Source organism: Dipodomys spectabilis, unplaced genomic scaffold, assembly GCF_019054845.1.
Source record: "Dipodomys spectabilis isolate Male_0828 unplaced genomic scaffold, ASM1905484v1 ptg000533l, whole genome shotgun sequence".
Lineage (NCBI taxonomy): Eukaryota > Metazoa > Chordata > Mammalia > Rodentia > Heteromyidae > Dipodomys > Dipodomys spectabilis.
The window spans coordinates 958,362-1,102,540 of record NW_024871210.1 but is presented as its reverse complement, the minus strand read 5'-3'; the positions used below and the strand labels follow the sequence as shown (position 1 = coordinate 1,102,540).

General features: G+C 36.3%; 1 pseudogene; it reads right to left on the bottom strand.

Moving 5' to 3' along the window:
- Window positions 1-39,023: 39,023 nt before the first annotated feature.
- On the bottom strand, window positions 39,024-94,466 carry LOC122099790 (annotated as a pseudogene).
- Window positions 94,467-144,179: the final 49,713 nt, after the last annotated feature.

Genomic DNA, 144,179 nt, shown 5'->3' with positions numbered 1-144,179 from the left:
AATTGTCATAGTGCATGGAGCATATAGATCTCTATAACAGTTCTATATATGATACCAAATTTTCTAATGATTTATTTAGTATTAAAATTTATATGTAAAGTGAAAGAGATAATCATATAATCACTGATAAATCTAAACCGGTGCAGATGATTTTTACTGTACAGCAAAGCATACATATATTGCAATAACTTTATTGAAGATTCTTTATATTAACATCACAATTCCTATGAATGATGAATTAACTTATTGTGAGAAAAAAAGAAACTAATTTTTGCTGTGAAGCAATTACAAAGAACTCTTTTCTGACTCCCTGCAAAAATTCATTCTTGTTTAGAATGAATGGGAGGAAAAAATAAAACTTTTCTGATTCTAATCATTACATTTATTTACTAAAACTCAGTTTTGGAAATTAGAAATGACCTAGAGGTTTTTATGCAAAAGATTATGACAAAATCCTATTTATATATTTCCTAAGCAAACGACCTTAACATACATCTTATAATGGGGACATAAGGAATAAGGTTATTCAGGATTGATCTAGATTTCAGAATTTAAAAGATAGCCTAGGCTAATTAATCTAAAACTCTTTTGGTCTCTATTTGTTTTGTATATCCAACAAGGAGCTAGTGGCACCAGTAGTACTCAGAGAATTACTAATAGATACTATCATTCTCATCTGTTTCAAAGGGAATTGTTATGGAATATGTACCACTAGTCATCCCATCTTTTGTAGGATTTAGGTCTTTTATTTTGATTTTAATTTTATTTTCACGGTATGTACAGAGGGTGTATAGTTACATAAGAAAGCTAATAAGCACAATTCTTGGTGAACATGTTACCCTGTTCCTCATTTATGTCTCTCTTTCCAATCATAATCCCCTCCCCAAGTTTTACAGGTCATATCCAGCATATTTTTGTGTTAGTGTTTCTAATACATATGTTTCTCCATTGTCATTTCTTACCATTTTCTTGTTATGTGAATCATTGCAGAAGTTCTATAGTTTCAGTCTACTTTTTCAAATGTAATGTCATGGCAAATGCATAATCTCCACAATTTTTGTAACACTTTTAGAAATACATCTCACTTATTAACCCATGTACTATCCAGAATTACAGATATTCAAAAATCATCACAGGATGTGATATAAAAATAAAATAAAATTACTAAATTTGGAAATAGTTTATTCATGTTTTTATATGAATTCATCTCCTATTCTGTTCTCTGTTGCTGTTTTCCAACACTTGCATTTCACATTGTTATGCATTATGCCTTGTTCTGTTGTGAAGACTAACATGATCTGACAAAAATTATAGCCATATATGCAACATATCATAGTGATGTAATAAATAATTTTCAGTACAATTACAAAAGAAGTGTCATAGATAAAACTTCACATATGTTCAAACACAGAATAGTCTTGATTCCATTAAGATGTGTGAAATATGCAAATGTTTGCAACATAATAACAGTCACAGAAGGTAGTGCTCTTAGGGACAGATTCAGAATGATGTCGAATAATTAGCTATCTTTTCATAACTATATAAATGATTCATGTCTGTGAGAATAGTTCAATTCTACCATAGTAGGAGATTCTAATGACTGACTCCCATAAAATAGCTTTATCATATCTGTATCTTGAGAAGTCTAGTGTTGGGGGACAGCAATATTTACCATCTGTGCAGATGATAGAGCATGTTGTGGTCCAAATTATGTTATAGGAGAGCAATAGTGTAGGGTGGTGTAGAGTAAAACTAATTTATTTTAAATAGTATTGCAAGGTGTGGTATGTGATTAGGTTAGTCCCTTTAAAATAATGGGACCACCGATGATTCCCTAATTAATATAACAAAATTTTTGTTTATGCAAGTATGGAGGTATAAGGTAAAACAAGACTGCACCATGTCAAAACAAATATTTCAGACACATGCACATGAGATACAAATAAGTTGGCATGAACATACAAAGGCTTATTAAGCATAAACATATTTACACAGTTAGTCACTAAGAAGCAAAACAATTGTTTAAACAGCATATCGAGACAAAACAGAAAGTTATGAATTGACCTCAGTATTTACAAATGTTCTCTCAAGACAAATCTCTAGAATATTGTAATTTTCCCTCCCAGAAAAATTAAACAGCAAGTCATATTCAGTATGAGGTTTAATGCTTAGTTATCATGGAGTAATTAAATGCTGTTGCCTAAGTTTATAACTAGTAAATATCCTATATTGATGTGAAGAAAATTGCAATATTATTTCACGATATAGTACATGAGTAAAAATACTAAATTTGCTTTAAATCCTATTTTAGATATGAAGAATTTACAGAATTCACAGTTACTAGTGTTTCCAGAATTAATCCAGTGGTATTGTGTATATGAAGGATATGCAGACAAATTCACAGAAATATGAAGATGGCATTTACAACAAAATTTAGTATAAAATTTATTTCAATATATGTATTTTGTTTACTGAATTTCATAATGCTTTTATACGTTGTGGATCACAGTTCAAAATTATGACTGAAAATTCTCTGGAAGCTACTGAAATATATTTTCATAGGAAAGTTCATGGGACCGGATAATACCATTTTTCCAAAGTATATTTTAATACTTAACCTGCCTTCAATTAAGTACTGTTAGGAGGGGCTGGGAAGGTGGCTCAGCGGTAGAAGGCCTGCCTTGCATGCATGAGGCCCTGGGTTCGATTCCTCAGCACCACATAAGCAAAAACAAAAAGCCGGAAGTGATGCTGTGGCTGAAGTGGTAGAGCAATAGCCTTGAGCAGAAGAGCTAAAGGACATTACCCAGGCCCAGAGTTCAGGCCCCACGACTGGATTATCCCCCCCTCCGCACTCCAAAAAAGAAAGAACTGCTAGGAAATATTCCTGAAGAGCATCCTAGCAAAGGCTACAGTGTAAATTTCCTGAGTTGATAGAATATTCGGACAGAATTTAATGATTGGTGCTATCATTCCATGATACAAAAAAATGCTTCAGAGAGTAGTGTCTTGGCATTTCAATTAAACCTAGAAAACTCGACCTAACAAAGAACCTGTAGGAAGACAACAGCTGATATTCAGAAAAATTCTGAATATGAGTAATGTTTAGCTCTAAGAATAAAAGTAGTAACATAAACGGGCAGAACGAAAGAATTGTGTACACATTAAAGTATCTGCTAAAGATGAGGAGACCCATCAAAGACAACAGGAAGCTCTTCCATCAAATAGACGTATCTTTTTCAGTGGTCACTTCTAATGTCTCCTCTGTTTGGTTCCATACTTAATGCTATCATTTCACCTTGAGGATTTCGGGTCCTTCATCATCGCGCCAGGTGTCCCAATTGAAATGCTCCCTTCTGGCGCAAAGACTGAAGGGAAGATTCCATTTCTGAGTGCTATAATTTTCGTCATAGAATTCACTGGAATTGTTCTAGGCTTTGATGGAAGTGTGCTGGTGGTGTCTTCTTAGCGTCTAACTCACCAGAACTATGATCATACTTTTTATAAATACATAGAAGGTACTTTACATAGCACTTGTTTCAATGGTCTGTTTCATCTAGAGAAGTATGTATATATCCCTGCGCTAAAATATTCCCAGCAAAAAATAATAACTGCATTATATTTCAGCCACTGAAATAGGGCTAATGGAGGGCAGTGTACTTTTCTCCTCAATGAAGTTTATCTAGCAAAGAATGAAGTAACTGCTTGCAAATATAAATACCTTAAAGCTCACGGTGAGTACTCTGCCACTTAAACCACAACATCACTTCTGGATTTCCAGTGCTTTATTGGAGATAAGAGTCTCACGGTCTTTCCTGCCCAGGCTGGCTTTGAACCGTGATCCCCAGACCTCAGCCTCCTGAATAGCTAGGATTACAGATGTGAACCACCAGTGTCCGCCCTTGTTTCAATTATCTTAAACCATATTATATTTTTCTACCGATAGAAATACTGAAATGCTTCAGTTCAGCTATTCAAAACAGACAAATTTGTAGACCAATAACATCCTGTCCTCATTATTCTATCATCAAATAGTTTAATTTACAATAGTTTGTTCATATACACTAGTTATATATTGAAGAACCTTGCCACTGAGAATACATAATTCTCAAAGTTTCCTTAGGGTACAAGAAAAATCTTTGGCATATTTTTAAAAAATTACTTGGTATTTATGAAAAATAATGATATGAAATCTACATAATGCTAAAAATGTGACATATGTTATGTGCCATCTCATATATCACAAACATTTCAATTCATCTTAGGAAACTTGCCATAATAACTTCATATTTTATTAAAATCTAACTGAATTTCATGTGTCCTACACTAACCTGTCAATAGATTCTTGAGTTGCAAGTTCTATAATCAAAAGTTATAATGCAGAAATTTGCATGTAGTTTATGTTATTGGTGATTAAATAATGCAAAGGCCTTCCTAAAGGCAGACATCCAAAAGTATTTTTGTACAGCTTTTATATGTTTATTTTGTACCATTATAACATTAATATTTGTATAAGTAAAAATATATGGTATATAAATGAAGAAATCAGACATCAATAAATTAGAGTACTTTTTCCACATTCGTTTAAAAGTTCTCAGGATACATCATCCTCTGTTTTGGTACGATGAAGAAAAATGCCTGAAATATATGAAACATTTTGAGTTAAAAGTTATACATTTCTACAGCTTGTTATTACTGACCATAATTTTTTAGTGGACAGATATCAGTATATTTCAATTCAAGTGTGTCTAGCAACAAAAAGTATTAGAGATGAATAGGTTCTATCAATTTCTTTCTCATATCACTGATGAAATCACAACATTTAAAAAAAATGGTTTTGAAGTATTTCGTCATGTTTTCTCTCAGAGAATTATTTTATGCGCAGGACTTGCTGATATTTAGCTGTCTGTTAAAATGGAAAAAGGTAAACATGTTTATGCATTTGTTATGGGCAATTACTTTAAATGGTCTAGTTCATGCCATTTTTTTCTTGTTTGGAATCACAGAAAGTATACTGACAGGAACCGAGTGAATAGAATAGTAGGATTCATCTTGATTGAATCTGAAACTTTAGACACTTTGATAATTATAACTTTGACTTTTGATGTGCTAGATTGAAAGGTGAAAAGAATGTAAATTATGGGTACATTCTAGATTGAAATGTAAGAAAGCATTTAAATCAGGGGCACTCAATGTATGTATGCTTTCAGAAGATAAAAGAAAATTTGAGTTCGATTTGACTCAAATCAATAATTTTTGACTATAATAAATATATCTAATAATAAAAATTAAGGACTTCCTAATAGGGACTGAGAGTACATCATAACTTAAATTCCAGAGTAATATCCTTTGTCATATTTTGAATCTATATTCCCCAAATAGGGATTCCTGAGCTAAGGTAGAGTTAATATGGAAAACAACATTGAAGACTTACATGATCCCCAATATATTGATTTTCCCGAAGTATTTGATCTCTCTCAGAGGAATCTGTGGATCCTGAGAGGTTATTGCTGTGTCCCTATGATAAAAATCACAAAATCAGAACATACAGGTTCCCATACCATCTTGTGAAATGTAAAGAGTTAATGTTCATTGGAACATGTTGATATTCCATAATTTCTTTAGTTCATGGATGAATTTGAGTATTGTTTTTGTAATAAATTGTGGGAAATGTATGTGAAAATGTGAGAGAGACTGTGGGCATAAGTGTCATAGTGAGATTTTTGTATTTCTTCTGATATCTCAGCAGCATGTAATGAAAATTAAGACAATCGTATTCCAACTGTATTTGTAGACACGTGTTTCTAAATCCCTATTCAAAGCAGAACAAAGGCAAGATGTTTTGTGTGAACAATTATGTCAAACTGTATGTGCCATATTTCACAAATATTAGAGGTGGTTCCCTTTTCCTCCCCATTGCCTAATGGCCATAATGTAAATCAATGGTATTCTTAAGCATCAAATTATTTTGTTAAAACACCCACTCTATTATCATATGGCCTAGAATTTAGTTTGCGTACTTTACTTTTCATGCCACGGTTATAAACATAACATGGGAGATGCATTTTCTCTTTTCTATAAAGAGGGTATTTATTACAAAATTGCTCCTATTTTCATCAAAAACTTCACAGTATGTGAAGATTCACTCTACTATGGATAGAAAATTACTATTTTTCTTCATGTGACACTGCTACAATAAGTTCCAAAGCTTTAGGAGAGGCATAGTTTCTGCTATTTTGTTTGTAAAAAAGACACATGAGATGATACTCGGTTTTGATATTTTCAACTATGTTTTCAATGACCCTATCTATGCATTGGTCAATTGTATATAAATAATCCATATTTGAATAAACATAGGCCAAATTGAGCATATGTTTATGTTTCTACCGGTCCATATACAATTTATGGATACTGGCACTGTTTCCTCAGTAAAGAGAAGGGTTTGAGATCTCTGTATCATTTTTTTAATGTCAATCCAGGCAGGAGAGTCATAAACCTTCTTATCTGCACTATCAAATGAGAATAGAAGTGCTGTGGCTAAAATTGTAGAAGTCTAGCCCTGTGCTAAAGGATGCCCTTGTTGTTTCTCTTCCTCACGCAATTTAGGTCAATGTATATACACAATGCATTGCATTAGACTCAAATGCAGTGAAAATAGGGTTTATACCATGGGGGAGGAACTAACCAAAGGAAAAAAGAAACCACATAATTTATTACAAATACGTAAAAAAAACTATAGCAAGAAAGAAAAAACCATTCGAATCCCTATCTTTGTGTTTATTTCATTTAACATCTTTTTTTAAAATAAGTTTTTTATTGTGAAAATACTGTACAGAGTGGTTACAGTTAGCGGAGGAAGATAATGAGTATTTTTCTTAACCACATTGTTGCCTTCTTTAACTTTCTGCTGTCATCCCTTCCCCGGTCTCCAGAACTACACTCCCCCTCCCCCCTGCTTAAATTATAAAGTTCATTTTTGATATAGCGTATTTTTTAAATAAATTTTTATTGTACAAATACTGTACAGATGGGTTAAAATTAATGAGTAAATTTCTTATCTAAAATTATTGCCTCTTCCTTTGTTTTTCTCCTACCATCCCGTCCCTCCCAACTCTTCAACTACACACCCTCACCCCCATCCTTAGCCCTGACTAGATCGTAAAGTTGGTTATTTCAATCGTGTGCAATTGGTGCAATGGGTCAATCTGTATCCTTAGTTAAGCATTTTGTTATTTCTCTTCCTCTTCCCAAATTATACAAGCATCAAATACAATGAAAACAGGGGTTATACCATGGGGCATGGACCTACAAAAAAATCACATATTCCCTTAAAAATATGTTAGAAAAAATAGCAACGAAGAAAACAAAAAAAACACCCTGTGTCCCTATCTTGGGTTCATTTCGCTTACCATCATCTTATTTGACCTTTGCTGCTTGTGCCACATATATATGAATTGTTGCGAATAAAGGAAACTATGGGACCTATGTTTCTTTGGGTCTGGCTTACTTCCCTTCATATAATTTTTTTCCAAGTTTTTCCATTCGGTTCGATGTAATTCTTTGTGATGGAGGCACAGAATTCCATTGTGTATATATACCACATTTTCTTGATCCATTCATCTATTGAGGAGCATCTGGGTTGGTTCCATATCTTAGTTATGGTAAATAATGCTGCAATAAACATAGTTGTACTTGTAATTTTACTAAGGTCTTTTTTGATCATGTGAGTAAATGCCAAAAGTGGGATTGCTGAGTCATAGGGTAGTTGAACATCATTACACTCGCACCAAGAATGCAGTAGGATCCCTTCTGGCCACATCCCCTCAAGCATCTGTTGTTATTAGAGTTCTTGATTATAGCCATTGTAATGGATGAGGGTGAATCTCAATGTTGCTTTGATTTTCATTTCTTTTATGGCTAGAGCGGTTGAGCATATCTTCATGTGTCTATTTGCCATTATGATTTCCCCTACAGAGAAGTTTTTCTTTCTGGCGTTAGCCCATTTATTTATTGGGCAGTTGTGCCTTTGAGGGTTTGTTGATGGGGAATTAATTTTTACAATTTCAAGTATATTTTATATATGAGATCCTTATCCATTTTATGGCTAGTGAAGATATTTTCCCAATGTTTGGGCTTTCTAATTAATCTTGCCAGGTATGTTCTTTGCCTTGCAAAGCACTGCAGCTTCATGCAATCCCATTTTTCAATTTTTCTTTGATTTGTTGTATTTCTGAGTCTCTATTAAGAAAATTTCTGTTGAGCCAAGGAGACCAAAGGTTTCTCCTATTACAACCTGTAACGTTCTCAGGGTGTCTACTTTTACTCCAAGGTCTTTAATCCATTTGGAGTTGATTTTGGTGCAGTGTGATATTTAAGGATCTAGCTGTAGTTTTCTACAGGTGATTAACCAATTTTTCCAGAAACATTTACTGAAAAGGTTATCCTTCCATTCTAGTTTATTTAGATCCCTTACCAAAGATTATGTGGCTATAGGTCTGTGGGTTGATTTTTGGGTTTTAAATTCTATTCAATTGATCCTGAGGTCTCTTCTTGTGCCAGTATCAAGCTGGTTTGATTAGTCGAGTTTCGAATTTGGTATTGGTATTCCTCCAGCATTGTTCTCTCTGTTAAGACTTGTTTGTGCTATTTAAGGACTTTTATTGCTCTATATAAAATTTAGGACTGTTTCTTCTATTTCCTTGAAGAATGGGGTTGGAATATTAATAGCTATCACATTGAATTTGCAGATAGCTTGGGAAGTATTGTCATTTCCACGATGTTGATCCTTCCAACCCGTGAACATGGGAGGTTGTTCCACATTCTAAGTCCTGTTTTGATTTTCTTTTTCAGACTTTGAAAGTTTCCATCACAGAGTTCCTTCACTTCTTTTGTTAATTCCTAGGTATTTTATTTTTTGTGGGGCTATTACTAATGGAGTTGCTTTCCTTATTTCAGCTGCTCTCTTCTCATTGTTGGGATGCAGAAAAATCATTGATATTTTGAAGATTAATTTTATAACCTGCTACTCTGCCAAAGTTTTGAATTAGCATGAGTAATTTGGGAGTGGAATCCAAGGGATTTTTTAAAAATAAGAAAATGTCCTCTGCAAAGAGGGAGAGTTTTACTTCATTTTATACTATTTGAGTCCCCTTTATATTTGCATCTTGTCTTATTGCTGTAGCTATGCAATCTAGTATTAAATTGAAGAGAAGTGGAAAAAGTGGGCATCCTTGGCTCCTTCCTGATGTTAGAGGAAATGAGTTCAATTTTTCACCATTGAGGACAAAAATGAGCCTTTATTGTTTTGAGGAAGGTTCCATGGATTCCTAGGTTTTCCAGAGCCTTCAACATAAAGGAGTTTGGATCTTCTCAAATGCTATTTCTGGATCGATTGAGATAACCATGTGATTCTAATCCTTGGTCTTGTTGATGTGATGAATTATATTAATTGATTTGCGTATATGGAACCAGCTACGCTTCCCTGAAATGAATCCTGATTGATAGTGGTGTATAGCTTTTTAAATGAATTGTTGAAGTTGATTGAGCAAAATTTTGTTGAGAAATTTTGCATCGATGTTCATCAAAAACATGGGTCCATAGTTCTCTTTCTTTGATGAGTTCCTGCCTGGTTTTGGGATGAGACTTATGATGGCTTTATAGAAAGAGTGGTAATATACTTTCTCTTCATATTCATTGAAGAATTGGAGGAGTATTGGTGTGAGTAGTCCTTTGAAGGCCTTTTAAAATTCCTCTGGAAATTCATTCAGTCCTGGGATTTTCTTAGATGGGAGGTTTCTTATTGCTGTTTCTATGTCAATGCTTGTATGTGCCTGTTAAGATGGTTTAACTGATCTTGGTTTAGTTTGGGTATGTCGATGTTTATTAGGAATAGGTCCATTTCTGCCAGGTTCGCCAACATTTTACCATAAAATTTTGAGAAGTATTCCCTTATAATGTTCTGAATCTTGATTGTGTCCATGGTGGTGTTTCTATTCTCATCTCTGAGTTTATGTATTTGGCTGACTTCTCTTCTTTTTCTGATAAGATTTGCTAAGGTTCTGTCAATTTTGTTAATTTTTTTTCTGAAGAACCAACTATTTGTTTTGTTGCTTCTATATAGGTATGTATATTATTTGGTTATAATTTCTTCAATTCTGATTTAATTTCAATTATTTCTTTCCATTCACTGGATTGGGGCTTATCTTGCTGCTCTTCTTCAAGGAGGTTCAGATGTCTCATTAAATTGTTGGTTTCACATCTCCCCAATTTGTTGATATAGGAACTCAGAGTTATAAAATTGCCTCTGCGTACTGTCTTTGCTGTATCCCAGTGGAGCTGATAATTTGTACGTTAGGTTTTGTTGAATACATGAATATTTGAATTTCCTTTCTAATCTCTTCAGTGACCCACTGGTCATTCAACAGTGTGTTGTTCAGCATCGATGTCTTACAGGACTTTCTTTGGTGGCTTTTGTTATTGAGGTCTAATTTATTCCCTTGTGGTTTGAGAGAATGCAGGACATAATTTCAATGTGTCTGAATTTGGACAAGGTTGCCTGTGACCTAAAATGTGGTGCATATTTGAAAATGCCCCATGTGCTTGAGAAAAACGTGGATTCTGGTGTTGCTGGGTGAAATATTAATTAGATGTCTTTTAAATCTAGTTGATCTATATAGTTCCTTAGATCGGCAGTTTCCTTGTTGTGTTTTTGCTAAGTTGATTTATCTAGTGGGGATAATTGTGTATGAAATTCCCCAGGAATTAATGTCTTTGGGTTTATATGAGACTTGAGGGAAAGTAGTCTTTCTTCGATAAATTTGGGTGCTCTGTTTTTAGGCGAATATTTAGAATTTTAATATCCTCCTGAAGGAGAGATGCCTTAATTCGTATGTAGCAACCTTCTTTACCTCTTCTCACTAATTTTAATTTGAAGGCTATTTTACCTGATGTAAGTAGTGAAATTTCTGCCACCTTATGGGGGCTCTTTGCTTGGTAGATTTTCTTCCAGCCTTTTACTTTCAAAATATATATGTTCGTTTTTATGGGAATGTGTGATTCCTGAAGGCAGCAGATAGAAGATTCTTGCTTTTTAACCCAACTAGTTAGTCTATGTCCCTTAACTGGAGAGTTAAGTCCATTGATATTGAGAGTTAGGACTGAAAGGTGCTTGGTAGTTCCTGCCATGTTATCCAACTTCTTGGGGGCTGTGACAACTGGCTTCTTTCCTATGGTTCTTAGATTCTGAGTATGGGTGCACATTCTTTAGACTTAATTTTGGTCTTGTTGGTTTTCTATGTGTAGGCCATCTTTAAGTATCTTTTGTAGGGCTGTTTTGGTTGAGATTTATTGGTTCAGTTTGTCTTTGCTATGGAAGGTTTTTATTTGACCTTTGGTTATGAAGAAATGTTTACAGTGTTCTTGATTGATAGTTGTTTAGTTTTAGGGTATGGCACACATCATTCCAGGATCTTCTTGTTTAATTGTCTCTGCTGAGAAATCTGAGGTTGTGATAATTGGGTCCTTATATAGGTGATTGATATTTTCTACTTGATAGCTTAAAGGATCTTTTCCTTCGTCTGAATTGCTCCTGTATGTATTATAATATGACAGTGGAATATCCTGTTCTGGTCTGGTTTATTTGGAGCTCTAACAGCTTCTTGTATCTAAATAGGCCTATCATTTTGCATGTTATATAAGTTCTCTTCTAGGTTCTTATTAAATAAATTCCTTAGACCATTAACTTCTGTCTCTTGGTATTCCTCAACCCCCATTATCCTCAGATTAATACTTCTGAAGGTGACTTCCAAACGTGGAAAAGATCTATCATGTTTCTTGGGTTTGTCTTGGTTAGTTGTGCATTTTTCTCTCTGTTATCTAGGCTGTCTTCAATCCCTGAGATTCATTCTTCTGCATGCTCTAACCTACTGTCAAGATTTTGCACTCTGTTTTAATTGTCTTTTCTTCGAATATATCGACTTTGATGGCTTCCAATTCTTTGTTGTAGTTTAATTTTTGATCTTCTATGAACTTCTTTACTTTCTTAATTTTGTGTACAGTGTTTATTCTCAAATGACTTATTTGATTATGGCTTCCTTGTACTCCCTTTCCTTTTGATGGCCTCCATTCAGCAATCCCTTTGTGGTCTCCCTGGATTCCTTCAGCTTTCTCTTTATGGATTCCATGAATGATTCTATTGATCATCTATTCTTATTCTGCTCATCAAATTCCTGTATTTGTCTTTGATTAGCTTCCTCAAGCTCACACATCCTGTGTTTCTCTTTGTGTGTCCTCAGCCTGGTCACACAATTCCTGTCTTTCTCTTTGATGTTCTCAACTATTCACATAATGCCTTTCTCTTTGACTGTTCTCAGCCTGCTCATGCATTTCCTATTTTAAACTTTGAGTGGCTTTCTAACAAAGTGGAGATTCCTGTATTATTCTCTGGTTTTCCTCTTCTTGTTCTTTATCTTTCAGAGTCCTTTGCAGGTTTTCAATCTTTTCATTCACCACATGTACAAGTATTGTTTTTAGAGCTTTTTGGGATCTCTCCTCTGAATTATTCATTAAAAGTTTGTCACCTGCTTATCATGGGTGGGAGTTGAGATACCCAGACTTGCCATTTTTCTTGTGTTTTTCCTGCTTTTTCTGCCATTTTGTATGAAAATAACAACAATTTTGTTTTAGAGCAGCCTTATGGAAAGCATCAACCATAGTCCTGTAATTGCACAGTCAAAATGGCTGTAGATACAATCTAGTTCTAGAGATACAATCTATTCAATATCAAACAACCATGGATTAAAGAACTAAGAACAACAGAGAGGGATTTAGCAAACCAGAAATTATTAGTTTTAGGGAGAATTGTGGGGGAAAATAGGATTAGATTTATGGAGAGAGGTAAAAAGAGAGTGGAGTAAAGAGGCCTTAATCTCAGAGGGGAAATGGATTTGACAGAATGATAGCAGGGAGATAAAAAAGCAAGAAAAATGGAAAAACACAAATATATATCTAAGAAATGAAACATTTAAAATTATGTTAATGTAAGGAAATGATATGGATAGAGGAAAAGTATAGGATGAGAGGAGGCAAGAAATAAAAAGGAACATGAAAAGTTAAAAAATAAAAATTCTTAAAATTGGAATAATTGAACGTTACATAGGTATAAAGAGGTAATACGACTTAAAAAATTAAGCCTAAGAGGTTGTGAAACCAGTAATACTTTCCTGGATTAAGTATGTACACAATGGGGGATTAGATCTTATAAACGATTAGGGATATGTATTTGGTGATAAGCAGAACAGCAATTAAGTCATGTATAAAAGATAGAGAAAAGAATAAAAACCAAAAAAAATAGAAAAATAAAACAAAAAAAGGACCATAAGTTCAAAGGAGATTACAAAAAAAAGCACATTACATATACACCTAAAATAAAAATTATGAGATTTTAAAATAATAGAAAATATTTTTAAAGAAATAAAAATAAAACAAAGTAGACAAAAAAATTTTGTGATTTTTTTTGGGGGGGGAAATCTTGTATCTCCTGTTTGTCTAGATGAGGTCTCTCTGGTCTGATTGTGGTGTTTGCTTTTCCTGTTGTTTGATTGGTTTCTTGTCAGTTTGTTTGAGCAGGCAAAAAATGCTCTGCATTGCTCAGGATTTTGTGATCTTCCCCCTTAGGCTAGTTCAGTGAGAGGGAGATCTGCTTTGAGTATCACATAAGAGGGATGGCTGTTTCCTCTAGCTTGGAGTTGATATGATAAGGCAAGGGTTTGGGTAGGGGTGAGACTTATCTGCAATCAGTAGCTCTTCCCTGAGAGACTAGCTCCTGAAAAACAGAGCCCAGGATGGAGTCATCTTAGGGTTGATGTTTATTGAGTTTCAATTGTTTTTCTAAGCTGTTGTGGGAAGGGCCAGGCTCTGGCTCTGTTTATCCAATAAAGCAAGACAAGCCTCCAGGTATGAAGCTCCCTCTGCCTGGGCAAAGTGATTTTCCCTGGGTGGAGCTGAGCCTGGCTGGTCAGGTCAGGTTCTTGGGACCTGCTAAATGGCTGTTTTTGTATTCTTCCAAGGCCTGAGTTGGAGCTAGATGCTCTGTAGGGCCTTTGTCAGTATCAAATATGATGATCTCTGGTTGGGGGAGGGCAGCCTTCTCACAGGTGCTCCATGAGGAGTACAGATGTCATGGTTGTACTCCTGCCAAACTCTTGGTTTCTGGTCCGTCTCTGGTCTGCTATCCTCAGGATGAAGATTTCTGCTCCTTTTCAGTTCTTACTGGTGGTGAGTAGAATCCACTGGCCCACAGCATCTGATGCCTATATCCCAGACTCTCTCCGTTGGTATGGTGGCCTCGGCTGCCTCCTCCACTGCAGCCACTGAAGCTGCAGCAACCTGCAAGGCTCAGATCTGTCCCTGGCTGGGCTTTCCCTCTCTTGCCAAACTATCTGTACTGTAATAGCACTTGGTGTGTTTCTCCAGCCTAGGACGGTTCACTGGAACACTAAAACTGCATTCTATGCGAGAGCTTGTTTATCCTCCAGCTTCTCTTCCACCTTCTTCCTCAGGTCTTCCTACATACAGGAGTTATAGCATGGGGAAGGGACATTCAAAAAATAAATAAATAAAAATCATGGGGTGTGAAGACTCAGGGTCTATGTTGAAGGGTCAGAATGATGCAGGCTCCGGCCTCAGGATTATCTGAGGATTGTGTTCGTGTATGTGGAAAGCTCTTGGAATTCCGGGCTAGAGAGGGAACATGTTCTCTCTCCCTATCTCAAAACACATGTCACAGACTCCTGGGAGCTGAAGAAGTAGCTCTTCTGCTTGCTTTAGCATAGATGAACAGCTAGTCAAGCATTTTCCTGATATTGGGGAGGTGGTTTCAGCTTGCTCTATAATAGTTTAGATAATAATATAAAAAGACATTGTCTCATTGGTTAAGTAAAAATGTATCTGTTGACATTTTTTTATGTGAATGTCTCCTGACTAAATCTTGGCAAAGAGTCATGCTTGCTTTCCTTTAAATACCCACTAACAATAAAGAACAGCCTCCAGTGGCATTTGCTGTTTTCACTATGCATCCCCTGTATCCTGATTTCGTGACCCTTTCCCAGGAACCCCAACACCTTAGACGTTGACAATGGGGAACCTTATAGATACATTAGAAACAATCGCAAGAAACAAACAAACAAACTTCTGTCCTTATGTAGGGGTTCTTTGTTCTTACCATCATTTTATCTGAGCTTTTGTGCTTGTCTTAGACATATACTAGTTATTGGGGGAAAAAACAGAACTATGTTTCTTTGGCTTACTTCACTTAAAATAACTTTTTCCAAGTCTTTCCATTTCCTTAAAAATGGGGCAATATCCTTCTTTCTGATGGAGTCATTGAGCAATTTCCCTCCTCTTTTATTTTTCCTCTACCATCCCCTCATTCCTAGCTCCTCAACTACAATCGACTTCTGCCTTAACCCCCTCTTTAACAGTAAAATTCATGTTTTATGATCCTGTTTATATCGCTTTTGACATTTCTGCTTGTCTTAAATATATTCTAGTTATTTGAAATAAGGGAAACAATGGACCTATGTTTCTTTGGGCCTGGTTTACTTCAATTAAGACAATTTTTTCCGAGTCTTTCCATTTCCAACAAATTGAACAATATCATTCTTTCTGATGGAGGCATAGAATTCCATCTTGTATATATTTACCACATTTCCTTAATCCATTCATCTACTGAGGGACTTCGGGATTGGTTCCATATCTTAGCTATGAAAAATAATGGTGCTAAATTTAGTATGGTCTTGTATGTGATCATTTGGAAAAAGCACAAAAGTGGGATTGTTGGGTCACAAAGGAGCTCTATGTGGAATCTTTTGAGGAAACTCCATACTGCTTTGGGATACAGCTTGACCTATTGTAAGAATGAAATCTACTAGATATTATGTGGAAAGAGAACTTTACAGCTTTATCTGTGTGGGTGGGAGTGGTAGAAGTGAGGAGTTGGGGAGATGGGAGGGAAGAGATCTTAAGGGGAAAACAGTGGAGGGAGTACCAATGCTCTATAAGAAATGCTCTATAAGAAATGTTCTCATTATCTTATTCACATAATTGTAATCCCTCTGTACAGTATTTTTTCAATAAAATATGTGTATTTAATAAGAAGATGTAATAGCAGAGTACCTATAACATGGTATCAGGTCCACGGTAGATATAATGCCCAAAGTAACCTAAAAAGAGAAAATTTGAAAATGTTTCTTCATATTTGAACTTTTGTTATACAGAATCATCCTGATATTGCTGCCAAATTGACTACTTGTCCCTTTAATGCTTGCCACCTGGTTCCACGAGATCAACTCAGTGAACATATTGCAACTTGTATGCACAAAACTTCTCTTGAAGATGATGTAGGTAAGCCTGATATCTAAAACACAATCCAGATCAATGAAGGCCATTTGCACCTGTTTTCTACTGTGATACTAGCTTTTTCTTTGTTTGCAGATAACATCATATGGAAGGAGAAATGATTCAAGAGTTCTGAAAGTACATGGCAATATGTTTCCTCTGAGGAAGACTGGGATAAAGGTAAAAACTTGTTGAATATTCTGCATTTTCCATTATTGAATCTCAACTTACCTTGTGCTGTTGTATGATTTCTTCCTTCAGGAGTGAAGTTAAAAATTCTTTGTTCAACTTGGATTGTCTTGTATGCTAATATCAATAACATATATGAAAATATGCTGTATTAACTGATTAAAAACCATGTCAAATATTTAAATGATATGGTTTTGCACATGGCTAAGAACTCATACTTTTCAATCTTTATTATCTAGCTAAAAGTTTCTTGGAAAGCTCTCCAGGTCTTCAACCTTGATTTTCTTTATCAAAAAAAAAATTAAAAACCTTGTTGTTTTTCTTTTCAATATATAAGTTTGAGCCAATCTAATCTAGCACCTAAATCAAGAATGTTACTTTCCCTTTGGCAGAATCCTTGGAAGATCCTAACCCAAGTTTTGTTGGGGGCACACTCAAATCATCTGGCAACAACAGGTAAAGAAAAAGCTTTCCTTATGATGTACTATTGTCTCTTAAAATTCACAGTAAAGAAATAGATAAATGAATACCAAACTTTCTGTTATATATACCCATATATTTTGCTCACTAAAAATGAAGTTTTCGATTGCTTTCTGAACTGGTGAACCTATGATTGGTGACAAAAGTGAAGTATAGTTTCCCTAGGACCAATAAGAAATGTAAACACCCAAATTACTTCAAATCAGAATTACCTTATCTGAATGTTCTTCTCAATCTCTTATAATCAATTTAAATCAGGGAAGCCATAGATAACAGTATTATGTTGGGCCAATCTTTTTATAATAATTTTCATGATATAAGGATTCACTTGTCACATCAATTCTGATAGTGTAAATGGCAGTATCTTCAATTGGTAATTGATAAATGTACTGACATATGGATTTGTTACCATGTATACCTTCTGAAATTCATTAATGAATATTATAGGAATGATTGAATTAAATTTTCTCCACAAATTAGTATAAGCTATTTGAGGATATTCTGGAGATGATTTACAAATGGCACTTTGCAAATATACATATAGTAAAATGTATTTAGATATTTTTAGCAGCCAATACATACATGAATTTCAAATTTTACATTCCTTTATAGAGTACATACACATTGGATATGTTATAGATTGGAAATTCAAAATTAAATGTGTAACTACAAAACATATGCTATCTCTTAGTGAGTATTTATGAGATTGTTTAAAGAATTTTAATTGCTAAAATGTACTTGTCAAAAAATACATTACATTTTTTATTTTTTGGAATTTGAAAACATTAAGTCTCTCTGACTTGGTAAGATGGCAAATAAAAGAAAAAGTGAACAGTAATTGTTTTTTCCTGGAATTCTTCATGAACATTTATTTAATTTGGAATCATGTAATTTGTCTTGTTTGCCAATATGAAACCTCTTCCTTTTTATAAGTGAGACAAGAGATTCTAGATGTATTGATAATGTTAAGAATTTTCTCCTCTGATCAGTATAGAAAAAAAAACAAGCTTATTCAACATAAGACCAAGGTGAATTTATGTGAGCCTGTCATCATAGTCAGGCCTCATATATTCTTACTGTGAAAAGGTATTAAGTATACTAAGTATTTGTATTGAAATGTCTGCTGTATGTCAAACATATTACAATAATATGTGAAGGATGAATTGGCAGTTTATATAGTGAAGAAATTTTTGAGGAGGAGTAATAATGATAGATAAATTTACCCTTGCATCTGATGACAATTTACTAATGAAGATAATAGCAAGGACTAAAACTAATCCTATTTACAAACAGAACAGATCCATCTAGAATTTGATCAACAGAATACATTTATTCTTTGGGTTAGGGAGTTTCTCATCCTCTGTCATGCAAAGGTAAAGGAATATGTTATGTGAAACAATTTTTGGGGTAGAAAACCACATTTGAGGCAGGCCAGGTGATAATATTAATTCTAGCATCTCACGTGTTTGAAAAATAAGTATCTAATCATAGATTAATGAAGTGAAGGATTTTTTCAGATTCAATTCTGGATTTAATCCCTTCAAAATCAAAGACTATCGAGAGCATTATCCTTAAGGAAAACCATGGTTATTCATAGACTGGCAGTTAGGAACAGACAAGCTCAAAAATCATCAGCACACTCTGGATAACAGAGAAAAAAAAGCCTGATACAGGTTGCTTAGGGACCTTTAGGAGGCTGAGATCTGATCATCAGAACTCAGTAATATTTGTCACACTCTCATCACCAATTAACCATCTCAAAACTGGAAGTGACTCTGTAGCTCATGTGGTAAAGTATTAGCGCTCTGAAGAGCTCAACCGTGCCCAAGCCCAAAGTTCAAGTCCAATGACTAACAAGAACAAAAACCAAAGACAGGAATGTAATGCAATATTCATCAACAATGCCCCATACTCACTGGTATTTCCAAAATCTCTGATTTTTTTTCCTTCTACATAAGAGCCAGTTAGATTTTATTCAGCCCCTATTCGTATATATCATGTATTTTCTCTCTGAATTTCAGAGAGTAATGTTTGATGGAGCAGTGATATTTCCTTACTTCACTTTTTTTTTGCTGGGGTCCCGTCGTGGGGCCTGAACTCTGGGCCTGGGCACTGTCCCTCAGGTCTTCAGCTCAAGACTAGCGCTCTACCACGGTGCCACAGCGCCATGTCCGGGTTTTTTTTTTTTTTTTTTTGCTTATATGTTGCTGAGGAATCGAACCCCGGGCCTCATTCATGCAAAGCAAGTGCTCTACCACTGAGCCAGATTCCCAACCCTATTTCCTTACTTAATTGGTTATTAGTACACTTAATGTGACCTAATTGGATTACTAATTCTCTTCCCTTATGCTAATTTATTTTCTTATGGGATCATAATTTTCTGGCATCCAAAAACTAGATGATACTAAAGGATCTACAAATTCATGATTTGTAGATTGATTGGTCTTTTCAAGATTTATCTAATCCTAGCTTTGCCATTTTGTAGATGGATCGATAGATAGATACAGAGAGAGAGAGAGAGAGATACTTATGTGAGGTGATTTGTGTTTGTGAACAGACATTTCTGTTACCTGTCCATTTATGGATGCAAATGTTTTGTCTCGGTGTGTACAAACTCAAATGGTGTACATTTTCTCTCACTCTGTTTCAACACCCATAAGTGGATGTGTTTTGGATGAAAAGTGAGGATAGTTTTCCGGGCCTTCAATTCTTGATTTTACTCACTCATGATAAAAATTAGTCTCAGGATTTCACTGATTTTTTTTAATGTGTCTTCTTTGGCAATTAGTATTGAATCCTTGATTAGTCCAACGATATTCAAGCCTCTTACCCTGGGCTTGATTCAAGTGATGTATTACAAATGTTGGTATGTCTCTGGCATATAATTCTCATAACCATACCTATGTGAGAAAGCAGTTTTCATGTAGGAATGTTAATCTAAGTTAAGTAAATTTTCTATGCTCATTTCAAAGTCCAATATTTCAGTGTTCCTACTGAGAGAGGATATGCATATGTGTCTTAAGGGTTAATTATTTTTCAGAACTTCGGAATATATTTACCTGATACCACTTCACAATGTAATTGTGACTTCACAATAGCATTTTTTTTGTCTACACATAAGAATGGAAAAGCCGTTTATTTGTATGAGCCATGGAATATTTCTTGTAATTGTACCTGAACGAATTTGCATGGTATCCATTCATATTTTACTTTACCATAAAGCATGTATCTTTTAGTACGAAACATCCCATAAAACAATCACTCTTTGTGGTTTGTTTTTATGCATCACTTCACAAATATTGAAATGGAGTTTTGATCTAATTACATTGTAATAACATTATATAGTAAAACCACTATGGATTTTCTTGACTGTACAACCACGTGAAATATTTCTTCCCATTTTCCTGGATGCATGATACGTCCATATATACATTACAAGAGACCTAGTTCAGAAACTGTGCCAAGACATGTCGAAGCCTGAAAGCGTGATATTAGAGTAAAATTTTAAGAACTGAAAAATAATCGCTGAAATAATAAATTGACTAGGGTCACACTTCAATTGTTCAGTGAAGTTTGAATGTGTTGAGGCAGAGACTGTCCAAGTGTGATTAGTGTGGTTTGTATACAATGAACAAAATTCAATAGAAATGGAAGTGGAAGTAAGCATGATTTTTTTGAAAATAACTGATGATGTGCTCTTATTAGTTTTTTAATATTGCTTGAACTGCTAGTGAAGTTCTTGTTCGTGTGCAGAATTCAGAAATACATATTCCAGTTTTTTCCACAGAAAGTAAAATAATATTTTTTTCTATTTCTTAGCAGGAATCATTCTAGGAACAATCCATGAGGTCAAATCATTTCTCATTTTTTCATCTACGTCTTACATTTATTAATATATTGTTCATGCTCATTCAACCAAATGAATTCGTTTTAATTTCTACTACCTATTCAATCTCTATTCACCCTTTCCTTGAATCCAGAAGCAAAGCCGGGTGTTTATGTCCTTACAGGAATTCAACCTGTCACTATCCACATGGACAAAGTAAGGTTGGAATATAGAAACTTTAATAATCAAATTGAAATCTACATTTGTTTCCCAATAGAGAACAAATCATACTTCTTTATTCACTGTCCTTAACTTTGCCTGTGAATATCACCTTCCATTTCATATATTGATATAATTTCAGAGGCTAAAAAATACAAAACAAAACTGTAATGATATTAGACCTCTCATAGAAATTTACACCAATTATGTATTCCAATATAGAATGGCCATTAAAATTTCAAAGGGATTTTTCAACCAACATTCTGAAGTATAGTTCTTACTATAGAAGCTTCTCATCTATCTCAATCATTTCCACATGTAATCTCATGTAAACAAGGATTCTGAGAGTTCTTCCCAAAACATGTGGCAGAAAAAAACCAGGTTAATGTATGTGTACACAAAATGACATTCAAAACTTATTCTTTTGAGGTTCCAAACTGCAATTTGTGAAGATAGCATGATTGTGTGCTAAAAAATGTGATAATTTTAGGGCAAGAGGATATGCATCTTTTGGCATTGTATGATGTTCCAAGAAAGAGTGGACTGTATATGTAGAGTATAACAAACACACTTTTATGGAATCATATTCAATGACTATCTTCATATATGCCCCTAAATATTTATAGAGGTCCAAAATATTTTTGATGCAAAATGCAATAATTTTTGAAGCATATTTTATGAAGATCTACCTTGTAAAAATTGTTGGTACGACTCCTGTGTAATAAATTTAGTTGAATCTTTTGGGTAAAGATGATGAAGTAAAAGATATAAGAATGTGCCTCATTTATTATTGGTGTTAAAATGGGAGATTTTCTGATTATGGGCTTATTTGTGCATCTAGTATATAATTGCAAACGTTTCCTGGTTATCCTTCAGAAGTTGTGAGCAGGAATGAATTCAACATTAATTTGTGAAGGATAGTTTAGAACCTTCAGACTCAGAGAAACTGAGACTTTTCTAGTAGGGTACTGAAGAGAACAGATCGTTCAACACATGTCTGTGTATAGACTGAAAACCAATCTATATACAAATCCATGTGTTAACTTATGAAAATTAAAATAAATGTATCAATACTCTTCTTTTTCTTTAAACATATTGTCAGTGTGATCTACAAAGTGATTATAATTATGTATCTAAGGCAGTGAATGGTTTCTTTTCACATGTTACTTTCCTCCTCATTTTCCTTTCACTTTATTCTGCTTCAAACTCGCCCCCCCCCACCCCGCCCGCTGTAAAAGCCATTTCCAACATGCTGTCTTGTGAGGAATTTTGTGGCATTGGTTCTCCTCTTGTCCTCTATCTCTAAATTTTTGATTCCTCTTCTTTGCCCTATTCAGATTAAAGTTTATCCAGTCCACAGTCTACCGAAATCAAATATAGTGACAAGAAGGGAGAAACCCTATGAAAAATAAAGGACAAAAACAACAAAAAAGAAATCGTTTTTCATAGTATTTTTTAAGAAATTGCCAACCATGATAAACCTCATGTTTCTTGGAGTTCATTTTTCTTACCCTACTCTTCTTGTTCATATATGCATAGCAATTAAGCTCTTGCATTCCTCTTTGGATGAAACTGGACATATACCAATTACGACAAAAAGAGAAAGTAGGGCACCTATATTTTAAATGTGCTTCTAAAGAAAAAAATATGACTCTTCATTAGGTAAGTTTTAAAAGAGGCAAGGTAAATGCTTTAAAATAAAAATCAATATTAAATAAATAGTGTTGTAATAATCATTAAATTCTTATAAGAGCTTAAAGTTAGATTATACATCACCCTGTGTCAAAACACTTTCCTAATGGATCAGACCTCGAGGTTAAAGAAAATACTCAGAATGGAAGCAATAGAGAAATACTAGATCTTGTAGAACAGGTTGAAACTTTCTCATTACAGATGCACAAATGCATCAAGTCAAAGAAACGTTAGACAAAGTATATTGCTTGAACTAGTACCGATTCTTTATAATAAAGGACATAACAACGTAGGTAAATAAAAACCGGAAAGATTGGGAGAAGATCTTCACTAGCCAAAAAAGAGAAAAGGATCTTAGAGCTGAAATATAAACAAAATTCAACAAGTGAAATACCCACGCAAAAAGAAAACCTGAACAATAACCCCACTCTATGAATAGAAGTCTAAATATTTAAAGAGAGACTTCACTGATGGCTAATTGAGAATGACCAAAGTATACAGGAAGAAATGCTGAATGTCTGTGACAATAAAATCAAGCCAAATAAAGTCAATACTGAAATTCGACCACATTCGATTAGTATGGCAAAGTTATGTGCATTCCAGAGGGAAAACCAGGACCCACCCCAGATGCCTGAGAGCAGATTAATGAATTAGAAAATGTGGGGTATAAACACAATGGAATTATATTTTCTATTAGAAATAATGACATAGTGCCATTTCTAAGGAAATGGAAAACCTTAAACATGAATTAAAGGGCGCCAGACCCAAACAAACATAGGCTCCATCATTTCTCTTATTTCTAAAAACTGGTATATGTCCATTTTAGTCCTAGAATACTATCACAATAGCTTAATAGTAATATACATATGAACATAAAATATTGGCTAAACAATCTCAACTCTGCAATAAAAATTAGTTGGTTTCTATTTCTTGATTTTTTAAAATGTAGTATGTGAAGGTATTTCTCTTCACTTGACTTTTTCTTTTATTTTCCTGTTTTGTACAATGTTGTCACTGTATTTGATTTTGGTACACACTGTATATCATGTAAGTTAATGAGAATTAGGCACAGGGAGGGAACAACAAAATCTGAGACAAAGGATAAAGGGCGAACCCAACAAGAACAATCCCAACAAATCTATATGTAGGGAATAAACGTTACATTTGGTGGGAGAGGATAGAGATTTTAGGCAAAAAATAGTAAAAGTGAAAAATGGGTAAAAACCTATGATGAGAGAAGTACTCATTCATTGTTTACATATGTAGTGCAAATCCCTCTGTACATCACCTTGACAAGATTCCATTAGAAAGAAGAGGATTGATTCATCCACTCTTCTCAATTCTCATGTTTACCTGTAGATAATTAAGTCAATAGTACACACAGGTCTGATTTCTTGACGTTTCTATAAGCAGACAGGTTTGCCTAGGTCACCAGGTTTCTAGCCCACATTGACAAATTAATGTTGAAATCATTTTTTTTTCAAATATTTTGGTAGGAATTCAAATAGTCATTTGACATTGCAAACCAAGAGATACTAATGCTCAAATATGCTCCAAAACAGAAACCTTCACATTTTCACAACTATCATAAATGTAAGCAAGACTCTCTGATGTGAAACTTCCTTATCTGTAGTCAAATACTTCATCTCTTTTGATTACATAGGAATCTAACCAGTAATAAATATTTTTGGCAAGGGAGATCTTTCTAAAATACACTTGAAAGTTTATTCCATTTAGCAATAGGAATGTTGTGGGCCAAGAATGACAAATGAACTAAAAAATGGTTCGGGGCATATATATGAGGGGTAATTTATACACAAGTCGAAAACAAATATTCATGATATAAGGTTTCATGAACTGATCATGAATTAAAATCATAACTTACAGATTCATCTTCTCAGAACAAATTCTTGTCTAATAAATCACAGTTTCTCTGTAAAAAATATGGTATCTTCAAAGAGTTCACATTGTCCCCCAAAACTAACAAATGTCAGCTGTTTGTACTCCTGCAAGAATCTATTTTTCCCTGCCACAGAAAATCGGAAGAACTCACAGATTTCTTCTGCAGATTAGATTACACATGAAAAATATTGAGATGATTTAGAATCTTGTGCCTTGACAAATACGTTGCAAAATTAGGTGGTTTAAAAAATCGGTAAAATTTTCCTACCCATTCTCCTCTTTGGAACACAGAAATTATTGGGAAATTTGTATTAGGAACCACATATTATTTTAGTTTTCTTATATTTTTCTTATATTCTACATTATTAATGAGTGAAATGGAACATAATATTCCCAGACCAAAGTAACTATTGTGAGGGGTGAACTTACATTTAGAACTTAGGAAACAGTCCTTACCTCAGGTTTCTTTCTTCACCCAACAACCTAGGCATGCTAATGGACACTAGGCTAAATCCAAGTTGTCCCTGATAGACTGGCTTATGACTTTTATGCCCTTCATTCCCATATTTTGTTTGATTGAATGTTCTCCAATTAGGCACAATTATTCATTTTTTTAAAATAGTCAAGATTCTTGATTCACCCTAAGTTCAGAAAAAAAGTTGATTCTTTTATATTTGCCTTGACAAATCCCTGTAACTCATATCCCTGTCATTAGAGTACAAAACAGTGTTATAACTTTTGGATTCTCAGGAGAGAATTAATTCCAAATTCAGTGATGGCCTGTCAGTATTCCCAAAGATTCCTTTGTACATTGGTAAATATCTACTGTCAGTAAGACATTCATGGAAGAGTCTTGATAGTACATAACACATTGTTAAGAATGAAAGTATAAGCCGGGCGCTGGTGGCTCACACCTATAATCCTAGCTACTGAGGAGGCTGAGATCTGAGGATCGCCGTTCAAAGCCAGCCCGGGCAGGAGAGACTGTGAGACTCCTATCTCCAATAAACCACCAGAAAACCGGAAGTGGCGCTGTAGCTCAAGTGGTAGAGCGCTCACCTTGAGCTGAAGAGCTGAGGGACAGAGCCCAGGCCCAGAGTTCAAGCCCCACGACCGCCAAAAAAAAAAAAAATAGAATGAAAGTATATTTAGGGAACGGCCATTAATATCAATATCACACATTCTTCCTTACATGGAAACCCCTTTGTAATGAGATTGAGATGTTTTTGAAGGAAAATTTTGAATTGATATATTCTGAACTTTGGCAAAGCTCTCTATACAATTCCTGCAAAAATGTCATGTCGTCATAAGGCAGTGAATAATTTGAAAAACTTCTGCCAAATATATTATACAATTCCTGCAAAAATGTCATCTCATAATAAGACAGTGAGTAATTTAAAACACTTCTGTCAAATACTATGCTTCCTAGACCTTCAAAATTACACAGAAATATTGCAAATGCTTCTCTTCTGGCTTTTTTGTCTGTCTTGGAGTTTGTACTGTGAGGTTGGGCGTTTTCTCTGCATAATTTACCTCCAGGCTTGTGCTCTGCCCTTTGAGAGAGACTGCCACTTTCACTTTTCTGGTGGTCATTTGTAGAAAAAATTCTCATGAACTTTCCTGACAATGCTGACTTTGAACCTTATCATCAGATCTCACCTTCCTGAGTACTTAGGATTACATACCTGAGCCACTGGTTCTCATCTGTTCTTACTCTTCTCTAATAAAGTACCATAATATTACTAACTTAAAAATTATCCACCGGTATTTAAACAACATCGAAGAAATTTGACAGCATCTCTGCAAAGAAAATGTGAATTGAAATGTTCCACTCCATTTTTATGTTGCTTCCTCCTGTAGAGGAAACACAGCCATAAAGGAATAAGGAAAAGGAAAATTATCAGAATGTAGATCTAAAATTAATAACTACACTCACAAAATATTGAAAATTTTGTAGGAAAATCGTCTTTCATTTGCACAGAATTCATTTAAGTGAGATTACATTAAAACCCAGTGTTTTTCATTTTTAACCATTTGTTTATAAGATTAGACACAGTTTCTACACTCTATTTTTTATCTACACAGTGAAATATCTTTCTCATTTAATATTCCCTTTCTGAAGAAAATTACTTTGTAAACAATTACTTTTATTCAAGACGACAAAACTTGTTAATTCACAACATTCACTCTTCCTCACTATCCCCACATTTATCCTTCTAACCCTCATTTAGAAATGAATTCATTGCCTCCATCAGAAAGAATGACATCACCCCACTTTTTAGGAAATGGTAAGACTTGGAAAAAATTAATTTTTTCCTTTTTTATTTATTTATTGTGAAAATACTGTACAGAGGGGTTACAAATACATGGGCAAGATAATGAGTATATTTCTTATCAAGCATTGTAGCCTCCTCCTTTGTTTCACCTTCCCATCGCTTCCCAGCCTCCCCCTACTTCCTTACCCAATCCTCCCCGCCCCCCCATCCAAAGTTGTAAAGTTCATTTTCGACATACGACTTGTACATCTCATTGTTGCAATGGATCCACCTGTATCACTATTTAAACGATTTGTTTTTCTGGAAAATATTATATTAAGTGAAGTAAGCCAGGCCCTAAGAAACATGGGTCCTATGGTTTCCCCTATTTACAATAAATAATGTAAATAGAGGAGGAGCAGAAAAGTCCAAAAACTATATACATATGACCATACAAGAAGATGATAAATGAACTGAATCCCTAGATAGGGACTTAAGTTGTTTCTACTTTCTTGAATTGCTTTTATGATTCTAAACTGTCTTACATGATTTGTTTCTCTTATATGTTCTTCCCCCAAGTTATAACCCCTGATGACAGTGCCCTGTGTCTTTTAAATACATTTTTCTAATTTGTGGAGTTAGGGAAATAACAAATGCTGAAACAGGATACTGGTTGACATGTTGTAGCAATGAGATGTATAAGATATTATCATGAAAAACACCTTAACAATTTGGAGGTGTGAGAGGGTTGAGGAGGTGGGGTGGAAAGGGATTGTAGGGAAAAACAAAGGAGGAGGTGGTAATGCTTAATAGGAAATGTACTCATTACCTTACTCATGTAATTGTAACCCCTCTGTACACTATTTTTACAATAGTTTTTTAAAAAGAAACTGAAGTTGTTCCTGCTGCCTCATAATCCAGGTGGAAGAGCATGGTAAGTATTGGATAAATGGCATGATAGTGATAAAACCTTCTTCATATAAGTACATGTCTTCAGTAAGTGATCAAGAAATTTCAGGGGTAATTATGAAGAAAAGTCTTCTATTACGCTATATGCACACAATTTTAGGTCTAATTTATAATGTATTAATATCTGATTTCCTGTTCTTATGAAAACTGCCATAAAAAAGTATAAAACCTGCACTGGCAATTAGTGCATCACTCAAACCAGACAGAGGGTAGACACATCAAGTAGATATAAGCAGAACTATCTTTTTATATATGAGTTACAGAGGGTAGGAAAGCCACCAAGAGTTCAATTCTACTGGGCAATAGCAGAGTTCTCAGAAAATCAAAAGGGGAAAAAATAGAGCATGCTGTGCAAACTTCGCTTTTATCATTTGTACCTGCAGGGTAGCATTGACTTGCAATAATGTGGGATGATGTTCAATAAAGTGAGTAATCATGACTAAGAGATAATATTTTTATCAATAATAGAATAACTATAGCCCCATCCTGAATGCACACTGTAAGCAAGTGACCACTGCACTTTTGACTCCTATATACTACTATATGTCCATGCAACTAACTACACAATTAAAAAGTTTTCTTCCTGTGAAGTACATTTCAAATCTCTGAAAGTGAATCTAAATATTCGCTCACTTTCCCCACATTTATACATTAAATCTTTCATAAGAATTTGGTAAGTTGGACTTGTTGTTGTTAATCAAGTTACAAGCCTGTGCTATAGTTTGGGTAAATGACATCATACTGGTAAAAGGGCCTGTATAGGTCTACAGTGTGTGATTCAGAATTTTGTGGAGTAATTTTCAATTATTTAATGTGTAATCCATAATCTAGAAACAAACTGCAGTTATCAAAATATAAAATGTTCAATTTCTTTATATGAGAAAATTGGTTGCATAGAATCATGTTGTCATTTCTGCAAATTTAGCTGTTTCCTCTCAATGCTCACCATTGAGTTCCATGGATTCAAACCAATAAGCATATACTATGTTTAATAAGGAAAGTATATTTAAGCTTCATTTCTAGCACAAGGCCTACAATTATAAGCACCTTTACACCTTTGCAATGCTTGATGATTATTTCCCTGCTCATGTAGTCAACACTTGGTAACATTGCAGTGTTCTTTCTCTTAAGATGACTGAGTTTAGTATAAAGAGCTCCTTAAAGATACTGTACTGAAGTGTTATTATTACATGAGCAAGGCAATGAGTACATTTCTTATCAAACATTGTTGCGTCCTCCTTTGTTTCCCATTGCCATCCCATCCCATCTCTCCTCCTGCTTCTCCCTTGCCCCCAAACACCGTCCCCCACCGTGGAGGCCAAAGTTATAAATGTCGTTTTTTGACATAACTTCTTGTACAACAATCTCATTTTTGCAATGGGTCCACCTGTATCTCTATTTAAACAATTTGTTTCATGCATAAATCTCCCTTTAAATAATGATGACACCTTTATCTGTCATGTTCACTTATTGAATATTTTGCTCAATAATTTTATTCTTACATGTGAAAATCTTTAAATCCTATCACCATAGTACTTGAAGCCTGGCAATTCTAATCCAATTAACAAAGCATGTCTAAAAGAGGCATTTTTAAATTTTCATCTTGAAGCTTTACAACTATTTGTAATTACTGAATCACTGTTTCATGGTAATAGTTTAGTTTCTTCAATACACCTGTTTATATCTTGTGGAAAGTAAATTAAGACTGCAAAATGCCTGAAATCAGACCTCATCTAGCACCTAAAATCAGTAGCTGTATCTTAAATAGCAATTATGTTTGGGTATACCTTAGCCCCCAAATTTGGGAGCACAATGAAATACTGTCACAACAGGCAACGGAAATGCATTTTTCATCTGGAACTCATGTACCTGGGTGAGAAGAAAATAAACAAACTATATAAAATTACATTAACAAGTGTAATATTCTCAATAAACTTCTGCCTTCCGAACAATCAGCACCGTTTTGGAATGAATGCTGATTCTCTAATTAAAGAAAAATAATCTATGCGGGGTGATGATCACTATAATCAGAAGATTTTAAAGGTAATGAGTATACCGAAAATCCTTCTCATTCTTGGTTGAACAATTTCTATTTTCAAGAGGGAATATCTACATATTCCTACACTTTAAACTCTTTACACTTTTCAAATTTACCCATCAACTCAATGATACTATCCAAGTAAACATGGAAATATTTTTCTGGATTTCTCTGATCATTCCTCTTATCCAATTAGAATCAATGAAGTATTGTTCATATATTTTTGACAAAAAATTGTGTGTTTATAATAAATGTCTATACTTTACTATATAAAAGATAAAAGAATTGTATTGAATGAAAACTATTCACATGAATATGAACACTTTACAGGAGTATACTATTTTCAATTTTGAACTATGATAAAAAAAATTTCAAAGGGGCACTATATCATAGAAACCCTGGGGACTTGTTGAGGAACACAATGTGTGAAGATTACTCTTCAATTTCTCATTTGGCAATTATCAACTTTTCAGGGATTAATAATTTGAATAGAATACATAATTATTTGAGTATATTTGCCAGTGTCATTTTCTAATTTCATGTACCTTTATATCAATCCATGAATATTCAGGTTATTTATTGCCAAACTAGAGAAATACATTTGACATTATTTTATTTAAAAAAAAATGTAACTTGGCCTTAATTGAATTCCTTTGTCAAAATGCTTCCATTTGCAAACTTTACCCATAATTTTAACCTGATTTTTATTGACTCAAATGTAATTTAAATAACTGTATGCTGAATGGAATCAGAAAAATCGGTTTTTATTTTCTCTACTAACTCTATCTAATTTTCTATGAATATATATGATTTTATAGGTAAGTATGTAGATAATTATTCTTTAATAGTAGTTGAAGACACAAACAACTGCAGATATTTCTGACTTGGTTAAATTCATATATGCACTTTGCAAGAATATTTACTATGTTAGGAATTGTTAAGAAAATCATCAGAATGCATTCATGATTGCTTTATTGTAAACAATATTCCATTCATTTTATTGTTTTGCCTGTGAAGAAGATGCTTCATTTTCTGTAATACATGTTACACTATAAAATACTGAATTAGGATATGTGATAACAACGGAATTTCACATATTCCATACAGACAGATGCACAGTGGCTATAGTATGATAATTTTATTTTTTTAATTTTTATTTTTTATTGTGAAAATACTGTACTCAGAGGGATTAAAATTACATGGGCAAGATAATGAGTACATTTCTTATCAAGCATTGTAGACTTCTCCTTTGTTTCCCCTTCCCATCCATTCCCATCCTGTCCCCGCCCCCCAACACAATCCTCCCTGTTACACGCCCTCCCCCCTCACTTAGTTGTAAAGTTCATTTTTCGACGTAACGACTTGTACATCTCGTTGTTCCAATGGATCCACCTGTATCCCTATTTAAACGATTTGTTTTTTCCCTTCTACTCTACAAATTATACCGACATCAAATACAGTGAAAGCAGGGGTTATACAGTGGGAGAGGGACCTACAAAGCAACAAAGAAATAATCTTATAAATGTGTTAGAAACAATCACATGAAAGAAAAAAAAAACATTGGAATACATATCTTAGGGTTCATTTCCCTAACATCACCTTATCTTATCTTTTCTGCTTGACTCAGACATATATTAGATGTTGCAAATAGGGGAAACCATGGAACCTCTGTTTCTTTGGGCCTGGCTTACTTCACTTAATATAAGTATTTCCAAGTCTTTTCATTTCCGAACAACTGGGGCAATGCCATTCTCTCTGATATAGGCATAGAATTACATTGTGTATATATATACCACATTTTCTTGATCCAATCATCTACTGAGGGGTATTTGGGTTGGTTCCATATCCTAGCTATAGTAAATAGTGCTGCAATAAACATAGTCGTGCTGGTAGCTTTAGTGTAGTCTTGTTTGTAAACATTTGGTTAAATGCCCAAAAGTGGGATTGCTGGGTCATAGGGGAGCTCTATGTGAAGTCTTTTGAGGAACCTCCATACTACTTTCCACAGTGGTTCAACAAGTTTACACTCCCACCAACAATGAAGTATGGTTGCCTTCTATCTACATCCCCTCCAGCATCTGTTCTTTTTAGAGTTCTTGATTTTAGCCATTCTAAATGGAATGAGGGGGTATCTCAATGTCGTTTTGATTTGCATTTATTTTATGGCTAGGGAGGTTGAGCATTTCTTCATATGTCTATTGGCCATCCTTCTTTCCTCTTCAGAGAAGATTCTCTTTAAGTCTTTAGCCCACTTATTTATTGGGAAGTTGTTTCTTTAAAGATTTGTTGTTGGGGGATTTAATTTTTTGAGTTCCAGGTATATTTAAGATATGAGACCCTTGTCCGTTGTATGGCTAGTGAAGATCTTCTTCCATTCAGTGGGCTTTCTATTGATCTTGCTAGCTATGTCCTTTGCCATGCAGAAGCTCTGCAACTTCATGTAATCCCATTTGTCCAACTTTTCTTTGATGGTTGTGTTTCTGAGTCTCTATTAAGAAAATTTCGGCCAGTGCCAAGAAGACCAAGGGTTTCTCTTAATCCATCCTGTAATGTTTTCAGAGTGTCTGCTTTGACTCTGAGGTCTTTGATCCATTTGGAGTTGATTCTGGTGCAAGGTGATATATAAGGATCTAGCTTTAGTTTTCTACAAGTAGTTAACCAATTTTTCCAGCACCATTTACTGAAGAGACTCTCTTTCTTCCATTCTATTTTTTTAGCTCTCTTATCGAAGATGAGATGGCTATAGGTCTCTAGGTTCATTTCTGTATTTTCCATTCCATTCCATTGATCCTGAGGTCTGTTCTTGTGCCAGTACCAAGCTGTTTTGAATACTATGGCTTTATAGTAGAGTTTGAAATTTGGTATTGATATTCCTCCAGCCTTATTCTTTCTGTTGAGGATCGTTTTTGCTCTTCAGGGTCTTTTATTGTTTCATGTGAATTTTTGGATTGCTTCTTCTATTTCCTTGAAAAATGAGGTTGGGAATAAGAGACCCTCCATCTAAGAAATGTCCAGGACCAGATGGTTTTACAGCAGAATTCTACAAGGACTTCAAAGCAGAGCTCACACCAATACTTCTCCAACTATTCAATGAAATTGAAAGAGAAATTTCACTACCGAACACATTCTATGAAGCCATCATAATCCTCATCCCAAAACCAGGCAGGTTTCTTTGATGAACATTGATGCAAAGCTTCTCAACAAAATTTTGGCTAATTGACCTCAGCAATCCATTCAAAAAATCCTACACCACAATCGAACAGGTTTCATTTCAGGTATGCAAAGCAGGTTCAATATACGCATCTCAAAAGATGCAGAAAGCATTTGACAAGATCCAACACCCCTTCATAATGAAGTATTACAATTTTAAAATCAAGTCCATACATAATCTAATGTTCAAAATAATAAAAGCAATCAAGTTGTTTTTTTTTCTCATGGTTGTGTAGACATTGTCCAATTACACAATGACTACTGTGAAACCCAGCCACATCCTAATTTCAAATTCTTTCAATGGGAAAATTTTTCAAAATCAGCATCAGTCTTCATTGGTTTGGGAGTACATAAAGATGGGGTTGATTCAAGTATGTGCACAAATGTATTTGGTCTAAATTTTATAATATATCAAAGGTAATTAAAGTGTATCGTGTTTTGTTAATTGTCTGTGTTCATCTGTGATAACTGGTCTTCTATAGTTGAATAAGTTTAATGTAAATAATTCAAGGCACAGGACGATATGAGGGAATGTATGAAAAAATTTTCAAACTGGGATTCCTTCCTAGAGTAACTTATGTTAGTAACATGCTGCTTATAGCTTCATTCTTTCAGTGTGAATTTTTGGTAGGACAATGTGAGTGTGTGTGTGTGTGTGTGTGTGTGTGTGTGTGTGTATGGCTGAAATGTTCTGATCAGATACTAGGTTGTGAAATCAAACTAAAAAATATGTATGACCTAATTTATCATTTGGTAAAAGTATTATAGGTTGGAGTCAAGACAAGTATGCATGAGACTCTGGGTTTTATTCCTTGTAGAGAGCTAGCCTTGAGCTGAAGTATTGAAGGACAGTGTTAATGCCCAGATTTCAGCCCAATGACAGACAAAACAATTACATTTTTATAAGAAGGAAAAAGCTGACAAATTCGAACAGTTGTTACAAGTCTTTTTTAACATCTTCCTAATTACCATTATCGACTTCAACCCATTTAGCCTCTAAAAGCTTTATGGAATTTACAGGATGTACACATTTCAAGAAATGGTTATATGCAGTAGGCCAAAGGGGACTGATCTACCAGAGTTTGTTCCATTCATTAGCTATATTAAGTAAATATAACAATATTCATAGTCATGTTGGTATGTTTATTGTATACTAGTATGCAATCCTTTGGGTCAATGCAAAGGAACAGGATTGCTGATTGATACAGCAGCTCTGTTTTTAATATATGAGGAACCTCCAAAATGCTTTCCAAGGTGGTTGAATCTAGTCTACATTAATACAACAGAATAGCAGCGTTCCCATTTGGTCACATATGTGCCAGCTTCTGATATGATCTCTTTTTTTAACGTGAGGTAGTAGGAATCTCAGTGTAGTTTTCATTTGCATTCTTTTATTCCTGACTTTGTTTAAAATTTGCAGTCAAACTTGATGTTAATGTAAGGAAGTTCCTTTGCTCTATATTATCAATCTTTTAGGGTAAGAAAGATTCATTTGCTACCTGAGCAAGCTAATATCTAACCATTATTATTATCCACATTGATTCTTTTTTCCTTAGTAGGCATTTGCATATTACTAGCCACATTCAAGGATAACAGAAGATATCAAGACATAGGACAATAAATTAAAATCTTAAAAGAGACATCATTAATATAAAATATTAATTCAATACAAGGTGCATCAAAGAGGACAAATTAAGGTTAAATTCACAAAAAATCAACTGTGAGGAAAGAATAATTATCAGCCATTGTACTCAAAACAGTTCACTTGAGTTTGGGGTTGAATAAATATCTTACCAAAATTAAAAGTAAATCATGTCTTACAGCCATAACAAACCCTCATATTTCTTATCAGATTTCATGCATATAAATTCATGGTGATTGAAGGCACAAAGCTTCTGCATGACAAAGGACATAGATAGCAAGATCAATAGAAAGCAAACGGATTGTGAGAAAATCTTTACTAGCCATTTGATGGACAAGGGTCTCGGATTTAAAATATACTTAGAACTCAAAAAATTCAATCCTCCAACAACATGTCCTTAAAAAAACAACTGAATTTCAAAGTGGTTGAACAAGGTTACATTCCCACCAACAATGGAGTTGGGTTTCCTTCTGTCCACAATCCCTCCAGCATTTGTTGTTATTAGAGTTTTTGTTTATAGACATTGTAACTGGGGTGAGGTGTTATCTCAATGTTGTTTTGATTTGCATTTCTTTTCTGGGTAGAGATGTTGAGCGTTTCTTAACGTGTTTATTGGCCATCCTTCTTTGCTCTTCAGAGAAGTTTCTCTTTAAGTCTTTAGTCCACTTATTTATTTGGCAGTTGTTTCAAAAGTAGTGTGGAGGTTGCTCAAAAGACTTCACATACAGCTCCTCTATGACTCAGCAATCCCACATTTGGTCATTTACCATAATGATTACAAACAAAACCATATTAAATCCACCAGCACAACTATGTTTATTGGAGCATTATTTACCATAGCCAAGATTGGAAACCAACCAAGATGCCCCTCCATAGATGAATGGATCAAGAAAATGTGGTATATATACACAATGGAATTCTATGCCTTCATCAGAAAGAATGACATTGCCTCATTTGTAGGAAATGGAAAGACTTGGAAAAAATTATATTAAGTGATGTAGGCCAGGCCTGAAAGACCCCAGACTCACTGGGATACTTTCTTCAATGGGAGGGCACCCCAGGAACCAAGACCCCAAACCACCAGATGCAACAAGCAAGAGGAGTTTATTTGGCATTTACAAAAAACGGACTCTCTTTCCAGGGCAGACAGGGAGCCCCGAGCAGTGGATACAGGCACTTTTAAAGGCAAAAACCACAGGATTAGCATAAAACACCAGGAGTGGCTTAATTTAAAAATCATCATGTACTCCAGCAATCTTTTTGTTGTGTGGGAAGTCTTGTAACACTCGTCGTAAACTGGTTGGCTCTCTAGGGGAGGCTTCCCTGGAGGGGAGTCCACATAGTTACAGGCTCATGATTGGTTGACATTTGACCTAGTTTGCTGGGCTTGCCAGATAGTCTTTATCTTGAGTCCCTTGCTGAGAGTTTTTACACAGGAATTTAGAAGAACATACTCTTTTGTTCTTTATCTAGGTTTGCAGACCTTGTCCCAGGGCCTGCATCTGGACTCTGAAACTTTTTACTTATTTCCTGGGAGGGTCTGTGCTAGCGCAAGCAAATTTACAGAAGCAGAATTAGCAGTTAGTAAATTGTGAAATGGACATAGCCCCGATTTCAATCTTTCATTCCCTCCTCTTGTCTTTGGACTAATTTTAATCTTAAAATTTAGGGAGTTTCTATATCGTTTACAGGTGTGTCAATTGTCTGTAATGCTTGGTATTGTTGGGCTAATACCATGCCCTGCAAAATGGATAGCCTCTCATGGATAAACTGCAATAGCTTGTTAAGAATGCAAGGGCCAAAAGTGAGAAGCAATAGTAGGATGATGACAGGTCCTGCTATCATAAACAACAATGTAGTGAGCCAGGGGGATTTAGACCACAAACTTTCAAACCAACTGCTTTGATCAATCTTTTCCCAATTTAGCTCCTCCAGACGCTCATGGAACTTGGCCATGGAATCGCGTGCTACCCCGGTGTGATCAGCATAAAAACAGCATTCTTCTTTTAGGGCTGAGCACAACCCTCCATCCTTGATAAAAACTAAGTCTAAGCCTCTACGGTTTTGAAGCACTACCTCTGATAGGGAGGTGAGGGAGATTGTTAATGCCGAGACAGATTTTTCGATGGCCTTCAAGTCCTGTGTTACAGCAGCTTTTAATTGCTTTAGGTTTTGTTGACCTCCCACATATGCAGCCCCTCCCACTCCCACTCCCGCTATACCTAAGGCGGTTCCAAATCCCATGAGGACAGCTAATGTTACACTGACGGGTTCCCTTTTGTATCTGTGGGTCAGGCCTCCCGCCAATTCTTCAAAGGATCGGGAGTCATGGTATATGACCAGAGGATAGAGGTGCACTAGAACACAGAAACCAGTCTGGTCTATCAACATTGGTGAGATGCACGGGGTTAACCCTGTGTCACATGCCCACCATCCCCCATCCGTGGGTGTCAGGTATTTGCCGGCAAAGACCTGAAACTTTTCCGTGAGAGCGCAGAGCTGACTCTTTTTGGGGGGAGGAGTGCCGAGACATAGCCCTTGACCCGATACCTCAGCTAGAGTCAACTTGGTGCCCTGTCATCCCCAATGGCATGAGTCAGAATAGTTGTAGGTACCATTGTAAGCTGTCCCTTCATAATAAGGGGGGGGCCTCAGAAAGGCAGAGCCAACAGGACTGAGTGAGGTTACTTTTGGTAGAGTTGAGGGCAGAATAGTCTCCCTCTATTAAGTTGTATAAAGGGGGCATTAAGGGCAGGCTTGGGTTAGGGATGACCCGTGGGCGGGTGAGGTGGGGCGCCTGATTTATGGAAAAGGGCCTCTTTTCTAGGGTAGGGTTGGGTTCCAGGAGGTTGGGACCAGCACTTTGCACTTGGAGGCGGATCATCATAAGCCCGCTATTATCATAACCCCAATTATTTGTGCGCAGCCTGACTCCCCCGGTGAATCCAGTCACCCAGCCTAAGTTAGGCATTTGTCCCTTGGTGGTGAATTTTATAGTAAGCTTTATGTACCACCGGTAATATCCTGAGTCGGTGCACTTTTCATTTCCTTCATCATATCAAGGGCCAACTTTATAGCCCCAACTCTATCTGATCCCTTTTGTTGTCGCACTGGCCCTTTTGACTGTAATATAGTCCGAAGAGGAGGAAGGATTCCAGTAGGTGTCCCCACTAGTTTCACAACCCCAGGCTTTATAAAAATAATCTTTTTCTCCTTCATATTTGTACGTGAGAGAAGGGTCCTGGTGGTTGACGGGGCAGGCATAGACAGGGTAGCCTTGGCGGACTGCCTTTCCATATAAGGCATCCGCCTGATTAGAAACAGAAATGCAAAAGTTTGGTGTTAGGTTGAGCCACCATGTCCAAAGGGGGGCTATATTGGAGGCAGACCATATGATGCCCCCATGTTCATCTATCACTTGCCAAGTCTGGTTATAGGGAGAGTGTGGGTTTGTGCCCACCCAGGGGTGGAATTTTTGTCCCTCCACTGCTTTTAAAATTATAGTAACAAGGAATATTAAACAGTTTTAAGAGTCTTATCTTGAGAGGGTTTTGAGTGCGCTGCACCTTCCATTTCAGTGGCTCTGGGGGGGGGTTCTTTTTGTCTTCAGGCGGCGTCCGCTTGACTTGGGAGGCGTGGATCCAGGCGGCGATTCTGTCTACCTTTAGCACAGTGGGTGTGGTCAGCAGCACAATGTACGGGCCCTTTCACCATGTTTCGAGGGTCTTGGATTGGTGCCTCCTCACGTACACCTCGTCGCCAATCTGGAAAGGATGTGCGACAGTGGAGCTCTCTGCACTGTAGGCAGCGGCCAAAGGCTTCCACACTTGTCTCTGGATGCGTTGCAGAGCTTGCAGCCGCGCCTGTAAACTTTGGGTATTTGCAAAAGAATCAATGGCAGGGTCAAGGAAGTCCGCTATGGGAGGGGGCCCCCCATATAGGATTTCATAGGGGGTCAGTCCATGGCTTGCTGGAGTGTTCCGAGCTCGAAACAAAGCCATGGGGAGGAGTTGGACCCAATCTTTAGTGCCAGTTTCTAAGGCTAATTTAGTTAGGGTCTCTTTGATTGTTCTATTCATCCGGTCTACCTGTCCTGAACTTTGGGGTGTATAAGCACAATGTAATTTCCAATCTATCCCCAAAAGCGTGGCCACCATCTGACTTACCTGGGAGACGAAAGCAGGGCCATTATCTGACCCTATTACCTTAGGGAGTCCAAATCGAGGAAAAATCTCTTCCAAAATCTTTTTGACTACTACTTGTGCTGTCTCTGGTTTTGTGGGGAAGGCTTGCGTCCAGCCAGAGAAGGTATCTACAAAGACTAGGAGATATTTAGCCCCATACTTACCAGACTTGATTTTGGTGAAATTGACCTCCCTATTGGTGCCGGTCCATTCGCCTCTCATCCTGACTCCAGCGGGTGCTTGGAATCGGCCTGCATTAACCTTGGCACAGGGAACACAAGAGTCTATAACCTGTTTAATTATGTTTGACAGATCTGGAATGTAATGAAACTGTTCCTCTCTCTGTAGCATAGTCTCCAACTTTTTGTTCCCCAAGTGACTCCATCTATGTAAGTGGGTGACCAGCCTTTTCGCATCCTTTCGGGGCAATATAGTCCTGTTTTCATATTCCCAAGTCCCAGTCGAGTCGCTAAAAGTTGCCTTTAGCTTTTTGGCCACCTCTATGTCCTGATCTGAATACTGGAAGAGAGGTTTTTTTTTTTTTTTTTTTTTTTTTTGGCTGCCGTTCTTGTGATGTGACTAAAGCAAAGGTTTGGTTCTGTAAGGCCGCTGCCTTAGCAGTTTCATCTGCCATCCTGTTTCCTGCCGCTACAGGGTCCCTCCCCACTTGGTGGCCTGGGCAATGGATGATGCTTACCTGTTTAGGCAGGAAAAGGGCTTGTAAGAGGTCTAAGATTTTCTTTTTGTTTTTAATGTCTTTTCCTGCCGAAGTCAACAGACCTCGCCTCCTATAGATCTCTCCATGGACATGCGTTAGCAAAGGCATACCGACTGTCTGTGTAGATATTAACTTTCTTTTCCCCGGCCTTTGTCAACGCCTGTGTCAGGGCAATGAGTTCAGCCCTCTGCGCTGATGTTCCGGGCTCTAGGGTCGATGCCCAGATGACCATGGTCCCATTCACCACTGGCGCCCCCCGCTTTTCGCTCACCATTATGTAGGAAACTGCTCCCATCCGTATACCAGGTGTGTTTAGCGTCTGGTAGGGGCTAGTCAGTTAAGTCCTCACGGGTTCCGTGCATCTCCGCCAGGATTTGATGGCAATTATGTTCCATGGTGAGGTGGGAATCTGAGTCCGGGAGTAGGGTTGCTGGGTTGAGAGAGCGTGCGGCCCCGAACTGAATTCGGTCGGGATTTAACAGCATTGTTTGGGCATTTGAAAGCCAGCAGTCAGGGGGCTGGCGAATAACTGTCTCTATAGCATGGGGGGCCGTCACAGTTAAGGGCTGTCCCAAGGTTAGCTTATCAGAGTCTTTTACCAACACGGCCACAGCTGCAATAATACGAAGACATAGGGGCCATCCAGCCGCCACAATTTTTTTGAGAAATAGGCCACTGGTCTTTTCCAGGGCCCTAATTTCTGGGTCAGGACTCCTTCTGCAATTCTTTGTCACTCATCCACATATAGAGTGAAGGGCTTGGTCACATCCGGAAGGCCCAAGGCCAGAGCTGACAATAAGGCCTTTTTAAATTGATCAAAAGCCTGTTGTTGTTCCTTTTCCCATCGGAATGGGGTATTAGCCTTGGTAAGAGGGTACAGAGGAGCTGCCAGTTCAGCGAACCCTGGTATCCACAAGCAACAAAATCCAGCACTCCCTAAGAACTCCCTCAGTGTTCGAGCACTTGTGGGCGGAGGGATCTGGGTGATGGCTTGTTTGCAGCTCTCTGTTAGCCACCTCTGCCCTCCTTTTAGCTTGTAGCCTAGATAGGTTACTTGTTGGATACGGATTTGGGCCTTGTTGGCTGAGGCTCTATACCCTAACTCCCCCAGTCTCTTTAAAAGGGCCCCAGTACCTTTTAGATGATCATCTCCAGTCTCATCTGCTAGAAGTAGATCATCTACATACTGTAGAAGGGTGAATTTGGGATGGTTGACTCTGAAATCAGCCAGGTCCTGGTGTAGAGACTCATCAAACAGGGTCGGGCAGTTTTTGAATCCCTGCAGCAATCTCGTCCAGGTGAGCTGTCCTGAGAAACCCGACTCTGGATCTCTCCATTCAAAGGCGAAGATCGGCTGACTCTGAGGGCTCAGTCTCATGCAAAAGAAGGCATCCTTTAAATCTAGCACTGTATACCATGTGCGACTCGGAGGCAGCGTACTCAGCAAGTTGTAGGGGTTAGGCACTGTAGGATGTATCTCCGAGGCCCTCCGGTTTACTTCTCTCAAGTCTTGCGCCGGATGGTAGTCTCCCCTTCTGGGTTTTTTGGCGGGTAAAAAGGGAGTGTTCCATGGGAATTGGTAGGGTTTTAGGATACCCAATTGTAACAGTCTTTGTATTTGTGGCCTAATTCCATTTTTAGCTTCCCTGCTTAGTGGATACTGACGTATCATCACCGGGACAGCCGAGGCCTTAAGTCCGATGACCAGAGGAGGCTGGTTTGCAGCCAACCCTATTCCTGCCGTCTCCGCCCAAGCCTGGGGAAAATCTGACAACCACTGGGGGTCAATCGGGGCCACTGGGGGCTTTCATGTAAATGATGTTCATCTTCCAGGCATAAAGTTAGGACCTGGAGAGGCTGTCCTTGGGGACCCCTAACAGAGGCCCCTTTTTCTTGAAAATGGATCTGGGCTCCTACCTTTGAGAGGAGGTCTCTCCCCAACAATGGATAGGGGCAGTCTGGGACCAGGAGAAACGAGTGTGTGACCAGCCCTGTTCCGTGATGTACTTTTTGCTCGGTCGTCCACCGATACAGTTTTCCTCCAGTGGCTCCCTGTACCCAGGACGTTTTAGTACTTAGGGGACCTTTTGGTTGGGTCAGTCAGTACCGAGTATTGGCACCTGTGTCAACCAAGAAGGTTACTGGTTTCCCGCCCACTCGACGAGTTACCCGGGGTTGGGGGGGGGGGGGGGGGGCTCCTGGCCCTGACTGTCCTAGTCATCACCTTCCAATGACAACACCTGTGCCCATCTTCGGGACCCTCTGGCCTGTCTCTTGTTTTTAGGACAGTCTTTGGCCCAGTGTCCAATTTCTTTGCAATACGCACATTGTTCCCGGCTCAATTGGGGTCTCTTTTCGTCTCCCAGGTCCCTCACTGGCCTAGTCTCTCTCTCTCCTGGGTGTCGAACTATGGTGGCCAAGATTCTACTTAACTCTTTGGTACGTTTCTTTTCTCGCTTGTCCTCTCTATCCTCCTGCAACTTACACAATTTTCCTTCTTTTTCTTCCTGGGTTTCCCTCTTATTAAAAATATTTTCTGCTTCCTTGACAAAGTATACCCCTGAAGCCCCTCCAACCGCTGCAGCTTAGTCCAAATATCCGTGGCCGACTGCCCGATAAATGACTTAATGACATCGGATTGTCTGTCTGCAGCAGAGGGGTAAAAGGGCGTATACATACGGTACCCTTCCATTAGTCTTTCTAAAAATCCCACAGGCATTTCCTCAGAACCTTGCACTATCGCACGTACCTTGGCCAAATTAGTGGGGCGACTTCCTGCCCCTTTGAGACCCGCCAACAGAACCTGGCGATAAAGACAGAGCCGCTTCCCACCAGCAACAGTGTTGAAGTCCCAGTTAGGGCGAGTCAAAGGGAACACTTCATCGATCTCATTTGGCAACTGTGTTGGTCTGTCATCTTGTCCTGGAACATTTTTACGAGCCTCTAGGAACACCGGCTGGCGTTCGTCTGTAGTAAGGAGGGTCTGTAAGAGTTGCTGACAATCGTCCCAGGTGGGCTGGTGGGTTAGCAAGATGGATTCAATCAAGCCCCTCAGGGCTTGAGGGTCTTGGGAAAAGGGTGGGTTATGGGTCTTCCAATTATATAAGTCTGAAGCAGAAAAAGGCCAATACTGAACTTGGCTGGCCACTGTCAGGAGAGGGAAGGCATGAGCCGTCCAGACTCCTTTGCTTTCTCCGTCCCGATCACGGCGGAGGTGCAGGCGGCTGCTGGGAGGTGGCGAGGGCGCTCTGGGCGCTGATGGCTCAGTGGAGTCGGGTGAGGGAACAGGTGGGGTAAGGGAGCCCCCTAGCAGCCCTCCGTGTTCTTCCACTGGAGCAGGCTGGGGATAAGGCGGCAGAGGGTCTGGCATTTGTGGGCATTCTAACAATAATAAGTCCGTCTGATTATCAGACAGAACGGGGGGACTCGAAGAGGAGGGGGAAGAGTCCTTTGCTCTAAGCTTGGACAATTCCTTTAGGGGGTAGAGGGAGGACTGGGATAAGGGAGGGAGAAGAGGAGTGAGGGGAGTGGGTGGGGAGGGGGCAGGCAGGGGAGGACAGATGGGCTGGGTGGGGGCAGGAGGAAGACGGGAGAATGGGAGAGAAAAGGCTTAATCCATTTCGGGGGATCTTGGGCAAGGTTTTCCCAAGTAACTTTGTAGGGGACCTGATCAGGGTATCCGTGAGGGCTGGACTGGAAAACTCGAGCATTCACCTGTAAAACAACATCAAGATTGAAAGAACCCTCCTTAGGCCACCCCACGTTGAGGGGAGGCCATTCGGAGGAACAGAAAGTAATCCACTTCTTTTTCCAGACCTCCAACAACAGGTTGTGCGCCCGGGCCGAGACTTCTTTCCAGTGATCTAGAGTCAGGCTTAAAGGGGTTGTTAGTTGTTGTCCCATTTCTTTGAAGGCCACAAGACAGACAACAAAGACAATCAACGCTAAACAGACACAGACGAGACTAGACAAAGGCCGAGTGGTGCCCGAGTGAGTACAAATGAGGAGGGAAACTTCAGAAGGGAGAGGCTGGCCTTGCCTTAACTCCCCAGAACAAAGAGACACTCAGATCTTGTCCCTCCTCCAAACGACCCTAGAGCAGTACTTCAGGGTGGGACCAGGGTACAGGGCATGTCTGCTTTTCCCTCTGGCCCAAATACAAATTCAAATACAAGTCCTGTACAGGTGCTTTTGGATCCCCAAAAAGTAAAACAAAGAGGACAAGCATGGAAAACATAGAAAGTTAGAGCTCGGTCTTACCTCCAACTGGTCTTGAAATTTTGGGTCTGGGGGTGCCTGATCCCGGACGAGCCCCCAACCTGAAAGACCCCAGACTCACTGGGATACTTTCTTCAACGGGAGGGCATCCCAGGAACCAAGACCCCAAACCAGCAGATGCAACAAACAAGAGGAGTTTATTTGGCGTTTGCGCAAACGGACTCTCTGTCCAGGGCAGACAGGGAGCCCCGAGCAGTGGATACAGGCACTTTTAAAGGCAAAAACCACAGGATTAGCATAAAACACCGGGATTGGCTTAATTTAAAAATCATGATATACTCCAGCAATCATTTTGTTGTGTGGGAAGTCTTGTAACACTCCGCGTAAACTGGTTGGCTCTCTAGGGGGAGGCTTCCCTGGCGGGGAGTCCACATAGTTACAGGCTCGTGATTGGTTGACATTTGACCTAGTTTGCTGGGCTTGCCAGATGGTCTTTATCTTGAGTCCCTTGCTGAGAGTTTTTACACAGGAATTTAGAAGAACATACTCTTTTGTTCTTTATCTATGTTTGCAGACCTTGTCCCCGAGCCTGCATCTGGACTCTGAAACATTTTACTTATTTCCCGGGAGGGTCTGTGCTAGCGCAAGCAAATTTACAGAAGCAGAATTAGTAGTTAGTAAATTGTGAAATGGACATAGCCCCGATTTCAATCTTTCAGGCCAAAGGAACAGGTTCCATGGTTTCCCTTATTTGCAATAACTAGTATATGTCTGAGACAAGCAGAAAAGTTCAGATAAGTTCATGTTAGGTGAAATGAACCCAAGATAAATATTCAATTTTTTTCTTTCTTGCGATTGTTTCTAATATATTTAGAACATTATTTCCTTGATGCTTTGTATGTCCCTCCCCCACGGTATAACTCCTGCTTTCACTGTATTTGTTGTTGGTGTAATTTCTGTAGGGTAAGGGAAAAAAGAAACTGTTTCAATAGGGATACAGGAGGACCCCTTGAAACAATGAGAATTAGTTATGTTGAAAAACGAACTTTATAACTTTGGTAGTGTGGGAGTGGGGGAGTTGAGGTGGCAGGGCAGATGGGAAGGGATGTTAAGGGGAAACAATGGAGGAGGCAACAATGCTTCATAAGAAATGTACTCATTACCTTACCCATGTAATTGAAACCCCTCTGTATGGAATTTTCACAATAAAATTTTTAAAAAAAAGAACGAAAGAAACAACTGCCTGGTCAAGAAGTAGGCCAAATACTTGAAGTGAAACTTCACTGAAGGGGAAATTAGAAAGGCCAATATACATGTGAAGAAATGCACAACTTCTATAACAACTACTAAATATCCCCATGCAGCTGATCACTTGTATGGTGTATATGGATACACCATTATATGTTATAAACTGTGATAGACAATTTGCTCCAGGAAAGTTAGAATGAACTTGTGACTTTAAATGAGCATCATTATTCCACAATACTGTGAAATTTGGGAAATTATGTAATCACTTAATCACAATTAAAAACAAAAAACCTCGGGGAAGGTAGGGAGGGAAGGGTTAGTAGGGGGAAAACAATGGAGGGGGTAATAATGCTCAATAGGTAGTGTACTCATTACCTTTCTCATGTAACTATAACCCTCTGTATAGTATCTTTACAATAAAAAATTAAAAGAAAGAAAAGAGTGCACATAGAGCTCCCCTATGACCCATCAATCCCACTTTTGAGAATTTACCCAAATGATCATGAATAAGACCATACTATGCCTACCACACAACTATGTTTCTCACAGAATTATTTACCATAGCTAAGATAAGAAAGCAAGCCAGATGTCACTCAGTAAATGAATGGATCAAGAAAGTGTGGCATATATACATATGTAATATACATATATATGTATATTATACATATATGTACATATATGTCTATCTGCATATATATATATATATATATATATATATATGAATTTTATGCCTTCATTAGAAAGAATGACCACCCCATTAGGTAGGAAACAGAAAGACTTGGAAAAAATTATATTAAGTGAAGTAAGTCAGGCCCAAAGAAACATAGGTCACATGGTTTCCTTTATTTGGAATAACTAGTATAAATTTAGGACAAGCAAAAAGGTCTGAAGCTAAATAAACATGTATAGGCATAGAGAGAGAGACTCACACACACAAACACACACATATATACATATATATGATATATATACGTATAGTTATGATATATATACCTATATATTTACATATATAAGTAAATAGAGATATATGATGTTGTTAAGAGAAATGAACCTGAAGATAGGAACACGTGCTATTGTTTTTAATGTGTTTAAAACGTAGTATGCGCTTTTTTGTTTCTTTGGTATGTACCCCCACCCCACACACACACAATATAACCCTTCTTTTCACTGAATTTGATTCCAGTGTCCTGGCTGTTGTATATATATTTTTCTAATTTGGGGAGGGGAAGGGAAAAAAATCAGAATGCTTAAATTGGCATACAGGTTGAACCAATGTAACAAGGAGATGTCGAATGCCTTATGTTGAAAATGAACTTTACAACTTCAGTGTGGGGAAGAGTTGGGGAGGTCAGGAAAGAAGCAATGGTAGGAGCAAAACAAAGGAGGCAATAATGCTTGATAAAAATATACTAATTACCTTACTCATGTAACTGTCACTCCTTCGTACAGTATTTTTACAGTATTCTTGCTCATGATAAGCACAGCACGTTTGATGTATACTGTAGTTATTTGCATTTCGATTTTGGCAAGAGATATTAAATATTTCCGCATACATCTATTGGTCATTTTTATTTCATACCGATCAGAATCTCTTGGATAATTTAGAAAACTTATAAATGGGGTGGTTGTTTCTTAATGAATTTTTTTTTTTTTAAATTTTATTTTATTTTATTTGAGAACATACTGTACAGAGGGGTTACAATTACATGGGCAGGATAATGCATACATTTCTTACCAAGCATTGCAGCCTCCTCCTTTGTTTACCCTTCACCTCCCTTCCCGGCCTCCCCCCTCCCTCCCAACCAATCGTACCCCCCCTCCCCCCCCCCCACCGACATTGTAAAGCTGGTTTTGACATGACATTTTGTACTTCTCATTGTTGCAACAGGTCCACCTGAATCCTTAAACGACTTGTTTGTCCCCATCTCCTCCACATGTTATACTGACATCAAATATAGTGAAAGCGGGGGTTACACTGTGGGGGAGGGACATACAAAGCAACAAAGAAATAATCTTATAAATGCGTTAGAAACACATGCATGATTAATGAATTTTTTTAAGATTTTTTATTTTAAAAATACTGTACAGAGGGGTTTCAGTTACATGAGCAAGGTAATGAATACATTTCCTAGCTTTGTTTTTCCCCTATCATTCCTTGCTCCCACATCCACAAGTAAGCCCCTCCCCCTCCAGCCTAAATTGTAAAAATTGTTTTTCAACAGTTTTGTACATCTCATTCATACAATGGGCCAAGTTATATCCCTCCTTAATCATTCTCTTTTTTTTTTCCTTCCCCTCCTCAAATAGAGAAGATGCACGGCACTGACATCAAATAGAGTGAAAACATGGATAATAATGTGGGAAGGAACAAAAAAGCAACAAAAAAAAATCACATGGTACCTTATGAATCTGTTAGAAACACTAGTAAGTAAGAAAAAACCACTTGTGTCCCTATCTTGGAGTTCATTTCACTTAACATCATTTAATCTTGTCAAATGTACATAGCTTTTTAACTTTTGCCTGTCCCAGACATGTACTATTCATTGCAAGTAAAGGAAACGATGGGACGTATGTTTCTTTGGGCCTGGCTTACTTCACTTAATATAATTTTTTCCTTGCCTTTTCTTTTCCTAACAAATGTTTTCTGATGGAGGCATAAAATTCCATTGTGTGTGTGTATGTGTGTGTGTGTGTGTGTGTGTGTGTGTGTGTGTGTGTGTGTGTGTGTGTGTGTACCACATTTTCCTGACCCATTCATTTACTGAGGGGGATCTGTGTTGATTTCTTATCTATCGTAAATAATGCTGCTTTAAACAAAGTTGTTCTGGTAGGATTAGTACGGTATTGTTTGTGATCATGTGCTGGGTCATAGGGCAACTCTATTCGGAGATTTAGGATCCTCCATACTGCTTTCAAAATTGGTTTAACAAGTTTATACTCCCACCTACAATATAGTAGAATTTCCTTTTGCCACAACCCTTCCAGCATTTCTTGTTATTAAAGTTCTTGATTATAGTCATTCCAATTGGGATGAGGTGGAATCTCAATGTTGTTTGTTTGAATTTCTTTTATGGCTATAGAGGTTGAACATTTCTTCATGTGTGTACTGGTCATTGATATTTCCTCTTCAGAGAAATGTCTCTTGTGTCTTTATCCCACTTAATTATCAGGCAGTTTTTCTCTCCGAGGATTTGTGAATTTGTTATTGAGGAAATTTAATTTTGGGAGCTCTGTCACCCTTGCATGTTTTATAGTTAGAGTTCAATAGATTGTCTCCCAAATGGTGGGTTTATTACACATATTTCTCTTGCTACCTCTGAATATTGCCATGCAAAATTCTCCAGTTGAACACAATCCCTTATATTCTGCCCTCCTTTGATTCGTTGTGACTGGATTGTTATGTAGTAAATTTTGACCTGATTTCGAAGTTCAATACGTCATCCCCTAATCCATACTATCATATTTCATGATACATAAACCTACTTTGAGGCCTTTGTTTCATTTAGACTTGGCTCCAACTTAAGTTGAAATATAAAGTTCTACTTTAAATTATTCATACATGTATAGCTATTTTTATCTGCACCATATTGAGAGGAGTTTCCCTTTCCTCTATCTGGTGCTTTTGGCACCTTTATCAAAATTTAGGTGGCCATAAATCTCTGGGATGATTTCTGTGTCTTTAATGCTATTCCATTGGTCTTTAGGCCTGTTTATGTGCCAATTCTAATTTTATATATGTATGTATATATATGTCTGTATACACACATCTGTGTGTATATGTGCATATGTTTGCATATATCTATATTGTATGTGTGTGAGTGAGTTTTTGTGTATTTTGAGGTTTTTCTCTGTGTTGAATAATAGAGTTTGCAGTGGAGTATTTATATTCTTGCTATGAATTTCCTGCTAAAGGTTGCTTTCTGGTTCATCTACATTTCTATTTGACTTTTTATTACATATTCTCTTCCATTAAATTATGTTTTAGGGATGTTGATCAGTACTGCTTTGAATTTGGAGGTAGTAGCTTTTGAGAATTTCCCAAATTTCTCAATGTCAATACTTCAAATACACGACCATATATGGTTTTCTCATGTTATTAAATATGCTTCAATTTCTATTTTCAGATGATTGATGTGTACCTCACAGAGGTCCTTCACTTCCCTGCTTACGTGAAGTCATAAGTATTTTCTTTTGGAGGCTATCACAAAAGAAGGTCTTTTTGTGGTTAAGCTTCATTCTTTTCATTTTGGGCATACTGAAAGGATTTATTTGAGTTCATTGTAAACTCTGTTACTTTGCCAAAAGATTAGAACAGCCAAAGGATTGTGATTGTAGTGTATAAGTCTTTCAATAGAGAATCAAGTTATCTGCAAAGAAATAGAGAGGGGATACAATTACATGAGCAAGCTAATGAGTAATTTTCTTATCAAGCATTGTTGCCTCCTCCTTCGTTTCCCCTTACCATCCCTAGCGTTCCATTCTCCCCACCCCCACCCAAAGTTGTGAAGTTCCTTTTTGAACATAACGTCTTATACATCTCATTTTTGCAAGTGGTTTACCTGTATCTCCATTTAAATAATTTGTTTTTTTCCCTTCCTCTCCCCAAATTATACCAGTATTATTTCAGTTAGGAATTCCTATTGTATACTGAAAAGCTTTGCGGAGCAGGGATTCATTCTCTCATTCCTAATTCTGGACATGTATTTTCCTTTCACCATTAAGTGTAAGGGAACAGTCAGATTGTCATAGAGATTCTTTATTATATCGAGGAATATTTCATATGTTTCTTTTATCTTCCTAATTGTCATGATAAGGTTTCATGGGATCCTATCAAATGACTTTTGACAGCTATACGCATGATCTTGTGATTCGTGTGCTTCTTCCTACTGATGAACTGAATTACATGGGTTGACTTGAAAGTTGAAGCAACTTTCCCCTCTGCTATGATTCCCCTTCGGTCAGAATTTGTGGGTTATTTTTATTAGTTCTTCATGTCAGTTCTATAGAAATTTATTGAGAAAGTTTGCACTGAAGTTCAAGCAAGAAATGTTTCTACAGTTCTTTTACTGATGAATCCATATGAGGTTTTTGGTTAAGCAATATACTGGCATCATACATCAAGTTCATTGTATAAGTTCACTGTCTGCTATATAGAAGATTTTAAGAGGCTTATATGGGTTAGCCTTTGAAGGACTTCCAGAAATGACCTGTAAACCTTTTTGTCTAATTTTTTTTTCTAATTTTTCTAATTTTGTCTAGGGTTTTATTTTACTAGCTTTTCGCAATATTCTCTTATCCTCTTCTGTATCTTGACTCTGTCATGAGGTTAAATATCTCATCTCCGGTGTTACTCATTTGTGTACATTCTCTCTCTCTGTCCCTCTTCTCTCAGACTGCCTCTGCTTTCAGATTTGCTAAGGGTTTGTCAGTTTTTTAATTTTTTTTCCACCTAACTTACTGCTGGCTTATTCAGTCCTTGTTATCATTTTGATGATTGTCATTTTTAATTCCATTTTAATTAGAAGCAGTTCGGTCCATGTATTCCCGTGGTGGATTTATTTCCTCTTCCACATCTATTTAGTTTAAACCAGAGAATTTGAGGAGATAGAAACAAAGATCATTCTAAGATTTATTTTGATGACTTGTCATTAAACTTTATTAAGTTTTGCTATTACATATAGTAAGCGAACATACTACAGAAGAACTGTGGCCTTCCAAATCATGCAGTCATTTCTTTTGCCATCACTCTCTGAATGGTGCTGCAATTGTCCAATTGATACATTAACTAATTGACAGATTTTTCTAAATTCACCATAGAGGAATTTCAAAATTGTTTGGTCCTAGAAATACTAGGATATATGCTGTCATATTACAAAACAAGATATTCATATTTCTCCTTTTACAGGGTCTAGTTACTTCCATGAAGCAATGCAATTAAGAATGTTTCTACAAATTGAAAGAGTTCCATTATCAACATTTTAACTTCTATGAAGTCAAAATACACTCAATGTTTTTGATGAAAATTCTCTGTAACTAACACTAATATAATTCTTGCAACTTCTCAATCAATCATGGGAAAAAAGAAAGATAGAGATAGTATGGTGGCCTCAAACTGACAACTTCTCCTACCTAGGAGTACACATTCCCAATAGAGTTTCAGATTTTATTGTCTACTTTTCTATCTGTAACATTTTTTCTTTTCTTGATGTAGGCGTTACATATTCTAGTCAAATAATTTAGCCTCAAAATTTTAGATGTGGTCCTAGAGTTTCATGAAACTATACAAAGAATGCCATATATTTTTATATTCATCAATAGGTGATATTATTTTTCTTTATTATTACATTTTAATATTACTTCAGAATAAGGCACTTCAGACAATGATCTGCATTAATAACTCTAAAGAACCTTCACATAATTTCACATGAAAAAATATGATTTAGTATAACAGAGTACTGATCAATATACATTCAAGCATATAACTCCAAGATAAAAATTATAATGAACAATAAAATGATATGTAGCTATTGAGAGCATATCTGGATGGATGCCTAGTTGAAAAAAGGAATATATTCTATATATTAGTTATTGAAGTAAATTAAGTCTTTATTGGCAAGAAGAATGACATATATGCAGTGTGAAATATTTTAATAATAATATATACTTGCCAAATTTCATCCAATTATTGTCATTTATATGTTGCCAGAATTGAAGACACGGCTTTTCTTTTTTCCCTTCTATTCCAGCTTCAATAGAGAATTTGATGATTTCAAGTATCATCCAGACTACTTAACACTTGAGGCCCAATTGTTCTGTGTCAAAGTTGGTTGGCAAGTTTCATGCAGAGACTAGTATTCCGATTGTCTCTCTCCACATACATTAGAATTCTAAACCATACTCCTCAAGCTTATTTTTTTTTTTGCTGTGATAAATGCTATAACATAACTGTAAATTTCCCTCCTCTGATTTTATTTCTAGACAAAAAATGGAAGAGAATAATGGGGTGTAACTTGTGCATAGCAATAAATAATCCATGGAAAGGTGTAATATCTGCTAGGAGAATCATGAACAACACAGAAAATTCAAACAAGGCACATATCTCCTTAAAATAACACACTTGCCATGAAATTCATTGAATAAAAGAATAGTGACCAACCTTGTTAGGTTGTTTTATGTTTCAGTTGACTGAAGCACAAGTTGATCTGAGAGTTCTGAGGTCATTAAAAGGAAATGGCCAGTCTTTTCCCTATCACAATGAAAAAGACAAAACTCAAGGACATAGTCAAAAAGGATACAATTGGTTGTAACCCAGGCAATGAGGATGTTTTCTTCCTTCTTCTGGGAGGATCCTGCTTTACTTTAGGTGATATCAACAAAAATGTATCATTTGTGCACCTTCCAAATACTATTTCTATAGGTCATTTGGTTCTTGGTTGTTTCTACCTTAACAAATGATATTATTCTTCTATTTCCACTTTCCCATCTGTGTTTTGATGGCAGTTTCTAAAAATTGCAGGTTTTGTCCTATATGTACAGCAACACCACAATGATTCTGTTTCTATCAGTTTAGAAAATTGCCTTCTCAAACTCGTATAAATGGAAATGTTACTAATATTTATGTTATAGTTTTGAAAACAAGATGTTCATATGTCTTCTCGTGTGCAGTTCAGTCACTTGATTTGCATATTAAGAAGCTTGTTACATTTAAAAGAAAGTTCTAACAAAAGCTTTTGATTGTCAATATTCCCAAATTTTACTTTCCATTCCTTTAAGAATCTGCTTTAAGATATTCTTGTGTGATGAACGCAGGTGTCTCATGCCTGTAATTCTAGCTAATCAGGAGGTTGAGATCTGAGGATCCCGACACAAAGCAAGCTCGAGCAGGAAAATCTCTGAGGCTTTCTTTTTTTGGGGGTGCGGGGTCCAGTCGTGGGGCCTGAACTCTGTCCCTCAGCTCTGCAGCTCAAGGCTAGTGCTCAACCATTTGAGCCACAGTGACAACTCCGGCTTTTTTCTTTTTGCTTATTAGATACTTAGGAATCGAACCCAGAGCCTCAGGCATGCAAGGCAAGGCTCTACCACTGAGCCAACTTCCAGCCCCTATATTCAAACCTTCATGGAATTCTCTCATGCATATTTCTGAAGCATTTGGTTGGACCTTGTGCAATCTTGTTACAACTTATGCCTCCTTGGATGTAAAAACAAAATTTTTGTTACATTAATTTGGGAAGCATGAATGTTCCCGTTATTTTAATGTGATCAACCCAAAAGTACATATATGCAATTTGGCACCTTGCCATAAAGTTTAAAGTAAATCATTATTTGCATGACTTCTGCCTATACTCCTTACTTCTTATCATGCAATTAGAATAACTATTAATTTCTCTAACACATAGAGAGCTTACACATATTGATATTCCCTTTCACCAGAGTTCTGTTGATACAGGTGAGTTAAAAAAAATTTTTAACAAGAGCCAGTCTTTAGAAACTCCTAATGTTTCACTGTCCAATTGCAATACTCACATCGAAAGATATTAATATATTTATGAAAGTAAAATTAATCCTACAACGTTATATATCTCTCCCTATTATCACTATGTATGTGAGGTTAATACTTTAAAAATTTGCATGTTTCACATGTATAAAGATTAAACATATGGGCATCGTTATGCATGACACATCTGTTGTTATTATGTTAAAGACTTTGTATCATATCACTTCACTTGAAAATTTTTTGAATATTGATATAATTCTTGATGAATTCATCTTAGTATTTTCACCCAGATCGCTTCACACTGTGATGTGCAAGAGCTTAGGTAATGAGCAAATTTTAAATATGAATAAACTGCCAGGGTTTTGACAGAATTATTCTATCACATGTGATCACTGAGTAAATGGTGAAAGTTGTATGATCACTTTAGATTGCAGTAATTTCTCGAAGTAAAATACGAGCTACAAATAGAACACATGACAAATATTTTAATAAGGTGATTTGTGAAGACCTCTATTGAACCTAGCAATATATATATTTATACTATGTGGTGAAATTCATAAATTTTAGAAAACATTTTACATCCCATTACAACTATGGGCAAGTTCAACTTTCACCCACACACACCACCAAAAAAGAATGGTATATAGAACAAAGTTCCTGAGAAGTTCTTTATCCAAGTATGAATCACAATTTTAACACTATACCTCAGTTACTTTCTTTCATTTTATTGTCACTTCAATGAATTACTGCTTATATTAAAGATGATAAACTTTACCAATTTTGGATGAACATTCCACTTTAATAAAAGTGTATTGTTGTTGTTAGTATTATTATTGTTTTTATTTTTTTCTTTTTGTCTTAGGCCACTTTTGTTTCCAAACAACAATGTAATCTTCTCAATTCATAACATATGTTTTGTATTTCAAATCAGAATGTATTCGACAAGATGTTTTCAGCGGATTAAGTCATTCTGAATATTGATACAGGGGAAGTTAACATTATATTTGACTGAATTGCTTTTCACTTTTCTTCATGAATCAAATTAAACCCTTGAATATAAAAAAAAAAAGAGCATCATTCTTTAACACAGTTTGGTCAACTTAGCATTTAGTAAGTAATACAGTATAATGTCAAACAGTATATTTATATACTTCAGGAAATGCTAATTTCCTTGGGGAACTTAAAAAGAACAAAAATCTCACAATGCAATGATAGTCACATGTGATAATAAAGCTACTTCAACCTCATACAGATAATAGGGCATTTGAAAACCATAATCAATTTTTTTTTTGTTTTCTGTTGCTAGTTTTTTTTGCCTTGTATTTTTAAAATCATTTTCTTCAAAAGATGCTTTATAGAAAAAATACATTCAAGTCAGTAATGGTGCATTACTTGTCAAGCACTATTATCCCTTCTTTCTTTTTTTCTTCTATCTTTTACTTCACCCACCTTCACAACTCTTCCTCCACCCCAAAGATGCGAAGTTTATTTTCCATATAGTGACTTGTGAATATCTTTATTCCTATGGGTCAGGGTTGACAATTACAAGGGAAAGGTAATGACTTCATTTCTTATCAAACATAGTTGCCTTCTCCTTTGTTTCCCCTTCCCATCTTCCCCGCTAATACCCACAGACACCCCCTAACACACCACCCTTACCCCCGACCAAAGAAGAAAATAAAGTTAAATTTTGCACAGTGGCTTCTACCTCTCATAGATGCAATAAGTCCAGATGTATCCCTATTTAAATGATTTTTCCCCTTCCCCTCTACAAATTATACCAAAATCAAATACAGTGAGAAGAAGGATTATATTTTGGGGATCGACATACAAAGTAGCAAAGAAATCATCTTATAAATATGTTAGAAACAATTACATGAAAGAAAAAAATATTAGAATGCTTATTTTTGGGTTCATTTCACCTAACATCAACTTATCTGAACTTTTCTGCTTGTCTCAAACATATATTAGGGAAACCAAGGGACATATGTTTCCTTGGCCCTGACTTACTTCACTTAACATACTTTTTTCCAAGTCTTTACATTTCCTAAAAAAAGGGAAATGTCATTCTTTCTGATGGAGCCATAGAAATACATTGTGTTTATACACCACATTTTCTTGATGCATTCATCCACTGAGGGGCATCTGGGATGATTCCATACTTTAGCTATGGTATATAATGCTAGGATAAACATAGTTGTGCTGGTAGCTTTAGTAGTGTCTTGTTAGTGATCATTTGGGTAAATGCCCAAAAGTGGGATTGGTGGGTCCTAGGGAAGCTCTATGTGGAGTCTTTTAGGAACTCCATACTAACTTCCAAAGTGGTTGAACAAATTTACACTCCCACCAAAAATGCAGTAATGTTCCCTTCTCTCCACATCCTCTCCAGCACCTGTTACTATTAGAGTTGTTGATTATAGCCATTCTAACTGGGGTATGGTGATCTCTCAATGTTGTTTTGATTTGCATTTCTTTTATGGGTAGGAAGGTTGAGCATTTCTTCATGTGTCTATTGACCATCCTTCTTTCCTCTTCAGAGAAGCTTCTCTTTAAGTCTTTAGCAACTTATTTATTGGACAGTTGTTTCCTTGAAGATTTGTTGTTGGAGGATTTAATTTTTTTAGTTCCAGATATATTTTATAAGTGAGTCTCTTGTCCATTGTATGGCCAGTGAAGATCTTCTCCCAGTTCGTGGGATTTCTATTGATCTTATAAGCCATGTCCATTGGTACGCAGCTCTGTAATTTCATGCAATCCCATTTGGCCAAACTTTCTTTGATTTTTTGTTTTTCTGTTTCACTATTAAGAAATTTTCAGCTTTTGCCGAGAAGACCTAGGGTTTCTCCTATTCCATTCTGAAATGCTTTCAGAGTGTCTCTTTGACACCGAGGTCTTTGATGCATTTGTCTTTGATTCTGGTGCAGGGTCATATATAAGGATCTAGCATTAGTTTTCTACAAGTAGTTAATCAATTTTGCCAGCACCATTTACTGAAGAAGCTGTCTTTCTTCTATTCTGTTTTTTTTTTTTTTTTTTTTTAGCTCCCTTATAGAAATCTAGTTGGCTATAGTATCGAAGGTTCATTTCTTGGCTTTCAAGTCTATTCCATCGGTCCTCAGGTCTGTTCTTGTGCCAGTAATAAGCTATTTTGATGACTATGGCTTTGTATTAGAGTTTGAAATTTGGTATTAATATTCTTCCAGCATAGTTCTTTATGTTGAGGATCGTTTTTGCTATTCAGGGTCTTTTATTGTTCCATATTTATTTTAGGATTGCCTCTTCTATTTCCTTGCAGAATGAGGTTGTAATATTGATAAGTATAGCACTGAATTTGTAGATAGCCTTGAGAAGTATTGCCATTTTCACGATGGTGATCCTTCCAATGCAGGTGCGTGGGCGGTTTTGGCACTTTCTAAATTTATTGATTTCCTTTTTCAGGTTTTTAAAGTTTTCATCGTACAGGTCCTTCATTTCTTTGGTTAAGTTGATTTCTAGGTATTTTATTTTTTGTTGAACCATTATGAATAGAGTTTCCAGATTTCAGTCATGCTTTTCTCATTGTTGGAATACAGAAAATCCATTGATTTTTGAGGGTTAATGTTATATCTGGCCATTTTCAAAGTTTTGAATCAGTTTGAGTAATATGGGAGTGGAGTCCCTGGGATTGTTTAATACAAAATCATGTTATCTGCAAACAGGTAGTTTTAGTTCATCTTTCCGTTTTGGAACCCTTTTATGTTCACATATTTTCTAATTGCTGTAGATAGGCATTCTAAAACTAGATTGAAGAGAAGTGGAAAGAGAGGACATCCTTGCCTTGTTCCTGAGTTAAGAGGAAATGGCTTTAGTTATTCACCTCGGAGTATAATACTTGCAGCAGTTCTGTCATATACAGCTTTTATTTTATTGTGGAATTTTCCCTAGATTCCTAATTTTTCCAGAACCTTCATCATAAAAGAGTGTTGGATCTTGTCATTTTTTTTTTCTGAATCTATTGAGATAACCCTATGGTTCTTATCCTTGGTCTTGTTGATGTGATGAATTATATTAATAGATTTGGGTATATTGAACCAGCTTTGCATCCCTGAAGTGAATCTTCTTTGATCATGGTGTATGATTTTTTGTATGAGTTATTGAAGTCGATTGGCCAAAATTTTGTTGAGAAGTTTTGCATCAATGTTCATCAAAGAATTGGGTCTATAGTTCTCTTTCTTTGATGAGTCCCTGCCTGGTTTTGGGATGAGGGTTATGATGGCTTCAAAGAATGTGTTCAGTAGTAAACTTTCTCTTTCAATTTCATTGAAGAGTTGGAGGAGTATTGCTGTGAGCTCTGCTTTGAAGGCCTTGAAGTATTCCGCTGTAAAACCATCTGGTCCTGGACTTTTCTGCGCTTGGAGGTCTCTTATTGCTGTTTCTATTTCAATGCTTAATATGGGCCTGTTAAGATGGTTTAACTCATCTTTGCTAGGGAAAAGTCCATTTCTGCCAAGTTCTCAAACTTATTAGCATCTGAATCTTGGTTGTTTCTGTGGTTCTGTTTCCATTGTCTTCTCTGAGTTTATTTATTTCGGTGTGTTCTATTCTTTTTCTGATAAGATTTCCTAAGGGTCTGTCAATATGGTTAATTTTTCTAAAGAACCAACTCTTGGTTTTGTTAATTCTTTCTGTGTATTTTTTAAAATTCTAGTTCATGTAATTCGGATTGATTTTCAATTATTTCTTTCCGGGTACTGGATTGCAGTTTATTTTGCTGCTCTTTTTCAAGAAGGTTCAGATGTCCCATTAAATTTTTGGTTTCAGTTCTCTCCAATTTGTTTATGTAGGAACTTAGAGCGATAAACTTGCCTCTGAATACTGCCTTTGCTCTGTCCCATAGGAGCTGGTTATTTGTGTGTTCATTTTTACTGAATATCATGCACAGTTGAATTTCTTTCTAATCTCTTGTATGCCCACTCGTGATTCAGCAGTGTGTTGTTCAGCCTCTATATGTTACAAGACTTCCTTTATTGGATTTTTCTCTGGAGTTCGAACTTTATTTCCTTGTGGTGTGAGAGAATGCAAGGTATAACTTCAATGTTTCTTAATGTGGACAAGATTGCTTTTTTGACCTAAAATGTGGTACAGTTTGGAAAATGTTGCATGTGCTGTTGAGAGAAACCTGTATTTTGATGCTGCTGGGTGACAAATTCGTTAGAAGTCTGTTAAATCTAGTTGATCTTTGCAGTTGTTTAGATGTGCGGTTTTTCTGTTTAGATTTGCAGAGTTGACCTATCTAGTGGGGATAGTGGTGTGTTAAAGTCCCCAACAATTAATGTCTTTGGATCCATGTGAGGTTTGTATAAATTTCTGTACTCTGATGTTTGGCAAATAGAAATATAGAATTGTAATATCCTCCTTAAGGACAGATCCCTAAATTAGTATGTAGCGACCTTCTTTATCTCTTCTCACTAATTTTAATTTGAAGTCTATTTTATCTGATATTAGGATTGCAACTACTGCCTGTTTATGGGGGCGATTTGTTTGATTGATTTTGTTCTTACCTTTCACTTTCAAACTGTGTTTGTTTTTATGGGCACGGTGTAACTCCTGAATGCAGCAGATAGAAGGATCTGGTTTTTAATCCAACTAGACACATTATGTCGTTTAATTGGAGAGTTGTCTGTTTATATTGAGAGATAAGACTGAGAGGCATTTGGAAGTTCCAGCCATTTTATCCATCTTCTTGGGGCTGTGGCAACTGGCTTCTTCCTATGGTTCTTGGATTCTCGGTTTGAGTGTGATTTCTTGGCCTTTAGTGTGGTATTGTTGGTTTTCTATGTGTAGGAGATCTGTATATCTTTTGTAGGATGTTTGGTTGAGATATGTGGTTTCACTTTTTCTTTGCTGTGGAAGGTTTTTATTTTACCTTTAGTTATGAAGGAGAGTTTAGCTGGGTACATTATTCTTTGTTTATAGTTCTTTGTCTGTAGGGCATTCTATACATCATTCCAGGCACTTAATTGTCTCTCCTGAGAAATCTGAGGTGATTATAAATGGTGATTATAAATGATCTTTTCTCACTGATATCTTTAAGCATTTTTCTTTGGTCTGAATTGATCTTTATAATGTGACAGTGGGATGTCCTCTTCTGGTCTGGTCTCTTTGAGTTCCCAAAAGCTTCTTGTATCTGAATAGGCCTATCTTTTGCATGTTTGGGAAGTTCGCTACTAGGATCCTGCTAAACAAACTTCCTAACCCATTGACTTCAGTCTCTAGGTGCTCCTCTACACCAATTATCCTCAGATTATGCTTTCTGATGGTGTCTTCCAAATGTTGAATACGTCTATAATATTTCTTGAATTTGTTTTGGATAGCTGTATGTTCTTTCTTGATAATATCTAGACTGTCTTCAATCCCCAAATTTATCTTCTGCATGGTCTAACCTACTGTCAAGACTTTATACTTTTTTTTGAAAATTTCTTTTCCTTCTAATTGGTCAGCTTTAATGGCTTCATTTTTTTTTTTTGAACTTTGTTTTAAATCTTGTGTTAACTTCTATACTTCCTTAATTTGGTGTTCAATATTTATTCTAAAATCACTTAGTTGATTGGTTATGGTTTCCTTGGACTCCCATTTCTTCTGTCGGGCTCATTCAGCATTCCTTTTGTCTCCCTGAATTCTTTTGTCTCTCTGTTTATGGATCCCATAAATGTCTCTATTGATCTTTGCCTATTCTCATACTGCTCTTGCAGATCCTGCATTATTCTTTGATTATCTTCCTCATGTTCACCCAATTCCTGTAGTTCTTCTTGACTGTTCTCAGCCTGCTCACACCATACCTGACTTTCTCTATGTCTGTTCTCAGGCTGCTCACGCAATTCTTTTAGTTCTCTTTGAGTGTTCTAAAACTCCTCACACAAATCCTGTATCAAACATTGAGAAGCTTCCTCACACTCATGATATTCCTGTATTGACCTTTGGTTTGCCTCCTCTCTCTCCCTATTATGCCCACACTCAATCCTTTATGGGTTTTCAATCTTTTCATTCACCATGTTTATCATTAGTGTTTGTAGAGCTTTTTGGGAACTCTCCTCTCTGGTATTCATTATCTGTTCTGTTCCCTGATTATCATGAGTTGGAGTTGAGATACCCTTACTTGCCATTTTTCTTGTGTTTCTCCGGTGTGTTCTGTCCATTTGGTATGAAACTGACACGAGTTTTTGCTAGCAAACTATTTTAAGGCAAGTTTCAACCAAAGTCCTGTAAATACACAGTTAAAGGGCTGCAGATACAATCTAGTTCAACAGATACCAATCTATTCAACATCAGACAACTATGTATTAATGGGCTAAGAACAACAAAGAAGAATTTAGCAAACCAGAAATTTTTAGGTTAGGGAGAAATCGGAAAAATAGGATTAGAGGGATGTGGAAAGGTAAAAGGAGAGTGAAATTAACCAAGTCCTAATCTCAAAGAGAGAAATGGATTGGACAGAATGATAAAGAGAGACAAGAAAAAAATTGAAAAACAAAATTTTAAATTTAAAAAGTGAAAAAGTGAAAAATTATCTAATTTAAAAGATTAAATTGAGAGAAGAGCAGGGATTGGATGAGAGTAGGGGAGGGATAGAAAGGAGACATTAAATACTAAAAAAAAAAAAATTCTTAAAAAAATGGTACTGGGGTCTGTTCTTGTGCCAGTAGCAAGCTGTTTTGAATACTATGGCTTTACAGTAGAGTTTAAAATTTTATAGATATTCCTGCAGAACTGTTTTTTTCTGTTAAGGATAGTTTTTTTTTTCTATTTGGGGCCTTTTATTGTTCCATGTAAATCGCGAAAAGAACAGAAAGACTTATAGCCATCTAATCTTCAATAAGCAAGCTAAAAAAATGGAAGAAAGACAGCCTCTTCAGTATATGGTGCTGGCAAAATTAGTTAACTACTTGTAGAAAACTAAAGCTAGACTCTTATGCATCACCCTGCATCAGGATCAACTCCAAATGGATAAAAGTCCTCAGAGTCAAAGCAGACACTCTGAAAACATTACAAAATGGAATAGGAGAAACCCTAGGTCTCCTTGGCACAGGCCAAAATTTTCTTAATAGAGACCCAGAAATACAAAGAAAGTTGCACAAATGGGATTGCATGAAATTGCAGAGGTTCTGCATGGCAAAAGACATAGCTAGCAAAATCAATAGAAAGCCTACGGATTCAGAGAAGGTCTTCACTAGCCATACAATTGACAAGGGTCTCATATCTAAAATATACCTGCAACCCAAAAAATTAACCCCCCCCAACAACAAATCTTCAAAGAAACAACTGCCCAATAAATAAGTGGTCTAAAGACTGAAAGAGAAACTTCTCTGAAGAGGAAAGAAGGATGGCCAATAGACACATGAAGAAATGCTCAACCTCTCTAGCCTTAAAAGAAATGCCAATCAAAACAACCAATTAGAATGGCTAAAATCAAGAACTCTAAGAACAACAGCTGCTGGAGGGGATGTGGAGAGAAGGGAACTTTATTGCATTGTTGATAGGAATGTAAAATTGTTCAACCACTTTGGAAAGCAGTATGGAGTTTCCTCAGAAGACACATAGAGCTCCCCTATGATGCAGCAATCCAACTTTTGGATATTTACCCAAATGTTCACAAAGAAGACCACACTAAATCTACCTCCAAAACTATGTTCATTGAAGCTTTATTTACCAGAGCAAAGATATGGAACCAACCCAGCCCCTCAGTAGATGATTGAATCAAGTAAATCTGCTATATATACACAATGGAATTCTAATGATTTCTATGACATTACTCCATTCATTAGGAAAGGGAAAGATTTGGAAAAAAAAACTTTTATGTCATTTATGTTATTTTTAGGTATTCATTTATTTTGGGAAAACCAAGTAAATATTTCAAATGTACCTAAATTAAGGAGGACATGTAATATTGGTCTCTTTTTAACCTGGAATCTATAGATTATGTTTGTTTGTTTTTTATACTCTAATTAGGGACAATGATCTGCTGTCATTTATTTTCTTCTCCTCCCCTTCTTTTGCCCTTTCATGTACATGATTTTTATTTAAAGAGATAGTTGAGCTGTCCTTTCTAAATTCTTCAATATTATATGAACTTTATCCTTCTGGAGGCTCCTATATCTTTCTCAAGTGAATATTTTATCACTTCAAATTTTATCCTATATTATATTGGATATCTTCTTGTGTAATTCAGTGCAACATATACATTAGAATCGTTCAGATATCTCAATGCTTCTACCAACACATAATCCTATCTGACTTAGAAATCATGTTTTAGAATGTCTGTGAAATTGGCATCTGTCCTTTCTGAATGTTCCTAAGTGATACTTTCAGGTAACCACCTTTTAAACTCATCTGCCTCTCAATGGATGAATCGAGAAAATGTGATATATATGTGTATATATATATATATATATATATATATATATATATATATATATATATATATATTCACAGTGGAATTCTATGCTTCCATCAGAAAGAATGATATAGCACCACTCGTAAGGAAATGGAAAGACATGGAAAAATCCTATTGAATAAAACAAGCAAGACACAAAAACAGATTGCATGGTTTTCCTCGGTTGTATTAATTAGGAAATGTTTAAGAGAGTCTAGCAGATGAGCAGAATGGCTCCATACCTATGTATATATGATGCGATAGGATGATGCTGAGCAAAATAAATTCCAAGATAGGTTAACCGAGGTTTTTCTTTGAAGTTATTTTTGGTGTAATATGTGATTGTGTGTGTGTGTGTGTGTGTGTGTGTGTGTGTGTGTGTTTTCCCCCTTTGCTTTATCGTCTGCTGTATTTGATTTTGGTACACTGTGTATGGCATATACATTGATCTTAATTAGAGAAGGGAAGAAGAACAACGAAATCGTGCAAAAAGGAAAAAGAGGAAAGCAGTACAATAACAATATTCAGAATGCTGAAGGAAAAGTGTGAAGAATGAGGATGGTGGTAACAAATTTAAAAAGTTATGTATTCACGAACTTTCTTACTGTAACCCCTCTGTACATCACCTTGAAAATAAAATTAAAGTTAAAAAATTAGGTACATGAAATATAATTTCACTCTATTGGTTTAGTAAATATTATTCTAAATGTATTACCTATTAAAAATTGATACTATTTGCCATCTAATTTGAATTAATCCCCCCTTCTTTATCAGAGGCTTATCAACTTGAATTGTATCAAATTATACAATATTTTCACACTTGAAATTATATTGAAAAAAACATTCATCTTTAAAAAATAGATAAGTTGTTAAGAATAGATATTTTCTTCAAAATTCCTTTAACTGCTAACTACTTATTTCCAAATTCTCCACATTCCATACCAGAAAGATTCAAAACATCACCTGTTTGCATGTTATGTAATTCTGCAATAGATGCTGTTTCCCATCAGGTGTTACATATTGAGAATTCTATGGAAAAATAGCCACATTCTGGTAGAGGAAACAGAAACATCTGTAATAATTCCTCAAGAGTAAGCTCTTGTTCATTAGAATAAGCTATTATTTATCTTTTTTTAATTGTGGAAATACCATACATAGGAGTTAGAATTACATGGGAAAAATAATGAGTGCATTTCTTATCCAGCATTGTTGCCTCCTCCTTTGTTTATCCTTCCAATCCCTTCCCATTAACCACCCCCCACCTGCCACCCTACTCGATCATCCCCCCTACCAAAGTTGTAAAGTTCGTTTTTGGAAATAACGACTTGTACATTTCATTGTTGCAATAGATCCACCAGTATCCCTATTTAAACATTTTTTTTCCCTTCCCCTCCACATATTATGCCAACATCAAATAAAGTGAAAGCAAGGGTTACACAATGGGGGAGGGACATACAAAGCAACAAAGAAATCATATTAAAAACATGTTAAAGACAATTGGATGAAAGAAAATACATTGAATACTTATTTTGTGGTTAATTCCCCTAACATCAACTTATCTGACCTTTTCTGCTTGACTCAGACATACACTGGTTATTGCAAATAAGGGAAACCATGAGACCTGTCTTTCTTTGAGCCTGCCTCACTTCTCTTAACGTAACTTTTTCCAAGTCATTCCATTTCCTAACAAATGGGGTAATGCCATTCTCTCTGATGGAGGCATAGAATTCCATTGTGTATATATATACCGTATTTTCTTGATCCATTCACCTACTGAGGGGCATCTGGGTTGGTCCCATATCTTAGCTATGGTATATAAAGCTACAATAAACATAGTTGTGCTGGGAGCTTTAGTATGGTCTTGTTTGTGATCATTTGGGTAAATGCCCACAAGTGGGATTGCTGGGTCATAGGGGAGCTCTATGTGCAGATTTTTGAGGCACCTTCTTACTATTTTCCAAAGTGTTTGAACATGTTTACACTCTCACCAACAATGCATTATGGTTCCCTTCTGTCCACATCCCCACTAGCAACTGTTGTTATTAGATTTCTTAATTATAGACATTCTTACTGTGGTGAGGTGGTATGTCAATGTTGTTTTGATATGCATTTCTTTTATGGCTAGGGAGGTTGAATTAACTTAACCAAAGAAGTGAAGGACCTCTATGATGAAAACTTTAATATCTTGAAAAAGGAAATCAAAACAGAACTTAGAAAATAGGAAAACCCATGCTCCTTGATTGGAAAGATTAACATCTCCTGGACCTTGAATTCTAAGCTTGGGCACTGCCCCTCAGCTCTTCAGCTTGAGGCATCACTCTACCTTTTGAGCCTCAGTGCTACTTCCGGATTTCTAAGTCGTTTATTGGAGATAAGAGTGTCACAGACTTTCCAGCCTGGACAGACTTTGGACCAAGATCCTCACTTCTCAGCCTCCTGAGTAGCTAGGATTAAAGGCGTGAGCCACAGGTACCCAGCTCCATGAGACTGTTATCTCCAATTAATCACAAGAAACCTGAAAGTGGCACTGTGGCTCAAATGGTAGGACTTTGGCCTTGAGCTGCAGAGCTGAGGGACAACATCAAAGCCCACACTTCAGGGCCCTGAAGCAACAAAAGAAAAGAAAAGGAAAGAGAAGGAAAGGAAAGGAATTGTGATCTTTGCCACACATTCATTGCTAGTATAATCCTTGTTTTTTCAATATGGCCTTTTTTCCAGTTAAGTCCATGCCCTTATATCTGACTTGCTTTGGAACCAGAATTATTCTTCCTTCCTACTCTTTACCAATTTGTGTGATTATCAACCATGATTTAGAGCCAGGAGACGAAAGAGGCTGGCTTCATCCTTCATGTCCACTTAGTAATGCTTTCTCTATATTACTCCCATAGATGAATATACTGGCCTTGGCTTTATTGTTTCAATGTTGTCTTATTTATAGAATATTCTATAGTGTATTGAACCCTTATACTTTAAGAAAGTACTTCTCTTACTCTTATTCCTCTTGTTCCCATAATGTTAACTCATGTACACTTAGAAAATAATGCACAACACACACACACACACAATTTTCTGAGAATCTTCTTCCTACTTATAATTAGCCTTAATTTACAGAGCATTTACAAAATTTGAACTCAATGTACTCCTGGTTAATGTTTTATAAGCCATTTAAATTTCATATTTTCTCTTTACTAAGTTGTCTCTGAAACACATGTTATCTCATGTCCAACGATATCCTTGTGCTATCTCAGTGAAGCAAGAAAACATTCATTGTATATTAATACCTTTAAAAGAGCAGCACCATAAATTCTTATTGGAAGTAACTAGGAGGAACTGTTACTGGAAGTGGAAACTGATCAAGGAGAGGAATTGAACATAGAGGATGACAAAGTTCAAGGTAATTTGTGCTCTCCTTTTTACTGTACAAGAAAAGAATCGAAGGCTTAAAGGAAACTTTGTTCCTGACTTGTTCGAGTGTGTTCTTTACTCATATAAAACTTGTCTGTAAACTCCTAGTTGAGAGTATTACAAAAGGAAACTATGCAATTTGAAGGCCAACATCGAAAAAAAGGAAATAATTTTGTTTTCAAAGAGTTCTACTGCAGAAAAACAAAAACATGCAGGTTTGAAAGTGCCTTTTGGATGGATATTTCCCTCCTGAAATGATTCTCTTGTGGCAGGAATCAGTTATTAATTCCTATAGTCTGGCCCTGGGTTCTCCATAACAACAACCCTTCCAAAAAAGCAGGATCCAGTGAATATAATTAGCAAAAGGACACTCTTTCAGACCAGTGCTGCTTTAAGAAGGGTCACAAAGATATATCTGGTGCTTTTTTGTTTTTGTTTTTTTGATTGTTTAGTTTGTGCTGGTTCTGGGGATTAAACTCAGACTCTGGACCCTGTCCCGGAAGAGTTGACTTCTCTGTCTACCTGCCACCAAAGGTAGTACTCTACTGCTTGAGCTTGGTTTTAATTACAAGCATGAGATTGACAGGTTCTCCATCCTGAGTTGGCTGTGAAATGAGATAATAACTAAGACAAGTGACCCCAATTGTATCAAGAATTCTGCTTTGAACTGAGAAATATTAGTAGAAATTTATTATGAAGCTAATATTTGACAATATTTGAAAGAGAATATGTGCAGCAAAGAAGACATAGCTTTAACTGAGCAAAAGAACGTGGACTAAAACATTTCTTTTTCCGCCTGGGAAGATTACTATTGACATCATAGTTTCTCTTGGGGATACCCAAAATCCTATTTTCTTTTTTAAATTTTTGGTCTTGGGGCTTGAACTCTGGTCCTGGGTATTATCTTTCAAATCTTCAGCTCAAGATGATTGCTCTATCACTTCATGTACCTCACTGCTTCCAGTTTTCTGGTGCTTACTAAATTGAAGATAAGATTCTCATGGACTTTCCTTCCCAGAGGGACTTTGAACCTCAATCCTCTGGTTTCAGCCTCCTGATTAGCTAGGATTACAGACATGAGTCACTGGCACCAGCTCATATTTGCATTTGTGTGGACTTACTGACATTGTGTAGACAAATCATGGAAATTTAAATGAAATAAAGATATTGCATCTATTCAGAATAATTGAAATAGCAATAAATATGTCCTCTTTTTTGGTGTTGCCTTAATGACTGATTAGCTTTGGGACCCTTATATAATCATCCTCTGCCTACTAGATGGTGGACTTTATATCAGAAAATGTTCATAGACAAATAGAGAAAGACTGAGATTTTTAGAAATCAAAAGAGATCGGGTATGAAAGATCAGCATAGAAGGAGATATAACTTGGTACACAGAGGTTAAGAACTAGCGTAAAAGATTGCTAAATGGAATGAGGAATAAGCCTAGATAAATAAGACTAATTCTTCAATATCCAAAAATGGCTCCATGGAACAGTTTCTGGTATACCTTACTTACTATCATTTATTCCTTCCTTCTGTAATTATTCCTTCTCTTTTGTCATAACTATTTACTACCTTCTGTGTTTTTGGTGCTGTGCCTGACCAAAAAGATTTCTAAATCTCACTGCGATTAACCTTTTCATTGTAATTAGAAGTGACCAGTCAAAAACCTGGAATCTTTGGATTTCTCGGATTAATCTTCACCTATTATCTAAGCACATTCCTGGCATTAATTGCCATGAACTAATGAACAATACTTTTTTTTTTTCAACACAGCATCCTAATATAGGTAAGCACATGAATTAGGGACTCTTGTCGGGTATCAGTATGGATGGAGCAATTATTTATTCCAAGTATGGGCTCTTTATTTTGCATTTACTATTGAAATGACCTTTTTCTGCCAGTCCTAGGGTTTGAATTCAAGGCTTTTTTAACCCTCAAGGCTAGCAATCTACACTTGAGCCACAGCACCACTTACAGTGTTTCCTTTTCTGTTTATTTGGTACTGAGGAATTTAACTCATGGTTCCCTGCATAATAGGCAATCACTGTACCATGAAGCCACATTTCCAGAGCTCTAAATGACTTTCTTAAGAACTTATTACATTTTCATTCCATTACACAGTATCACAATTTTGGCCAGGTGCTGAAAAGGAAGTAGAAAACAATACTAAGTCCAGTCACATCACTAAGAAAATAGAGTTAAGACCTTCAGGACTCATAGAACTGTTGCATGTAGCATTATTATGTAAAACAGCATAAACAGTCAGCTCCAACATCCATACAATTCTGCTTCCACTTTCAAGGCCAAGAGGCAAATACCTAAGCCCTTTTTTTTTGGTTGAGAGTGTTTTCTAGTAAGGAAGGCGGGGGAGGAGGAAGGCGATAGTGGAAAAATATGTGTATTAGCTTACTCTCCACGTATTTTGCATTTTAAAAAGTGCTACTGATTAGCTCCCATTTTTATCTAATTGACTATGACCTCTGCAGAAGACGTAGATAAATGTAGAAATTTATTCTTGTCGATAGTCACATATAGTTAACAAAATATATTTATATAAAAAGAAAAGATACTATATTACAAAGTATAAAGTTCTTCTCCTAGTATTGAAAAGATTGCTCCAGTTAGCTTTGACATTTTATGAACTCAGTATCACAATATTCTCTAATTCCTGTAACATCCAAGGTATGAAAACATGATTTGAAATTCTAATAGTATTATAAACAAAGGTACATAATAGCTTCCTTCCTGCAGAGATATGTGATGGAAAGTATTGTTGATTGCATTATAATACTCTTCTTCTTTCTCTTTTTCTCAAGTGTTACATATCCTTGCAAATAACTGTATGACCTACATCAGCTTCCTGTAAGTGAGTTTTCCCTCTAATCTGGAATGTCAAGTTAGGTCATGTGACTTACTTCAGCTTACAAAATTGAAACAGAAGCAAGCGCTGAAAAAATATTTCTAGAGGAAGATTTTTATTGTCTGTTCCTAACAAATGATTGCTTTCCCATATCTATAAAACTAGCATATTTTGTGGCTCAAGTGGTAGAGTGCTAGCCTTGAGCTGAAATGCTGAGGGGCAGGGCCCAGGCTCAGAGTTCAGGCCCACGACCTGAATTTAAAAATAAATAAATAAATAAAACAAATAAAGGTAGCATATTTCCAGAAGTAGTCTTCCTTCAAATTATACTCTGAAAGACTAATGCATGTGAAATAAAAGCAAAACTCAAATGCAGCCTCATATAACACAGCAAAAACTAAGCTAATATTAGAACATAATTTTAAGATGTTAGTTTCTTACAATCCTTGTATACCTTCATAAGAATTGACTATAAAACACCAGAATTTAACAAATTCTAAAAAAAAAAGTAAACAAATAGATAAAATTTCCTACTTGATGCTATTATATTTTTTCTATCAATAAGCATTCTCCAAGTGGTCACTTGCATGTGGGGTTATATTTTCTATAGATGAGTTTAATCAATCTTGAGCATGATATCTAATATCCACAATCATTATCCAGACATTGTGATTGAGATGTGGAGAAACAAAATGCCTATATTTCTCCTTCATATTCACCTTCTCCTTTTTCTAATATGAATATTCATCCTTTCTCCAAACTCTCCTATTAATAAAGGATGAAAGACACATTCTTGATATTAAGCAAAAGGCATCCATGCAAAAATTTCATTCTTTCCAAAACCGCTTAAATAAATCACAGTGGCTCATAGAAGAAGAAAAACATGATTTTCTTTTCTTCTCTGGCTTCCACATTGTGTTTGAACATGACTCTAAATATCTTATAAACCATTTGCTTTGGCTAAGCTTTTAAAAGGAATAAATAGGTATTTTTGTTTGCTTCTGAGAGACCTGAAATAATGTTGCAATAACATTGTGTGTTGAGAGGGTAAATTTTATCAGAATCTAAACATAATGAAAAATACATGATTTTAAGATAAATAGCTTGTAAGTACATTTTGAACGTGACATACACAAAGAGACATTTTTTTTTCTTTTCCTCTCCATACTGATTCAACTTCAATAAGCAGTTCAGTTCAAATAATTCAAGTAATTATGTTTCTTTCAGAAATAGATTAGGCAAAAGAAAGGTAGAAAAAGAGAACAAGTATTGAGTGATGCATTCTTTAAAATTGCAGTCAAATAAATATAAACCATATTACCAAAAAGAGCATTCGAATGCTCTTGAAAAGAGAAACTTTTTAAAGAGAGTGTATATAAAGTGACAGTGCCAGAATTGTTTCAGGAGCTGCTCTCTGGGATTTAAAGGTTCTAGGAGGTGACAATGTTTTAATCAGTATTATTTTCAGGGAGTAATTTTATTTTTTTTAGTTGGACTTCATTGAAGAAATACGTTGTTCAAATCTAATGAAAATATAACAGGACATAGTAGAAAGAATGCTACAAATTCATTGTGGTAGGCAGAAAAATACCTTCCCCAATCATCTATTGTCCCCAAATATGTAATCCCTGAAATGTAGATTTGGGATATCAGTAAAATAATCAGCTTTCCTTACCCAAGGAATGCAAATTTGAATAATTATCACATGGAGGAACTATACTCAAATGGGTACTTAAATGTCCCAGTTTTAGTTGGAAAGGGCAAGATTGGGGCCTAACCATCACAAAGTTGTAAGAATGGTACATTTGAAAATGAAGGAAAAGGTAACAATCAGATTGTGAAATCAAAAATAAAGGAAAACACAACAACCATATTGTGAAATTTCTGGAAAGTGGAACAGAAAGTTAATGCCTTGTAAAGTTCGTTTTTTGACATTAGGACTTGTACATGTCGTTGTTGCAACTGGTCCACCTATATCCCTAGTTAAATGATTATTTTTTCCCTTCTCCTCCACAAATTATACCAACATCAACTACAACTTTGGTGTTGGGGTTAGGACGGAGTGTGGGGAAGTAGGGAGGGTAAGGGTAGGGATGGGAAGGGGAAACAAAGAGGAGGCAACAATGCTTGATAAGAAATCTACTCGTTATCTTGCCCATGTAATTGTAACTCTTCTGTATGGTATTCTCACAATTAAAAAAAAAGAAGAAAAAGTAAATGCCTTTTCCCCTAGATAAATTTAGTATGCTTATGTTAAAATTTTCAAAGAAATACTGTCTTCAAATGTTTTCTTTTCACTTCTTCACTGCTAATTAAAGTATATTTGTTGTTCTTTAAATGGTAACAAAAAAGTCATACTTTACCGTATATTGTCAGTGAAATCAGATGTGTCTGTGATTGCTTTTTAATTGGTTTCACGTATTTCCTTGGCTATTTTCATTATTGCCTTTGTTCAGTCTTCTAATCAGGAACGGGTTACATAAAAAGATTATCCTAAGGAATAGGATGTTAGCGAGGATAAAAAATTACATGTATAACTAAAGAGTTTCATCTCTTAAATATTGAAATGCTCAGAAGACATTTTGCTATTACTGGCGTGGTTAAGATGACTTCAATGTTTTAGATCTTAAGCGAAGTGAAAAGCATGTAAAATGTGACAGTTGTTCCAAACAATGATTTTGGCTGTTACATTCCTACTCCAATGAGATGAATGACTACTGTCAATGAAAACCTTGACAAGGTTGGAGGACATATCGATTTTAGCTTAGAAATATTAATGTTAGAAAGGCAAGGGAGATTCCTAAAACAGCAAGGCCTATCACTTAACAATTATACTTATGGCATATAAACATATAAATGTGAATTGAGTGAGAATTGTTTGATTTACACAATTCACTGACACCTAAAACCAGAAAACACATCTCTACATTTATATAAACTAGTATATCTAGTGAGGATTTAAATTTTTTTACAATATATATTTCAACATTCATGTCAAAATATGTTTATTTTTAATTGTTTAATTTTACTTTTTTTATTCATGGGGCTTGAAATCTGCGACTGGATGCTGTCCCTCAGCTTTTCAGCTCAAGGCTAGTGCTCTACCACTTAAGCCACTGTCAGTTTTTTGGTGTTTCATTGGAGAAAAGAGTCTCATGGACTTTCAAGCCTGGGCCTTTCTAGTTTTGAGCCTCTATTGTAGCTATGTTTACAAGCATTAGCCAATGGCCCCTAGCTACATAATTATTTTTTACATAGTTATGAATAATTTAGTGGTAGCCCATACATTTATATGTTGTGTAATGATCAAACTACATCATATCCATTAGTTGCTTTAAGTATCATTTCATTTTTAGGAGACTGCTCAAATACTTGTCTTTTTGCTGTGTTGAAATATCTATTCCTAACTATAATCACTTTGCTTATTGTGGTTATACAATTAATGTATTTATTTTATTCATTGAAGTCTGCTAATTAAGTTATAAAACATGAATGTAAAGTGAAAGATATTCATGGTCCAATACTTGTTTAAGAAAACAAGTATACCTTTTTTTTCAATTATATTTCCGTGGGAATGTGAAACATTAATTGGTTTAACAGTTAAAATTGATCTCAGTTACATTATAACAAGGTGATTCAAACTTGTTTTTGAAAATTACATACTTAACACAAATAAAATTCCACATTCTTCTACTACATAATTTAAATAACAGTAACACAAAGCTTGATGTTAGTGGCCTCCTGTGTAGAATCCTAGAAAATCAGGAGGATAAGACCTGAAGATTTTGGTTCAATGTCAGCCTAAACAGACAAAAATGTGAAAACATCTCCAATTATCCCGCAAGAAGAAGAATGTGAGGATATGGCTCAAAGAATAGAGTGTCATCATTCATTAGCAAAAAAATCTAAGGAGACCATGAAACACTGAGTTTAAGCCCCAGAAATGTGGCTCAGTGGTAGAGCACTTGCCTTGCATGCATGAAGCCCTGGGTTCTATTTCTCAACACCACATAAGCAGAAAGAAAAAAGCCAGAAGTGGCGATGTGGTTAAAGGGGTAGAGCTCTATCCTTGAGATGAAGAGATGAGGGACATGGTCCAGGCCCAGTACAAGCCCCACGATCGGACATGCCGCCAAATAAAAGTACTATGAACATCAGTAATGAAGCCAAAATAGTAGAAAAGATCATGAGAAATGTTTTGTAAATATATGGAAGATAAATTATTTCGCAGAATTTTCATTCAGCGGAGAGAAAAGTTAAAATTTCTTTTGTACAATCTCATGTATTGGTTTATGTTGAAACCTGGCTATTAGGTAACACACGAATGAGTAGATTGGATTAGCTGGCATACCAGAGATTGCCTGTGACTATGCACAATCCCATTCTGCAAAAATCTGAAATCGTGCTTCTTAATTTAAATGAAACATCATGTTAGAGACTCTTCAGTCCACATAGACAGAGGTCCTCATTTTGAGGCTTCAGACCAGTGCTTTTGTTCATAAACATGCCTGATTTACTGCCCTTCCCTTGTGTAACTATACCTTCCTTAGCTGGCACCTAGCAAGGCTTCGAGCTTCAGCCCCTGCCTTAATCTCTCCTTTCTCCTGCTTCAAATCATTTCACATGCTATCTATGTCTTACCATCAATTATTTTCTTACTATTCCCCGCCGGAAAACTCTTATGTTCATGTAAACCCACTATAAATATCATAGTTATAAAAGCGAGTAAAGTTTTAGCCTTGGCCGAGGCTCTCATGTGTAGGTTTGCTCCCTAGTAAGCCTGTGCTACACAAACACTTTATTTTCTCCATGGCTTTAGGTTCCTCAAAAGACTTCACTAAAAAGAACTCCCTTATGACCCAGCAATCCCACTTTTGGGCATTTACCCAAATGTTTACAAACAAGACCACACGAAAGCTACCAGCACAAGTATGTCTATTGCAGCATTATTAACCATAGCTAAGATCTAGAACCAACCCACATGCCCTTCAGTAGATGAATGGATCAAGAAAAATGTGGTATATATACATAATGGAATTCTATGTCTCTATCAGAAAGAATGACATTGTCCCATTTGTTAGGAAATGGAAAGACTTGAAAAAATTATATTATGTGAAGTAAGCCAAGCCCAAAGAAACATAAGTTTCTCATGATTTCCATTTTTTGCAATATGTGAAGTAAGCCAAGCCCAAAGAAACATAAGTTTCTCATGATTTCCATTTTTTGCAATATCTAGTATATGTATGAGTCAAGCAGAAAAGGTCAGATAAGGTGATGTCAGGAAAATTAACAGTAAGATAGGTATTTTAAATGTTTTTTTTCTTTCTTGAACTTGTTTCTAACGCAATTATATACATTATTTCTTGGTTGCTTTGTATGTCCCTCCCACACAGTATAACCCCTGCTTTCACTGTATTTGATGTCTGTATAATTTGTGGAGGGGAAGGGCATAAACAAGTCGTTTAAATAAGGATACAGGTGGACCTGTTGCAAAAATGACAAATACAAGTTGTCACGTCTAAAACAGTGGGGGTGGAGGGAGGATGGGAAAGGATGGGAAAGGTAAACAAAGGAGGAGGCTATAATGCTTGATAAGAAATGTACTCACTATCTTGCCCATGTAATTGTAACCCCTCTGAACAGTATTTTCACAATAAAAAAATAAAAAATAAAATTTAAAAAGAAAAAAAAAATAGAAATAATATAGGTGAGTAAAGTTAGAACAGGAGATGATCAAGTCAGCTCCCAGACCAACACAGATTTTTCAACAATATCATATAAGGGTATAATTTTTTTGGGAAGCATGTTTTACTTACAAAGTAGCTACTATATTTTAAATAGGAAAGTGAATGAATTTTTACTAAATTGGGAAGTTATTTCAAAAGTCATAATTTTTTGAATTATGTGAAAAAGGTTTCAGCACAGATTTGATCTATTCTGGACTTCTGTTGGTGAAGTTTCAAAACGAAAACTCAAGTAATTACATATAGAGAGACAAGAACCTACGTCAAGTAGTTATTCTGGAATTGCATGATGTCAAGAGAAGAGAACAGAGTGCAGAGCCAATGAACTTTTTATAGAGGATGCAGATTGTAAAAAATCTAGGGATGGCAGGCCACATAGTCTCTTACCTGCACCTCAGTCTCGAACATTGTTGTGCTAAAGCAGCTACAGACAACCTGAAAGAGGATAAAGTTAGGCATGGTAAAATGTAATAAAAGATACAGATTCCCTATAGTTTACGATAATTAGTACTTTCAGTTATTTGTCTATTTTTTCCATCACTTAAAACCGTAGAAAAATATTCTTAGCTCCAGATCAAAGCAGGATATAAAGATCATAGACTACTATTTGCAGATTCCTGATCAAGAAAATTAACCTCTGAATAAAAGAATCCAAACAGGAAAAGACAGTTGTTGTTTCTGAAAGAGGAAAAAGAATATTCAGAGCATTGCATAAAAAGTCATATAATTTGAGCAAATTATCTCTGACATTCATGGGAGCTGGCTGCCAAGACTTAAAATCAACACTGATTGAGATGTATAAGGTTTTATGAAACATAGCCTTTTTCATTATTATACAAGCAATAGAATTTAGAGTTGCTTAAAAAAAGAAGCCAAATCTTTCTACCCATGATTCTTACACTTGCCTAACCCTCCCAACGTAAAAAAGTTGATTTTATTGGTTCTACAAACCTAAGTTCTATTCTTGGCCCTCACATGATTGCCAGTTAACTATTTTTTTCCATCTCAGTTTGCTGTTCCATGAAATAAAAGTATCTTGGTGGATCAAGAAAGACGTGAGAGAGCAAGCCTTTATATGAAAGCAATTAGCAGAATATGCAGAATATGCATCTACTCAAATACCTTTTAAATTTCTTTCCACAAAATGAGTACAATTTGATGTTCTATGTGGATTTCTGATAGTTTTCAATGGAATTATCTGTTTTCTAATTTCAGATTTGGTGAAATACTATAGTCAATAGCACTATCAATGAGTATTTTCTGATAGAAGTATTGCTTGAGCTTTTATAAATATGCTTATATTGCATGGATTGTTGATGATCTGCAAATATGTCTGACAATTACTATGTATATCTCACGTGAATGCAAGGACTCTCTTTCCATCTGCTGGGTTTCATTCAGCATACCTTTTCTGGCCTCGGATTCTTCCAGATTTCTGTTTGTGGACTCCATGAATGCTCTATTAACTTGTATTTATTCCCATTCTACCTGAAAAATTCAATTATTCTTTGATTAGCCTTATCATGCTCATGAATTTTCCTATCAGACTCACGCCTTTTCCTATCACCTTTATACAGAGACTTTTGCAGGTGTTTAATCTTTTTATTTAGCATTTTTATTAGTTTTTAATCAGTGTTGTAGACCATTTGTGGAAGGCCCCTTGGATTATTAACTGCTCTATTGCCTAATTATCATGAGTGGGAGTTGAGATGCCTGGAGTTGCCATTTTTCTTGTGTTTCTCCACTTTTCCTTCCACTTTGGGTATTAAAGCAAAACCAATACCATTCAAGGACACTATTTTATGGCATTCGGTAATCAGAGTTCTCTAGTGGCACAGATTTTTTGAAACAGTCCAAACGAATACATGTATATTCAAGTTCAGTGGATACATCTAGTTCAACAACAAATAACTAGGGACTAAGAAAATCAAAGAAGGAGTCAGCAGACCAGAAATTAATAGGCTTAGGGAGAATTGTGTGAAGAAAATAAGATTAGACGTATGTGGAGATGGAATGGGAGAGAGGAACTATAACCAAGATATATGCAGAGAGAGCCAAAGAATAGAAGGAAAGAAGAGAGATACAGAGGAAGGAAAATGAAAAAAAAAATTAAAAATGAAACAAAAATTATATAAATTGTTAAACAATAGCAAGAAAGGAAAAAATATGAGTCCTTACCTTGTTCATGTAATTGTAACTAATCTGTGTTTTCACAATTAAAAAATCTTATTAATAAAAAAAAATCGACATTGGATCATAAAAATTATATAAGTATAAGGACATAATACTACAGTTAAAGGAGTCACGGCTGAGGGTTTGTGAATTGAATAATTGATATCTGAATTAAGCATGCATACACAATGAAGGAAATGGTCTTATATAAGATGTGTGTTTACTTGGGAATGAATACAGCAATTATGTAAAGCCAAAAAACAAAAAGTACCAATAGGAAATAAAGTAAAAAGAATTCAAAAGTTCAATGAAAATGATGAAAAAACTTGAAAGCAATTTAATTTTAAAAAATCACATAAACCTTTTTGGGGAGATATTGTGTCTCTAAGAGGTCATACGAGGTTTAGGATGTCACAATGTGCTTCTGATATAACAATGGCAATGTGATGTCTCAATGGGTTTGTCATGCCACAGTGATGATGCATTGACAATGTCTGTGAGGTCACAATGTATTTGTAGTATCAATAAATATATGAATTCACATAGGGATCATGATGTCTTAAAATACATGTGTTGTCACAACTGTGATGAAGTCCTATGAGGTTTGTGATATCACCATGTGATACAATGGTCATGAAATCTGGCAGTGTAATGTGAGTGTGGTCATGACATCTCAGTGGATTTCTGATATCGCATCAACAGCATGTCATAAAAGTTATGAGGAGAGACAGGTTTGTGATGTCAGAGTGTGTTAGTTTTAACACAATTGCACTGTGATATCACAATAGTTTTGATGTCACACTGCATTTCTGATATCAAAACACATGGCACATTTGAAATAGCATGAAATCCCAGAATAGGCATGCCCAATATGTCTATGGCATCATAATGACACTGTGGTATGAGAATGCAATGATGTCACAGTAATTTTTTGATGTCCCAATAAGCTGATTTTGTCATAACAAAAATGTGATTTTATACTGGTGATGATAACACAAATGGGTTGTGATGTTACCATGACATCTCAATTATTATTAGATCACAAAGAGGATAATGATAAAGATAGGGATTGTGATATCAAAAAGGCAATGTGTTTTTTCAAAGAACCTAACAGTTCATAGTAGGGTTTGCAATGTCACAATGTGATTGAGAAAGCACAATGGCAATGTGATTTCACAATGTGTTGAAATGTTACAGTGCTGATGCAATGGGGATATCAAAAAGAAATTGTGATGTGACAATGATTATGGGGACACAATGCGTTTCTGCTATCAATCCACATGGAAATGTGAAATGAAATGAAATCACAGAATATGAACTCACAATGTGTCTATCACAGCCCAACAAAAATATGATGTGATAATGCTGTCACAGTAGTTAAGTGATGTCACAATGACCTGTTGATAGCATATTAACAATTTGACGTCACTCTGGAGATGATTTCACAAAGGGTTTGTGATGATAACTTTAAAAATATGATCTTTTTTATTGTGAAAATACTGTACACAGGGTTTTCAATTACATGGGCCAGATAGTGAGTACATATCTTATCAAGCATTGTAGCCTTCTCCTTTGTTTACTCTTCCCAACCCTTCCCATCCTTCCTCTCCCCCCACCCACTCCTTCCCCCCACCAAGTTATAAAGTTTGTTTTTGACATGACAACTTGTACTCCTCATTGTTGCAACAGGTCCACCTGTATCCTTATTTAAACGACTTGTTTTGCCCCTTCCCCTCCACAAATTATATCGACATCAAATACAGTGAAAGCAAGGGTTATACTGTGGGGAAGGGACATACAAAGCAAAAAAGAAATAATCTTATAATTGCGTTAGAAACAAATGAATGAAAGAAAAATAACATTTAAAATACATATCTTAGGGTTAATTTTCCTAACATCACATTATCTGACCTTTCCTGCTTGACTCATACATGTACTAGATATTGCAAATAAGGGAAATCATGGTACTTATGTTTCTTTGGGCTTGGCTTACTTCACTTAAAATAATTTTTTCCAAGTCTTTCCATTTCCTAACAAATGGGGAAATGTCATTCTTTCGGATGGAGGCATAGAAATCCATTGTTTATATATACCACATTTTCTTGATCCATTCATCTACTAGGTTGGTTCCAGATCTTAATTATGGTAAATAATGCTGCAATAAACATAGTTGTGCTGGTAAATTTAGTGTGGTCTTGTTTGTAAACATTTGAGTAAATGCCCAAAAGTGGGACTGCTGGGTCTTAGTGGAGCTCTATGTGAAAGCTTTTGAGGAACCTCCAGACATCTTTCCAAAGTGTTTGAACAAGTTTACACTCCCACCAACAATGAAGTAAGGTTCCCTTCTGTCCACATCCCCTCCAGCATCTGTTGTTATTAGAGTTCTTGATTTTTGCCATCCTAACTGGGGTGTGGTGGTATCTCAATGCTGTTATGATTTGCATTTCTTTAATGGCTAGGGAGGTTGAGCCTTTCTTCATGTGTCTATTGGCCAGACTTCAGGACCAATGGAATAGAATTGAAAACCCAGAAATGAACCTACGGACCTATAGCCATCTAATATTCGATAAGGGAACTAAAAAAATAGAATTGAAGAAAGACACCCTCTTCAAAAAAAGGTTCTGGCAAAATTGGTTAACTACTTGTAGAAAACTAAAGCTAGATCCTTCTATACCACTATGCACCAGAATCAAAGACCTCGGAGTCAAAGCAGACACTCTGAAAACATTACAGGATGGAATAGGAGAAACCCTAGGTCTCCTTGGCGCCGGCCTAAATTTTCTTAATACAGACCTGGAAACACAACAAATCAAAGAAAGGTTGGACAAATGGGATTGCATGAAGTTGCAGAGCTTCTGCATGGCAAGGGACATAGCTAGCAAGATCAATAGAAAGCCCTAGGATTGGGACAAGATCTTAACTAGCCATACAATTGATAAAGGTCTCATATCTAAAATATACTTGGAACTCAAAAAATTAAATACCCCAACAACAAATCCTCAAAGAAAAAACTGCCCTATAAATAAGTGGGCTAATGATTTAAAGAGAAACTTCTCTAAAAATGTGATCTTAAGTCCAGTCAAAATGAAGATATGGATACAGAGACCATAAAGTCACAAAGACTATGTGTTTTTTCAAAAGTGCTAGGAGGTCAAAATAAGTTTGGTGTGTCACAATGTGATCATGATGTCAAAATGTCAGTGTGATTTCACAGTGGGTTTGTGAATGACGGTAGGCTCCCATTGGGTTAGTGATGTCTCCATGAGTTTGTAATATCACAATGATATTTCCAATATCAATATCACAAGCAATGTTATAACTGAAACATTATAAGGCGTAAAACAGATAATCTGATTATGATATCCTAAGATATCACAGTGATGGCTTCTCAAGGAAGAACCAGATGACCTCCAGAGCAGGTCAGAGATAACATGACAGATAAATTCTCTAGGAGGACCCCGATCACTTCCCAAGGAAGCCCAAATGACCTCTCGACGAGGTTCCAGATGGCATCTCAAGGAAGCCACAAATGACCTCCAGAAAAGGTCCGCAAAACAGGCTATCATCCTTACCAAGACTCAACACTAGAGGATTTCTATATAAGTCTCAACTTTGTTGGTCCTTGGTAAACAAACACTCAAGGGACACTTTCAGTTCTGAGGCCTGAGAAACTTAACTAAGAGGGTTTCCTTGAGTCCAACCCCACAGCCATCTCACTTGAGCCTCCAAAAATTATAACCTCTAAAGCACAAAACAGTGCATAAAGGCACATTTAAGAGAATAAACAAATTTATTTACACAAAAAGGGCCTGAGAATGCCTGATTGTGTGCTGGATATCCAGAGACAAAAGCAGCCTTGACCAACAAATCTCTAACTTCCAATGTGCAGCCCCACCCTTTGTTTATTGGTCTGCAAATCACCGCCCCCCACAATTAGGATCTCCAAATCTCCATACTTCAAAAGGCAAGGCTTTTTACTTTTCTCTTCCTCCCTCCCTCTCCTGACTTGTTCTTCATTCTAAGGTCTTTCCCTTTTTCATATCTACCACTTCCTTCTTCTCTTTAGGACTTTCCATATTTCACAGGATTGCCCTTCTGGCCCAGTGGCCAGTTGCCATTTTTGCCCTACGGCTTTCCTTCAATTCCTCTCCTCCCAGGTCTTTCCCCTCCTGGTGTCTCCCCATGTCCTTCCTTCCAGGTATTTCCCCGCATTTATTCCTATTCAGTTGCTCAGAACACATAGCCTGTACCCCTACCCAACAACAACCAGTCTCCTTTCTAAGGTATTTCAATGGTCACTTCCCAAACTGCCCACTGCCCACTCACTACTTGATTGTGAAACATGTGGAGCTTGATATCCCACCCCCTCCAGCAGAATGCCCATCTACCTGTAGCAACATGTCCTGCCCCCTCCAGACAGCTAGAGCAAAGTGCCATGATGATTTTCAGTTTCTGCAGATTTAGATACTCCCTTGGTTATCATGGTGTCCTCGTTTTGAACTAGAATGTATTGAATTTGGACGTGTCATTGTGATATTACAAACGTCATAAAAAGTTTGTAATAGCACTAGTTGTGACTAACCCATTAACACCTCACCAAAACTGACCTCATAAACCCATTTTGAAATCACATTGCCTTTGGGACACCACAACTAAATTGTGACACTCCAAACTTTATATGACCTCTGAGCAACTTTGAACAAACACACCTTCTTTGTGATATCTTAGTAACTTTGTTTACCCATATATTCATCGTGATCTAAGGACATGCCATTGTAATATCATAAATCTTTTGTGACATCATTATCAGTGCCAAATTGCATTGTCATTATGACATCATCAACTCATTGTAATATCGTCAAACTCTAATGAGATCATACCATTATGACATCTAGTTGTCATTGTAAGACCATAGACTAATTATGAATACCTATTCAATAATTTCATTCTGTTTTAAATGTAATGCAGATTGGTTGATATTAGAAACCAACTGTAACCTCATAACCATTGTGACATCAAAATCTCTTTGTGATATTACAAGCCATTGTGATATCACTAACACACTGTGATGTCATAAACCTGTCCTGTCCCAATATTTTTGTTGAAATGGTTCCATTATGATATCTTAGGCCTTTGTGAGCTCATAATCTATTTTCAGCCTCATAATATTTCTGATATATGTGATTTCAGAAATCCACTGTAACATGCCCACTGTGACTCCACACTGTCAGACATCATCACTGTGCAACCTAGTGCATCACACACTTGTTAGGACTTCATCACATTTGTAACAAAACATGTCTTTAGAGCCATCAGAGTCCATTTTTGAGCCCATATACTAATTGTGAATTAATGAAAATTGAGATCCAGAATGCCATTGTGACATCAACACATTGTTACTTCATAAACCTATTGTAACTTCATCACCATTAGGGCATTGCCAACTCATTGTGACATAAAAACGTTATTATGAAATGGTATTTTGACAACTTTCCATCATCATATCACTGTCCCTTTGTGATTTCATGAATTATGACCTTATAATCTTTTAGAAAATTCGCCATTAGAACTTTACAGTCCTTCTTTGAACTTGTATCCTCATAGCAATTGAATTTGGACATGGAATTGTGATATTTCAAAGTTATTTGTGACATCACAAACGCATTGTGACATCAGGTTGTTGTTATGACATCATGATCCCATTGTGATATCCTAAATCTATTATGACCTATTAGCACCTGTAAATACACAAATATCCGAAGATATTGTTGAGACAGCAGGATGGGAAAGCCCTGGGAGGAAAGAGAGTTGAGAGAGAGTAGGAAGGGAAGCATGACAATTGGCCACTAGGGTAGAACAGGTCAATCGTGTGGAGGGTAGAGGGGCCTGAAGAGAAGGAAGTGGTGGAAGGGGAAAGGAGAAGAACCTGGAAGATAGGAAAGGTGTGTAGAAAAGGTGGGAGGAAGGGAAAAGAAAAAAGCCTTGCCCTTTGAAGTTTGGAGCTTTGGAGATTTTAATTTGGGCGGTTCTTGTTTTGAAGACCAATTAATAAAGAGCTTCCCATTGGTGGTCTGAGGTGGTCGCAGCTGCTCATGTCTCTGGGTATCTAGTCCAGTACAAGGTAGCTGCAGGTCCTATTCTATTGTAAATAAATTTGTTATCTTAAAGGTGTCTGCAAGGATTGTCTTGATTTTATGGGTCATAACATACAAGTACATATGGAACTTAAAGTCCCAAAGCCTATGAATTTTCTAAAGTGTTGTAAAGTCATAATGTTTGTGAAAACCCAATGGAACAGAAATATCACAATGGCAATATGATGTGTCATGATTATGTAATGTCACAATTATTTGTTGATGTCATAATGTTGAAGATGTCACAAGAATTTTGTGATGTCCCTATGAGTTGTCAACTGCCAATGTTTATATGAGATCAGAAAGGATTTGTGAGGTCTCCAAAGGCATGTGTTGGCAGGAATGTGATGAATTCCTAACAAGCTTATGATGGTCAACATGAGGCAAATTGGTCATGACCTCTGACAACGTTATGTCACAATTTTCATGATGTCACAGAGTTTTTACAGTATCACATGTCATAAATATTATGTGCTTGAAAACAGAATATGAGCTCACAAAGGGCCTAAGTATCACACTGGCAGCATTTCAAAAGTTATGATGAGGGGACAAGCTTGTGATGCCATACTGGTGATGAGGTCACTATAGGTTTCTGATGTTGCAATGGAAGGTGTGTTGTCCTTAATCCACAATGAGGAAATAAGTAAATAAAGGGACTTTGATGTCACAAAGGAGGCCTTGTGTTTTTTTCAATGGTTCTGAGAGGTCTTAAAGGTTGGGATGTCTCAATGTGATAATCATGTCACAATTACAATATGATGTCAAAATGTTTTTGTGATGTCACAGTGGTTATGACATCAACAATAGGATAATGATGTGACCACACTTGTAATATTTCAATCACAGGTCTGATTTCAATTGCTACTATTTTACAATGATTATCTGCTTCCAAGGAAGGAGTTAGAAGTCCCAAAGTACATCAGTTTTCTAACATGTGATGGAGTTAAAATAGGTTTGTGAAAACAAAATGGGGCAATGATATCACAATAAAATGTGATGTCACCATACCATGACATATTGTTTTGATGTCATAAATAGTTGTTGATGCCATAATTGTGATGAGGTCACAGCAGGTTTCTGAGGTCACAATGGGATGCTGAAATCAAAATGTCATGCTAGATCTCTAATGTCATTTATTCTAAATAAATACATAAGTTCAAAAAGGGATTGGGATATCTCCAAATGCAGGTCTCAACACAAATGCGATAAAGTCCAAAGAGGTTTGTGATGGCGCTATGTGACACAATGTTCATGACATCTGGCAGTGTGATGTTAGAAGTCATGGTGTCACAGTCGTTTTCTATGACATGTCACACATGAAATGTTAGGAAGTCGAAAACAGATAATGAGCTTACAAATGGCCTAAGATATCACAAAGGTAACATTTTACCAAAATTATGAGAACAGGAGTTTGTGATGTCACAATGGATTATTGATACCACAATGGTTATGCAGTCACAATGGGTTTCTGATAACAAGACACATGTCACATTTGAAATAATAGGATTTCATATGATACACATCCATATTGGATGTATGATGTAACAATGCATATGTAATATCATAATGCTATCATGAAATTGTAGTATTGTGAGGTCAAAATGAGCTGATGGTGTCATACCAGGAATGTGATGTCCAAATATTGATGATGTAACAAGGGGTTTGTGATATTACCCTGGCATATCTGATCTCAATTGTCACTAGTTCACAATGACAAGGAGGACTTATGTTTATTCCAAGGAGCTAAGAAATATTCATATGCTAAGAAGTAATCATGACATGATATTGTGACATCACATTGTCAGGGTGATATTACTGTCCCATGGGGTTTTCACAAACCTATAATCATCACAATGTGATCATGATTTCAAAATGGCAATGTAACATCATAATGGGTTTGTTATATGAGCGGGGTGATTAGGTCAAATTGTGTTTGCATTTTAAAAAAGTGAGATTGACATAACACAAGTACTTCTTCAATTTTATTTGCTCCTAGTACAGGAGTACAGGAGTTCAAGGAAAGAGCTGGGAGTCCCAAAGGCCAGGAATTTTTAAAATATTATGAGAACATAGTAGGTTTGTGAAAACACAATGGGCAGATATAACATAATGGCAACGTGATGTAAAAATATGATATAATAATGTTTTAATGTCACAATTAGTTGGTGGTGTCACAAGCATGTTGAAATCACAATACATATGTGAAGCCACAATTGGTTGGTGATGTCACAATGGAATGCCAAAACTCAATTGTCATTAATGCACAAATGTTTACAAAAGGGCTGTGATGTCTCCAAAGTCATGGGTTGTAAGCAATGTTATGAAGTTCTAACTTATTTCATTATATACTTCATTGTAAAGATATTGTCCACAGATATTTATTTATTTTTACTTTGAAAATTCTGTACACAGGAATTACAATTACATGGGCAAGGTAATGAGTACCTTTCTTATCAAGCATTGTTGCTTCCTCCTTTGTTTCAACTTCCCATCCCTTCCCATTTCTTATCCCCACTCCCTGACTCTGCTCGCCTGCCTCGCTTACCCCTTCCCAATCCCCCACCCGCACCCCCAAGCCTGTCCAAAGTCGTAAAGTTCATTTTCGACATAACATCTTGCATATCTCATTGCAATGTTTCCACCTGTATTCCTATTTAAACATTTTTTTTTCTTTCTCCTCCACAAAGTATACCAACAGCAAATACAATGAAAACAGGGGTGATGTTATGGAGGAGGGACATACAAAGCAAAAAAAAAAATCATCTTATAAATGTGTTAGAAACAATCGCAAAAAAGAAAAAAAACCGTTTGGGTCCCTATCTTGCACTTCATTTCACCTATCATCAACTTATTTGACCGTTTCTGTTTCTCTTAGAAATATACTAGTTATTGCACGTAAGGGAAACCATGGGACCTATATTTTTTGGCCCTGGCTTACATTACTTTATATAATTTATTCTAAGTCTTTTTATTTCCTAACAAATGTGGCATTGACATTCTTTCTAGACCCCAAAAAACAATAAACCAAAGATGTTTGAGTTACATGAGTAAAATAATGAGTACACTATTAAGAATTATTACGATAATATAAAATATATACATATGTACCTATATATTATATATATAATATATGTAAACCTATATAATAAATATTCTATAAAATATATCTATATGCATATATATAGGTATATACATGTAGGTACCTATATAATAAAAATAATATAGTTATATATAAAATATATTATATATAATTCATTAATATGTAATGTCAATTATGAAATATTTAAAATATATAACACGTATATATAGATATATACATAATATGAATACATATAATATGTATATATACATATATTACATATGTCATATATAATATATAGGTATATATACAGACATATACATATAATATTTAGGTATATATGTTAATATAAAGGAATATATACAGATATATACCTATAAAATTTAGGTATATAAATATAGGCAGATATATATACATAGGTATATATATTTTATATAAATATACAGAATATATTACATATTATATATTAAATAAAATATATATCATCTAAGTATATAATTATATGACATATTTATATATAATATATATACAAATACATATTATATATAATATATATGCTTATGTATTATATGTATATATCTATATATACCTATATATTATATTACGTATTACATATTATATATTACATATATTTATATCTATAAATATGTATATATAGAAATGATAGTATGTTTATTATGTATTTTATATAATATATTTGATATATTTTATGTCATATTATCATTTATAATTATATAAGATGTACTACATATTTTATATATAAATATATGTATATATTCAAATATTGTATATATTATATATACAAATATATAGAAGTGTATATTATATACACTATATATGCATATACAATACATATACAATATATACAATATATGAATATATATACACATCTACTATATGAATAATGTATTCAATATACATATATATGCATCTATATACATACATATACATATATACATATATAAATATGTGTTTATATATATATATAAACACGTATATATATATATATATGCATATATATATATATGCATGTTTACACATTTGAAATATATATTCAATAAAATATATTCTCCCTCTCTCTATCTATCTAGCACACTTTTTTGATCAGTTCATCTACTGAGGTTTTGGGGATGAATAATGCTGTGATAAACATTCTTATGCTGATAGCTGTTTTATGGCCTTGTTTGTGTTCATTTGTGCCAATGGCCAAACATGGGATTTCTAGATGATGTTTGAGCTCTATGCATTGTCCTTTGAGTAGCTTCCATACTCCTTTCAAAGGTAGTTGAACAAGTTAATGCTCCCACCAAAAATGAAATAAGGTATACATTTGACCACATCCATTCCAGGATCTTTGATTAGATTTCTTGATCATAGGTGATGTGGAATCTCAATGTTGTGTTGATTTGCATGTCTTTTGTGGCTAGAGAATTTGAGCATTTCTTCACGTGTCTGTTGGCCATGTTTTGTTTTTTTTTTTTTTTTTTATTGTAAGAATACTGTATATATCTTAGCTATGGTAAATAATGCTGCAGTAAACATAGTTGTGATGGTAGATTTACTATTGTCTTGATTGTGATCATTTGGCTAAATGCCCAAAAGTGGGATTGCTGGGTCATAGAGGAGTTCTATGTGGAGTCTTTTGAGGAACCTCCATACTGTATTCTAAAGTAGATGATCCTCATTAGAAGAATGGATCAAGAAAATGTGGTATATATATATATACAATGGAATTCAATTCTTCCATCAGAAAAAATGACATTGCTCCATTTGCTAGAAATGCAAAGACTTGGAAAAAAATTATATTAAGTGAAGTAAGGCAGGCACAAAGAAAAATAGATTCAAAAAAATAAAAGAAAAATAGGTCCCATTGTTTCCCACATTTGTAGTACGTAGTATGTCTGAAACAAGCAGATATGTTAAGACAAGTTGATGTTAGGCGAAATGAACTCCAAGATAAGGACCTAAATGTTTTTTTTCTTTCTTGCTATTGTTTCTAACATATTTTATAGATATTTTTTGTTGTTTTGTTGGACTCTTGAAGACGGTATCACCCCTGTTTTCACTGTATTTGATGTTAGTATAATTTGTGGAGGGGAAGGGAAAAACAAATTGTTTAAATTGGACTACACGTGGACCCATTGCAACAACGAGATGTACAAGATATGTCGAAAAACGAAGTTTTTAACTTTGTCAGAGGGGTATGCAGGGTGAATGAGTTTTGTGGGAGGAAATGGGAAGGGATAGGAAGGGGAAACAAAGAAGGATGCAACAATGCTTAAGTAGAAATGCACTCATTTCATTGCCCATGTAATTGTAAACCTTTTGTACGTTATTTTCACAATAAAGAAAGAATACTGTACAGAGGGGTAACAGTTACCTGAGCAAGGTAATGAGTATATTTCCTATCAAACATTGCCTCTTCCTTTGTTTTCCTCCTACCATCCCTTCCGCCTCCACAACTACATTCTCCCCCGACCACACACCTATTGTAAAGTTCCTTTTTCAACAAAGTGCCTTGTAGATGTCATTGTTACAATGGGCAACTGTATCCCTATATAAACTATTTTTCTCTCCCCAAATTAGTGAAGATGCAGGGCACCGACATTATATACAGTGAAAACAGGGGTTATACTGTAGGGGAGGAACATACAAAGAAAAAAAAAAGAAAAAAAAAGAAAGAAACAATTTATTTGCTATAACTGGTATATGTCTGAGCAAGCAGAAAAAGTCAAATGCTATGTACATATTGACCAGATAAGATGATTTTAAGTGAAATCAACACCAAGGTAGCGAAACAAGTGGTTTTTTTCTTACTTGTTATAGTTTCTCTGCAAGTCTTTAACCCATTTATTAGTGGGGCGGCTGTTTCTTTGAGAATTTGTTGGTGTTGGGTTCAATTTTGTGAGTTCTAATTATATTTTAGGTAAGAGATCCTTGTCTGTTGGATGGGTAATGAAGATTTGTTCACAATCTCTGGGCTTTCCTTTGATTTTGGTAGCTATGTACTTTCCCCTGCAGAAGTATGCTGTTGCACGAAATCCCTTTTGTCCAACCTTTTCTTTGAGTGTTTGTGTTTCTGGGTCTTTCTTCAGAAAAATTTGTCCATTGTCAAGGAACCCTAGAATAACTCCTATTCCTTCCTCTAATGTTTTCATGTGTCTGCTTTCATGGTGAAGTCTTTGATCCATTTGGAGTTGATTCTGGTACAGGGTGATATATGAGAATTTAGGTTCAGTTTTTTTGTTTACTAAATTTGGAAAGCAGCATTTACAGAAGAGACTGTCTTTCATCCATTCCATCGTTTTAGCTCCCTAATATATGTTTAGGCAGCTACTGGTCTGGGGGTTCATTTCTGGGTCTTCAGTTCAATACCATTGTACCTCAGGTCTATTCTTGTGCCAGGAAAAAAGCTGCTTTGATTGGAATTTGAAACTTTGTATTGATATTCTCCCAGCACTGTTATTTCTGCAAAAGATTGCTTTTGTTATTCAGTGTTCCATGTGAATTTGGGGATTGCTTCTTCTATTTCATTGATGAATGATGTGGAAATATTGATAGGCCTTAAATTTGTAGATAGCCCTTGGCAGAATTGTCAAATTATTGGTTTTCAAATCTCTCCACTTTGTTGGTATATGGACTCAGCAACACACTTGCATCTGAGTACTACCTTTGCTGTGTCCCAGAGGAGCTGGTAATTTGTGTGTTCATTTTTGTTAAATATCATGAGCATTTAAATGTCCATTATAATGTGTTCCATGACCGACTGGTGGTTCAAGAAGGTGTTGTTCAGCCTTCATGTGTTACAGGATTTTCTTGGGTGGCTTTTGGTGTTGAATTCTCCTTTTATTCCATTGTGGTTTGAGAGAATGCAGGGGATAATTTCAATCTCTCTGAATTTGGACAAATTTTCTTTGTAACCTAAAATATGATCTATTTGGGAGAATGTTCCATGAGCTGCTGAGAAGAATAAGTATTCAGATGCTGATGGGTGTTATATTCTGTACATGTCTGTTAAGTCTAGTTGAGCTATGCAGTTCTTTATATCTGAGGTTTCTCTCTTGAGTTTTGCTGTGTTGTTTTATCCAGCTAGGATAGTGGTGATTTAAAGTCCCCAATAATTAATGTCTTTCAATTTATATGAGATTTTAGGGCAAGTAGTGTTCCTTGGATTAATTTGGGTCCTCTGTTTTTTGGTGAACAGATATTTCAAATTGTAATATACTTCTGAAGGAGAGATCCCTTAATGAATATGTAATGATATTCTTTATCTATTCTTGCTAATTTTAACTTGAAGTCCCTTGTACCTGACATTTGGATTTCAACTCCCACCTGTTTATGGTGGCTGAATTCTGGGCCTTGGCACTGTCTCTCAGCAATTCAGCTCAAGGCTAGTGCTCTACCACTTGAGCCACAGGGCCCCTTCCAGTATTTTTCTTTTTGTTTATGTGGTGCTAGGGAATCAAACCCAGAGCCTGAGCCACTTTTACTTTCATTGACTCTGCTGAGAATTCTGAAATTATTCTGATTGGTTTCCCTTTATAGGTGATTAATTTTTCTCCCTGAAAGCTTTAATCAGCCTTTCCTTTGTCTCAATTCATCCTGTGTGGATTACAATGTAACAGAGGGATGTTCAATTCTGGTCTGTTCTATCTGGTGTTCTAAAGTCTTCTTGTGTTTAATGGACCTATCATTTTGCATGTTTGGGAAGTTCTCTGCTAGGATCCTGTTAAATAAATGTCCTAGATGTTTCACTTCTCTTAGCCTTCCTCTACAACCATTAGCTTTAAATTAGGCCTTTTAGTGGTCTCTTCTAACTATTGAATAGATCTATCATATTTCTTAGATTTGTACTTTTTTTTATAGTGTCAAGGCTGTCTTCAGTCCCAGAGAATGAATCCCCTTCACAGACTAACCTACTCTCTAGGCTTTTTTTATTGAATTCTTATTTCCTTTTCTTCTAATTGGTCAGATTTGATGGCTTCAGATTCTTTGTTGGAGCTTTGTTTTACGTCTTGTATGGACTTCTTTATCTTCTTAATATTGTTTTCAGTATGTACTCTAAAATCTCTTGATTGGTTATAAGTTAATTGGACAAACTTTCCTTTCATTGGGCTTCACCCAGCATTTCCTTTGTAGCCTCTAGGGATTGCCCAAACTTTCTGTTTATGGATTCCATTAATGCATCTATTAATCATTTTTTTTCTTATCTTGCTCATGCAATTCCTCAATTACTCTTTGATCAGCCTCTCAGGCTCATTAACTCTTGTATTATTCTTTCCTTGGCCTCATCATGCTCTTGCATTTTCCTATCACGTTCATCTAGAGTCTTTTGCAGGCTTTCAAACTTTTCATTCAACATATGTATCAGTAGTGTTTGTAGAGGATTTGGGGAATTCTTCTCTGGATTATTATATTTATTTATTAAATTATTTTTATTGTGAAAATATTATACAGAGTGGTTAAAATTACATAAGCAATTAATGATTATATTTCTTATCACTCATTATTGCCTCCTCCTTTGTTTCATCTTCCCATATTTTCCTATCCCACCACCACTTCTGCACTAATGTTTTAAAATTCGTTTTTCAACATTAGGTCTTGTACATCTCATTGTTGCAATGGGTCCACCTGTATCCCTGTTTAAACAATTGGTTTTTCCCTTCCCCTGAACAAATACAATGAAAACAGGGGTTTTTCAATGAGGGCAGCATGCAAATCAACAAAAAAATCATAAATATATTAGAAAAAATATTTGAGAGCTTGACTTGTAAATTTGTTCAACCAATTTGGAAAGTAGTACTGGATGTTCCACAAAAGCCTCCATATAGACCTCCCCTTGACCCAGCAATCCCACTTTTGGGCATTTACCTGAAGAATCACAAACAAGACCAAGACCATATTAAAGTTACTAGCACAACTATTTTTATTACAGCATTATTTATGATAACTACGATATAGAACCACCTCAGATGCCCCTTAATAGATGAATGGATCAAGAAAATGTGAAATATAGACACAATGGAATTCTCTGCCTTCCTCAGAAAGAATGTCATTGCCCCATTTGTTAGGAAATAGAAGAACTTGGAAAAAATTATATTAAGTGAAGCAAGCCAGGCTCAAAGAAAAATAAGTCTCATGGTTTTCCTTATTTGCATTAACTAGTATACTTCTGAAACAAGCTGAAACGGTCAGATAAGTTGATGTTAGGCGATATGAACCCCAATATAAGGACTCCCACTCATTGTTAGTGGGAGTAGAGATACCTGGCCATACCATTTTTCTTGTCTTTCTCCACCGTGTTCTGCCAAATTTTGTATGAAGGCAAACCAATACTGTGCTAGCACACTGCTTTAGGAAATCATCAAACTAAGCTCTATAGTTGCACAAATTGTTTAACACAGTCAAAATAAGGACATATACAATCCAGTTCATTAGATACAATCTAGTTCCCAACAAACAACTAGGGATACAAAGACTAAGAAAATCAAAGAAGAAGTCAGAGGACCAGAAATTATTAAATTCAGGGAGAATTGTGAGGAGAAAATAAAATTAGAGACATATGGGGATGGAAAGGGAGAAAGAAAACACAATACCTAAATGCTGAGAGAGGTAATGGATAGAAGTAAAGGAGAAGGGAGATACAGGAAAAGGAAAAAGGAAAAAGGAAACATTTTAAAATGAAACACTTAAAATGTATAAAGGAATAGTTCAACTGAGGGAGTTAATGAATGTTTGTGAATTAAGTAATCAATACATTAATTAGTATGTGCACAATTAAGAATAAGGTCAAATAATTGCATATGGATATATATCTGAAAATGAATTGAACAGCTATTAAATATAGCAAAGGAAGCACAAAAGTACCAAGATAAAAAAATAAAAACAATAAAAAACTAGAAATGATGAAAAATTAGAAAACAATTTTTTAAAAATTCTAAAAATAGATGGACAAAAGTGTTCTTCCATTTTTTTTGGGGGGGGGCAGGATATTCTATCTCCCCTGAGACCTTAACCAGTTTATTGGTGCTCTGGTTTGCTTACAGTTTTTTATTTTCCTGAGGCTTCATTGATTTCTTAAATCAGTTTGTTTCAGTAGGCAAAACAAACTCTTCCTTACTAGAGATTTTATAACACCTTCCCAGGTTAGTGCAATGGAATGGTGATTTCCTTTGAGTATCACAAAAGAGAGAGATGGCTGTTTCTTCTAGCTTGGGGTTGCTCTGATGGCGCTAGGCTCAGGGTAATTGTTGAGGCCTGTCAGAATGTATAGTTTTTCCCTGAGGGCTAGCTCCTGAGACACTCATAGAGCCCAGCCTGGAGCCATTGTCAGGATTTTTATTTAGACTTTCCAATTTTTTTTTCTTTTACTCTCAGGCATCTAGGTCTACTTACTGTGCTACATTGTGGTGGGATAGCCTCTTATCCAGTGATGAAAGTCAGTCATCTACGGGCAGAGATTCCTCTGCCTGGAAAGTATATCTTTCTCCTTGCCTGGATCTGAATTTGACATGTCAGTTTCCTTTGATCTGTTAAATGGCTCATACTGGTTTCTTCAAAGGTCTTAGTATCGGGTGTTCTGCCATGTCCTTGTCAGTATCAATGGTGGATTTCTCCTCCTGTGGTTGGGGAGTATCTACTTTCTCACTCTTGCTCTGTGGAAAGGATTAAGAAAGTCTTCCTTGTGTGGTACTCACATCTTTCCATGGGTTTCCAGGCCATCTATGTTCTGCAAATGTCTGTGGTGAGCAGGATGAAGATGTTTGCTCCTTGTCAGTTTTTGCTGGTGGTGACTATAATCTGCACACACACCACTTCTGGTGACTGTGTTCTGGGCTGTATTTGTTGATGAGGTGGCAATGGTAGCAGCTGCTGTAGCTACTGCTAAGGACAATTTTGAGAGCTCAGGTCTGTCTCCATAACCAAGCTGCGTGTATTTTTCACATCTGACCAAGCTCTCTTTAATATTATGGTACATCACGTGAGTGTAAAGTCTTGGACTTTGCATTGAAACAATAAAACTTTTTTCTATGAGAGATGTTGATTAAAACTATTAGGACCACTAAGCACTTCTAAAAAACACATGTCCTTTATGACACAATAGTCTCTAGTATACCCATATATTCATTGTGAATTACAGACAATTGAGATTCAACCAGCCATTATAACATCAAAATCTTTTGTGACAACAACTGTCTCACATTGTCCTTATGATAGCATCAGATCATTGTGATATCACAAAACTTACAATCATATCACACCCTATGACATCTTAATGCATTGTGACATCATAGCCACATTGTATATGCCTATTCTGCATGACATAATGATATCTAAGCTGGTTCAGACCTAAGTAGGTCGGTGCAGAGTTCAGATCATCACGAAATTCCCAGTCCAAATGTGGCATGTGTGTTAACAGAAACCCATTGTGAACTAATCACCATTGTGACATCACATGGGCATAATGATACCAGTAACCCACTGTGCCATCACAAACCTGTCTTCTTCACAATCTTTCTTTGCCATGTGATACTTTAGGCTAATAATTTGTTTTCAATTTGTGAGCCAATAATTTGTTTTCAAACATAATATTTCAGAAAGGGCATGTTAAAAAAGACATCTTCTGTGATATCAATGCCACTCTGACATCACACTGCCAGATGTCATGACCATTCTGACACATAGTGAAATCAGAAACCTGCTAGCACTTCATCACATTTTTCACAATACGTACATTAGAGACATCACAGTTCTTCTGTGAACTCATATATTCATTATGAGTTAGTGAAAATTGTGATCCTGTATACCATTTTGATGTCCATACCTCTTTGTGACATCTCAAACCTACTGTGATCTCATCACAGTAAGCATCAAGAGCTAATGGTGACTTCAGAACATTATTATGACATGATATTTCGACCACAGTTTCATTGTGATATCACTGTCCCATAGTGTTTTCTGAACACTTTAATTGCTGTAAGGGAAATCATCCCAGAAGCCTCATTTTGTAATATAGTATATTGTAACATTTATAACAGAACTTACAGGTTGCAGGTAGCCAATTGTTACAAAGACCAACAGCAAGCAAATAAAAGTAATACAGCTAGGAAACATGCTAAAGAGAAATAAAAAACAAAAACGATGCAAACAATGTTATGGATAGCTTCATTGGGCTGCAATGATGACCGAAGCTGAGCCAGGAGACAGGACACAGGACATGATCAGTGAGACTATTGGCATGACATAATGATGTCTAAGCTGGTTCAGACGTAAGTAGGTCGGTGCAGAGTTCAGATCATCACGAAATTCCCAGTCCAATCAAATTCAGTTACCTATCAGCCAAGTACCCACACCTGTCTCCAGGGATATGGTCATGCACATTACCTTGGAGTTAGGTGATATGCAGGGGGTTTTCTTCCCCCAGCATGAAAGCAAAATGGTAGACCCCACAATCAACCATGTGGCCAATAAGGTGATGGCCAGACTGACCTCCATACTTCATCATGACCTCATATTTTAGATATCATACTCCTTCCTTGAACATTTTGAACATTGAATTCATTGTGAACTAGTAGCAACTGAAGTCGGACATATCATTGTGATATTACAAGCTCATTGTGACATCCCAAATCCATTGGGACCTCATCAGCACTGTGATATATAATTGCTGATGTGACATCTTGATCAGATAGTTACTTGAAGTTCCTTCTGAGAACTACATGTTGGAGCTTTCCAGAATTTACCTGTTGGAAACTTTCTATATACAAGTGTGTCAGGCAGCGGCCCCAATGATTTTCAAGATAGTTTTGGCAGTGGCTGGTGGAAAATTTCCAGCATGTCAAATAACCAGATACAGACAGAAGGTTTGAGCATGTAATTCTTTTCACAAGATCAGTATCCACATTTACACACTTTTTACCACTCTTTTTTGCTTCATTCTTTAATCTTAACGAATAGTAGCTCTAGAAACACCCTGATTTTAGAGTGGTCTCCTGAACTACCTGATCAGTTCAGTTGTTTCCCTGCACCTACGTGTTCTATAGATTCTTTAACTCCTTTTTATTAGTTTGAACCTGTTTGGAGGTTGGAGACTTCTTCCATTTATCCTCCTCCTTTTCACTCTTTAAAGCTTGCTTTTATGTTCCCATTCTGCTTTTTAAATTCCTCCTGACCTTGCAAGTGTTCTGCCAGGGTCACAGGAAATTTCCTTTGACTTTTCAACTGCTGCTCTTTCAGCAGCCCCTTTGCTTGCTCTTCATCTCCTCCGTTCAATTCACAGTGGAGCTATTGAGAGGGTTTTTTTTCACCACTATCTGCTTCATTGAGACATGCTACTTCTGCATTACATTTATTGTGAGGACCTTGTCATTGTCTTTGGGTTTTCCTCTAGTAGTTCCTCTTTCTTGATTTACACTTCCTCGTATTTTTATGACAAGTCTTTCAACTGTTTAACTCTTGTATTTTTGTGCCTAATGCTGTTTTTCCCGGGTATTTCCCATCAAAATATGAGTGTTCTTGACTCTTTCTAAAGAGTAACAATCCGTATTTTGACCCATTTACTATTCTGCTTAGTTTTCTTGGCCTCTTCTCAATGACACAAAAATTTTGGGTCTATTCTTCTAACTGGCCTTTCAGTTCTTCCTCTGGTGCTTTGAATTTTTGCTCACACCCTTCAAAGGTAAAAGTTTAATGCACTTTTTTTTATCATGACCAGCTCCTTTTACCTGTCCTTGATTTCAAGTACAGTGTCAGGATCTTCTCCCTGCCTTGCTTGTAGTCAGCAAGGATGGAAGCATTTTTGTCCTTCTCTTCCTCGGCCTGTGACCTGTGGATTTGTGGATTTGTGTACTTCGATTTCATTTGATTCTGCGTTTCTCTCTGATCATTTTGTGAATTTTTGTTTTATTTTTGACTCACAATTTTATGATTTATGTCTTCAAATCTTGTCTTCACATCTGATAATTCTTTGTTTTCTCCACTGTGCTGTTTAATGCACTTTTAATCTATTTGTGGGTTTTGATTGGCATGTATTTGAGATTTAGAATATTTTTTAGCCTGTGTTTTCAAACAGAAATGTCTCAAATTTTCATCACCACATTTATTCTTAAGTTTAGTGGGCTGATTTTTAAGTTACCACAGTTGGATTTCAGACTCCCGAGCTCATTTGCCTTGTTCTCAGGTGATATAATCACAGTTTGCCAGTGGCAACCTGCCTATTTAACATGTAATTTTTAATCCTTCTCTTCCTTGGAATTTCCTTTTTCCCTTGCTGTTTACTTCCAGTAAGCACACACATCTAGTCCTAGAGCTTCCCTATTGATATTTGCAAATGAATTAAACTGTCTTTACCCTGAGTCTCTTGATCCCTGTCCTGGTGCTGCTATGTGAAACCCTTTCTTAGACTGTTTTGTCTTCCACTGTATAGCTGTTATGAAACACCGGATGGGCAACTGCTACCAACTCAAATAATACCTTTTCTCAAATTCTTCTAAATTGTGAAGCTTTTTTCCTAATATCTGGGCCGACGGTGTAGTGAAAGCCATATTTAGGGTTCTTCAATTATCCTGGGCCTCAGGATCTATAGGCATATAGTTCCTATAGGCCTCTTGGAGGCTTTCTAGAAAAGTATTTAGGGATTCATTGGGGAACTATAATCTTATTCATCTTAATTCAAATAGTTGGCCTCCTAGCCGCTGCCCTTACCCTGTTGACAGGCTTGCAATATTGCTAAGCACATCCTTACCTTGATTGCTGTTCTACTCCCAGCTTGGTTGAATCTGGGGAAAGATTTGCTCCAATAGGAAAGTGGATTCAGTGGGGGAATGATCTGGTCCAAGGACCACCTTCAAGCCACTGTGCCAGATTCGCTCCCTTCCTCCTAGTTGGAAAGCAGCTATAAAAGTTGCCCTCAGTCATCCCAGGTGAGCTGATGTAAAGAGATAAGGCCCTGGGCTTTTTCAGAAAAGGACGGATTTTGCTATTTCCCCTTATACATGACACTAATTGTAAAGGCAACATGTATTAGAAAGTTGGTTTGCCCACCATCTCCCCAGTGTGCCTGTTGTGTACCACCTCAGGCTGGTTCAAGAAACTAATTCTGGTATGGAGGGACTGAACATCAGAGATGCTGATGGCACAGATTAGGAGGATGTGTCTTTTTCTGGGGGATCCTATAGCACCAGAAGGAAGATATTTCAGTTACAGGATCTTTAAAATTTTGTACTCCCATCCTGGAAAAAAAAGGAGTAAGCAGAGGTATATACAGGAAACAGAACTATCAACACACAAAAATAGCCATAAACCCTAAAACCACATGTCCCATATCTCTCAGTGATGCCCTCTTGAGTAGGTATAAGATGACCTCTGGAGGAGATCCCATAAGGGCTACTGAGGAGAATCTAGATGACATCTGGAGAGGTTCCAGATGGACTTTCAAGGAGGCTACAAAAGACCACTCAAAGAGGTCTCAGATGGCTTTAAAGGACCCTCCAGGTGACCTCTTGAAGTCTCAAGTTGACCTCCAGAGGAGGTCCCAGATGGCCTCATGATGAGGTTTCTATTAATGTACTGGGGACATCTGAGATGACCTGTTGAGCAGGCCTAACCTGACCCATGGAAGAGCTCCCAGATGCCTTCTCACTTAAGTGCCTAGATGACCAGTGGAGGAATTCCCAATTGGACTCTACAGGGACCCCAAATCACCTCCAGAGGAATTCCCAGGTAGGCCTGGGAGAGGCCCCAAATAGCCTCTCAAAGAAGCCCCATATTTCCACTGAAGTCAGTCCCAGAAGTCCTACCAATAAAACCCTAGACTAGAGGAAGACCTAGATGAGGACCTCGAGGAGGGCTAAGATAACCTCCACATTAGGTCACAGATGGCTTCTAAAGGAAACCCAAGATCAACTCTCAAGAAGGTCCCAGATGGCTTCTCAAGGATGGCCTCTTGAGATTACCCAAAATATCCTTCAGAGGAGGTCCAAATGACCTCTTGAGAATGCCTCAGATGAGCTCCAGAAGAGGTTTCAAAATCAGGCTGGCAAGTTTGCTGAGACTCTCACTACTACATGGGTCTGAAATAACTCTTCTTTTCTGTTTTTTGGTTTTGTTTTTGTTTTTTGGCTGGTCATGGGGCCTGAACTCTGGGCCTGGGCCCTGTCCCTCAGCTCATCTGCTCAAGGCTAGCACTCTACCACTTGAGCCACAGTGCCACTTCTAGCTTTTTCTGCTTATGAGGTTTTGCGGAATGGAACCCAGGGCCTCAGGCCTGCCAAGCAAGCACTCTACCACTGAGTACCTTCCTAGCCCTGAAATGATTCTTATCCCTGTTGGTCCACAGGAAACAACAACTCTAGGGAGGATTTCACCCCTGAGGGATGAGAAACTCACATACAAGGAGGTTTTCCCAGAGGCCAAGGCCCAGTTCCATCCATATGGATTATCTCTATGGGGCCTCCAAAATTTAAGTCCTATAAAGCATGAAATAATCCATCAAAGTACGATTAAGATAATAAAATTACTTACACTACAAAAGGGCCTGTGTTTATCTTGTCCTGGGCTGGATATTCAGGTCAAGAGCAGCATTGAACACCAAACCTCAGACATCCAATGGGCAGCAATGCCCTTTGTTAATTCATCTGCAAACCACCAATACCAAAATTATGATCTCCAAAACTCCAAACTTCAAAAGACAAGGTTTTTCTTTTCCCTTCCTCACTCCGCTACAGATCTGTCCTTTCTCCCAGGTTTTCCCTATTCCCCTTCCACCAGTTCCTTCTTATTTTTAGGCCTCTCTACTTTCCACAGGACTGTGCCCCATTGATGCGTTGCCATCCTTACCCTCCTGCTCTCACTCAACTTCCTCTCTTATCAGGTCTTGCTCTCCTGCTGTCTCACCACTTTCTTCCCTCCTGTTATTTTCCCTCTTTCTCTCCCCTTCGTTTGATATGAACATAGCCTATATAACCCTCTATAAGGGCTGTACATCTCCAGCTTTCCAACAGATCTCTTGCCCAAGTTTTCAATTGTCACTTCTCAAAATGTACAATACCCAATCCCTTCTTGACATATCTCCGTGTGTTACATGACAGCTCAACCCCTTCAGAAGCATAAACCTCCCTCTCCCATAGGCCAAGCAATAGGGGCAAGATGATGATTATCTCCCACAAATGATTGGGGCCCAGGTGCTTATTCCACCATCCTCATTGATAACAAGTACCAATTGAAATTGATATTACAAACTCATAATGACAGCACCAAACAATTGTGACTTCATCATCAATATGACATCACTCATGCATTTAGCCACGATCACATTGTGACATCACAAAACTATTATGACCTCTTACAATCATTGAAAAAAAAAACATGGCCTTTGTGACATCACAGTCCCTTTGTGTACCCCTATCCTCATTGTATACTATGACAATTGAGATCAGACATGCCATTGTATCATCACAAAGCCTTTCTGAGATCATCACCAGTGTAACATCACATTGTTCATTGTGTCATCACCAACCTACCACTTCACCATAGCATTATTACTTCACATTGTCATTGTGATGTCATGGGCAGATTGTGAATGCCTACTCCCTGATTTCATTCTATTCCAAATGTGAACTCTGGGTTGATAGCAGAAACCCTTATGATGTGACAGCATATCATATTTGTTTTAAAGCTTCCATTGTGTTTTGGAAAAACTAATATAACTTCATTACATTTTTCAAAATCATGGCCTTTGTGACTTCAAATTTCTTCTTGGAACCCTTATACTTATTTCTAACTAAGAGCAATTGAAATGGAATATGTAATCGATATTACTAATATGAAATCACCTCATTACATCTGTGACAGCACAGTCCTATAGTGATTTCACATTGCTGTTGTGACATCAAAATCAAATTGTGACATCTCAAACCTATTATGTCCTCTGAGCAACTTCGAAAAAACACATTTTTGTACATCACAGTCCCATTTTTTTATCCATATTTTCATTGTGAACTAATGACTACTGCAACAGATATGCCAGTGTAATATCACAAACCGTTATGACACCATAATTTTCATTTTGACATCATCATCTTATTTTGATATCACCAAAGTCCAATGGCATTAACTATTACAGCATCATATAGCCAATGTGACATTATAGACACATTGTGAATGCCTATGTTGTGATTTCTTTCTTTCAAATGAGGCATGAAGTTAATATCAGAAACCCATTTTGACTTCATAACCATTGTGACATGACAATCCCTTTGTGACCTCACATTGTTATTGTGATATCATTAACCCATTATGACATCACAAATTGGTCCTGTCTTATTAATTTTTGTGACATGTTGCCATTTCGATATCTTAGATTCTAGGTAAGTTCATAATTTGTTTTTCACATGATAATATGTCAGGAATGTATGGTATCTGACATCATGGCCACTGTGACATCATACAGCTAGATGTCATTGACCACTGTGTTACATTGTGACATCACAAGCCTGTCAACTATAGTGACAACACATAACTTTGGAGACATCACAGTCCTTTAAGAACTCATAATTATTGTATGTAAATGACAATTGAGATCCACCATGCCATTGTGACATCATCAAACCATAGGGATATGACAAATCTATTGTGAGCTCCTCAACACTATGGTATAACCAACTAATTTTGACATCAAACATAATTATGAAAGGAGGACCAAGATGGTGCCGAAACAGTAGGGAAACAACACAGGTCTATCCAAACAAACAGAGAGCTTTCCTAAGCTCAATTTTCCCAAAAGACCCATGACTGAAAAGATGACCACCCAGATAAAAAGAGGTGCAATAAAAAGTAAAGGAAAAAAAATTACAATGGGAGAAAACACGAAGACCCTTCCCCAACCATTGATGTCTTTGTAAGTCTGTGCCAAACCAGAGCCCAGCCCAGAGCCCCCAGAACCACAGTAGGCTATCTGAAGAATGCCCACGAAGAACATACCCAAAGTGCTGGTGCCAGAATCAGTGATAGTTAAAAGAGGAATCTCAGAGCTTGGAACTTTCATAAAGAGCTTTCACCAACCCCTCATCAGTAAAGCAACCTTGCATAATCCTACCAAATTCACCAGGGATCACAATAGTGGTGGGAAGCCAATAACTACAGGGGTTCATCCACAGAAGGCTCCCAGGTGCCTGTGCTGATATGGACATTGCAAATAGAGACAAAAACATCGGAGCTTAGAACATGCAGAAACACCCTATTGGACCCCTCTCTGGCAAAGTGGATCGAATCCATCCTGCCAAAACTCCTGGGCCCCCAGAACCACAGTGACCCATAGGAAGCCAATGCAAAAACACCCATGGTGCTTACCAGGATAGCATAAACAGAGTCAGAGATGGTGTAAAACAAAGGCCCTGAGCCACCACCATCACCCAGCCCAGCCCACAATCATCTCAATACAATGCTAACCCTGGTAGCAACCTGCAATCTACAGTGCACAGAGACAATGATCTGTGGCAGCACCATTCGACAGCTCTCAACCAGTTCTAGCTAAGTGCCCCAACAGGAACAGCCTTACCTCATTCCAAGAGAGACCAGAGCTGGCAAGAACCTCCAGAGCTTGACCCATACCCTTCCCCCTGCAACCTGCACTACAGGTTGCACTAAAATTGTGCAAGGACCCCAACAGACTTTGGAGCACACCTAGCCCACCAGGCTTGAAAAAAAGCAACGCAGAAAGGGAGCTTAAACACTCAAGCCAGGAAGAGCCAGCAGAAGAAGAAATCCAAACTGTGTACCCTCCGTGGGAAACCCAGCAGCACAGGTCCCACCGATGTCCAAAGAGTGTGTTCTAGGTTGAAGACAGAAAGACAGGAAGAGGCAGGGAGATGGGTGACTGAGCTACATAAATGACCTCTCCTGATTGAAGTCAGAGGCTGAGCACAGGTTTCAGAAGAGGCTGGAAAGAAAGGCACAGCAGCCCTCAGGAAACAACCCATGACAGCCAAAGATCTGTGTGTGTGCAGGGATCCCACCAACAGAGCCTACCTTGTGTATCCCAGACTGGTTATTGAACAACTCAGGCCACCAGCACCTAATTATAGTCAGGAATGGGCTGGAAAGATGGCTCAGTGATAAAGTGCATGCATGAGGACCTGGTTAAATTCCTCAGCACCACATAAGCAGAAAAAAACACATGTGGAAATATGGCTCAAGTGGTAGAGTGCTATCCTTGATCTGAAGATCTGAGGGACAACACCAAGGCCCACAGTTTAGGACCTACAACAGACAAAAGAAAAGAACCAAATGATTATCTCCATTGATGTGGAAAAGACTTTTGATAAAATACAAATTTATTCATGTTAAAGGCTCTGAAGAGAATAGTAGAGGAATTTTCTTACAACTCTGTTAGCCATATATAAGAGAGCAACAGCCAATATTATACTTAATGAGGAGATACTACAACAAATTCTACTAAAATTAAGAACAAGGCAAATATGTCCACTCTAACCACTCCTCTTCAATATAGACCTGGAATGCTTAGCCAGAGTAATAAGGCAAGAGAAAGACTTTAAAGGGATCTGCATTGGGAAGGAAGAAGTTAAACTCTCCTTTTTTGCAGATGAAATTTTATTATACCATAATGATCCTATAACCGTCACACCAAAACAGTTTATAAACCAATTTGGCAAAGTAGCAGGATACAAAAACCTAAAAAATCAGTTCTCTGTATGTACATCAACAACAAATAAACTGAAAAGAAAATCAAGGAAATAACACTATTCACGCAATGACCTCAAAAAATAATATATTTTGGAATTAACCAAAGCAAAGATGGAAAGAAAAGTATAAAGAAAGTATAGAAACATAAAAATATCAAGACACCAGGAAATGGCGCCAAAACAATTCTCGGTAAAAAAAAAAGGGAGGGTTCTCTATGCTGGACTTCAAACTCTACTATAGAGCCATAATAACAAAGACAATTTGGTATTACATAAAATAGAAAAAAAAAATGGAATAGATTAGAAGATGCAGAAATAAAACCACATGCTTACAATCATCTGATATTTGACAACTCAAAATCGATAAAAGACCATAACATCAATCCCGAAAATCTGAATCTACTGAAGCACAGACTAACAGAGACACTTGAATTTATAGGCACAGGCAGGAACTCCTTTAGCAGAGTCCCAGGGTCACAACAAATTGGGGAGAGACTCAACAAATGGGACTACTTTAAAACAAAATGATTCCGCACAGCTGAAGACATAGCAACCAAACTAGAAAGAACCAATTGGGAAAAATATTTACCAGCAATATATCAGACAAAGGCCTACAGTATATACACTAATCTCTCGCAAACCTAATGAACCAATTTCTAAATGGTCAAAGGAACTAAAAAGAGACTTCTCAGAAGAGATAAAAATGGCAAAGAAGCACATGAGGAAATGCTATTCATCCATGGCTGTAAAGGAATGCAAATAAAAACAATCTTGAGATATCACCTTATTCCATTCAGCATGGTCTGCATCCTAAGGTCAGATAAAAAGAAAAGCTGAAGGGAGCCATTGACAAATGCAGAGAAAGGAACTCTATTGCATTGCTGCTGGGAATGGACACTAACACAACCACTTTGGAAAGCAGTCTGGAGGTACCAGAGAACTAATCATAGATCTTCCCAATGACCAAGCCATAACACTCTTAGGCATCTATGCTAAACAACATGAACACATGCACTTCCATGTTTATTGCAGCACTGCTCACAATAGTCAAGATATGCAAACAACCCAGATGCCCTACTGGATGATCCTAATGGATAAATAGATCCAAAATTGGTGGTACCAATATACATTGCAATATTATGCAGCCATTAGAAAGGACAAAATAATGGCATTTGCAGGGATATGGATGGAACTAAAAATAATTTTGAGTGAGGTAAGACAAAAGAGACAAATGGAAAACGATCTCCTCGATATGTAGATATTAAATACATAATGTAAAGAGATACAACAAAGTAAACAGAACTCGACAAACAAAGAACTTCCAGTCATCTTGTTTCATTACAAAATAACCCAAAGCCACTGACCACATTTAAGGTATACATGCACACATCTGAGGGAAACTAAGAAGAGGACCCAGAATCAGAGATAGATAGAGGAAAACACACTAGAACGATGCATCAGCTGCATTGGATATTAATGAAAATGAACGAAGCAACTCAAGGGCAGTGATGGGAGGGAGGGAATGAGGGAGATAGAGGGAAAAGCTGACAGTATGCAAAAGGAAGGATATGTACATATCATTTGTTTTTAAAATTTATTTATTTATTTATTGTGAACATACTGTACAGAGGGGTTACATTTACATGGGCAAAATAATGAGTACATTTCTTACCAAGCATTACAGACTCCTCATTTTTTTACCCTTCATTCACATCCCTTCCCAGCCTACCCCCCCGCCCAAAGCCAACCCTCCCCCCGACCCCGCACCAAAATTGTGAAGTTCGTTTTCTTTTTTCTTTTATTTTGGGGGGGGTCCGGTCGTGGGGCCTGAACTCTGGGCCTGGGCGCTGTCCCTCAGCTCTTCAGCTCAAGGCTAGTGCTCTACCAATTGAGCCATAGCGCCACTTCCGGCTTTTTTCTTATTGCTTATGTGGTGCTGAGGAATCGAACCCAGGGCCTCAGGCATGCAAGGCATGCGCTCTACCACTGAGCCACCTTCCCAGCCCCGTGAAATTCGTTTTCGACATGACTACTTGTACTTCTCATGGTTGCAACGGGTCCACCTGTATCCTTAAACGACTTGTTTTTCCCCATCTCCTCCACAAATTATAACGACATCAAATATAGTGAAAGCACGGGTTATACTGTGGACGAGGGACATACAAAGCAATAAAGAAATAATCTTATACATGCGTTAGAAACAAATGCATGAAAGAAAAAAACATTTTAATATATAACTAAGCGTTCATTTTCCTAACATGACATTATCTGATCTTTCCTGCTTGACTCATCCATATACTAGACATTGCAAATAAGGGAAAACATGGGACCTATGTTTCTTTGGGCTTGGCTTACTTCACTTAATATAATTTTTTCCAAGACTTTCCATTTCCTAACAAATGGGGCAATGTCATTGTTTCTGATGGATGCATAGAATTCCATTGTGTATATATACCACATTTTCTTGATCCATTCATCTACTGAGGGGCATCTGGGTTGGTTCCATATCTTAGCTATGGTAAATCATGCTGCAATAAACATAGTTGTGCTGGTAACTTTAGTGTAGTCCTGTTTGTAACCTTTGGGTAAGTGCCCAAAAGTGGATTGCTGGATCATAGGGGAGCTCTAGGTGAAGTCTTTTGAAGAATCTCCAAACTGCTTTCCAAAGTGGTTGAACAAGTTTACACTCCCACCAACCATGCAGTAAGGTTCCCTTCTGTTCACATCCCTTCCAGCGTCTGTGGTTGTTAGAGTTCTTGGATTTTGCCATTCTATCTGGGGTGAGGTAGTATTTCAGTGTTGTTTTGATTAGCATTTCTTTTATGGTTAAGGAGGTTGAGCATTTCTTCATGTGTCTATTGGCCATCCTTCTTTCTTCTTCAGAGAAGTTTCTCTTTTAGTCTTTAGCCCACATATTGATTGGGCAGTTGATTCTTTGAGGTTGTTGTTGGTGGATTTAATTTTTTTAGTTCCAAGTATATTTCAGATATGAGACACTTGTCCATTGTATGGCTAGTGAAATTCTTCTCACAATCTGTGGACTTTCTATTGATCTTGCTAGCTATGTCCTTTGCCATGCAGAAGCTCTGCAACTTCATGCAATTCCATTTGTCCAATCTTTCTTTGATTTGTTGTGTTTCCAGGTCTCTAGTAAGAAAATTTAGGCCTGCACCAAGGAGACCTATGGTTTCTCCTATTCAATCCTGTAATGTTTTCAAAGTGTCTGCTTTGACTCCGAGGTCTTTGATCCATTTGGAGTTGATTGTGGTGCATTCTGATATAGAAGAATCTATCTTTAGTTTTCTACAAGTAGTTAACCAGTTTTACTAGCACCATTTGCTGAAGAGATTGTCTTTCTTCCATTCTATTTCTTTAGCTCCCTTATCGAAGATAAGATGGCTAAAGGTCTGTAGGGTCATTTCTGGGTTTTCAATTCTATTCCATTGGTCCTGAATTCTGTTCTTGTGCCAGTACCAAGCTATTTGGATTGCTATGGCTTCATAGTAGAGTTTGAAATTTGGTATTGATATTCCTCCAGCACTATTCTTTCCATTGAGGAGGGATTTTGCTATTCAGGGTCTTTTATTGTTCCTTAAGAATTTTTGGATTGCCTCTTCTATTTCCTTGAAGAATGAGTTTGGAATTTTGATAGGTATGGCATTGAATTTGTGGATAGCCTTGGGAAGTATTGTCATTTTCTCATTGTTATTCTTTTCAATCCAGGAGCCTGGGAGGTTTTGACATTTTCTATGTTCTGTTTTGATTTCCTTTTTCAGGTTTTTAATCCATCATACAGGTCCTTCACTTCTTTGGTTAAGTTAATTCCTATGTAATTTATTTTTTGTTGGGCTATTACAAATGGAGTTGCTTTCTAAATTTCAGCCACACTTTTTTCATTGTTGGAATACAGAAAAACCATTGATTTTGGGGAGTTAATTTTATACCCTGCTACTTAGTCAAAGTTTTGAATCAGCTTGAGTAATTTGGGAGTGGAGTCTATCGAATTCTTTAAATAAAAGTTCATGTCATCTGCAAAGAGGGAGAGTTTTATTTCTTCTTTCCCTATTTGAATCCACTTTTTTGTTTGAATCTTGTCTTATTGCTGTAGCTAGGCATTCAAATACTAGACTGAAGAGAAGTGGAGAGAGTGGAAATCCTTGTCTTGTTCCTATAATCAAGTACTCTAACAACAACAGATGCTGGAGGGGATGTGGACAGAAAGGAACCTTACTTCATTGTTAGTGGGAATGTAAACTTGTTCAACCACTTTGGAAAGCAGAATGGAGGTTCCTCAAAAGACTTCACATAGAACTCCCCTATGACCCAGCAATCCCACTTTTGGGCATTTACCATAATGTTTACAAAAAAGACCACACTAAAGCTAGTAGCACAACTATGTTTATTGCAGCATGATTTACCATAGCTAAGATATGGAACCAACCCAGATGCCCCTCAGTAGATGAATGGATCAAGAAAATGTGGTATATATACACAATGGAATTCTATGCCTCCATCAGAAAGAATGAAATTTCCCCATTTGTTAGGAAATGGAAAGGCTTGGAAAAAATTATATTAAGTGAAGTAAGCCAGGCCCAAAGAAATATAGGTCCCATGGTTTCCCTTATTTGCAATATCTAGTATAGGTATGAGTCAAGTGGAAAAAGTCAGATAATGTGATGTTAGGAAAACGAACCCTCAAATATGTATTTTAATGTTTTTGTTTCTTTCATGCATGTGTTTCTAACGAATTCATAAGATTATTTCTTTGTTGCTTTATATGTCTGTCCCCCACAGTGTAACCGCTGCTTTCACTATATTTGATGTCAGTATAACATGTGGAGGAGACGGGGACAAACAAGTCGTTTAAGGATTCAGGTGGACCTGTTGCAACAATGAGAAGTACAAAATGTCATGTCAAAACCAGCTTTACAATGTCGGTGTGGGTGGGGAAGGGGGGTATGATTGGTTGGGGGGGAGGGGGGAGGGTGGAAGGGAGGTGAAGAGTAAACAAAGGAGGAGGCTGCAATGCTTGGTAAGAAATGTATGCATTATCCTGCCCATGTAATTGTAACCCCTCTGTACAGTATGTTCTCAAATAAAATAAAATAAAATTAAAAAAAAAAGAATCTTGAGTAATGTATCCAATCAACAATTGTGCCTAACTGCAGAATAGTCAAGCAAACAAAATGTGGGATTGAAGGACATGGGAGCTAAAAGCGGATCTCTCAGGGATAACTTGGATAGAGTCAAGTTTTTGGATAAAGAAAGTGACCTGAAGTAAGGACATTTTCCTAATTTCTAATCATACATAGACCCCTCAAAATAGTTACATTTCCATGGGAATAATATGTTCTATTTCATTTATGACTGCTGTACAACATAATAAAAATATAAGTATAATGATAAAGTAACCTCATGCAAATTTCCCATCAACTTCTCTTGTACAAAGAGAAGAGTGTGATTTCTTCCCAATGCCAGTGGCAGAGATAAAGAAGATACTTACAGGTGTCCATAACCTTTCACCCAACTTTTATTAGTTTTGGGGGACAATGTTCACTTTAGGAAGATACCATAGTTTTATACAGAGAATGTGACATTTATCAGAAAAGAATACAGGCATTGTTTGAGAATTTTCCTGTATATTGCTAAAATGTTCAAAGATTTATCTGTCACTTTGGATATAATTGAAGGCTAGATTATGAAACCATATCCGATGAATCTAACTTTGTTTTCACCTTTTATATCATAAGTCCCTCATATTTAGATGACCCACCACAACAATTTTATCTATGATTTGAAATTTCTTGTCCACAGCATTGCTACTGCTTAATGGAATAGCGTTTGAAGCATATTTTAGGAAGATGTACCTTGCCAAAATATTTATTAGTAGTTAGGTTTTCTATATATTCAATAGTGTTGAAGTATTTCAATACAGAAGAGCAAGTTTCACATGTGAGAAACTTGCTCATATTTATGAAAATGTGAATGTGTAAACATAGGAGGGTTTCCGATTTGGGGAATATTTCATCACCAGGACTTTTCCTGGTTTGCAATTTCACATGAGTACTGGAATTCCTACAGAAATATTAGAGCAGTTTTTTTTCCCTTCCCCTTCCAAAATTATACCAACATCAAATACAGAGAAAACAGGGGTTTTACCGTGGGGGGAGGGACATACAAAACAACAACTGAATATCTTATAAATAAGTTAGAAACAATAGGAAGAAAGGAAAAACCCATTGAGTCCTTATTTTGGTGTTCACTTCATTTAATGTCAACTTACCTAACCGTTTCTGCTTGTTTCAGACATATATTAGTTATTGCAAATAAGGGAAACCATGGGGCCTATGTTTCTGTGGGCCATGCTTATAGGGATACATATAGACCCATTGCAACATTTAGATGTACAAGACGTTATGTCAAAAAACGAACTTTACAACATTGGAACGGTAGTGGGGGTGGGACAAGTTGAATGGGCAGGGGGAAGGGGAGGTTGAGGCGGGGCAGATGGGAAGGGATGGTAAGGGGAAACAAAGGAGGAGGCAGAAATGCTTAATAAGAAATGTACTTATTACTTGCCCATGTAATTGAAACACCTCTGTTTGGTATTTTCACAATAAAAAAAAATCAATAGGTAGTTAAAAAAAGAAATATTTGAACAAAAATGATTTCAGTATTAATTTGTAATTTGTCAATATTGGCTTGGAACCTGGTGACTTAAGGAATCTTATGACTTTTCTATGGGTTTAGGAAGGTAAAGAGAACAGAACCATTTCCACATGTCTGTACATGTACTACAAACCCATCAATATATGTATCTATGTAGAAATATATGAGAATTGAAAAGTGTATGTATCAATACTCTTTTTTTAAGGGAATCTTATTGTCAATGTGATAGACAAAGGGATTAGAATTATATATGTATCACCGAGTGAGTACATTTCTGGTCATATGTTATTACCCACTGATCATTTCTCCCATACTTTTCTTTTGCCTCAAATCTCCATCCACTCCCACCCATAGTAAATTTTATTTCCAACGTGTTGTTTTGTCATTTTTGTTTTTTCTCGGTTTTCTCTTTGGCCTTTGTCTCAGATTTTGATGTTCCCCTTCCCATTTCTGATTCTCATTAACTTACATATAGTACACATTGTACCAAAATCAAATACCATGACTACATGATAAGAAATGCACTTACTTTGCTCACGTAATTGTAACCTTTCTGAACAGTACTTTCACAATAAAAAAAAACTTATAAAAATGGGAAAATAAAGAAAAACACAAGTGAAAAGAAGTAGCTTCGCATAGTACATTTGAAAAAAACAGCAACAAAAATAAGCCTATGGTTTCTGTAGCTTGGAGTTCATTTTGCTTAGCCAATCTTCTATAGTCATATGTATATTGCTATTAAGTTATTGTGATACTCTTCTGAGACTAAAGTGGATGTATACAAATTTTTGCAAATAAGAGAAGCCATGGATTCTATGTTTCTTTTGTTCTGACCCCGTAATTCACATGATTTTTTCCAAGTCTTTCCATGTCCTTAACATTGGGATTATGTCATTCTTTATTATAGCAACATAGGAATCCATTGTGAATATATACCATATTTTCTTGATCTATTAACCTATTCTCAGGCATCTATGGTGGATTCTTGTTTTCCCTATGGTAAATAATGCTGCAATGAACATGACTTTCCCATTCTAAAGGGATGTGGTGAAATCTCAATGGTGACATGATTTGCATTGATTATATTGCCAGAGCTGTTGAGAATTTCTACATATGACTTTTGGGGATTCTCAATTCCTCATCAATGAAATCTCTCTCTAAATATTTACCCTTCTTATCATCTGGTGGCTTTATTGTTTGGAAGTGTTTTTGTGGAATTCAATTTTTGAATTTTCATTATATTTCAGATAAGAATGTTTTCTGTTTCATGGCTAGAAAAGAACTACTCCCAGTCTATTGGCTTTCTATTTACCTACTTAACTGGGCCCTTGTCATGAAGAAGCCCTGCAGGTTCAAGCATTGCCATTTGTATAACCTTTTTTTACTTGATGCATTTAGGCATTTATATTAAGAAAGTTTCAAAGTCTCCTAAGGAGGCCTAGTATTTCTCATATTCCTTCCCGTCAGATTATTTTCCTGTAACTTCAGATCTTTGATTCATTTGGAATGCTGACAGAAGGTGATATGTAAGTATCAAACATTTTTATAGCTATTTAACCAATTTTGCCAGAATTGGCTATCGAATATAGCTTATTCCTTTTTCAGCATTTTCCCTGCTTAAGTTTGAACTTGCCAAATGAAGTTACCTTTTCTTGTTACTAGTGACACTTACATTCTAGGTAGCAGGGTATATATCCTGTTTCAGTCTCATAGAAGATTGTAATAGTTTAACAGGTATACACATATAAACATACAAGATAAAGTTAAGCAAAATAAACTGCAAATTATGGAAAGAAGAGGTCCTTCAATTTGGTATTTTTCTTAAAATACTGTAAATAACTATCTCCCTTTTCCTTGTATTTTTAACTTTATTTTCCATATGGTTTCTTCCTTGCTGCAGCTCTATTTGATTTTGGTAGCCTGTTGTTGTATACACATTAATCTAAATACGTTATGGAAGGGGAACAACAAATCTTTAGATAGTGGGCACAGAATTAACCAATGCTACAATATTCCTCCGAGGGCAACATGTTGGAAGATACATTTACAATTCGGAAAGGGAAATACGAGGCAAAATAAGTGTGTGAAGAATGATGGATATGGCAAAATATGACAAGAAAAGGATTCATTGCTTTACATACATAATAATCATTTTATACATCACATTGACAATAAGATTTAACTAAAAAAGAAGGGTGTGGTTATATACACTTCTCTTAATATGCTTAAGTTTACTTATATATATATATATATGTATATATATATATATCACATATATATAATATATATATATCATATATGTAATATATATAATATATATATTATATATATATAATATATGTATATATATCTGAAGTAGAAAAGGCACAGGTTTCCCTGAGTCTACAGGTTCCAAACTATCCTTCAGTAATTAATGCAGAATTCATTCTTGCTCTCTATTTCTACAGAAAACCAATATATATTTCAAATTATGCAATAGGTGCACAAATGTGATCATAATCAGAAATTCAACACCAATAATTATAAGCCAAATTCTCAAAATTTTAACATCCTCAATTGGCTTCAAATAATTCAACTCCACTGATTTCATAGAAATCCCCCAAACAATTTTGTCAAGGTGGATTTTCCTAAAATATGCATCAACGAGTATTCCATTTTCATCAGGAATATTGTGGACGACAGTGCCAAATTAATTATAAATATGTGGGGGCCATATATACATGTGGCAAGTTGACAATGAAGATAAAGTCATTGAATATGGTTTCATGAAAGTGCCTTGTGTTGTACTCAACAGTCACAGCCCACTTTTCTTGGGACATTGTAAATACATATTGTGAAAATACTAAAGATACATATCCTCTTGCCCTATAAATATCACATTCTATGCACAAACATATCCTATATTCACTAAACGCATTTTGTGCACTTGTTTTTTTCTTGCCACAGGCTTTGGAAAGAACTCACAGAGTCCTTCAGGTGAGATTACACATGGAAATCATTGAGATGGATGAGCATCTTGTATAGTAAAACATACACTTCAGAATTTTGGTTAAAAAATCCTGTCTAAATTTTCATGCCATTCTACATGGAATTGATGTAAGATTAATGTAAAGGATAATGTGTCATTAAACTTTTGTTAAAGATTTATTGGGCTTTACAATTATTACAATAAATTAAATGGAAGTTGATATTCACAGGAAAACTTGAGGAAAGTGAAAAATTTAGTACTACTTGTTCTCTTAAGGAAGCATGCACATTTGGACTTAATAATTGACGTTTCCATACTCCTACCTTACCAAATCTATGTGGAAACTGACATGGTGAGTTGCAATAAATATAAACACCTGGGTTTCATTCTTGGTTCAAGGAAAACAATGTGTACTCTAATGAAATTTGAAAGTTTGAATAGGTATTAGAAATCAGAACGAATTTATTTCATTGATTGAGCTTCACAATGTATTTATAAATTTAAAATGTAGGTACAGTAATGAGAAATGGTTTCAACTCATGTTTTGTTCACTGACCATTCCTGCAACGTAGTAAGAGAAAGCAATATTATTTTTCTTTCTGCGAAAAAGACCCAAAGATATATTTCTGTATTCTGCCTATAAAGAATAAGGAAGTTGAGTAGTGGTTGGAAAGAAATGCAAAAACAAATAACAGCAGTTATTATCAAAAGTTTCATTCTTCTTTTCACTTTTATTTCCATTCAAACTTTGTCACTGTATACACAACTTCTGTAAATTACTCTTTGACAATGTTTCCCAACACTTTCAAAGTTTGTTGACCATTTGAAGTGTGACAGTAGATAAATCTATTAATTTAATTATTATGGTCCAGTTCTTCAAACCTTACTCTAAAATTTTCATTCAGGCTCAGTTATTTATGGCACAAGTTCTGAAATATGTCTCATGTACTATTTATGAATATGTTATGCATCCACGAAAATTAGAAGGAATTCTTCAATGGTTGTACTAGAAAGGAAATCTACAGCGGATATACTGAATAACTTTATTGCAATGAACAAATCAACATGATAGTTTGATCTCCATTTCAATATTTGTGAAGGAATGCCTAAAAACAAAGCACACAGAGTGATTATTTCATGAGATGTATCCTACCATAGCTACATGCTTCAAGTTAGGCAAGCAAAATATAAAGGGATAGCATGCAAATACTTTCAGGTACAATTACAAGCAATGTGACATCACTCAAATAAATAAAATCTTTTTACATTCTTATATGTGGACAAAACAAATACCATTGTGAAGTGACAGTCAGTCACATTGTGAAGTGTTATCACGTAAATACCTTCTCCAGGCAAAAGAATATGTAAATGTCACCTGTCAGTATGAACATGGAAATATTGGACTTTATGAACATGGAAACGATTATCATTAACTTACATTACCGTTTCATTGTTAAGAATTTTTTCTCAAATCTGTATGACTTTGAGAATTCTATGCCACATGCACAACAACACTTGGAGCACTTGCCTGGGACTGAGCACAAGGTAAGAGGCTTGAAAGCAATAACCCAATCATGGATTCAATCCTCATTACCAAAAGCAATACAAAAAATATATGATACAACCTGTGATTAAAGTTTATCATGAATGAGTAAAATCAAGTATTGAAGGTTGGCATGTCTCCTGAGTTTTAAATTCTAAAAATCATAGTAATGTGTTCTGCTTCACCTTATGGGTGCTAAACAGCGTAGGGAAAAATTGTGACATCATTTCAGTTTGTACACATACACCCACACCCACACACAGAAACAGACACACAAGGATCTACAAATGGATAGGTAATAAAAATATCTGTTCATGCACATAAATCTTCTCACAGGTGTATAATTACAAAGACAGAGTTGATTAAAACCTTAATTGACATCAGCAAGTAACCTGGTATCCTACATTGTCATAGATTCTCTTATCAATTCACAGATTGCTGGTTTCATCTACTTTTAAAAGCCAAAATAGTTATGCTTTTATAACTAAGACATATTAGAAAAAGGGAGCAGGATAAGTATTACCATGGATTTTCATTCAGTGTTGTAACAACCAAGGAACTTAGAGAAATATCACTGCCCCTCAAACATGACTGAGTTTCAAAGAGAAAATGCAAGATGGTCCAAATAGAGAGTGAATAAAATCTAAATGACCCTTATTTCATTTAAATTACTTCAAAGATTCTGGAAATAACCATGAGTATGGGGCATTATTTATACATATTGCATGCCATTTCTGTCTCTGGATTTTATTGGAGTTTTCATTGGGCTTCAACTCCCAGGCTTGTTCTCATCAAGGTTAATGCTCTACCAATGAAACAACAATTCCACTTCCAATTCTCAGGTGATGAATTAGTGATGAGAGCCTTATAGCAGCTCCTGGTGGGCTACCATGAAACATGATCCTCAGATATCAGCCTCTTACAGGTTTCTAATTGACCTGTATCAAGCTTCTTTTCTCTGTTATCCATATGGTATTGATGGCATTTTTTGGTCTATGAGTAACCATGATTTTTCTCAAGGATAATGCTCTATAGTATTTCATTTTGAGGGCTTCATTCCCTAAGTGAAGCTGAGAAAAATTCTTGATTTTATTGATTTGTAATGACAGCCTCCTGTGTAAAACACTTGAGATGCTTGAATTAACACCATTGTCACCTGGCCTGGCTCAAGTGTGGTTTTCGACCACAAAACTCATTTCCCATGTCCTGTACATTTTCCTTGGCATGAAGAAGGATGCTAATCATGAAAACCACAAGAATAAACATATTCTCTTGATCAAATACTGAATTGATCTGTGTATTTTGAAAACAGTATGTGATTTAGAACTCTCTATAATCTTCATGAATAAGAAAATTGTCATTCTTTGTAAGGATGAATTTTTCCAATATTGTTATCTTTTCAAGTAGCAGTTTCCAAGATACACATTAACAGTATTAGGAGTCCTCACTATCAATACCACATGTGCAGTAGCAGGATAGCCAGTACTGACAGACACAAAGACCCGAGGATCCGCATTCACAGTGCCAGGTGCCCCTAGTACAGATGACGCACATGCCTGAGCATAACTGAGGGCTCCAGAATAAAATTCCCAGTTCTGTACTTCAAGTTGAAGGACCAAAATTCATGGTGCAGGCCCTGATTTCAATCCTCAGACCCAGATTTCAAGGACATGGGTCCCAGTCAAACTACCAGCCCATGAGTTCATGTCCCAGGCTTTGAGTTCAAGGCCCAGGTTGTGAGTTCATGCCTAGGTTTGAGTTTCAAGGCCCAGGTTGTGAGTTTAGGTCCCAGGTCTAATTTTAGTCCAAGCAATGGGTTGAAATCCCAGGTAAACAGTTCAATGTCCAACCATCCAGTTTGAGGTGTAGGTTTTGAGTTCAAAGTCCAAGACTAGTTCAAATCACAGGCCCCAACTTAGAGATCCATATTCTCAATTCAAATGCTACACTGAGAGTTCATAGCTCAGTCTCTGAGTTTATGGCCAGGCCAGTAGTTCAAATCCCAAGCCAACAGTTCAAGTTGCAGGCCAGGAATTCAAATCCCAGGCTGAGAATTCAAGTACCAGGCCATGAGTAAAAATGTCAGGCTGAGAATTCAAGTCACAGGTGCTGAGTCCAAGTCCCAGTCCTTGAGTTGAAGGTCTATGGCCACTGTTTAAATCACAGGTCATAAGTTCTGGGTCCAGGTCCTGAGTTTACTGCCCAGGACATAAACTCAAGTGCCAAGACTGGGTCAAGGCCCAGGCTATGAATTTAAGTTCTAGGACCCATGTTGAAGTCCCAGGTTCCCTCTTCCTCTTATAGTTCAACATTGTGGGATCAAGCCCAACCTGTGAGTTGAAGGCCAAAACCCAGACCCAGAGTTTCAGGCACAGTCTTTAAGTTCAAGTTCCAGATTCCAATTCAAGTTTGAGGTACCCAGTTCCAGGGACAGATTACAAATTAAATGCCAAAGCATTGAATTCAAGACCCAGGCACAGACATCAAATCCTAGGCTTTCAGTTTAAGTAGCAGACCAGGAAACTAAGGCCCAGACCAAGAAGGACATTGTAGGACCAGACCCCAAACTGAAGCACCACTATCCCCTTCTTGCTGAGTTAAAGCTCCAGGAACCAAGTTCAAAAATCAGGATATAAAATAAAATCACAGACTGTCAGTTAAAGGCATTGAATTCATGGCCCAGTTTGGATGTTCAGGGCCCAGACCTAGGATTAAAGCACAGATTGTGAGATAAAGGCCCAGACTGTTACTTCAAGACCCAGATTGTGAATTCAAGGCCCAGGCCCAGAGTTTAAGCCCCAAATATGATTTCTATTCCTAGGCCCCAACTTCAACTCTCAGGAACCCAGTTCAAAGCCTGGGTTGTGAGTTCAAAGTCCAGGCAGGATTTCAAATCCCAGGGTGCAAGTTCAAGGTCCATGCAGCATTTCAAGTACACCCCATAAGTTCAAGCCCCTGGCTGTATTTTCAAGTCCCAGGCACTGAAGTTAAGGATAGGCCATGAGGTGAAGTTCCAGATCCTGATTTTACAACCCAGGTCATGTTCATGTCCCAGGCTTTGTTAACATCCCCTGCCACATGTTCAGATTGCACACTGTGAGTTCAAGGCCTGAACACTGAGTACAAGGTCCAGGTAAGGCCTAATTGAAGTCCCAGATTGTGAGTTCAAGGCCCAGCAAGGGCGTTCCAGTCCCAATCCTGAGTTCAACTACCAAGTTCCAAGTTCAAGGTTCAAGACCAATTCACTTCCTAGGCTGCCTTAACATCCCTGGCCCCATGTTCTAATTGCATATTGCAAGTTCAAGTCCCTGACACTGAGTACACTGTCAAGGTCCACATCCTATTTTCTGAGTTCAAGGACCAACATGCAAGTTCCAGTCCCAATCCTGAGTTCAATTCTCAAGGTCCAAGGCCAAATTCCAGGCCCCATGTTCAATGCCTAGGACACAAGTTAAATGCCATGGATGTGACTTTAAGTCTCATACCCTGATTGCAAGTCCCAGGCTCACAATTCAAGACCCATGGTCTGAGTTCATTGCTCATGGTTCAAACTCAAGTCCCAGCCACTGAGTTCAAGATTAAGTCCCTGAATTCCAGGACTAGCTCAGAATTTCAAGGCTCAGTCTGGGATTCCAGTCCCAGTTTCTGAATTCAAGTCTCTGTACCTGTGTTTAAGGACCAGGTCAAAAGCTGAAGGCTAAGGGCCTGGGTTCAAGACTTAAGCTGGTTATCCAAGTCCTTACTGCCAAGTTCAATGCTCTGGCCCTGAGTTTAAGTTCCATGCTGAAAGTTAAAGTCCTTGGCTCAAATTCAAAGCCAGGCAGAAAGCTGAATACCTAGGCCCCAACTCCAAAGCCTAGTCTGTGAATTCAATTCCCAAGTTTTGAATTCAAGTCTTAGGCCCCGAGATCAACTTAGGCTAAAAGTTTAAGTCACAGGTCCTGAGTTTAAAGTTCTGGCCACAATCCAAATCCCAGTTCCTGAATTCAAGGATCAGGCATGCGTTCAAGTTTCAGGCTGTGAGTTTAAATCCCAGGTTCCCACTTCCATCAGAAGTTCAAGTTGCAGGGCCCCATTCCAATAACACATTTTGAGATGAAGGCTCAAGCTGTGAGCTAAAGGTTCAGTGTGTGAATTCAATGTGCAGGCCTATACTTTCAAGTCCACAAATAAGTTCAAATCCCATGGCCCAGTTCAAGGCCCAGGATCCCAGTTCAAATGGGTGTTTTGAATGCCCGACCATAGCCTTGAATTTAGTCCCAGGCCAAGAGTTCAAGTCCAAGATCATGAGTAAAATATCTGGTCCCAAATTAACATTGTAGGCTCAGAGTTCAAGGTCCAGGAGCCCAGTTCAAATTTCAGGCCCCGTGTTCAGGTCCACAGCTGTAAGTTCAAGGCTAGGCCAAAGTTTCAAGCCCAAATATGAATTCAAGTCCTAGGACCCCAGTTCAAGTCCTAGGCACCGTTTTCAAGGTCCAGTGCTCCAGTTCAACGCCCAGACACTGACTTTAAGGCCCAAGCCAAGATTAAGTCTGCTGCAGTAATTTCAACTTCCAGGAGTTAAATTCAAGGCCCAGGCAATACTGTCAATGCCCATCCTGAGTTCAAGGGCCAGGCCATTTGTTCAAGACCCAGGCAGAAAGTTCTATTCCCAGGCCCTGAGTACAGGTCCCAAGACATGAGTTAAAGTCCCAGGACTGCAATTCAAAGAGCAGTCCACAAGTTAAATGTCCAGAACTCATATTCAAGAACTGATTGTTAGTTCTGCCTCGACAGCAATATATTTTCTGTGGTTCATAAGCCACAATAAATCAATCTTTAACTGTTACTCTTTTCTTCCCTTCTTCATTTCATTATTTTTCTACTGATAGCTAGGAACATCTTGAAAATTCTAACTTTAGTAAACAAACAGGCAGTATCCTTTGAACATTAGGAAAATTCTCATGTTCATAACTGTGCATGCTGAAAAATGATCCTAATACATCACAAAAATAAATCTTACTGCTGCTAATACACTAAAGCAAATTGTCTCGGGTTAAGTTTCAGTTCTGTTTATACATAAAACTTTCATGGTCATTCTCTGACTCCCTCATTACACAAAGTTATCCATATTGTTGTAAGGGTAGAGTTTGTCTCAGAATGAGAGTGTTTATTTTTATATACAGGAATGCCAATTAGCAATATGTTATTATAAAGTAGTTTCATAAGATATTTTAGAATATATTTGACTTATGGCAAACATATTCATCTTATTTACTTCATGTGCTTCATCTTTGTGTATGTCTTTTTAATTCATAACTTAGATACATATTCATGTAAAGTACTAGTAAAATGGGCTAAGATTTCTCAAAGCAACTACTTGCAAATATAAAATAAACAGAGCAAGAAAAAGACAAGATTCCAGAATGGATGTCTCATATATATAGATACGTATATGTATCTATATATATGTATTTATGCATACATATATACAAATATTAACGTTATTATATAACAAAAAAACAAAGAATTTACTCTATAAAGAAATATTACTGAATGTGTGGGTTTATGTACACACATATAATTTTATGTATTTTTGTTTACATGATAGGAAGAATTTGCATATTTCAAAAGAATATAACTTCTTTGTAGAATTTTTAATTAAAGTCTTGGTTGACAGATCTACCCAGAAAACATGAAATCAAATTGTGTATTATTAAAATATAGTATATTCAAAGGTCGAAAAAGTGAAATCATCATGTGTAATGACATATAGAAGGTGGTCCATTGTATTTGTCATAATTCTAGTAATAGGTAGATTCACTACCCATAGTTTTCATAAATACCAAGTAATTTTTTAAAAAAACCTCCTACCCAATATTTTGTAGTCATATTCAGGGGACTTTGGGAGTAGAGAGACTTAAGCAAATTTCTAGTATGTATTACTCAGTGGCACATTCCTTCATTAAATATATAGTGTATCTGAACAAAGTACTGCAAATATAAGTAGTTATTATTAAAATATAAGGAACGGATAATGTGGGTTGTCAAATCTTCCTGTTTGGAATTGCTCTTTGGTGAACCTGAGGAACTGAAGAATTTCAATATTGCTATGTTTCAAACAATGGTACATGATTTGAGACAATTCTAACAAAACCACAAAGGGAGAAAAATATTAAACACCATTGTTTGTCTTTAAATGGAAAGTCAGGCCAAATCCCTGAGCAAAAACAAAAACATGAAAACTTAGGATCTGATAAAGGATGGGTTAGGAGGCCTTGATATCTGGTGAAGCAGGGCATGAACCCTCTCTGAAGGAGATAGAAACAATTCCCTTCAGAAGGCTTCTCAGGAGTAAAGAGGAGGATTTGTGTCTATTGTGGATGTGTTCATCATTCTTGTGATAGGACAAATCAAGCTCATGTAAGAATCAGGATATCTGGACTTCCAGCCCAACATGTGTTTCTGACAATTAAGTCAAAGTCTAGGACAACATCCAACATTTTATATTCTTCAATGAAGTAGAATTCATTTCAACTGTATTAAAATTCAGTAATTTGATCAGTAGATGATTTCTCCCTGTTATTGAGCAGCCTGCAATTTGACCCTCATTCTAATTCCTTCTACTAGCCAGTCCCGTTTTCACTATCTCTGTTGTGTAAGCTACTGCATTGTAAGCTACTGCATACAAGATACTTGGGTTAAAACCAATTTCAATGGAAGTAATAGCGATAAATAAGACTACATTTGAAATCACTAAGCACATTTTACAGATGGAGCGGGCTTCAACTGGTTTTCTTCATTAAAGGAGCCTACTGATAGCTACAATTACTAATAACTCATGCACATTGTATATGTTGGGAAAATATGTGATAGGACAGTGTTTCATGAAAAACCAAAAAAAAAATCACTGAAGTTGTATTCTAGTGAATGGCATTAAAGGATTCATGAATATTTGCAATTTGTTCTAACAGTAATCAAGAAAAAGGTGCACACAGGACAAGTAACAAAGAAAATGATAAAAAAAAATGATTCAGTGATGGTTTTGCTTCATGGCACCATTGAAGTTGAAATGTCATGGACTAAACTGAAAAACTATTCAAAAATTGTTTGTCACAAATAAGCCTTCTGAGTTAAACATCTATGAATTGTTTGATGACAGAGAAATTATTTTACTTCGGAAATTGAGGAGTTCATTCAAGTTTCAATGACTATACTTGTTTTAATTACTTTGTCCAGGTTTTTTGAACCTAGACAACAACCAAATACAGAATAAGAAAATGTGAATTTAAAAAATGCTATGCTCACCACAAACAGGCTTCCATTTTCCTGACATGAACACTTATAGAAACTTGTAGAAATTTATAAAAATGGATATTTCTTGACTTATGTTGGTCACTGTCTGGAAGGGCAGATATAGTCAATCTATATATATAGTCACATTTTTCCATTTTAATATGCATTGTGAAATGTTTCTGCTTTTGTTGATTCCTTGGTCTTTCTATAGTCTCTACACAACGCAATAGGAATAGAAATTGCTTAGGGTAACCCGCAAACTCTCTTTTCCAGGATTCAAGTAAGTATTAGTTTTGAATCAAGCTCAACAATTGTACTCATGTTAAAATTTTCTGCAAAGTTTGCAGCCAATATTTTATATTATTCAAAAGGAAAAATACTAATGACTAAATATGCACATCACCAGAAACATCCTATTTTCAAAACCAGCATATGTAATGATCATCGTCCGTATTCACATATCTAACCTATACTCTAAGTGCAGAGTTCCTGTTTCTATCACAAGGTAGAAATTCATAAAATAAGCTTTGAAAAACCAGTCTAATTAGCAACAGGAATAATTCCACAATATTATTTGTTCATGGGCAATACTATTTGAAAACAATTTGTAATTTCAGAAAAAATGATAATCATAACACCGGTTTGTATTGAGCAATGAAATACATTATGTGGGAAACAATGAGTGTTTCAACTCATGTGCAAAATTGTTAAAATTGGCATGAACTTGGGTAGCATGTGCTTCTGGCACATCAGTACTTTCAAAATATGCAGATAATAGTGTTTTAGCGTTTATCCTAATTGTGTATTTGAAGGCTGTAAGTTTTCGTTGACAAGTAAGATCAACAGCATTTTTCTAAAATTCTCATAAAGTAACATTTTGAAAAACCAAGAATGCATTGATCTCAAGCAAATGATACATAATATCTATTTTCCCATTTGCTCTATGAAAGACATAGAAAGAAAGTTTTCCTTGACTAAATTCCTTCTTCATAATTCATGCATTTTGTTTGTTGGCATATTTTGTTAATATTCAAAAAGGAAATTCCATTCCTTCTTTATGTATTTATTACTAGAGTACAGAAAATCTCTAAGTATTGGCCCTCATAACTATCTCCTGAAATTAATCAAAACGAATTGTATTTGAAATGATACATTGAAAGTTTTATATAGATCATTGGATTTCAATTCCTGCCAATAATTTTATAGTCCACATTTCATATCAGATTATAATCCACTAATCAAAGACTGTTTGTGTCCCGTTAGGGACAAGTCTCCAATATTAATCCTCTAAAAAGGACAGGAAAAATGTATAGCAAAATTAATGAAAATATGGTGAAACATATGATTTTGCAATCGTCAACAAAATTTTTATGTGTTACTGGACAGGTAATAATTTTATCTCACTATACCTGAGAAATATCTACTGAATATTTCTCAAGACCAGTTTTATCTTCTCTAGGTGTGATTGGTATAGGAATTTATAGAATCCCGTTAGAGTCTCTTGTGTTCATACTTATTAGGATTTTCCCTTCCAAATGACCAACACAAATGGATCATTTGCAATAATTGGCATATGTATATGATATCAGATGAGCAGAAAGTGAATCAGATTGATAGATTATAGATAGATAGGTAGATAGAGAGAAATAGATAGATAGATAGATAGATAGATAGATAGATAGATAGATAGATAGATAGATAGATAGATAGATAGGTAGATAGGTAGATAGGTAGATAGGTAGATAGGTAGATAGGTAGATAGGTAGGTAGATAGGTAGATAGGTAGATAGATAGATAGATAGATAGATAGATAGATAGATAGATAGATAGATAGATAGATAGATAGATAGATAGATAGATAGATAGATAGATAGATAGATGGATGGATAGATAGATGGATAGATAGATGGATAGATAGATAGATATAGTTATTGTAATACTATATAAAACTATGTTACGTGAAATCAAAAAAGATATGGACAGAAGTTGTATTTCGTTGTTTTTCTTGATTTTAATATATTACATGAATTTTGTTTTTGTTTCTATTGTATGTCCTTTCTCCTTTGGTATATTCCTGTCACTGCATTTGATTTTGGTACCTATTTTCTATATAAATTGGTCTAATTTGAGAGGAGAAGGAAAAAATTAAAATCTGAAACAAGAACAAAATATGACCCATTCAAATAATGATACTCACAGGACACTGCATTGGAAATGAACTTTACCACATTGTGATGCAAAAAGAGTATTTGAGATGGAGGAGGGTAATGTTAGTGGAAAAAAAAACAAAGGATAGGTAACAATGCTTCACAAGAAATATACCCATCAGTGACATAAATGTAACTGCTCTATAGCATCTTTTCGCAACATTTTTAAAAAAGAACAAAAAATACCAACACAAAACAAAAATGAGCTATTTATGGCATCCAAATTCCCTGTTACTCTATTTTGTAGAGGTAGCATTATCACATATGACAATTTTTGCATTGTGAGATTTTTGTTCTTTTTGAGTTCTCAAAGGAAAATAGCCTTTCCTGAAAGGTACAGAAAATATGACCAGGATTTAAGAGAATATCCCAGTTGATATTAGACTGCATTATTCCCTAAATGCTACGTTGAACAAACTGTATTAAGGAATGACCATTTTTTTTTTTATTCTCAAGGTTGGAATTCTATTGATTTAGCAGAAAATTGAAAAGCAATTAAACTGAAGTGAATTATAACGCTTACCTCATGTTTATTGATATTCAGAATGACTACTCCCGAAAAAATTCTTTTCAAATATATTCTGCTTTGAAATAAGAAGACAAGCATCATGAAATTAGAAGCATACAAATGAAAGCGTCCTCAAGAAAAAGAAGAAAAAAGAAACTAAATAACAACAATAAAAACACACACTTTTATTTTAGTGCAATGTCCAGCCAAAAGAAGGTATAGTTTATCAATTTAATTACAAGTAGTAATTCATTAAGTAACAAGAAAATGATGTAACTTACAGTTAGTGTTAAAACAGGGATCTGTACTTGGCTAAATGAAATTCTCAGCAACTTAGTTTTATGTATCATATTTTTGTTGGTTTGTGTGGGTGTAGGTGTAACTTGACAACAATTGTAACAGGATGTGAATTTTTTTCCTAAAATTTATGAATCTCACCATATCAACACCAAATATATATTTTCATGTTGCTAGTTTCAATAGTTTTTGACAAATCACATTCTTAAAATATTCAGCATGTCTTCTCTCTTTGAAGTTCCTTCAGCAATATGAGTAAATACTAAAATCTAAAACCTCACTCTACATTAACCAATGTACTGAGTGATCTGTGATAGAATGATTCTGTAAATAACATGGCAGTAGTCTATTCTTGCTAAAAGTTTTCTTGAAAGTTCTAATTCAAATGTCAGTGGGAATTCTTGTGTTTGGGGCATTTAAATCAATTTGAAATTTCTGTAAAATATAAAATTTTGTAAAGATTTATTTGGTGCTCTGATACAAAGACATTAAGACAATCCTTAACATACACCCATTGATAAATTTAACATAGAACTTAATATTAGGGGTCCATGATTGGATCCCCCATCTAATTTCAAGGAAAGGGGGGTATGTAGAACCCTACCAAGACAATCACCATTTTGTGCATAAAAGGTCCAATTAGAGACATGGCCTATTTCCAGCATATGAGCTTAGGTCTCCGAAATGAACACAGATGTCCCACCTGCACCCTACCTGTTAAGTTCCCCTAGCAACATCCAATGAGTGAGAAGGTGGAAAGTCCAGAGAGCCCTGAGACACCAAGTGTTCCATTGCCAGCATATTTTTTGTGGTTTAGCTCGCTGCTCTATCTAATGAGACTGTTACAAGCCTATTATAAAATGCTGACGAAATGTCTGCTAAAATTGGTAAAGAATAACCAATTGTACTAACCGATAAGAATGTGTTTTCTACATAATGACTTGTACATCTCATTGTTACAATGGATCCACCTGTATCCCTATTTAAACGATTTTTCCCTAAATTTTTAATAAAATTTTATTTTAAAAATGCAGATATTGTTTAGTGAATTTTGTAGAGCATTTCTACTTTGTGGATCACAGGTTGAATTATGGGGAAAAATTCCCAGGAAGCAACCTGGTGATAGGGAAACGTGTATCTTTTCTATGTTTTAGGAAATTCAAGAGAACAAAACTATTTCCACAAGTGTGTGTATGTTCTACAAACCCATAGACTTAACTTTCTATGTGTATATTTATGAAAATTGTGGTGTATATAACAATACTATTTTTAAATAGAATCTTGTCAAGGTGATGTACAGAGGGAATAGTTTACATATGTAAGACAGTGAATAAGTACTTTTCTCAATATATGTTCTTACTTTATATTTCCCACACTGTTCTTCAGCATAAAATCTCTATTTTTTTCACACTAGATGTAATGTGTATGTCCAAGGTATTATTTTGTTGGATTGTTCTTAATTTGTTTCTCTCTCCTTTGCCTCATATTTTGATATTCCCTTTCCCATGCCTAGTTCTAAGTAACTTAAAAGTAATACACACTGTACCAAAACCAAATACAATGACAGCATTATACAAAACATAGGAAAGTAAAGGAAAAAATGCAACTAAAAAGAAACAGGTCCACAGATTCCCTTTTAAAAAATCAAGAAAGAAAAACCAATTTATTTTGTATTTAGAATTCATTTTGCTTAGCCTAAGCTTCTATAGTCTTACATATATTATTATTAAGCTATTATGATCCTCCTTTAGGACCAAAATGGACATATACCAGATTTTAGAAATAAGAGAAACCATGGACGATAGGTTTGTTTGGGTCTGCCCTCCTTCAATTCACAGTTTTTGTTTTGTTTTGTTTTATTTAACTCTTTCCATTTCGTTACAAATGGGACTGTGCCATTCTTACTAGTGGAAATTCGAATTCCATTGTGTATATATGCCACCTTTTCTTGATCCATTTATCGACACTCAGGCATCTGGGGTGATTCCTTATTTTCCCTATGGTAAAAAATGTTGGAATTAACATGACTTTTACATTCTAATGGAATGCGTTGCAATCGCGATGTTGACTTGATTAGCATTGTTGAGCACTTCTTCATAGTTCCTTTAGTCATTCTCAATTCCCCGTCAATGAAATCTCTCTTTAAATATTTAGACTTCTTGCCATAGAGGGTCATTATCGTTTGGATTTTTTTAGGGGGCAGGGACCTTTGGCTGGTTGAATTTTCATTATATTTCAGCTCTAAGACCATTTTCTATTTCTTGGCTTCTGAAGATCTTCTCCCAGGCTTCTGGCTTTATATACCTTTCTAGATGTATCCTTGGTCATGAAACAGCTCTGCAGGTTCAATCAATTCTGTCTGGCTTTTCTTTGACTTAATGTATTTATGCCTCTGTAATCAGAAAATTGCAGCCTCTTCTAATGAGCCCTAGTATTTCTGAATTCTTTCATTCACAATATTTTCCATTATGTCGACATCTTTGATTCATTTGGACCTTGATCTGATGGAGGGTGATATAACTTTTAAGTTTTGTAGTCCTTTAAACAGTATTACAAAACTTATTATCGATTATTTATTTTTAATTTTTCTGCATTTATCCTGCTTCATATTGAAGGGGCATAATTTTTTCTTTAGAAGTGACATTTAAAATATAGGTGGTGCCCTCGTTTCTCCTTTTGTATTTATTGTTATATGTCCTGTTTCATCCCAGAAGAGTACTGAAAGAGCTTAATTGCTATGACATATGAACAAGAAGATTAGGGTAAGCAAAATGAACTCCAACACACTGAAACAAGAGGTTTATCATTGTTATTTTTTAACATATGATGAAAAACTATTTCTTTTTTCTTACTTTGTATTCTTTTCTATAGAGATTCTCCCTTGTCATTATATTTGATTTTGGTAGCCTGTGGATTGCATAAACTTTAATCTGAATAGAACAAAGAAGGGACACGACAACATATTGAGATGGAGGAAAGTGCCACAACATTCCTCACAAGATAATATCTTGGAAATCTCATTTACTGCTGGGTCCAAGGATATTTGAAGCAGAATAAAATGTAAGAAAAATGAGAGATAGGGTAACATAACACAAGAAAGTGATTCACTGGCTAGCACACATAATCATAATAACTTTGTACATCAACTTGACAAGTTGAATTGAAGAGTAGAGTATTGATACACTTATTTTAAATTTCCTAAGTTTACACATGGATATGTATGCAGATTGGTTTACAGTCTTTATACAGATATGTTGATAGATCTGTTCTCTTCTCATTCTGAACAATCTAGAAAAGGCACAAGTTACCCTGAGTCTACAGGTTCCACGCCATCTCTCAAAAATTAATATTGAATTCATTCCTCCTCACTACTTCTTCAGGAAAACCAAGAAACATTTGAAATTTCTCATTAGACACACATATGCCCATAAACAGAAACTCTTCCATTTCACCATCAATAATAAAAATATTAAATTTCCTCATCTGTACCCATGTAATTCAACTGTATTGATACTATACTGCATTGGAAACCAACCAACAAGTGTTCATAAGGTGGATTTTCCTAAACTATGCTTCAGACTATTGCATTTTCATCAAGAATGTTTTATTAGGGAAATGAACCCTAAGATATGTATTCAAATATTTGTGTTCTTTCATGTGATTATTTCTAACACATTTATAAGATGATTCCTTTGTTGCTTTGTAGGTCCCTCCCCCATGATATAACCCTTGCTTACACTGTATTTGATGTCGGTATAATTTGTGGATGGGAAGGGAAAAAATTTGTTTAAATAGGGATACTGGTGGACTCATTGCAACAATGAGATATACAAGTCGCTATGTTGAAAACGAACTTTATAACTTTTGTAGGGGGGAGGAGGTTTGAGTGGAGAGGATGGGGGGGATGGGAAGGGATGGGAAGAGAACAAAAGGAGGAAGCTACAATGCTTGATAAGAAATGTATTCATTATCTTGCCCATGTATTTGTAAACCCTCTGTACAGTATTTTCACAATAAAAAAAAATAGTGTTATAGACGAAGTGCCAAATCAACTATAAATATGTGAGGGCAAATATATATGGAGCAAATTACAAACAATTTGAAAATGAAGATACTCATCAAATATGGTTCTATGAAAATTTTTTTGTTATACTTGACAGTTACACTCTATTCATCTTGAAATATTTTAGAAATATATTGGCACATTTCCAGAAGATAAATATCCTCTTGCCTGAAAAATATTTTTTTTCACAAAATCATACCATCTTCACAAATTGCATTTTCCCTCCTCAAAAAATACATTTTGAATGATATTTTGTGTACACACAAGAACCTGGTTTTTCCTTGCCACAGGTTTTGGAAAGAACTTAGAATCCTTGCTCAGATAAAATTACACATGGAAATTACTTAGAGGGATGAGACACTTGTATTGTAAGAAATTTTCAGTCTTTCAGTACAGAGTAGAAAATTGTAAGTTTTTATAAGAAGTCTAATATCATTAAGGTTTTGTTATGTATTTATTATGCTCTACAATTGTAACAATATATGTTATGGAAGATGATACCCATAAAGGACAGTGAAAAATGAAGTATGGTTTGTTCTCTGTTGAGAAACAAATTCAGACTTGATGATTGACGTTTCCATACTCCAACCTTACCATGTCTATATGGAAAGTGACATGGTGAGTTCCAATAAAGACATAAACACCTGAGTTTAATTATGGATTCAATGTACGGGTGAATGGGTAGAAGAAATCAAAATGAATTCATTTGCTTGAGTGAACATCACTATAAACATACATACATATATGTTTGTATATATCAGTAAGATGTAACTAAAACTATGAGAAATGGTTTGAATTCATGGCGTAATAACAATGATTCCTGCAAGAAATAAGAGAAAAATATTATTTACTTTCTTTGGAAAAGACCCGAGTGTATATTTCTGTATTCTGCATATGAACATGAACTTAATTAGTCATTCAAGAGATATTCAAAAATTAATAAGAGCACATCATCAGTTATTTTCAAAAAATTTCAGGCTTGCTGTTCCACTTCCATTTCTATTCAAACTTGTTGTTTGTATATAAACCATTTCACAAATTTTGCTTGGACACTCTCTGTCTCAACACAGTCAAAAGTTGAACATTTGAGGTGTAACCATAGTCAATCCATTACTACAATTATTATGGTCCGTCCAGTTTTTCAAATCTTTCCATACATTCCAGATTCTGGCTCAGCTATGCCTTGGCAACGGTTCTAAAATATGTGTCTTTTAAAATATTCATGAATGTATCATGATCCAGGAAAATAAGAAGAAAATGTTCACATGGTTGAATAGAATAAAAAAGTCACAGTAGATTTTCTATATAATGTTTTTGTGATGAATTTAAATAAAAGTATTTTATCTCCATTTCATTATTTGTGAAGGCATGCATAAAAACAAAGCACAAAAAGTGTTTATTTCGAGCCAGGTGCGCTGGTGGCTCACACCTGTAATCCTAGCTACTCAGGAGGCTGAGATCTGAGGATCACAGTTCAAAGCCAGCTTGGGCAGGAAAGTCCCCATGAGACACATCTCCAGTTAATCACTCAAAAACTAGAAGTGGAGTTGTGGCTCAAAGTGGAACTGTGTTAGCCTTGAGCAGAAGAGCTCAGGGACAACATCTAGGCCCTAAGGTCAAACCCCACGACTGACCAAAAAATAAATAAAAATAAGACAGAGAGTTAGACAAGAGAGGGGAAGCCAAGACAAGGAGACACATCTGAGTGTCTGCCAGCAGCCGCCGCGGTGGCGGCAGGATCGCAGCGGCGACCGCAGCCGCGGCCATACCTGAGCGCTCACACAGAGAGTCCGGGACGAAGGAGCCACACGCAGGAGGCGAGAGGATTCTACTCAACACCAGCAAGAACCGACAAGGAGCGGACATCTTCATCCTGCAGTTTGCAGACCAGAGACGACGCAGGATCCAAGACTCGGTGTGAGTAGAAGCCCAACGTCCTCACTCCTTCTCAGGGAGCAGAGAAGGGAAGGCCACCCCTCCCCACCGGTGATCTCCATCTTGGATACCGATAAAGCTCAGAGGAGCTGTTAGCTCCAACTCAGGCCTTGGAATAAAACGAGTCATTTAACAGGTCACAAGAACTTAATGGCGAAGTGACCTGCCAGACTCAGCTCCATCCAGGGAAAAGTCACCTAGCTCAGGCACCAGCCATTGGAGTGGCTTTCCTCACTGGGTAACCAGAGCCAGAGGCTGCCCCTCCCTCTAGCAGCCTCCACAATCAATTGAAAAACAGAAACCCTGAGAATGGCTCCAGGGTGGGCTCTGTGAATTTTTCACAAAGTAGCCCCAGGGAAAAGCTACTGTTTGTTGAAAGGCCTCAACTCTACCAGAACCTAGCCTCATCACCCCTCTTTTGTGATTCTCAAAGCAGATCACCCTCCCATTAAACTAACCTGGGAGGGGGATCTCAAAATCTTGGGTAAAGCAGAGCATTTTTCTGCCTGTTCGAACAAACTGACTTAAGAAACCAATCAAGCCACAGGACCTCAAGCTGACCAGAGACTCCAGCAAGAGGCTGGTTACAGACAAAAGGGAGATACAGGATTCTTCCCACCCCTCCCAAAAAAATCAAAGAACTTTTTTTTTCTTCTTTTCTTTTTTCTTTTTGGTACCTTATATATATATATTAAAATGTTTTTTTCCTTTTCTAAAACTTTTATTAATCTTTAATTTTTGCCTTTTTTGAAAAAATAATTGTTTTCCAGTAACTTTTTTTTCCCTCTTATAATTTTTATTTTAGGAATACATGAATGTACGTTTTCCTTTCTTTTCTTGTCTTCTCTCTCTTTTTCTTTCTTTCTTAATTATCTTTTTGTTTTTTGTCTAGCTGTACTGAACTTCTGATCTTTTTTTTCTCCCTTTCTTATCCTTTTCACCTTTTCCTTTCTTTTGTTCTTCTGTATGTGGCTTAACTCTTATCCTGCACATCCTCAGATAAATCTATAGTTAACTAGTAGACCCATCCCCCGTTGTGTACACACTTAATCCACAAATTTATTACTCAATCCAAAACCTCTGAGACTTAAATTCCTTAATAGCAGTACTACCTCTTTATACCTATATAATATATTAAGCATTTTTTAAAGTTTTTCACATCTCCTCTATCTCCCTCCTGTTTTCTCATTATATTCACATTCCTCTCTAAATAGATGGTATTTCAATCTCCATAACAATATTTTTATATTTCTAATTTTTTTTTTCTGGTCTCTTTTCATTTCCCTTTCCCTTTCTTCTTTTTCTCTCCCTCTCTACTTGCATCCTACCCAACCTATTTCCTGCATTGAGATTAGGACATAGTTAACTCTCCCTGTGCCTCCCCACACCAATCTATTCCTAATTTTTACCCACATCTCTCCCTAACCCTAAAAATTTCTGGTTTTCCAAATTCTTCTCTGCGGTTCGAAGCCCATTAACATATAGTTGTTTGATGTTGAATAGATGTATCTGTTGAACTAGATTGTATCTGTAGACTATTGACTGTATAAATGCAAACGTTGGTTGATGGTTGCCTTAAGATAGTGTTCTAACACAAAACTGGTGCTATTTTCATCTCAAATGGGCAGAGTAAGCCGGAAAAACACAAGAAAAATGGAAAATCCGGGTATCTCAATTTCCAATCTTGATAATAAGGGGTCAGATCAGGTAATGAACAATCCAGAGGAGAGTTCCCAAATAGCTCTACAAACACTGGTGGCAAACATGATGAATGAGAAGTTTGACGACTTACAAAGGACTCTGTTTGAGCGTGATAGGGAGAGAGAGGAGGCATCCCAAAAGTTTATACAGGAATATCATAAGAGTGAGGAAGCTACTCAAAAACTGATACAGGATTTGCGTGAACAACTTGAGAATACTCAAAGGGAAAGGGAGGAATGGCGTGAGCATGCTGAGAACACTCAAAGAGAACTGCAGGAATCCCACGAACGGGAGGAAAGAGAACTGCAGGAATCCCACAAAAAGGAGGAAGCAAATCAAAGAGTAATTCAGGAATTGAGAGACCAGATAGAGAACACACAAAGATCACTAAAGGCATACATGGAATCCATTAACAAAGAGCTGAAGGAAGTCAGGGAGACCACAAAGGGAATGCTGAATGGAACCCAACAGAAGGAATGGGAGTCCAAAGAAACCATAACCAATCAACTAAGTGATTTGAGAACAAACACTGAACACCAAATTAAGGAAGTAAAGAAATTCATACAAGACCTAAAACAGAGCTTCAACAAAGAACTTGAAGCCAGCAAAGCTGACCAATTAGAAGGAAAAGAGATGAAAAACAAAGTAGAGAGTCTTGACAGCAGGTTAGACCATACAGAAGATCGAATCTCAGGGATTGAAGACAGCCTAGATATTATAGAGAAAGAACATACAACCATCCAAGACAAGTCCAAGAAATATGATAGATCTATCCAACACTTGGAAGACACCATCAGAAGGCCTAATCTAAGGATAATGGGTGTAGAGGAGCACCTAGAAACAGAAGTTAATGGCCTAGGAAATTTGTTTAATAGGATCCGAGCAGAGAACTTCCCAAACATGCAAAAAGATAGGCCTATTCAGATACAAGAAGCTTTTAGAACTCCAAATAGACCAGACCAGAATAGGACATCCCACCGTCACATTATAATCCACACAGGCTCAATTCAGACCAAGGAAAAGATCCTTAAAGCTGTCAAGGAGAAAAGATCAATCAACTATAAAGGGAAACCAATTAGAATCACCTCAGATTTCTCAGCAGAGACAATCAAAGCAAGAAGAGCCAGGAATGATGTATGCCATGCCCTAAAAACAAACAACTATCAACCAAGAATACTGTACCCAGCTAAACTCTCTTTCATAACTGAAGGCCAAATAAAAACCTTCCATAGCAAAGAAAAATTGAAACAATACATCTCCACCAAACCAGCCCTACAAAAGATTCTTAAAGATGTCCTACACATAGAAAACCAACAAGACCGCAACAAAGGCCAAGAAACTGCACCCAAACTGAGAATCCAAGAACCATAGGAAGAACTCAGTTTTCGCAGCCCCCAAGAAGGTGGATAACATGGCAGGAACTCCCAAATACCTCTCAGTCCTATCTCTTAACGTTAACGGACTGAACTCTCCAATTAAGCGACATGGACTGTCTAGTTGGATTAAAAAACAAGACCCTTCTATCTGCTGCCTGCAGGAGTCACATCTTGCCCATAAAAACGAACACATTTTCAATGTTAAAGGCTGGAACAAAATCTACCAAGCAAACGGCCCCCATAAACAGGCGGGAGTTGCAATCTTAATATCAGATAAAATAGACTTCAAATTAAAATTCGTGAGAAGAGATAAAGAAGGTCGCTACATACTAATTAAAGGATCTCTCCTTCAGGAGGATATTACAATTCTAAATATCTATTCGCCAAACAATGGAGCACCCAAATTTATCAAAGAAACACGACTTTCCCTCAAATCCCACATAGATCCAAAGACATTAATTATTGGGGATTTTAACACACCACTCTCCCCACTAGATAGATCAACTCGGCAAAAACTCAACAGAGAAACCGCAGATCTAAACAGCTGCATAGATCAACTAGACTTAACAGAGATCTACCGAACATTTCACCCAGCAGCATCAGAATACACATTTTTCTCAGCAGCACATGGAACGTTTTCTAAAATAGACCACATTTTAGGCCACAAAGCAAACTTGTCTAAATTCAGAAACATTGAAGTTATACCTTGCATTATCTCTGACCACAAGGGAATAAAATTAGAACTCAACACCAAAAGCCACCAAAGAAAGTCTGGTATCACATGGAGGCTGAACAACACACTGCTGAATCAAGAGTGGGTCATGGAAGAGATTAGAAAGGAAATTCAAATGTTCCTGCTATTCAACAAAAATGAACATACAAATTACCAGCTCCTCTGGGACACAGCAAAGGCAGTACTCAGAGGCAAGTTCATAGCTCTGAGCTCCTACATCAACAAATTGGAGAGATCTGAAACTAGCAATTTAATGACACATCTAAACCTCCTAGAAAAAGAGCAGCAAGATAAACCCCAATCCAGTAGACGGAAAGAAATAATCAAAATTAAATCAGAATTAAATGAATTAGAATCCAATAAAACTATAGAAAGAATCAACAAAACAAAGAGTTGGTTCTTCGAAAAACTTAACAAAATTGACAGACCCTTAGCAAATCTTATCAGAAAGAGAAGAGAACACACCCAAATTAATAAACTCAGAGATGAGAATGGAAACATCACCACGGAAACAACCAAGATTCAGAACATTATAAGGGAATACTTCTCAAAACTTTATGCTAATAAGTTTGAGAACTTGACAGAAATTGACCTTTTCCTAGCAAATATTGACATGCCAAAACTAAACCAAGATGAGTTAAACGAGCTTAACAGGCCCATATCAAGCATTGAAATAGAAACAGAAATAAGAGACCTCCCAGCTAAGAAAAGTCAAGGACCAGATGGTTTTACAGCGGAATTTTACAAGGCCTTCAAAGCACAGCTCACACCAATACTCCTCCAACTCTTCAATGAAATTGAAAGAGAAAGCTCACTACCGAACACATTCTATGAAGCCATCATAACCCTCATCCCAAAACCAGGCAGGGACTCATCAAAGAAAGAGAACTAGAGACCCATTTCTTTGATGAATATTGATGCAAATCTTCTCAACAAAATTTTGGCCAATCGACTTCAACAAGTCATCCAAAAAATCATACACCACGATCAAACATGATTCATTTCAGGGATGCAAAGCTGGTTCAATATACGCAAATCAATTAATATTATTCATCACATCAACAGGAGCAAGAATTAGAACCACATGGTTATATCAATAGATGCAGAAAAAGCATTCGACAAGATCCAACACCCCTTTATGATGAAGGTTTTGGAAAAATTAGGAATCCATGGAACTTTCCTAAATACAATAAAGGCTGTATATGACAAACTTACAGCCAGCATTATACTCAATGGTGAAAAACTAAAGCCATTTCCTCTTAACTCAGGAACAAGACAAGGATGCCCACTCTCTACACTTCTCTTCAATCTAGTATTAGAATGCCTAGCTAAAGCAATAAGACAAGATGCAGACATAAAGGGGATCCAAATAGGGAAAGAAGAAATAAAACTCTCCCTCTTTGCAGATGACATGATCTTGTATTTAAAGAATCCCATAGACTCCACTCCCAAAATACTCAAGCTGATTCAAAACTTCGGCAAAGTAGCAGGTTATAAAATTAACCCCCCAAAATCAATGGCTTTTCTGTATGCCAACAATGAGAAAAGTGTGGCTGAAATTAGGAAAGCAACTCCATTTGTAATAGCCCCACAAAAAATAAAATACCTAGGAATTAACTTAACTAAAGAAGTGAAGGACCTCTATGATGAAAACTTTAAAATCTTGAAAAAGGAAATCAACACAGAACTTAAAAAATGGCAAAACCTCCCATGCTCCTGGATTGGAAAGATTAACATCGTGAAAACGGCAATACTTCCCAAGGCTATCTACAAATTCAACGCAATACCTATACAAATTCCAACCTCATTCTTCAAGGAAATAGACGAGGCAATCCAAAAATTCATATGGAACAATAAAAGACCCCGAATAGCAAAAACGCTCCTGAATGGAAAGAACACTGCTGGAGGAATATCAATACCAAACTACAAACTCTACTATAAAGCATAGTAATCAAAACAGCTTGGTATTGGCATAAGAACAGACCTCAGGACCAATGGAATAGAATTGAAAACCCAGAAATGAACCTACAGACCTATATCCATCTAATCTTTGATAAGGGAGCTAAAACAATAGAATGGAAGAAAGACAACCTCTTCAGTAAACGGTGCTGGCAAAATTGGTTAACTACATGTAGAAAACTAAAGCTAGATCCTTATATATCACCCTACACCAGAATCAACTCCAAATGGATGAAAGACCTTGAACTCAAAGCAGATACTCTGAAAACATTACAGGATGAAATAGGAGAAACCCTAGGTCTCCTTCGCTCAGGCCGAAATTTTCTGAATAGAGACCTGGAAACACAACAAATCAAAGAAAGGTTGGACAAATGGGATTGCATAAGGTTGCAGAGCTTCTGCAGGGTAAATGACATAGCTAGCAAGATTAATAGAAAGCCCACGGATTGGGAGAAGATCTTTACTAACCATACAACGGACAAGGGTCTCATATCTAAAATATACTTGGAACTCAAAAAATTAAACCCCCCAACAACAAATCCTCAAAGAAACAACTGCCCAATAAATAAGTGGGCGAAAGACTTAAAGAGAAACTTCTCTGAAGAAGAAAGAAGGATGGCCAATAGACACATGAAGAAATGTTCAACATCCCTAGCCATAAAAGAAATGCAAATCAAAACAACATTGATATATCACCTCACTCCAGTTAGAACGGCAAAATCAAGAACTCTAACAACAACAGATGCTGGAGGGGATGTGGACAGAAAGGAACCTTACTTCATTGTTGGTGGGAATGTAAACTTGTTCAACCACTTTGGAAAGCAGTATGGAGGTTCCTCAAAAGACTTCACATAGAGCTCCCCTATGACCCAGCAATCCCACTTTTGGGCATTTACCCAAATGTTTACAAACAAGACCACACTAACGCTACCAGCACAACTATGTTTATTGCAGCATTATTTACCATAGCTAAGATATGGAACCAACCCAGATGCCCCTCAGTAGATGAATGGATCAAGAAGATGTGGTATATATACACAATGGAATTCTATGCCTCCATCCGAAAGAATGACATTGCCCCATTTGTTAGGAAATGGAAAAACTTGGAAAAAATTATATTAAGTGAAGTAAGCCAGGCCCAAAGAAACGTAGGTCCCATGGTTTTCCTTATTTGTAATATCTAGTATATGTATGAGTCAAGCGGAAAAGGTCAGATAATGTGATGTCAGGAAAATGAACCCTTAGATGTGTATTTTAATGTTTTTTTCTTTCATGCATGTGTTTCTAACACATTTATAAGATTACCTCTTTGTTGCTTTGTATGTCCCTCCCCCACAGTATAACCCCTGCTTTCACTATATTTGATGTCAGTATAACTTGTGGAGGAGATGGGGAAAAACCAGTTGTTTAAGGATACAGGTGGACCTGTTGCAACAATGAGAAGTACAAGTTGTCATGTCCAAAACGAGCTTTACAACGTTGGTGCAGGGGGGGGGGGAAGGGGGGGATGGCGAAGGATTAGGATTAGGGGGGGAGGGGGGAGGCTGGGAAGGGATGTGAAGGGTAAACAAAGGAGGAGGCTACAATGCTTGGTAAGAAATGTACGCATTATCCTGCCCATGTAACTGTAACTCCTCTGTACAGTATGTTCACAAATAAAATTAAATTAAATTAAATTTTAAAAAAGTGTTTATTTCATAAGATGTATCCTTTAAAAGGATATAAGCTCTATGGTAGGCAAGTAAAATATGAAGGGGTACCTTGAAAATATCTTCGGTTACAATTACAAGAAATGTAACAAAAATAAAATGCTTTCCCTATATAATTTAGAGAAATAAATTCCCTTAAAAGTGACATTCATATTGTGAATTGGTATGAAGTAAATATATTCATTAGTCCAGAAAAATAACTAACCTTTAAGAAACATACACATGTCAATTGTCAGTGTGAAGAGTGAAATGTTGGACTTTGAAATGAATATAGAAAATTTCCATTAACTAGGTTAATATGATTTCATTAAAAATACTTTCTCAAATATATATGGTTATGAGAATTCCATGCTAGAAGCACACCAAGTTTTGGAATGCATGGCTGGGTTTGAGCCCAGGGTCAGATGTTTAACTATCAATAGCTCAATTATGGATTCACTTCTCATTACCAAAGAAGACATATAAGGAAAATATTCCTGGACAACCTGTAATTAATGTTTATCATGATTGAGTAAAATCTAGAATTGAAGGTAGAAAAAATATCCTCAGTTTTCAAGCGAAAAATTGTAAAAAATTTCGTTTGCACACACACACATACACACACAAATACACACATACACAAATATTTGCATCGCCAAATGGACAGGACAGTAAACAGAAATATGAGATCACACACACAAATCTACTCACATATATATAATGACAAAAATAAGGTTGGATAAAATTTAAACGACAAATGAGGAAGTAACATTGTCTACATATTCACACATTCTCCTATCAATTCACAGGTTCTCAAGTATCATCCAATTTTAGAAGCTAGAAAAACTATGATTCATAAATAGGAGATATTATCATAAGGGAACAGAATAGTAATACTTGGAATCATATTAAATGGTAATAACAAAAGAAGTTGAGGAAATATCACTGCATGAAACACTACTCTGAATTGCAAAGAGAAAATGCAAGTTAGTACAAGTAGGAAGTGAATAAAATCTAACTGGCTCCTATCTGGATGAAAGTATTTCTGAGATTTTGGAAATACCAACGAGTAAACCAAAATACCAGTGATGAATATTGCATTATAGTCCTTTATTTGGTTCTTGCTGGTCGTTGGGCTTGAATTCTGGGTTTGTTCACAGTCCCTGAGCTCTTTAAAGTTCTAATGCTCTACAGTTGATCTACAATGCCATTTCCAGTTATGAGGTAATGAGAGTGTGACAAAGGTTCCTGTTGGACTGCCTTGAAAACTGTTCCTCAGATCTCAGCCTCCTACATGTCCCTAAATGACTTGTACCAGGCTTCTTTTCTCTGTTATCCAGAGTGTTGATGATTTTTCTGTTTCATTGTTCCCGACATTCATGCACTCTGCAGGTCCAAACGTGATTTTCCTTAGGGATAATACTCTATAGTATTCCATTCTGAGAGGATGAATTCCAGAAATGAATCTGAAAATACTCCTTGACTTTATTAATCAACAATAAGAGCCTCATGATTCAAACACAAGAAATGCTAGAATTAATAACATTATCACCTGGCCCTCAAATGTGGTTTTTGACCCCAAAAATCATTTCCCATCCCATAGTCTTAATTCTATTGATCAAATATTGAATTGATCCATTCAGTGTGAAAGCAGTATGAGTCTTAGTCCTCTCTATAATATTCAAGATTTAGAAAATTGTCATCTGTTGCAAGGGTGAACATGTCTATTCCCAGTATCTGCCTCATTTAGCACTTTCTTCACTATAAAACCTGCTAAATCATCCTGCACATAACGTAATGTCTGACATACAGCAGGCAATTGAATACAAATTCCTAGTATGCTTATTACCTTTTCTCAGGAAGCATATATGAAGCCCGACTGTGATGAGAGGCTCATGTAAATACAATTTGATGTTAAGTTAAACACGCATGTTTTTTTTTTTTTTTACACAGGACTGATCAGAGATCTTTTTTATAATATCAATACATCTAGAATCCATTGTCTCACTTATGAAAAGGATAATAACTCTTATTGGCAAGCAACACAAATTACATCATTCTATATGTAATAAATGCTTAGGAACAATTCCATGCAAGCCCAATTACTGTTCATTTGTTCCTTTATTTGCCACCTTACCATTTCAGGAAGAGATGGTTGCTCTGATAATCTATAAAATCAAGAGTACAATATATTTTGTGACCCTGGAAGGACAAGTTTATTTGAATAATTACAGTTCTTTAAAATAATCTCATAAATACTCAATAAGCTACAATACCTTTTGTAGTTACACATCTAATTTTGATTATCCTATCTATACTATATCCAATGTGTTTTCATACTTTATTCGGGAATGGTAAATGTGATCTCCATGTATGCATTGATGATTAAAAAATAGCTTTAAATACATTTTATTAATATATATGTTTGCAAAGTGCAAATTGTAAGTCATCTCAAGAATCTCCTCAAATAATGCAGGAAGACAATTCAAAACAGGTAGTTATTTTTACAATAATAATCAATTTCAAAATGTAGACATGATACCCACATGCAATTGTATACATTGATCAATTACCATTTGAAGGTATGTCCACTTATAATTTCATAATTGATGAGATGAGTGAATCCTGAAACCATGAAAAGGGGGAGAAAGTATTGGTTAAAAAAAAGCTGGTATGGATCCATTCCCTGATTGAAATTGATTGTAAGCGAATGAGAAGTTTTTTGAGATAAGGTAATTCTGATCTTCAGTAGTTTGGTTGATTGAATTTCTTTTTTGTTTGTTTGTTTGTTTGTTTGTTTTATTGTGAAAATACTTTACAGAGGAGTTACAATTACATGGGCAAGATAATGAGTACATTTCATATCAAGCATTGTAGCCTTCTCCTTTGTTTCCCCTTCTCATCCCTTCTCATCCTCCCCCTATCCCCCCAGCCAATCCTCCCTGCCCTTCCCCACCCACCCCCCCGGCACGAAAGTTGAAAAGTTCGTTTTCAACATAAGGACTTGTACATCTCATTGTTGCATTGGGTCCACCTGTATCCCTATTTAAACGATTTGTTTTTCCCCTTCCACTCCAAAAATTATACCGATATCAAATACAGTGAAAGCAGGGGTTAGACTGTGGGGGAGGGACATACACAGGAACAAAGAACTAATCTTATAAATGTTTTAGAAAAAATCGCATGAAAGAAAAAAAAAACCATTTGAATACATATCTTAGGGTTGGTCTTAGTGAAACTATACTTCAGTTTTACCATCAGATCACCAGGTCAGAGAGTAATCCAAAACTTCGTTTGTAGTGAGCAAAATATATATTTATGCAGAACAGAGAGTGTGTTATTCATTCATCCTATTTCTCCAGCTTCAATTATTACAGAAAGTTATATATCACAAGAAAACAGCATATTTTTAACCTGTTGTTGCCAGAGGTTTTGATTGTGCCCAAACAAAACTTGAGATACGATCTTCTAACGATTCTGCCAACGAGAGGAATACATACTTGGTTGAGGAGTTAGACTAAATTGCCTTTAACCTTATCAATATAAAGAACAATACCAAGATTGACAGCCTTATGAACCTTACAAGAAACACTTAGGTGCATTATAAACATTGAAAAGAACAAATTATTTTAGAAATATGTTAGAAGCAATAGCAAGAAAGAAAAAAAAACTTTTGTGTTTGACATGGCTTTTGATCATGTAGGACTGCATATCTCCATATATATATTGATATTAGCATAGGAGACAAACCAAGTTGAACAATGAATTTTAATTTCACACTTAAAGGAACAAATCATACATAAGCACCACCTAAGGTGAGATTCAAACACGGAAAATTCAGAAAAATACAACGAACTGTTGACCTTTATCCCAGATTCCTCTGAGGAAACATACTGCCATGTATTTTCAAAACTCTTTTTTTTTTGGGGGGGGGTGAACCTCCTTCCCAGCCCAGTACTCTTGCCTTGTTTCTGGTTCTAAGTTATGTTGACTACAAACAAAGAGAAATCTACCATCAGAGTAGATTCTGGAGCAACTGGCCTACATTGATTTGGACTGTGTTTTAGATATCAGGTTTGCCTACATCATCTTCAAGAGAAGTTTTGCCTATACAAGTTGGAATATATTAACTGAGTTAATCTCACAGAGCCAGATGGCAAACATTGAAGGGACAAGTAGCAAATTTGGAAGCAATGTGAGAATCATTCTGTATAACAAAATTTCAAATGTGAAAAAATATTCAAATTTTCTCTTTTTAGATTTCTTTGGGAACAATGCCTTCCGTGGGGCTTGACAATATAATATGGGAGATATGTTAGTGCATCCTTTGGCAGAGGGCTAGATTTCTGTAATTTTAGCCATAGCACCTCTTCTCTCTGTTGTCATTTGATAGTCGAGATAAGATTCTCAATGACTTTCCTTCCTGGGCTGGCATCAAAAAATAATACAGAGATCTCAATCTCTCAAATTGATATGATTGCAATAGAAGGAATCAGTGCCAGGCTTCATAAAATTTTATTAGGAACTTTAGAAACGTACATTTACTCAATTTTGGGCTTTATTTACTCAAATATGGGTTACTTATGCACAATTTATAAAACCATAGAAAGGGTGATTGAAAATATATTTGAAAATGTCCAAAATGGAGGCTCATCAAATGTCTTCTTTACAAACTCAACTCAGAAGCTGTGTTTCCCTTTCAGCTCTGGAAATTACTGTAGTAGTATTACATTCAGAAAAAAAAAAAAAACCCTATTCTGTCAAACTTCAAATATTGAGAAATTTTTGATCAAAATAAAAGAACAATTTTGTACTCAATATCCTAAATATAGATAAGAGACACAATACATCTCCCATGTTAACAGTTGTTGAGCACGGTCTGAAAGCTAAAGTATCCAAAATTAATTATAGGCCATATGATAATACAATGCGTCTTAACAAAATGATTTACTGTTGAAGAATGATATTACTTTACATTTTGGCAATTAGGCAATGGGAAAGAAAAGGAAATCACCTCTAAAGTTTGTGAAACATGGCATGCACAGTTTGACATAATTGCCCACACAAAAC